We start from the raw sequence: 144,179 nt of genomic DNA, 5'->3' as shown, positions 1-144,179 counted from the left end.
CTGAGGGAGTCAAGAGACTGTCAAGAGTGGGAGCACCGCCGGGATGGGGGTCATGGGAGAAGTCAGACTTGTGTGGACTGTAGACAGGAGACTATAGAATAAAACCTCCAAGCTGGAGCCGACTGACTGAACAGTGCACCTGAGAGGAGGTCAGTGAAAGCACCGCCAGGCCAGTCGGGGGTCACTGATGTAAGGGGGGAGTGAATACGATAATGTAAGGGGCACTGATATAAAGGGTTTCCTCCTTATATTAGTAACCCACCCCCCTTACCTTAGAGTATTCTTTCTGCAGAAGGTGGTCCCCCCCCCCCCCCCCACATTCTGAGTTTCTGGGGTCCCCCTTGATGATTGATCACCACCATTAACTGGAATTTAAATATATATATATATATCCCTATGTGATTTCATATCTATATCTAATACTCTCTTCATCAAATGTGCTTTAAAATGCATGATTTTCCCTTTCATGAACAAGAATATAATGACATTATGCTGTTGGGCTGGTATAATAATGCTGTGAGGCTGGTATGAAATTTTTTCCAGGGCTGGTTTTTTTAAAGCATGGGCGTCCGCAAGGTTACTCAGGTGGCTGCGTACCATGCCTATATAGCCTAGAGAATGTACATCTTTTTACATTGCAATACATCTGTTGTTGCCATATTTTTATCTTGATGAAAACAGCCTATACAGTGACAGTATGAGATCAAAATATGGCCACAACAGATGTATTGCAATGTAAAAAGATGTACATTCTCTAGGCTATATGGACATGGAACACAGCTGCCAGAGTAAATTTCAATACAAAGTGAAGATGAATTATCTGTTATATAACACATATGTATTTCCAGTGGAAAGATTTTCATGAGATTGTCAAAAAGGGGCGGAGCATGAGTGGCCTTGAAATGATGCCCCCCCTTGGAAAAAGTTCTGCGGACGCCCATGGCTGTGGGTGTCCTTGTTGGCACCACCTAGCTCAAAAAATGTTGATTGTTCAAACAACCTTTGTCGAAGGAGCCAGATGGAAAATTGTCAGCCACACAGTGACTACATCCAAGCAGATGCAGCCACTGTTTGGGTATTCCAATAACTGGCAGGAGAGATTACTCCATCTGCGTTGTTTAGCGTGGATGGCGGAAACAGATTTCTTTTTTTTAGCCTGCATCTGAACATAGTTTATGCAAATGTAAAATTAAGCTATTAGGCTTCATGCACACAAGACGCAGATGCAAACGCTGCTGGACACATGTTGAAACCGGCGTTTAGAAACGCGCGTTTTGCCGCGATTTTTACCGCGATTTAGCGGCGTTTTACCGCGTTTTAGTCTAGAAGCGTTTAGTTAAGCTAACATCATAGACCCTCCCCAGCTCAAAAAAATAGTATTATTAACTATTTCAGCAATTTTGTGAGACCAGAGTGAGTAGCAGCAGCTGTGAGAGCTGCAGTGTACTTGTATTTAGTGTGTCACTTGCCACGGCACCTGCCACAAGTTGTGGATTGTCCACTTGCCACGTCACTTGCCACGTCACTTGCCACGTCATCTGCCACAAGTTGTGGATTGTCCAACTGCCACGTCACCTGCCACAAGTTGTGGATTGTCCACTTGCCACGTGACTTGCCACATCACCTGCCACGTCACTTGCCACAAGTTTTGGATTGTCCACTTGCCACGTCACTTGCCACAAGTTGTGGATTGTCCACTTGCCACATCACTTGCCACAAGTTGTGGATTGTCCACTTGCCACGTCACTTGCCACATCACCTGCCACGAGATGTGGATTGTCCACTTGCCACGTCACTTGCCACATCACCTGCCACGTCACTTGCCACAAGTTGTGGATTGTCCACTTGCCACATCACTTTCCACGTCACCTGCCACGTCACCTGCCACAAGTTGTGGATTGTCCACTTGCCACGTCCCTTGCCACATCCCCTGCCACGTCACCTGCCACAAGTGGATTGTCCACTTGCCACATCACTTGCCCCATCACCTGCCACAAGCTGTGGATTGTCCACTTGCCACGTCACCAGCCACATCACCTGCCACAAGTTGTGGATTGTCCACTTGCCACGTGACTTGCCACATCACCTGCCACGTCACTTGCCACATCACCTGCCACAAGTTGTGGATTGTCTACTTGCCACGTCACTTGCCACATCACCTGCCACATCACTTGCCACAAGATGTGGATTGTCCACTTTCCACGTCACCTGCCATGCCACCTGCCACAAGTTGTGGATTGTCCACTTGCCACGTCACCAGCCACATCACCTGCCACAAGTTGTGGATTGTCCACTTGCCACATCACTTTCCACGTCACCTGCCACGTCACCTGCCACAAGATGTGGATTGTCCACTTGCCACGTCACCAGCCACGTCACTTGCCACAAGTTGTGGATTGTCCACTTGCCACATCACTTGCCACCTGCCATGTCACTTGCCACAAGTTGTGGATTGTCCACTTGCCACGTCACTTGCCACCTGCCATGTCACTTGCCACAAGTTGTGGATTGTCCACTTGCAATTGCAATTGTTTAAAATATTTTTCTAATGGTTTTTCATCATTTGCAATCATTTTTGAGATTTTTAATGTAAAAAAAAAGGTCACCTTTAAAAACGCATACAAACGCAAACGCGGCTAAACGCGGTAGCGGCGTTTTGCCGCGTTTTACCGCGTTTTGCGTCTGAAACGTGGACATTTTTGCTTCTGAACGCATTTTTTTGCTTCTGGAAAAACGAGATTAAATGCAACTGCATAAAAACGGAAAAAAACGAGACTGTGTGCATGGACACATAGGATAACATTGAATGAGTTCAGGGGCAGTTGAAAAAACTGTCCAACTGCATCTGAACGCGCGTTTAACTGCGTCTCGTGTGCATGAGGCCTTAGTTTACCATAGTACCCTGTAATCTGTACAATGGAAGTGTGGCAAAGTTGTTTTAAAATGTAATTCAACCAGCAAAGAAAAACTCTATTAGCAACGTAGATCTCATGGTTCTTTTTTTGTAACTTTAACTTATGTTATTGGATAACATTAAAAACCTGCATGAGTGACTTTATATTTACATCTTCAAAATGCATACAAGGCAAATGTCCACCTGGTGTGCGTTGAGCACTGAAGAGGCACAAGAATTACATTCACTGTTTCTGGCACTCTTTATCTGGAGAAGCACTGAATGAGCCACGTGTCACTTTATGTTTACATAGAGACTCAATTCAATTTCTTTTTCATTTGCTTTATTTGCACTGTGTGATTCACACTTATGTCAATATTGATATATTTGTTCATTAAGGCTCGGTTCACACAGGGGCGACTGCGATCCGACTTCAGGTCGCCCCTAGTCACCTCAGGTCGGACAACATTTAAAAATCAATGTAAGCTAATGAGAGCCGTCTTAATGCACGCTACTGAAGTCGCCTCCGACTTCAAAAGAAGTTCCTGTACTACTTCAATCCGACTTGTAGGCGACTTGTAACCATTGATTTCAATGGAGGTCGCCTCCAAGTCGGATCTCTGTCTATACGGAGGAGACTTTGACAGAATTATTAGCTCTGAAGGGGGAACTCCACGCCAAATTTCTGAAAAAAATTTGGCGTGGGTTCCCCCTCCGAGAGCATACCAGGCCCTTAGGTCTGGTATGGATTCCAAGGGGAACCCCCTACGCCGAAAAAACGGCGTGGGGGTCCCCCCCAGATCCTTATCCGAGCACGCTACCCGGCCGGCCAGGAAAGGGGGTGGGGACGAGCGGGCGCCCCCCTCCTGAGCCGTACCAGGCCGCGTGCCCTCAACATGGGGGGGTGCCTTGGGGGAGGGGGGCGTACGGCCCCCCCACCCCAAAGCACCTTGTCCCCATGTTGATGAGGACAAGGGCCTCTTCCCGACAACCCTGGCCGTTGGTTGTCGGGGTCTGCGGGTGGGGGGCTTATCGGAATCCGGGAGCCCCCTTTAATAAGGGGGACCCCCGGATACCGACCCCCCCACCCTATGTGAATGAGTATGGGGTACAATGTACCCCTACCCATTCACCTGTAAATACAAGTACAAAAAAAAAACACAACACACAAGATAAAATAATTTATTGCACAGCTCCGGGGGTCTTCCGTCTTCGGGGGTCTTCTTGCGGGACTCCTCCGCTATCTTCTTGTAGCTCTTTTACTAGCGGAGGAGCCCGGCATTCTTCTTCGTCGCAGCGGCCTCATCTTCCGACTTCGGGGAACTTGTCCCCCTCTTCGGTTCTTCTGCCGGGCCACCGCACCTTCTTATAGCTCTTTTACAGGCGGTGGCCCGGTCTTCTGTCGCCACCGCTGCCGCCACCGCCGCCTTCCGTTCTTCTTCTTCTTCTTCTCCTGGAGATGTTGACTCGACGTTCTCTCCGGCCGCAATGCCAGGGACGCGCTGCGCTGCCACTTATATAGGGACAAGGGGCAGTGTCACATGGGTTGATGTCACATGGGTTGGTCACATGGGTTGATGTCACATGGCGACAGTCCCAGCATCCTCCGGGACTGTGACATCGTAAGGGGGCGGGGTCACCATGTGACATCAACCCATGTGACCAACCCATGTGACATCAACCCATGTGACACTGCCCCTTGTCCCTATATAAGTGGCAGCGCAGCACGTCCCTGGCATTGCAGCCGGAGAGAACGTCGAGTCAACATCTCCAGGAGAAGAAGAAGAAGAAGAACGGAAGGCGGTGGCGGCGACAGAAGACCGGGCCACCGCCTGTAAAAGAGCTATAAGAAGGCGCGGTGGCCCGGCAGAAGAACCGAAGAGGGGGACAAGACCCCCGAAGTCGGAAGAAGAGGCCGCGGCGACGAAGAAGAATGCCGGGCTCCTCCGCTAGTAAAAGAGCTACAAGAAGATAGCGGAGGAGTTCGGCGAGAAGACCCCCGAAGACGGAAGACCCCCGGAGCTGTGCAATAAATTATTTTATCTTGTGTGTTGTGTTTTTTTTTTGTACTTGTATTTACAGGTGAATGGGTAGGGGTACATTGTACCCCATACTCATTCACATAGGGTGGGGGGCCGGTATCCGGGGTCCCCCTTATTAAAGGGGGCTCCCGGATTCCGATAAGCCCCCCGCCCACAGACCCCGACAACCAACGGCCAGGGTTGTCGGGAAGAGGCCCTTGTCCTCATCAACATGGGGACAAGGTGCTTTGGGGTGGGGGGGCCGTAAGCCCCCCCTCCCCCAAGGCACCCCCCATGTTGAGGGCACGCGGCCTGGTACGGCTCAGGAGGGGGGAGCGCCTGCTCGTCCCCACCCCCTTTCCTGGCCGGCCGGGTAGCGTGCTCGGATAAGGGTCTGGTGTGGATCTGGGGGGGACCCCCATGCCGTTTTTTCGGCATAGGGGGTTCCCCTTGGAATCCATACCAGACCTAAGGGCCTGGTATGCTCTCGGAGGGGGAACCCATGCCAAATTTTTTTCAGAAATTTGGCGTGGAGTTCATCCTTCAGAGCTCATTCTCTGATTGGCCACGGCAAAAGTCGCCTGGCCTGGGGCGACTTGTAAGTCGCCCCAGATCGTGTCTCAAAGTCGTGTTCAAGTCGTCTCCAAGCTGCCTCACAAAGTCGTCCTGAAGTCGTGTTGCCCCTGTGTGAACCGAGCCTTATTGTGTTTGATTTTGTTTTACCTATGAGGAATTCGATTGCACTTTTTTATTGCACCAATTGGAGGTCTGGTTTTCACATATGCGATTTTGGATATATGAATATCTAAGCACTAGACACTTTACTATCCTTTTTTGATGTGGTTTAAGCACCTGACACTTTATTCACTCATCGCATTGTTTTCTGTTTTTGTATGATTTGTTTTTTGCATGTCTGGATTATACTTCTTTGCACTTTTATGTAACTGTTTACCTTAGGGAAAATTTGCTAGGGGTTACTATTTAATCTGAATTAATTTTATGCACTAGGCACTTTAGTTTAGCTTAATATTTTAAGGTAGCGCAACACCATTTATTTGATTTTTACAAATGTCGGGAGACATCGGCTGGTCCAATAAAAACGAGCCAACATTCGGCCCATGTGTATTTCAGCTGGTCCGACAGAAGCCAGCCGACCATTGGTGGAGAGCGGGTGAGAGGCCATCCCTCTGTCAGAAAACAACAGCTCCGCATGGGAGGTGGCTGTACTAACGTCGGACTGTTAGTACAGTGGCTTTGACCGAAGCTGTCAGGTTTTATCTTTGTTCAACCCGAAAAGGATTTAAGGATTAAGGATGAGACCAGTTCAGACATGAGTTTGAACCCACCTGAGCTACGGTATCCCACCAGGAAGCTGTCACTGGGGACAGCCAATCATAAGCGGAAGGCATTCCCTGCCCTGCAGCTGCATGTATACAAGGGGCATATATAGGTCTGTGTTGGCTCAAACTGAACATTGTGTCCCTCCAGTAGGGATGAGCTTCGTGTTCGAGTCGAACATACGTTCGACTCGAACATCGGCTGTTCGTCCGTTCGGCGAAGTCCGAACATTTTGGTCCGTTCGCGCCAAATTCGTGTGGCGCTCATGGCCCACAATGCACTGCGATGGCGCAGTGAATTGCTGGCTCATGATTGGCCAAGCATGCACTGTGACCCAGCATGCTTGGCCAATCGCAGCGCCAGCAGCGAGGAGAGCCATGATTGGCCACAGGCAGGATGCCTGTGGCCAATCATAGCTCAGGCTGTGTAGTGCACGCCCCACACTATATAAGGCCGCCAGCGCGGCGGCCTTGTGTAGTGTGTTGGCGTCTGAAGCAGTGGGTGTTCTGTGTACCTTCAACACAGTACACACCGATCGTTTTCGGCCGATTTTCGATCTTGCTGTTGTGTAGTGGTTGTTGTCTGCGTGCCCTGACTGCAGTATACACCGCTATATTCACCTCACCTATATAGCTAGTGATCTATCTTTTATAATAGAGCTTGCAGTCAGTAGTGTTAGGAGCTAGTGCGTGCTGTCTGCGTGCTCTGTACCCAGTACATACCGCTATATCCACCTACATAGCTCTTCTCTATTTGAGACCACTTGCCATCTGCAGGAGTTATTGGAAGTTGTGTGTGCCTCCAGCACAGCACAGTATACATCTGTATATACCCCTTTATCTCTGGTGTTCTATAATAAAGGCATCTGCAGGAGTTAGTGGGTGTTCTGTGTACCTTCAACACAGTACACACCAGTGGCGGAACTACCGCCATAGCGAGCCATGCGGGCGCTATGGGGCCCGCAGCCATCCTAGGGCCCGGTGAGTGGCGTTGCTAAGCGTGTGCGGGCCGCACCGGGTGACACCCGCCAGCGGGGTGACATCCTTGGGTAGCGGCAGCCGCACCACTAACACCTGTGCCTGTGCTCGAGCGCAGGCTGAGGGACACGGCGTCGCAGACCTAAGCCACCTCCCTCCACCTCAACAGTGCTGGTCGTGGACGCGGTGCATTGTCATCAGCACGTGGCCATGGGACACGCTTGTCCTTCTTTTCGGCAGCTGGACATGTTGAGCCGCAACATGCCAACGACTTGGTAGAGTGGATGACCAAGCCCTCTTCATCCTCCTCATCCTCTCTCACCCAGTCTCAGGGTACTAGCAAAGCAGCTGCCAACGCATCGTCTTCCCTCCTCTCAATGTCATCATCAGTGACTCCTTCCCTAGACCCGCCACGTCCTCCTGAGGAGTATCCTGAACTCTTTGAGCACAGTGTTGGGTACAGGCTCCAGGAGGATGCCCAGTGTTTTGTGGGCTCTGATGATGACACTCAGCTAGAGGAAGGCAGTAGCGTGAGCACAGAGAGAGGGGATGCTCAAGAAGGACAGCAATCTGGCAGTCATGTTCCACAAGCTGCAGCATACTGCCAGGTTTGCTACAGCGATGAAGAGGGAGGGGATGATGAGGGCACTGACTCCACGTGGGTGCCTGGAAGGAGAGAGGAGGAGGAGGAGGAGGAGGCACATGTCCAACGAGGCAGGATGCCCTCCGGGGGCCAGCTTAGGGGCAGCACACCGACTGAATCACACCGCAGAGCTCCGCCTGTGCAGGGCGCTGCCTCTGCGCGTTATTCTAAAAGTTCTTTGGTGTGGGCCTTTTTTGAGATGAGTGCATCAGATCGCACCGCTGCTATTTGCAACATATGTTTCAAGCGTATCTCGCGTGGCCAAAACATCAGCCGCTTGGGCACCACATGCTTGACCAGACATATGTTGACCTGCCATGCAGCTCGTTGGCAAGCGTACCTCAAAGACCCACACCAAAGAACAAAGCGGACCCCTCCTTGCTCCTCATCAGCTGGCATCTCCAACCCCACTAGACCTTCAGTCCTCTCTGAAACCTGCTCTGAGAGGAATGAAGGTGTAGAATTAGGTGTGTCACAGGCAAGTGCTTCCGGGAACTCTGCTAGCGGTACACCCACGTCCGATTATAGCAGGCAAATGTCCCTGCCCCAGCTGCTGGACCGGCGAAAGAAGTTCACTCCCAGCCATCCACATGCCCAGCGGTTGAATGCTAGCTTGGCTAAATTGCTAGCACTTCAACTGCTGCCTTTTCAGTTGGTAGACTCGGCCCCCTTCCGTGAGTTTGTACAATGTGCGGTTCCTCAGTGGCAGGTCCCCAAATGCCACTTTTTCTCACGGAAGGCGATTCCGGCTCTCTACCGGCATGTGGAAGGCAATGTCCTTGCCTCGCTGGACAGGGCGGTCAGCGGTAAGGTGCATATTACCGCTGACTCATGGTCCAGCAGGCATGGACAGGGACGTTACCTGTCTTTCACGGCCCATTGGGTCACTCTTCTGGCAGCTGGGAAGGATGCAGAACAAGGTGCAGTAGTGTTGGAGGTTGTTCCGCCACCACGCCTCCAAAATGCTACTATTGGTTGTGACACACCTCTCCCTCCCTCTTCCAGTGCTCTGTCCTCAGAACCAGCGGTGCTTCGTAGGCGTTCCAGGGGCTACGCAAGTACGCAGGCAAAACGATGCCATGCCGTGCTTGCGCTGGTTTGTTTGGAGGACAGGAGCCACACTGGGGCGGATGTTTTGTCAGCTCTGCAGGGGCAGGCCGAGAGGTGGTTGACGTCACGCCAGCTTAAGCCAGGAATGGTGGTTTGTGACAATGGCACTAACCTCCTCTCCGCCCTCCGACAGGGACAACTGACCCATGTGCCCTGTGTAGCTCACGTCCTTAACCTGGTGGTGCAGCGGTTCTTGGGCAGGTACCCCGGCTTACAGGATGTCCTGAAGCAGGCCAGGAAAGTCTGTGTGCATTTCCGCCGATCATTTAATGCCTGTGCTCGGCTGGCTGAGCTCCAAAAGGAGTTGAACCTGCCCAAGAACCGCCTTATATGTGACATGCCCACCAGATGGAACTCAACGTTGGCCATGCTGCAGCGGCTGCACACGCAGCAGAGGGCCATCAATGAGTACCTGTGCGACTACGGCACCAGGACAGGGTCAGGGGAGCTCGGTTTTTTCTCACCACGCCAGTGGGGCATGATCAGGGATGCATGCACTGTCCTGTCACCGTTTGAGGAGGCCACAAGGATGGTGAGCAGTCACAGTGCATGCATCAGTGACACTGTACCTCTTGTCCACCTCTTGGAGCATACGCTGCGTGGAATAATGGACAGGGCACTTGAGGCAGAACAGAGGCAGGAAGAGGAGGACTTCCTTGCCTCTCAAGGCCCCCTTTATCCAGACAGTGTTCCTGCTGTGCCACCCATCACACAGGAAGAGGATGAGGAGAAGGAAGAGGAGGAGGAGGATAATTGTGTCAGCATGGAGGTGGAGGCTGGCACTCAGCATCAGCAGCAGCAGTCTTGTAGGGATGATTTACAGTCCCAAGAAACACGTGGACTTGTACGTGGCTGGGAGGAGGTAGCTGCGGATCATGTTGTCCTTAGTGACCCAGAGGACTCCGGACCGAATGCCTCAGCTAACCTACGCTGCATGGCCTCCCTGATCCTGCAAAGCCTGCGGAAGGATCCTCGTATTCTTCGGATCAAGGAGAGGGACCATTACTGGCTGGCCACTCTCCTTGATCCACGGTACAAGGGTAAGGTTGCCGACCTTATCTTGCCATCGCAGAGGGAGCAGAGGATGAGACATCTCCGGGAGGCCTTGCAGAAAGGTCTGTGCAACGCGTTCCCAGAGACTGGGAGGTTACAAACTCCTGGTCCTGGACAACGTGTTGCTGAGGCATCGGTCAGAAGGAGCGGTGGAGAAGGTGGCCGTCTGACTGATGCTTTCAGACAATTTTTTAGTCCGCAGCCCCAAGGTATGATCGGTTCCAGCACCCATCGCCAGCGTCTGATTTACATGGTGCAGGAATACCTAGGGGCAAGGTCAGACTTGGACACCTTTCCCACCGAAAATCCTCTGGCTTACTGGGTCTTGAGGATGGATCACTGGCCAGAGCTTGCACAGTATGCAATTGAGCTACTGGCCTGTCCTGCATCCAGCGTTCTTTCGGAACGCACCTTCAGTGCTGCTGGTGGCTTTGTTACCGATCACAGGGTGCGCCTGTCCACCGAATCAGTTGATCGACTGACCTTCATCAAGATGAATCAGTCTTGGATCACCCACAGCTACCAAGCACCTGAAGCTGATGTAACAGAATAATTTTTTTTGAAATATCACATCCCTTCAAGACTGCCTATGCTGATGCTGAGTGACTGTCCTGTTATGTTGATTGTCTATCCTCTTCCTCCTCCGCTGATATGTTGGAAGAACATTTCTGGTTCTGGTTGATGCCATCAGCCCAATTTTTCTGCCCCTGTTTAACAGGGGCGTTTAAGTACAATTTTTGATGCAATGCTTTGCAGCAGGGCTAATTCCTGCAATCAAACAAGAGTATATGGGAGAGGTTGCAGTGTGGTGGCACCAGCACCAGTGCCTAAGGCCCAATTTTTATGCCCCTGTTTAACAGGGGCGTTTAATTACAATTTTTGATGCAATGCTTTGCAGCAGGGCTAATTCCTGCAATAAAACTAGAATATATGGAAGAGGTTGCAGTGTGGTGGCACCAGCACCAGTGCCTAAGGCCCAATTTTTATGCCCCTGTTTAACAGGGGCGTTTAATTACAATTTTTGATGCAATGCTTTGCAGCAGGGCTAATTCCTGCAATAAAACTAGAGTATATGGCAGAGGTTGCAGTGTGGTGGCACCAGCACCAGTGCCCAAGGCCCAATTTTTCTGCCCCTGTTTAACAGGGACGTTTAAGTACAATTTTTGATGCAATGTTTTGCAGCAGGGCTAATTCCTGCAATAAAACTACAGTATATGGAAGAGGTTGCAGTGTGGTGGCACCAGCACCAGAGCCTAAGGCCCAATTTTTATGCCCCTGTTTAACAGGGGCGTTTAATTACAATTTTTGATGCAATGCTTTGCAGCAGGGCTAATTCCTGCAATAAAACTAGAGTATATGGAAGAGGTTGCAGTGTGGTGGCACCAGCACCAGTGCCTAAGGCCCAATTTTTATGCCCCTGTTTAACAGGGGCGTTTAAGTACAATTTTTGATGCAATGCTTTGCAGCAGGGCTAATTCCTGCAATAAAACTAGAGTATATGGAAGAGGTTGCAGTGTGGTGGCACCAGCACCAGTGCCTAAGGCCCAATTTGTCTGCCCCTGTTTAACAGGGGCGTTTAAGTACAATTTTTGATGCAATGCTTTGCAGCAGGGCTAATTCCTGCAATAAAACTAGAGTATATGGCAGAGGTTGCAGTGTGGTGGCACCAGCAGCAGTGCCTAAGGCCAAATTTTTCTGCCCCTGTTTAACAGGGACATGTAATTACAATTCTTGATATAATATTTCACAGGAGGGCCCCTTCCTGTGCCCACCCAGAGTAACGGTGAGGACTTATAGTGTTGTGGCACCAGCACCACAACCACCAAAGGTCAATTTTTCTACCACTGTTCAACAATGGCATGTAATTACAATTCTTGATATAATCGTTCACAGCAGGGCGCTCCAGCGCCCACCGAGAGTCACTTTGAGGGCTTACAATGTTGTGGCAAAACCAACACCTTGTTCCGCCATTTCTGCAGAGCATATAGGGCAGGCCCCTACTTTCAAACATCCAATTTACAAACACCTCCTACTTGCAAACGGAAGGAGACAACAGCAAGTGAGATGAAAAAAGATGGACGACAAAACAAATTATACAGGGGTGATAACCCTTCCCTATGTTTTCCAAAAAGCTTAAAAATAGTTTTTTTGACTGGAGCTACACTTTAAAAATGTACCAGTTGAAAATTACAAACAGATTCAACTTAACACAACAAACCTACACAGTCCCTGTCTTGTTTGCACCGCCTGTATACTGCTGTTCTGAGTATATAGGGCCTGGGGGCCACACGCATTTCCTTTTTTTAATATGGGTACGGGGTTCCCCATAATATGCGTACAAGACCCAAATAGGCTGGTAATGGGCAAGGAGGGCTACCCATGCCATTTTTCTCAATGATTTTCAACCATATTGCAGGAACCAGATATAACATTAAAACCGCAAGCAGTTTTAAATGGTGTTATTTCCGTTTAATGTCATTTTGTGCAGGGACTGTTCTAAACACGGGAAACACGTGGCACTTCACAGGCATACTACAGACACCCCCCAGGCACCATATTTAAAGGAATATTTCACTTTTTTTTTTCACTTTAATAGTCATTAAAATCAGTGCTCCCGCCAAAACGGCCATTTTTAAAAACATTTTAGGCATTGACCCATGTCCCCTGGGGCAGGAGCCAGGTCCCCAAACCCTTTTTAGGACAGTATCTTGCATATTAGCCGTTAAAATTAGCACTTTTAATTTCGAACGTTCGAGTCCCATAGACTTCAATGGGGTTCTAAAGTTCATTCGAATTTGGGGTCCGTTCGAAAGTTCTGGTGCGAACCGAACCGGGGGGTGTTCGGCTCATCCCTACCCTCCAGTCACTGCCTTACATTACATTATTAAACACCCAGTAGGAGAGGAATATCAGCATTTGTTAGGACAACAGTAGTTGGGTGATCTGGGAATTCTGCTTTTCTCCAGCAGAGACCTGGGAGCACAATATTCAGTAGAGATTACTACCACTTCCACTGGCTGAATTGGATGGCAACCAGTGCGATGATTTGGCTGGATAATATATTAAAATAGCTTTGGACCCGAGAGCGTCTCTTTACAGATTGGAGTGTCCATCTGCCAGGCTTTTCCCGCATCTCGCTGAAACGATCGTTGTTCATCACTGAAGACACCGAGGGCTCGGATGTATCCGAAGATATTCCTGTCCCCGCAGAGGGCTCAATCTGCCTGTGCTTTTGACTCTGCTCTAAAGGGGGTCCACCTGTTCTGGTAAAGGGTTCCCACCAGGGCCAGATTAAGAACCTCATGGGCCTGGTGCTGAGGATTTTGGTGGGGCCTTTTATAAACAATAAATAAACAAAAATGCAAACTATTTTTTGTTATAACAAATTAAATTAAAGAGAGAGAGGGAGGATGAGAGAGAGAGAGAAAGAGAGAGAGAGAGAAAGAAAGGGGATAAAAGAGGTGTGAGGGCATGGACGTCCGCAGAACTTTTTTCAGGGAGGGGCATCATTTTAGGGTCATCCATGCACCGCCCCTTTTTGACAATGTCATGATCACATTCACATGGTCAGAGACTGCAGACAAAGTACATTCCCTAGGATAAGTAATGGGTAACGGCCAACAGGCCCTCTTACCAGACCCAGAGAAACGACAGCAGTGATCCCTCCGGGTGGTCGATCGCTCACTCTGGGTTCCCTGGGGATGGCTCTGGTCAGTAGTGTAGCATTTCTGTACCCTGGTAGTGGCTCAGCCTTTCTCTCTCTGGTGGTGCTGGGCAGTGTGGCTCTCTCTGGTGGCGCTGGGCAGCGTGGCTCTCTCTCTGGCTTCCACACAGCACACTCCTCGTTCTTTGTCCTGTAGAACTCTCTCCCTCTGTATTTTTTCCAGGCTGCAGTCTCTCAATCTCTCTCTTGATCGAGCTGTAGCCTCCTCCCTATGGAAAATGGGGGCCGCAAATATTTGGGACTACATGTCCTATGATGCTCTCCTCTCCTGCTCTCCTTTGATTGACCCTCAGTTATGTCAAGCTGGGCGAGGACCTGGTCAGAGCAGCCATCTCTTCTCCGTGACAGGAGAAGTGGGAGCGAGCAGGGGAATCCTTTGACAGCCCACAGCTCGCCTTTCTCCTGTCACAGCATCGCTGAATTCTCTGCTGGACTGAACAGGGAAAAGAGCCAAAGCCACACTATACTGAGGGGCAGGCTTGACAGCACCTTGATGTCACTCCACTGGTGGTTGGTACCCGGGTGCGGGCTGCCCGCACCCTGATAGCGATGCAACTGTGCTGAATTTAAGATCTGATCCCTGATTCCGGGGGGGCACTTGACCCCCCTTGCCCCTACCTGCGGACGCCCATGTGTGAGGGGTAAGGGAGGGAGGATGAGAGAGAAAGGGGGGGATGGGAGAGAGAGGATGCACATGAGCATGTGTGGAAATAACATCAACGCAGCCTGGCCAAGGCAAGTGACCGAAGGCACAGAACCCAGAAGGAAGACCGGGTGAAGATGGAGGTGCCCGGGCCCCGCCGGATTGATCACAGCACAGCACTGGAGGGCTCAGTCTGACAATTTAAGTGTACCCTAATGTGCTAATATGCTGTGCATACTTGTACATTATGGCATAACCTACCCCAGGGCCTCTAAAAAGTAGTAATGTTAGAAAAGTTTACTACCGCTTTAATATCACAGGAGCCTCTCATGGGGCCCCCTACTGACCCTGTGGCCCTTGGGCAGTGCCTAAGTGCATAGTTGTCAACATTTCAAAAATATTTTCAGGGACGCTTTTTTTACCAGTGCTATATTTAGAGTAGCTGACATCCCCCGTGTTCCTCTATACATCACAATAGTAATTACAAAATTAAATAAGTACTAATAATGGGGCAGAACAAATATGAGGACAGTGAGATTTCCTTTAGTTGAACTAACAAAAGTGCCCATTCTAGAGCTGGTAACATTGAGGATATTCAGTATAATTTTAAAGAACAGTTTTTGTGGGTAAGAGGCATAGGGGAGGAGTATGGATGGTATAAAAGTGGGAAGTATGTGCAGGTGAGGGAGAGGAATGCGGAGGGTCTAACAGTGGGCACTATGTACATGAGAGGAGTGCAGAGGGTATGGCAGAAGGCACTATGTACAGGAGAGGAGTGTGAAGGGTATGCTAGTGGGCAGTATGCACAGCAGAGGAGTTTAGAGGGTATGACATTGGGCACTATGTATGAGAGAAGAGTGTAGAGGGTATGACAGTGAGCAATATGTACAGGAGTGTGGAGGGTATGACAGTGGGCACTATGTACAGGAGAGAAGTGTGGAGAGTAGGACAGTAAGCAGTAATTACAGGAGAGGGATGTGGAGGGAGGGTATGACGGTGGGCACTATGTATAGGAGAGGAGTATGGAGGGTATGACAGTGAGTAGAATGTACAGGAGAGGAGTGTGGAGGGTATGACAGTGGGTACTATGTATAGGAGAGGAGTGTAGAGGGTATGACAGTGAGTAGTATGTACAGGAGAGGAGTGTGGAGGGTATGACGGTGGGCACTATGTATAGGAGAGGAGTGTGGAGGGTACGACAGTGGGCACTATGTACAGGAGAGAAGTGTATGACAGCGGGCACTATGTACAGGAGAGGAGTGTGTAGGATATGACAGTGGGCGTTATGTATAGGAGAGAAGTGTGGAGAGTATGACAGTGGGCACTATGTTTAGGAGAGGAGGATGAAGTAATCTGGGAAGGAAAAATGTAAAGGTTTGTGGAAGGATGTTTAGGGACTGTGTAGTGGCTAAGCGGGCCATACATGGATTGAAATTACACCAATTAAGCAGAGACCAGCCATAGTCGATCTATGTATGGGCTAGCTGGTTTTACACAAGTCAACCTATTAACCGACTTGAGTACAACCAGTCTGTCAGGTTTTCCTCAAAACAATCAGTGCTGCCAGCTATAGTTGGCAACGCTAATCATTGTATTCACTGGCAGAACCCAATAACACTGCAGGAGTGATTGCCCCATTCACAGGTCAGCAGGTGAGAGGGTGTGTGGGGACAGGCTGGGGAGAGATACTAGTCAGTCCCTGGTTACATATGCCACGATCGTTAGAGCGAGAGCAATAATTCTAGCACTAGATCTCCTCTGTAACTCTAAACATGTAACCTGTAAAAAAATGTAAAGCATCGCTTAGTACACAACAAATATGCGCAAATATTGTGTAACATAAAAAGTTGCAAAGGCCACCATTTTATTCCATAGGGTGTCTGCTAAAACAATATATAATGCTTGAGAGTTCTGAATAATTTTGTAGCATAAAAAAATGATGACTTTTACATGTAGGAGAGAAGTCTCAGAATGGGCCTGGCTGGCAAGGGGTTAATTATCATAAGTAATATACAAATAATTGTGAGTTCATCCTCTCAGTCTGCTGCAGAGTGTTCCAGCTTGTATTTAAACTGGTCGCTCTGTATGTAGCTTCTAACAGGCTGCGCAAGCCGCCCTGTATCTCCGGAACCATAGATGATAGCAGCCCCATATTTTAACCAGTGCTGGAGTGGGTCTTTAGCTACCTACCCCCCAAACGTGGGGTCTCTGTGACTCCTGATCACCAAGCTACAATCCTCAAAGTCGATCTTCTTTTCTTTTTTTTTTGGGCAAATGGGCCTATCTTGAGAAAGGGGCCTGGAGCTGCAGCTCCAATAGCCCCTATGTTAATCCGGCCCTGGTTCCCACCTATAGAGTGTCTTTCTTCAGATTGAGTCCCGTCTTCCTCTCTCCATTTTAACCTTATCCTCAGTGAACGGTGATGGACATTGGAATACACAACCTTAGACGACTTTGCTGTTCATCTATATTAATTTCTTCATTTATTAATTCATTTTGTTCACTTATCACCGTTTGATCCTTACGCATATGTATATTTGTTTGAACTATCATCAATGCAATAGTTGCTATTCTAATTTTGTGTCACTCTCGATAGTTTATTTTTAGCTGAACTTATTTTATAATACTTATTTGCACCATAGGGATATTTGATGTTTTTTGTTGCAGCTTTTTATTTATTTATTTGTTTCTATTTATGTTCCCGAAGCTGAACTTATCCTCTAACCCCTTCCAGACCAGCCGCAGCAGTTATACTACGGCAGATTGGCTCCCCTGGGCAAGCCATCCTAGCTTTACGTCGGCTCTTTAAGAGGTTTTAGCAGGCGTGTGCACCCCCAGCATGCCCCCAGAGCCAATGCACGTGCCCGGTGATCACAAAGAAACACACAAATCACGGTTCTCTCAGGGGAGTAGAGGCAGATCGTGTGCTCCTTCTAAGTAGCAACACCGATCGGTCTCCTCCCCTAGTCAGTCGCACCCCCCCCTACGGTTAGAACACTAAAGGCCTTATAGGCTGAAATGCGTCAACTGACTTAATCTGTGTTTGTTCACTGTGGCTATTCAATAAAATGAAGAAATTTTAAGAGCAACAACCAGAGTGTGGATCATTTCTTTTACATTACTCAGCCAGCGACTGTGGATTGAGCACCTGGGAGCTATCTATGTGGTGTATGGGTAGTAGCACTGTCTATTCTGTTTATACAGTTAGAACACACCTAGGGAACAAAGTTAACCCCTTGATCCCCCCCTAGTGTTAACCCCTTCCCTGCCAGTGACATTTATACCGTAATCAATGGCTATTTTTAGCTCTGATCGCTGTATAAATGTCACTGGTCCCAAAAAAGTGTCAAAAGTGTCTGATCTGATCAATGTCGCAGTCACGATAATATAGTATATATATATAATATATATAATAATAATATAATATATATAATATATATATAAAATAAAAAATCCATAAATCTATCCCCAATTTTGTAGACGCTATAACTTTTGCGCAAACGAATCAATATACGCTTATTGCGATTTTTTTTAACAGAAATATGTAGAAGAATACATATCAACCTAAACTGTGTTTATAGTGCAAAAAATAAAAACCACAGAAGTGATCAGATACTACCAAAAGAAAGCTCTATTTGTAGGGAAAAAGGACGTACATTTTGTTTGGATACAACAATGCACGACTGCACAATTGTCAGTTAAAGTGACGCAATGCCAAATCGCAAAAAATGGAGGTTAAAAGGAACAATTCTATTTAAGTATACCTAACTGAAAAGATTCTTCTATTGCTTTCAGCCTCCCTCAGATTCCATTCTTCTTTTTTTCTGCTGCGATCTGACTTCCTGTTATTGGGTGCCTATGCTTGTTCTGAATGGTCCTACGGTATGTGGGAACGTAGCTATCCTTTCTTGCCCCAAGATGGACTATGGGATTTGTGATGTGCACATGACCATAACAAATGTGCACTGCTTGTATCAAAGAATGGAAGTGAGGGTGAAATAGATAGGTTTGGGAGCTCATGGAGTGAAGGAGGCAGAAAAACATAGTAAGAAACCATTTCATGAAAAGTAGATTACACAGCCATTAAGTAGTGGACGTGTAAGAAAATAATTTATTGCCACTTTAATCCTGATGATGTCACCTGATGGCATGTCAGGAAGAGGGTGGAACATCTTGTGAGTTGCCAACTCACCCTTCAATTCCTGACACATTTATTATACGGATTTTGCACCCAATTAAATCTAGATAAGACATTGACTAAATCAAATAAGACAAATAACTTGTACAGTATACGTTTGCCAGTAATTAAAGGGATGAGTTGGCAAATCTTTCTGCAGGAATAAGGGAAGCAGACATATGCTTTAACTACTTGTGTACTAACAGTGTACTAGGTAAGCTCTGCAAGGCTGCAGTCAAACCTCAGAGAATACCTAAGGGTCATATCACATTGGCAAACCTGTTGCTGGGGACAACTGGCCAGCCACAGTATCAAGAGCACACATCTGCCAGCAGGTCGCCTCCTTCAATGAAGCTTAAAGAATATATAAACCTAACATTTCATTTTCCTGATATACCTGCTGTACCATGTACTTGTTGCTTCCTTTGTGTGAAATCCCTGGTGTTCCTGCCAGTCCTTCTGCTTCCCTATTAAAAACTGACCACAGTATGTATGAAAGCACAGCATGGTCAGTTTTCTGGTTGTGCTGGGAGTTAACCCAATAATCAGGCTTGTGCTGACATTCCCCCCCTTGCACAGCCATTCACTTGGAAGATCAGTGTGCTGTTGTTTCTCCACCCCAGCCCCATCTATAGCTGAGAACAGAGGGTATGTGACCACTTATAAAAAAGGTAAAAAAAGGCTATTTATAATTTTTTATATATCTATACACAAATATTTTGCCTTTGATTTATATTTTAAATTGAAAGAGTTGTTTAACAAGGTTAGGGTATACATACACTTTAACTGTAAGGACAGATGAAGGTTCATTCTGCTTTTAGCAATGTTGTTGTTGGCTAGTTTCCACCAGCAACATGATTTCTGGGGGGGATCTGGTCCTAAGACCTACAACACCCACCCTTCCCATTGTGTGAGCTTCTCTTAGGACCTGCTGTCAGTTGTACAACCAATTTCCCAGCCTACTGCAAAGGGGACTCTTTCGGGTCCTTCTTCATTGATTACTATAACAGCTTGCAGCATCAGTCACTATTGATTTACCTCTAGTGAGTGTTATTTGCCCTCTAATGAGTGTCATTTGACCTAGCTAGAAATTACTAACCCTAAGTAGTCCTAATCGATTCACTCCTCTTTCCCTCTTTAGCTATTTGTTGCTGATTTTGCTTTTTTTACATTTTTTTTTTGTTCTGGTGCAGATGTTAAAGAGGGAGTCCACCCAAAAAAAAAAATTATTAAAAGCCAGCAGCTATAAATGCTACAGCTGCTGGCTTTTAATAAATGGACACTCACCTGCTGTGGATTGAGTATCAGTACATAGAGTACATCGAAACACTTTTGCCATGAATAGGCAAGGTACAAATGTCTCTTTAACTGCTTCCCGACTGCCTCATGCAGATATACTGGGGCAGAAGGGCACGTACAGGCAGATTAACGTACCTGTCCGCTACCCTTTAGAGGCGGCTTGCAGCCACACGCGCTCACCCGCCGGGATCTCTGTGACTGCGATCGCGGGTCTCACAGTGAGGAAGAACGGAGAGATGCAAATGTAAACAAGCATCTCCCCGTTCTGCCTAGTGACACTGTCACTGATCAGCTCTCCCTGTAATCGGGAGCTCTGATCAGTGATGTGTCACACACAGCCCCTCCCCCCACAGTTAGAATCACTCCATAGGACACACTTAACCCCTGCAGCACCACCTAGTGGTTAACCCCTTCACTGCCAGTCACATTTTTACAGTAATCAATGCAATTTTTTAGCATTGATCACTGTATTAATTCCAATGGACCCAAAAATGTGTCAAAATTGTCCGATGTGTCCGCCATAATGTCGCAGTCACGATAAAAATCGCTGATCGCCGCCATTACTAGTAAAAAAAAAAAAATCAATAAAAATGGCATAAAACGATCCCCTATTTTGTAGACGCTATGCTCAAAACCAATCAATAAATGCTTATTGCGAATTTTTTTTTTTTACCAAAAATATGTAGAAGAATACGTATCGGCCTAAACTGAGGAAAAAAAAATGTTTTTTTAAATATATTTTGGGGATATTTATTATAGCAAAAATGAAAAAAGAATGTCTTTTTTTGGGGCGCTATTTTTTTTGTTTATAGCGCAAAAAATAAAAACCGCAGAGGTGATCAAATACCACCAAAAGAAAGCTCTATTTATGGGAAAAAAAGGGCGTCAATTTTATTTGGGAGCCACGTCACACGACCGCGCAGTTGTCAGTTAAAGCAAAGCAGTTCTGAATCGCAAAAAGTGCTCTGGTCAGGAAGGGGGTAAATTCTTCCAGGGCTGAAGTGGTTAAACATCTGCCAGAGTTTAATAGGCTAAGGATTCATTCATACGGGCGTTTATTGACGCTGCGAATCCCAGCAGCAAAAATCTACTGATTCCTGCAACTGAGAACTGAAAAGTGTGGCGTGCATTTGTATTCTGCCCCTTTTACTCTAATACCCCTAACTAAAATCTAGTGGAACCAATTGTCTTCAGAAATCACCTAATTAGTAAATACAGTCCACCTGTGCTTAATTTATTCTCAGTATAAATACAGCTGTTCTGTGAAGCCCTCACAGGTTTGTTATAGAACCTAAGTGAACAAACAGCATCATGAAGGCCAAGGAACACACCAGACAGGTCTGGGATAAGGTTGTGGAGAAGTTTAAAGCAAGGTTAGCTTATAAAAACATATCTCAAGGTTTAACCACTTCATTACCAGGCACTTTCCACCCTTCCTGCCCAGGCCAATTTTCAGCTTTCAGTACTGTCCCTTTTTAAATGACAATTGTGCAGTCATGCTACACTGTACCCAATTTTTTTTTCTTCATTTTGTTCCCACAAATAGAGATTTCTTTTGGTTGTATTTGATCACCTCTACATTTTTTTTTTGCTAAACAAATAAAAAAAAGACCTAACATTTTGAAAAAAAAAAGTTTTTCTTTGTTTCTGTCATAAAATGTTGTAAATAAGTACGTTTTCTCCTTCACTGATGGGCACAGATGAGAATGCACTGATGGGCACTGATAAAGGGACACTGATGGGCACTGATGAGGTGGCACTGATGATGGGCACTGATAGGCAGCACTGATGGGCATCACTGATATGCAGCACTGGTGGGCATTGATAGGAGACTCTGATGGGCACTCATAGGTGGCACTGATGGGCACTGATAGGTGGCATTGATGGGCACTGATAGGCGGCATTGATGGGCACTGATATGCAGCACTGGTGGGCATTGATAGGAGACACTGATGGGCACTCATAGGTGGCACTGATGGGCACTGATAGGCGGCATTGATGGGCACTGATAGGCAGTACTGGTGGACACTGATAGGTGGCACTAACGAACACTGATGGGTGGCACTGATGGACACTGATAGAGGGCACTGATAGACATCACTGATGACACTGGCAGGCATTGCTGATGGGCACTGATTGGCATCATGTCTTGGCACTGATTGGCATCATGTCAGATCGGCTTGCTGTGTGTCAGACTGACACGCCGCACCACCAGTTGCTGCACTGCGTGCCCCACGGGTGCATGCTGGCTGTTATCCTGAAAGATGTCATATGACGTCCAGTCAGGTAAACTGAACCACTGTGCAGCCGTCATTTTACTATAGGTCAGGTGGGAAGTGGTTAAATATCTCATGTAGCACTGTTCAATCCATCATCCGAAAATGAAAAGAGTATGGCACAACTGTAAACCTATCAAGACATGGCCGTTCACCTAAACTGACAGGCCGGGCAAGGAGAGCATTAATCAGAGAAGCAGCCAAGAGGCCCATGGTAACTCTGGGGGAGATGCAGAGATCCACAGCTTAGGTGGGAGAATCTGTCCATAGGACAACTATTAGTCGTGCACTCCACAAATCTGGCCTTTATGGAAGAGTGGCAAAAAGAAAGCCATAAGAAGTCCAATTTACAGTTAGTGAGAAGCCATGTAGGGGAAACAGACAACACGTGGAATAAGGTGTTCTGGTCAGATGAGACCAAAATAGATTTTTTTTGGCCTAAAAGCAAAACGCTATGTGTGTGTGGCAGAAAACTAACACTGTACATCACCCTAAACACACCATCCCCACCGTGAAGCATGGTGGTAACAGCATCATGTTGTGGAGTCAGAGTTGATGGGAAAATGGATGGAGCCAAATACAGGGCAATCTGAGAAGAAAACCTGTTAGGCCGCGTACACACGCGCGGACTGTTTGCCCAACCTTGTTCGTCAAACAGTTTCGGCAAACAGTCCGCTCAAAATTTGCATGAGCGGACTTGCCCACACACGAGCGGACTGTTTGACGAACAAGGTTGGGCAAACAGTTCGCTCAACTTTTGAAATGAACGGACTCGCCCACGTAAGGAGGAGGCAAATCCGCCCATTTCGAGCGCGTGTACAGGTAGGCGGGGCCCGCGAAGGAGACGTCGCGGGCTCCGCCGCCTGGAATGGGCTTAAAGGGGAACCCCAACGCCGAAAAAAATCGGCGTGGGGGTTCCCCCAAAGTCCACACCAGACCCTTGTTCGAGCACGCTACCCGGCCGGCCAGGAAAGGGGGGCGAGCGAGCGCGCCCCCCCTCCTGAGCCGTACCAGGCCGCGTGCCCTCAACATGGGGGGGTGCCTTGGGGAAGGGGGGCCGCGCGGCCCCCCCACCCCAAAGCACCTTGTCCCCATGTTGATGAGGACAAGGGCCTCTTCCCGACAACCCTGGCCGTTGGTTGTCGGGGTCTGCGGGGGGGGCTTATCGGAATCCGGGAGCCCCCTTTAAGAAGGGGGCCCCCGGATACCGGCCCCCCACCCTATGTGAATGAGTATGGGGTACAATGTACCCCTACCCATTCACCTGTGAAATAAAGTACAAAAAAAAACACAACACAGGGAAAAAATATTTTATTGCACAGCTCCGGGGGTCTTCCGTCTTCGGGGGTCTTCTCGCCGGACTCCTCCGCTATCTGTGTGTAGCTCTTTTACTAGCGGAGGAGTCCGGCTTTCTTCCTCCCCGCCGCCGGCCTCTTCTCCCGACTTCGGGGGTCTTGTCCCCCTCTTCGGTTCTTCTGCCGGGCCACCGCGCCTTCTTGTAGCTCTTTTACAGGCGGTCTTCTGTCGCCGCTGTCGTCGCCGCCGCCGCCGCCTTCCGTTCTTGTTCTTGTTCTTCTTCTTCTTCTTCTTGTTCTTCTTCTTCTTCTTCTTCTCCAGGAGATGTTGACTCGACGAGCTCTCCGGCCGGAATGCCAGGGACACGCTCCGCTGCCACTTATATAGTGACAATGGGGCGGTGTCACATGGTATATGTCACATGGGTTGGTCACATGGTGACCCCGCCCCCTTACGATGTCATAGTCCCCATGTGACATCAACCCATGTGACCAACCCATGTGACATATACCATGTGACACCGCCCCATTGTCACTATATAAGTGACCGCACAGCGCGGCTCTGGCATTCCGGCCGGAGAGATCGTCGAGTCAACATCTCCTGGGGAAGAAGAAGAAGAAGAAGAACAAGAACGGAAGGCGGCGGCGACGGCGACGACAGCGGCGACAGAAGACCGGGCCACCGCCTGTAAAAGAGCTACAAGAAGGCGCGGTGGCCCGGCAGAAGAACCGAAGAGGGGGACAAGACCCCCGAAGTCGGGAGAAGAGGCCGGCGGCGGGGAGGAAGAAAGCCGGACTCCTCCGCTAGTAAAAGAGCTACACACAGATAGCGGAGGAGTCCGGCGAGAAGACCCCCGAAGACGGAAGACCCCCGGAGCTGTGCAATAAAATATTTTTTCCCTGTGTTGTGTTTTTTTTTGTACTTTATTTCACAGGTGAATGGGTAGGGGTACATTGTACCCCATACTCATTCACATAGGGTGGGGGGCCGGTATCCGGGGGCCCCCTTCTTAAAGGGGGCTCCCGGATTCCGATAAGCCCCCCCCGCAGACCCCGACAACCAACAGCCAGGGTTGTCGGGAAGAGGCCCTTGTCCTCATCAACATGGGGACAAGGTGCTTTGGGGTGGGGGGGCCGCGCGGCCCCCCTTCCCCAAGGCACCCCCCCATGTTGAGGGCACGCGGCCTGGTACGGCTCAGGAGGGGGGGCGCGCTCGCTCGCCCCCCTTTCCTGGCCGGCCGGGTAGCGTGCTCGGACAAGGGTCTGGTGTGGACTTTGGGGGAACCCCCACGCCGATTTTTTTCGGCGTTGGGGTTCCCCTTTAAGCCCATTCCAGGCGGCGGAGCCCGCGACATCTCCTTCGCGGGCCCCGCCTACCTGTACACGCGCTCGAAATGGGCGGACTTTCCGAGCGGGAACAGTCCGCTCATTTCGAAAGTACAGCGGACAAGCCCACACACGGGCGGACTGTTCGCTCAAACACAGTTTCAGCGGACAGTTTTTCAGGATTTCCGAAAGACTTTGTCCGTCCAACTGTCCGCTGAAACTGTCCGCTGAAAGCCCACACACGAGCGGACTGTCCGCCCAAACACTGTTCAGCGGACAAGGTTGGGCGAACAGTCCGCCCGTGTGTACGCGGCCTTAGAGTCTGCAAATAACTTGAGACTGGGGCAGAGGTTCCAGCAGGCCAATGACCCTAAACATACAGCCAGAGCTACAATGGAATGGCTTAGATCAAAGCATATTCATGTGTTAGAATGGCCCAGTCAAAGTTCAGACCTAAATCCAATTGAGAATCTGTGGCAAGACCTGAAAATTGCTGTTCACAGACTCTTCATCCAATCTGACAGAGCTTGAGCTATTTTGCAAAGAAGAATGGTCACAAATTTCACTCTCTAGACCAATGTTTCTCAACTCCAGTCCTGAAGGCGCCCCAACAGGTCATGTTTTCAGGATTTCCCTCAAATTAAACTGCTGTTGTAATTTCTATGGCAGTGAAACCGATCAAATCACCTGTGCAAACTAATGGAACGCCTGAAAATATGACCTGTTGGGGCGCCTTGAGGACTGGAGTTGAGAAACTGCTGTAGATACCCATAAATATTTGCAGCTGTAATTACAATGAAAGGAGGTTCTACAAAGTATTGACTTAGGGGGGCTGAATACTAAATGCACACCGCACTTTTCACATATTTATTTGTAAAACATTTTGAAAAACATTTATCATTTTCCTTCCACTTCACAATTATGTGCCACTTTGAGTTTGTCTATCACATAAATTCCCAAAAAATACATTTGTGTCTTTGGTTGTAACATGACAAAATGTGGAAAATTTTAAGGGGTATGAATACTTGTTCAAGGCACCGTAAATGGAATGGAGATCACAATATGTACCAGTGGGAGGAGCAGGATGAAACAGTGAAGATTTTCAAGAAGAGGTTGTGGAGCGCAAAGCAGGTCACATGAGCGAGGATAAAGGTAAATACTGCTTTTAACCACTTTACGACCAGCGCACAGCGATGTACGTCCATTTTTTGAAGAGGGATATCTCGGTAACGGCAGCAGCTGCTGCCACAACCAAGATATCTATCTCTCGCCGCTTACCAGAGCCGTCAATAGTGGCGGAGGCGATTGGGACCTGTCATGTCCTGGGTATGGAGACGAGTGAGGCTAAGATGGCCCCCACCGTCTCTATATCATAGCAGGGCGGAAGCGACGTCAAAACGTCACTTCCGCCCATACCTCTTAAAGGCACATTTTTTCAATGTCATTTTTTTTTTAATTGCATTTAAGTCCAAATATGAGATCTGAGGACTTTCTGACCCCAGATCTCATACTTAAGAGGACCTGTCATGCTTTTTTCTATTACAAGGGATGTAAAAAAAACACCCCGTCCCAACGAGCTCGCACGCAGAAGCGAACGCATATGTGAGTAGCGCCCGCATATGAAAATGGTAGTCAAACCACACATGTGAGGTAGAGTTAGAGCAAGAGCAATAATTCTAGCCCTAGACTTCCTCTATAATGCAAAACATGCAACCTGTCAAATTTTTTAAACGTCGCTTAAAGCGGAGGTCCACCCTAAAGTGGACCTTCCGCTCATCGGAACCCTCCCCACCCTCCGGCACCACAATTGGCACCTTTCAGGGGGGAGGGGGGTGCAGGTACCTGTACAGTACAGGTATCTGCACCCACTTCCGGGATAGCTCTCTGCGGAAAGGGGCGTAGATTACGCCCCTTTCCGAAAGTCCCCCGCTGCCTGCTGGGAAACACACAGATCCCAGAGGCAGCGGGGACCGTCCTTATTGCGCAGCGCGACTCGCGCATGCGCAGTAGGGAACCGGGAAATGAAGCCGAAAGGCTCCACTTCCTGATTCCCATACCCAAGATGGCGACGGCAGCACCCGAGAGACGATCGGGAGATCGGCTTCGGGTGCCGACATCGCGGGTGCGCTGGACAGGTAAGTGTCACTATTTTAAAAGTCAGCAGCTGCAGTATTTGTAGCTGCTGGCTTTTAAAAAAAAAAAAAAAACGCGGAGTCCCAGCGGACTCCCGCTTTAAGACCAGAGCGGGCGCAATTTTGAAGAGTGACATTTTGAAGCATGACATGTTGGGTATCATTATCTTTCACAATATAAATTTAAAAAATGGGCTAATTTTACTGTTGTTTTATTTTTTTATTCAATAAAGTGAATTTATTGCAATACTGACAGTTTATTCTCTAAGGAGTTAGAAAAAAAAACAATATATAATGTTTGAGGGTTCTAAGTAATTTTCTAGCAAAAAAAAAAAATGTTTTAAACTTGTAAACACCAAATGTGAAAAAGAGGCCCGGTCCCTAAAGCGGGGTTCCACCCTAAAGTGGAACTTCCGCTGATCGGAACCCTCCCCCCCTCCGGTGTCACAATTGGCACCTTTCAGGGGGGACAGGGGTGGAGATACCTGTCAAAGACAGGTATTTACACCCACTTCCGGGCATAGACTTCCGTGGGAGTCTATGCCTCTTCCTGTCCTGCCGCGCTGTCTGCTGGGACACACACGGGTCCCAGAGACAGCGCGGACAATTCCTATTGCGCTACGCGACCCTCGCATGCGCAGTAGGGAACCGGGAAGTGAAGCCGATTCGCTTCACTTCCTGATTCCCTCACCTAGAATGGTGGCGGCAGCAGCCGAGAGCCGATCGATCAATCGGCCTCGGCTGCTGGCATCGCTGGACCCCGGGACAGGTGAATGCCCAAGTCAGCAGCTGTAGTATTTATAGCTGCTGGCTTTTAATATTTTTTTTGTAGGTGGAATCCCTCTTTAAGTGGTTAAGGAGCCCACTAGGGTTGCCACCTCATCCCTTTCAACCCGAAAACATATGAATTACACAGGTTCTGAGGCTAATTTAATGCAGATAAGGCACCAAGTGAGTTTAATTACCACCTTAATCAGCCACAGAACCTGTGTAATTATTATGTGTTTGGGTTGAAAGGGATGAGGTGGCAACCCTAGCGCTCACTAAGCCCTGGTTCCCACTGATGCGATCTCGGATGTGTTCCAGAATGCATGGAATCGCACGACAAATAAAATAAATAACATGATCTAAAAAGTTTAAAATGGGGCCTGTGTGTCTTTAGAGTGGTGTGTTGTGATTTTGAGCTCCAAAGAAATAAATGGAAAGCACATGCAAAACGTATAGCTGTTCAAAGACAATGCGATTCCACTACATTTTCCAGAAGTCCGTACTATTTCTGAGCTGCTTTCCAGAGGGAGCGAGAGACCCCAGGCCATAAATCTAAATCGCAGCTGCATCCAAATTGCATGCAAAACGCATTGGAATTGCGCATGAACTCGCACTGGCCGCGATCCTTGAAATCGCACCAGAAAACTCATTCAAATCGCACTGCATCAATGTGAACTTAAGGGTATGAGCTTGCAAGTTAAATATTCTGGGCACAACTCAAAATACCTGTATCTCATGAGTGTCTTTCTTATACCAGATGATATTCTCCAACTCATGTGGCATTAATATACTGTATGTATGTCACTGGGCAGTGCCACTAACATTTTAATTGGGGAGTGGAAGTTTCCACAGAGACTGAATAAAGAGGTGTGTTTTAATCCTCGTCTGCACATTATGTACTGTATAGTCACCTATCACAAGGATTCCATGGATGCCAGTGCACTAATGACACTTTTATGCTCCAATTAGAACACACCTTTACTGACAGCTCCAATCACGCTTCTGTTCTTGTTTACAATAGTTACACAACAGAGTCAGCTGTCTCTCCATATTCCTTGTGTAATTAACACTTTTATAACGTGACTTACTAGTTATACAAAGACCTGCATGTGTATTCCAAGAACGTTCATATACACATACTTTATCGTGTGGCTGCTGCCCTCTTTCTGGAAATACTAGCTGCTTGGCTGTTATGCTAACCCATTGGCTTCAGTACTGATGGAACCCCTAGGTAAAAAAGTATGCACAGTAATTAAATTAAAGTGATATTAAAGGCAATCAAAAAAACTGTTCTGCGCTACCAGTATATACCTAAATAATCATGACATAGTGATAATGATCACAAACATGCAAAAAAATAGTTCATAAACAAAGTAAGTAATAATATTGTGATGCAGTGATCAAAATGTATTCATACATAGAAAATGTCTCAAACATCAAAAAAATAATCCAGACATCCAAACGTGTTGCTCCACCAAGATGTGCCAGAAAATCACACAAATTGTGTGCACAGACCGCTCACCTTATATTCTGACCCCCTACTGAAGAAGTCACGCCTATTGACGTAATGCGTATAGGGGCGGAGCTTTGTCTGTTGACATCATCCCATGCCTATCTCGCTTTCATAGGAATTGTTCAATACCTGGATAGCCCGCTTAAGTGCCATGTTTGTGAGTAACTTGCCTTTGTGTTATTGGTTTAATACAATTTTAAACAGAGAGCACTAGATTTAGCAATTTTGTTCCTTTCTATACCCGATATCCCTGAGTGAGATCTGAGGCTCATGGAGCCGACAGGGAGGTGCAGGAGACATAGAGGAGCCATATGCCAGCAGCATGCCAGATAGTTCCCTTAGTTATCCCCAGTGGGGACCTGCTGATTTTGACACACTGGTGAAACAGGGGTCAGAATATAAAGTGTCTGGATTATTTTTTTGATCTTTTAGGACATTTTCTATATATGGATACATTTTTATAACTGTATCACAATATTATTATATTGTTTATGAAGAATTTTTTTTGCAGATTTGCGATCATTATCACTATGTCATTATGATTATTTAGGTATATACTGGTAGTGCAGCACTGTTTTTTTTATTTTTAACTTTAAAAAGTGGAGTGAAAAGTTTGTTCAGTGACAGCAGCAACTAGGGGATTTTCTTTTTATTGCACACATTATCAATTTTTGTTTGTTGGATTGCACTGATTGAAGGCTATTTTATATATTAAAGGCAATGTTTTTATAAAAAAGTATCAAACATGTCATACTTACCTGCTCTGTGCAGTGGTTTTGCACAGAGCAGCCCCAATCCTCCTCTTCTCAGGTCCCCTGCCGTTGCTCCTGGCCCCTCCCTCCTGCCTAGTGCCCCCACAGCAAACAGCTTGCAATTGTGTCCATTTACACACAGAACTGCAGCTCAGTCCCATCCCCTCTCTCTCTTCATTGGCTCACTGGCTTTGATTGACAGCAGCAGGAGCCAATGAGGAGGGAGAGTCCCTGGAGAGCTGAGGCTCTTGTATACATCGATGCATCGCAATGGGGCTCAGGTAAGTATTAAGGGGGCTATTAGGGGGGCTCAGGGAGGCTCCTGTACACAGAACCTGCCTTTAGAACCACTTTAATGTTAAAGTACCCCCCATAGGAGTCATTAAGTTGTTTGCCTGGATCCTTTTCCCATTCGTTTCCTCACAGCAAAACACGTAGTTCAATCACTCTTCAGGCTCATTCACCAGTCTAGTGGTGTGCTTTTTCTGATGTTTTAATATGAACTTGGATAGTGGGTAATGATAGGATACTCCAGTAACCCTTATTAACGATTTGAGGACACTGAACGTTCTCTTGTACAACTGTGAGCCAAGTCCTTTCACAAGTAAAGGGTGGAAGAAGCTTTGTAGCAGCAGCTTGAGTTAATTTATCTTCCTCTCTGGACAGTCCAAGTGAAGTCTTTTTGCTAAGAAATAAATAGACAAAGCTCTTTAGGACACACATGATGCAATGGGGGTTATTTACTAAAGGAAAATCCACTTTGCACTGCAGGTGCACTTGAAAGTGCACTGAAAGTGCACTTGGAAGTAGAGTTGCTGTAGATCCGAGGGGGACATGCAAGGAAAATAAAAAAACAGCATTTTAGCTTGCACATGATTGTATGATAAAATCAGCAGAGTTTCCACTCATTTCAGATCTACCCCTCAGATTTAGAGCGACTGCACTTCCAAGTGCACTTGCCGTGCAAAGTGGATTTGCCTTTCATAAATAACTCCCAATGTCTCCTTTAAACCCACTGACTCTAGCACAAGAAAAATGGACACAGCACAGAGTCTATAGGATCTCTATCACCAGTCTGTACTCACAGATGTCTTTGGAAAATCGGTTGCCCCCTTCCAATATGCTCCAGACACTTTCACCCAGTGGTACCTGATTAGATCTTCAGAGGACAGCCAATCTGTCAGCTTCAGCAACTCTCAGCAGAAGACCCCCAGGTAGCCACGCTGAAGCCTTGACAACCTGCAGGCACATGGCAGAATGGCCTAGGAGGCTAGCAGCCCCCTAGGCTGTGATCTCCTCTTCAAGGAAAAAGACCAGACAGCTCTCAGAGTATTTATACAGACTCCCAGTCACCATCTGGGCACATCTCCCCAGGGATTGGCCAGGGCTGTATGAATATTCAGCTACTGATTAGACTCTTCCTGCCTGCTAAATTCACAGGGGGAAGAAGTCTATTCCTGTAGCCACTGAACAGACCAGAACAATCAACAAAGCCACACTGATTACAGTGAGCTAAAACTACATTTTCCTAACAATGAAATGCAGCTCCACTGGATACCTGGAGCCAGCAGTAAATTTACTTAATCCTAACATCTGTTTACCTAATCCTAGCACCCATCTCAGAGGGGCGCTACATTAAATTAATTGTGATTTGGCAGACTTTTATTACAGAAGAGATGAACTGTTTCTCTTCTCCCGAATTGCAGCTCAGTGTACAACGTACAATTTCAGCATTTGCCAAGACGAATTAACTTTTGCGCACGTGTGGGAGTGATGTCGTCTTGGACTTGCCATTTAAAATGGCCGGAGATTGGAACCCAGAAGAAGACTGTCCGAAGAGGTCAGTGGCTGGCTGGGAGCTCCTGGACACTGCATTGTCAGAGTGGAGATGAGTATAGTTCCTCTTTAGGATAGTCAGATGTGCTTCTCGAATCTCGACATACTTGTTCTGTGGCAGTAACTCAAAATATTGATGCAAAACTGTCAGAATGGCAGCCATACATATAGTATTTTCAGAAGGAGAGGTCAGCAGTAGAAGTCCCTGTGAAAGGTCCTATTCCAACATTCTGTTCTGAGCACATATAAATTATGACATTGTTACATACAAGCTCTGTCACTTATATCATGGAAGTTTTATTAAATATGAATGCTAGCATGTTCTACTATATACATAATAGTGACAGGTACTTTTTATCTGTACGGGCCAATAAAGAATAGATGCTTGATGTTTCTGGAACTAGATTGAGCTAAATTAAACTGTTATTGAACTTGTTTATTGAACTAGATTAATCCCACCACAACTAGATAAATTATAGAGATCACATGTTCAAGATCAGAAAATCTGTCAAAAAATACAGCTTTCAACGCAATCGTACGATAATCGTATCGATATTACAGAGCTTTCGAGAGCCAATCACAACAGTTCATCCGATATTACCCGATTGGACAAACACGAAAATTATTCCCGTATGATACCAGATTGTATGATTGTTGTTTAATCAGTACAGTTGTCATATATACAAATACAATACATCACTTCCGATTTTTTATTCTGTTGAACGAGAACTTTCGTAACTTTAGTAAACTCTTCAGGTTCGATATGTGACTAGCATGCAAAAAAAATAAAAAATGGACGATCTGTCGTCCGATTTTTGGATTGTATTTGCTGGGCATTAGACTGTGGAGGCAGAATTTTCATTTATGTAAAACATTTATCACAAAACAGAAATAAAATAAAAACTGTTGTAACTTCTTATAAAATTTGAACTGGAGTTTAATTAACTCCACAATTTTAATTAATTCCATGCAAATCTGTTTTACCAGGGTGTCTCCATGGCTCCTCCAGTAGAGTGGAGACACCCTAAGGCCTTGTTCACATCTTTGCTTGTGTGCGAGCCCTGTTTGCTCGGGCACAGCAGCCCATTCATTTGAGTGGGTTGCAATGCCTCATTTCCCACAGAAAAATGTGCTTGCACTATTTTCAAAACATGGCCCGCAGGGAAATCGCATGGTTATTTTGACCAATGCGATTTCCCTGTGGTTCCTGCACCCACAAACGCGGTGTATTTTATATGCGTGGGGATACCATTCAGAATGAATGGCAAGCCTGCACGTTTTCTGACAGCAGCGAATTTTCACTGCGGGTGGTTGCAGGTGTGGGAATCGCTGCAATTGCTGCACCTGCAGCCACCCGCATAGATGTACACAACTTTCTACAGCTGATTCCTACCTGCTGAACAAAATTTTCCGAAGAGGCAAGCTCCCAAATTGTTCCCATAATGGAACAGAACCAACGATTTTCCCTTAATGTGTACCATTTTTGTATAACTTTTGTATGAAAAAAAAACAGAAATGAAAGACTGTGCATGATCAGAAACAATAAACAACAAAAATGCCTTTGTCGTACGAGAATTTTCATCAGTTTCGATTTGCTGTGAAACAACAAGGAGAATCGGACGAGAATCGGACGATCGTTCGCCCTATTTTCTTATAGTGTGTACCCCACATTAGACAGGAAGTGTGTTACTAGCCAGATCACTAGGTAAGAATAAAGGGGGAAAATGTGATTATGTTTTAATATGCAATATATACATTTTTAGGGTATAATACTGCTTTTTACAGCCTTCTTTTATTCTCTTGGTCCTTGGCCCATGAACTCTATTATGGCATAAACAGCCCTGTGTGTGGATGCGCCTTAGGGTAAATACCCAGTATGTAAGAAGCACGTGACTCTCTGTGCATGCAATACTTAGGTAACTTAGCATGATTCAAATTGGCACAGGTAGCAGATGCCCAGATCAGCTGCCAACATTTCTATTACAAAATACGTTTTAGTGGGTCATCAGCTGACTCACCCATGTGACGGCACTTGGCCAATCAATGATTACATTTCAGCAGTTTCATGTCAGCTCTCCAGCTACAATCACTCTGAATTCACCTTTATGGCACGCAGCAACTAAAAAAAAAAACTAAAAAAATAACTCCCACCTGGCAAAGCTTATAAGGTCACCAACAGTCTGTTTGTAGCCATAAAATGACAATTTCTCAACAGGCTGCAATTGCCAGATGATGAAAAATGTCAATTGTGGTTACTACAAAGAAATCCTCAACAGGCTGGTGGTATGTTTACGTTCAGCCGATGACCCACTAAAATTTATTTCATAATAGAAATGTTGGCAACTGATCTGGGCATCTGCTACCTGTGCCAATTTGAATCATGCTACGTTACCTAAGTATTGCATGCACAAAGAAGTCATTATGCAATTTCTAACCCACTCCAAAAAAAAAATCCAAAAAATGGTCTGTTTCAGATGAGCTGTCAGGTGGGGGGTAGCAGAAAAGAGGGGGGGCTGAGAAACCTACCCAAGCTGTACAAATATCAGCCGGACTAGGCTGTACACATGCCTCACCCATGGCATTTTTGCAGAGTTTTGATAGGTGATTAAGACAAAGTAGTGCAGAAAAGGTTTAATCAGGTGGTTAGGAGGCTATAGAATGCTTCCTACCGCCTGTCAAATGCCCTCTGAGAAATGATCTGCATGTGAATCGCTCTTCAGAGGGCACTACACTCCATCACAAATGTAAAAGAGCACTTACACTGACTTTTTATCAGCAACTTGAATTGTAAATGGCACCCACCTTTATAGTTAATCTTCTAGTCTATAGTCACTCTTGGTTTCAATAGCATCTTGCTGATTCAGTATGTGTCTGATTGAACTTGATCTACAGACCTCATGTACACTGGGCATTTAGTTCCTGTGCGTCAAAGCCTGGCATTTTCAGGCTCCTGAGTGGAGAAGGTGCAGTCAATATAAGGCTAATATGCATGGCAGCTGGATTCTATACTTGTGTTCAACCACTTGTCTACCAAAGTATGTTTATAAAGACAAGTGGTTAAATCAAGCTCACAGATGCTGCTGCTGTGTATTGATATAGGCTTTAGGAGGTGGCAAAAGGGTTTCTCGATAAAAATTATCGGATGGCTCTAGAACCTCTTTATGGGGTTGTCAAAGGAGTGCACCCCTCTTGTCCCCATCCCCAGCTGGTAGCTTTCCTAGTGAGTACAAGAGAAACTCCGGGATCTCTGTTCCCCAATCTCTCCTGCAACTAATGACCCCGGGAAGTGATGTGTATTACATCACTTCTGGGGTCACAGCTGCAATTCCTCGGCTCGTGTAGCGATCTGTGTTTGAAAAGTTGGACTGGAGGGTTAGGGTGCTGCCCCAACAGGGCATAGAATTTAAATATATTTATTGTTTTCCTAGCCATTTTTCTATGGACGTTTATATTTAGTTCACATGCTGCCATCTAGTGACCTTTTGTAGTAATGCACTTGTGTTCTCAAGCTTATTTTTTCCATTATGTTATGACATACTTCCTTTGTCTTAATGCTCCACTGTTCTTCCTGTGTTTTGTACTTCCTGTGTCATCAATTAAGTAACAAGCATCATGTAGCAGAGCACATGTATTCTACATTGCAAGCTACAGACAATATCATCTTTTGGCCGCACAATACCATAACCTGTTATCTGTTTGTATTCTGTCATCTGCTGTAATCTGATGATCATTATAAAGCATCTGTGGATGGAATTCGGTATTGGTGAGTTCAAGCTATCTGATGACGATTGTCCTCAGTGATTATATCTGCTTATACAGGCCAAGCATAGAGGTCTCACAAGGGATAGATCGCTTCACAACAATCAGAGTCAGAATAGACCCATAAAGAGTATCTGTCACTGCCCATGCTATCACAAAGTAAAAAAAAAAAGAATTGTATGAAATAAATAAAAATAATAATAAAAAAAAATGTAAAGCACCCCAATCATCTCTGCTCACACCTCATATAAACAGCACAGCATCGGGTGAGCACTTGTATGTAAACTTAAATTGCGCCACACATACAAAGTATCTTCATGAACATTGGAGTGACGGCAATAATTCTAGGTCCATAGTTCATGGTTAACTAAACTCATAAACTGTAAGGGTTTTACTCCCTTCATGACCAGGTCATTTTTTGCTATTTAGCACTGTGCTATTTTAACTGGTAAATGCACGGTCATGCAACACTGTATGCAAATTATATTTATAACATTTTTTGTGTTTATGTTATAGAGTCTACAAACTATGACATTTGAATTATTTTATTTTTTATACTAGTAATAGCAGTGATCAGCGACTTATAGTGGGACTGTGATAGTGTGGCGACCAATCTGACACTAACAGACACTGGGTGGGAACTGACTAACTAATGCTGACATCACCAGTGACACTAATAAAGTGATAATAATATACACTGTCACTGCACTAATGACACTGCCAAAGCCACAGCTTGGGGTAATCAAGGGGTTAAAGTCACAATAAAGGCTAATTTTAGTCAAAAAAACAGAGCAGCCCCGATTCTCCTATTTTCAGGACCCTTGCCTCGCTCATGCTCCTGGCACCCCCTCTTCAGCCAGTGCCCTCTATAGCGTAGTGCATGCTCTGGGGGCACTGGTGTGTGCTCACTGCTGAGCCACGCTCTATGCACCCATGAGACACATACAGCCGTGGTTCGGGCCTGCCTTATTGGCTCACGGGCTGTGATTGACAGTTGCAGGAGCCAATGGCTCCCTCTGTTGCCTCAGCCAATGAGGAATCAGGGAACGGGAGACAATGCAATGAGACATTGCTGGATTGAGAGAGAGTTCGGGTAAGAGAATGTGTGAAAGTGAACATCGCTGCACCTGTAGAAGCCACCCGTCCGCAGTACAATGCGGGCGGGTGGTCCTAAAGTGGTTAAAGTGTCATCTATAGAGAATTTTGGGTACCAACATTTTTTGCAATTCCATAGGTGTACACAATTTTAAGACTTGACATGTTTGGTAACTATTTACTTAATGCTACCCCATCTTTTTTATATTTTACCAAAAAATCAGGTATTATATTGTGTGGGTCTGTACTAAAATTATTATTATTTTTTTTTAAATATGCATTTGATAAATAACTTTGCAAATATTGTGTGTCATAAAAAAAATCTACCATCATTTTATTCTCGGGGGCCTCTGCTCTCAGAAATTATATACTTTTTTGGAGGGTTATGCTCGTTTCTATCAAAAAATGCTGATGGCAACATGTATGCAAAAAATTAGAAAAAAAATTACCCCAGTAGGCAAGAGGAGTTCTGTCCACTTTTTAAAGTTTGCTCTCCTGCGTTCGTGATCACATCTAAATGACTCATTGGATTTTTTATTTTTTTTCCTAAACTTGTTTACCTTATACAGCAAAGGAGTATAAGAGGCGCAAATGTAACACCCACTCAGCGCCAGTTCAGTTCTCAAACATATCAGCAGTAGGAGAAATGCAATATCTATAAAAAAATATGACACAATATTTAAAAAGAATCAAAACAGCAGCTGTTTAAAAAAATCATATAAAATACTAACTTTTGGATTGTTTACCTTATATGTCAAGCAGAACCTTCCTCTCCCAGTCTACCTCGCTGCAGTGAGGAACATAATTTCTGCTTGCCCATTGGCTCCTGGGATATGAGTGTCATCAATCCCAGAAGTCAATAGGCATCCTCCGCTTGTAGCATCATGGTATTTCCAAACCGTAAATGACGCAATGCCAGGCAACCTGCAACACAATGAGTGCGCCTCCCTTTGTACGATATGCGCAAGATCAGGAGGTGCATGCTGGGTAACCAGCAGCACCGTATCCCGGCAAGAGCAAAGAGTGTGCTTCAGTTGCCCACACTGAAGATAGGAGTGGTCTCGCTGAGGAGAGCACAGTGAGTTTTTAAAATAGAAAAGGAATTAAAAAACCTACATTTATTACTAATTTGATAATGTATTGAATTAGTTGTGACCATTGTGGGGGTGTTTTTTTTTGTAAAAAAACTAGCTGTAACTCACATCGGCACAATTTGACACGCGATTTACCATGTCAAACTGCATGCCAAATCGCAGCCTATTGCCGGCAATGGCACTGTCCCAATTGGTGCGATGCTAACTTTGCGACACCACACCTATCTGCAAAAGCAGTTCCTGCACTACTTTTGACAACTTCGGGGCAATTTCAATAGACGTCTGTGCATGGACCCCCCACAGATGTCTTTCAAATCGCCCCCCGAACTCGCACTGAAGTGCGGGTTTAAAATTGTGCGAGTTCAGCAGAACTTGCATGATTTCAAACCCACATTCAGTGTGAACGTACCCTTAAGGCTGTATGGGTCCAGACACATATACCTGGAATGGAGGTCTGGATGCTGCACATGTGCCTCCTGAGTGCATGAAAATGCCAGGATTTGGCGCACCTGGGCAAAACTCCCCGTGTGTATGTAGTCTAACCATGAATAAATTACATGTCTGAAATGTAGGTAAGGTGGCTGGTTGGTAGAACTGTAATAATGAAAACATGTTTACTCTATCATTAGGAAAGCAGTCATTTTTTATGTAATGAAATAATGCAGTGACTCTCTCCAGCGTGCTTTTCAGTATTACAACAACATGTTTGTTTTGTAAGCCATGACCACGTGACTGTAACTTGGCCACTTCATCTTTGATACTGGCAGCCTTGCAGAACAATTTGTCTTAAACTTCTGGTATCGCCAACTAGAGGACTCTATGCTTCAAAAAATTGCCTTTAGGCTAACAAGCCTATCCTTCTCTTTAGTCTATTGCTAAAATGTTTTACGGTAATATTACACAATGCGACAACACATTTTTTTCCCCTTAACAAACATGGCTGCCCGCTCCCACCCTCACATTCAGTTCACTGCCATTGGGCGGACTACTGCCGCGCTAGGGGGCGGGACCGCCCTGTAATATAAGGGGAAGGCAAAGAACCGCTGAGTCAGACTGCTCCTTCGCTATAAAGATAATTGGGTTGGCGCTTCAACAGTGATTGAACGGAACCCGCCATTGGACGCCATGAACTCCCAGGTTCGCCAGAATTTCCACCAGGACTGCGAGGCCGCCCTCAACAGACAGGTCAACCTGGAGCTGTACGCCTCCTACGTGTACCTCTCTATGGTTAGTATTGTGTGCCAGGGGCGCGTCATGGCTGACTTCTCCCAGGAGGGGGCGTTCTGAGACTTGTAGTTCCACAGCAGCTGTAGTGCAGCCCTTGGGGGAGGGGGGATGCTGTGTGCAGTGATCAGTGACAGCAGCCTCGTGGGGTATGTAGGAGGCCTCCTGTCACATGGCACGAGTCAATTATTTACACTGCATGGCGGGTGGGGCTATTAAAGTGGTTGTGTAGAGGACATGATGTTTAATGCATTCCCTGTAGTCCAGGCGGTTGAATGTCCCCCCTCCCTTTACCTGAATCCTAGTCCAGCACTGTGTGTATCTGCAGCAGAGCTCTCTCTGCATGGAGCTTGGCTCCAGCTGTTGCCAATCAAATCCTTTTGAGGGGACAGATCTGTCTATAGATGCATGCAGCCCAGCTTGGGAGAGCGCCCCCTTTATAGGAAGTGGATTTATATGGTGGCACATAGGATGGGGGGGGGGGGGAGCCCAGATAAGGAGGATCATGCCTGCTGTGTGCAATACTGTAGTATGTTAAAGTGACACTGGCTTTAAGGCTGAATTTTTGGGTGTAACCCCCCCTTGTTGTGGGGCTTGCCTGCAAGGATTAAAGTGGATGTTTGGGTTAACGTTACCCACCTTCCAAATGAACCCCCCCCCACCCTACACTATAGCATAATCAAAATGTTTTTTTGCCTAATTTTTGCTATGTTGTCATTTGACTGCAAAGCACTCTTGGTGGACAGACTACCATAAAGCACTGATGTCCTGTATTGATTCCTACTGGCCAAGGTCCTGGGGGGGTGGAGGGGGGGGGGTGATCTCTCCCATCAGCTGCACAGCACACAGATGGCGCTCTGCAGTCATGTGTCCACATAGAAAAATGAGGTAAGAATGGTGTTTCACATGTGTTTTTATGCTAAATTGTATGCAGTGGGGAGGCTGCATTTAATGTAGTGTCTTATAGCCTGACCTTCCACTTAACCCCTTCCTTCTGGCCATTTATGGGTTCTAGATGTGACTGGGCATTGGGATCATGTAACCACTGGCTGTCACATTATCAGATATCTCCCAATTGCTAGTATGCACCTGAAGCTTTCTGGTAACTGCTGGCTGGTGTGCTTGGGCGTGCAAGCATTGTGTAAGCATTGTGGTTTACACAGGGTTGCAGACGCAGTTGTGTGGCCAATGTGAAGAGGTTAAAGGCAAAGCTTGGGGGTAAAAAAAGACATGCTCCTCTCTATTCTGCAGCATTTGTGATGCAGCTGCCCCTAAGACTGAAAATTGTATTGACTGCTGATCGCTCAGTTGGTCTGTGAGAGTTGGCAACTGGCGGTCACTGCTTTCAGCTTTGTATCTTTTCAGTGCTCAGAGTGCCAAGCAGGAGAGTGGGGGTGAGTGCAGCTGGCTCGGGATCTTGGTGGTGCCGCCTGTCAATCAGGCTGCCAGGTGGATCCTTTCCGAGCCTGTGGTGGGTCTGCTCCTTCAGTTGATATTGGGCAATCAGCTGAATCTGTCACAGTAAAGGTACACCCCTGTGACCCACAAGAGAAATGTGGCCCAAAAAGGTTTGACTTTACTACTCTAAAGCTCAGGGGTAAAGCTGTAATTGCCATGCTCCTTGCTCTCCTGGCAATCTGATCAAGGTTGTGGGTGGGCCGTCAGCATTTTTGCATACAATTTGGGACTTGGTCCTGCATTGTACTTGAAAGGGCCTTTTGAAATCAGCCGCACAGGTTGTAGGTCACCTTCTGGAATAAAAGAAACCTTACAGCTCATGTTCTACCCCATACCTGAGCTCTAAGTGACAAAGACCCTTGCAATGGGGCTGCTCTTGCCTATGGAGAACCTAAAGTACCTATAGTTGCCTGAATCCATGCCCTGCAATCCTTCTCCCAGCTGTCCCCTGATGCTGTCAGTTGCTCTGATCTTGTATAATGGAGCATAGGAGGTCCTGCATTGTAAGTGAGGGCGCACCCACATCGTGGGAGCATCTGAGGGGTAGAGGGCACCAGCCTCCTTGGAATAATGAGCCTTGAGTGCTAGGGAAGCACCACTGCAAGACTTGTTTCCTAAAATTTGGTGCTTTTTTTTTTTTTTTTTTCATACTTCTATGTAGCGTTGTTGGTTACCAACTTGCCTGGCCCTTAGGATGACCACAGCTGTCATTTTATTGTGAAATCCTCTTTGGATTCCTCATCTAATTGTATGATCCTTGCATTCCTCAAGAATGTTGTAAGATGGCCTTCAACAATCCTTATTTTAGATTCAGTCAGGTAGGACAAGAGATTGTAATCTCTTTGCTAGCTTTACAATCCAGGTGGAATTTCTACAGCTAGTTCTATGCTAACCAGCTTCTAAAGCCTCCTGTGCGCTAGTAGTAGTTTCTTCAACCCAGCAGGGCTGAACGAAAAACAGACAGCTCAGAGGTGTTGGTACAGCAACTTCCCCCTACTATGCTATTGTGATCTGACAAAGGGATGCCCCCCACCAGAACTCTCTGCTCAGCCAATGGCTGAGAGCACTGATTGGGTAGTGATTGGTCAACCCTTTTTTTGGTTATGTCCCATCTACAGAAGCTGGCTTCTTAAGGGCCAAATGTCAGCTGGTTTCTTTTGCATCAGCCAATGCCACCTGACATTTGGCCCACGTGTACTAGGATTTTGTCAGAGGGTTAGTAGTACTGTATCTGAGTGGGCAAGCATGTCGGTGTGTTCTTTAGATCAGTATTTCTCAGCTCCAGTCCTCGAGGTGCCCCAACAGGTCTGGTTTTTGGGAGTTCCCTCAGATGAAATGGCTGTGGCAATTACTGGGGGGGGGGGGGTTGCCTTGAGGACTGGAGTTGAGAAGCACTGCTTTAGATACCTGGTTATTCAATAAAGTAAACTTCCCATGATTCACATCAGGCCAATTTGACATGTTGAATCAGAGCCCATTTTTGGCAACAGCACCGTTCAAAAAAAGTGTAATGCTGACTTTGCAGCATCTCGCAGATTCCCCAAAAAAAATTTTCACTACTTTTTGGTGACTGTCCCTGGGCATCTATGCATGAATCTGCAGAGATGTCTTTCAGTGGAACTTGCATGATTTCAAATCTGTCCTTGGTGTGAAAGGGGGGGGGGGGGGCCTTATTGTCACCAGTTTATTATCTTCCCCTTTGTGCTGAGGTTTGACAGGCTTTTTTATAGATCTGTTCATACCATATGCATTAACACAGGCTCAACATAATAAGAAATTGTTTCCAATGCCCCCACTGCATTAAGCTGGTGCATGCTTGGTGAGAATGCAACATGCTGCATTTGCTGTAGTGCAATGTGCTGCAGCATGTGATAAAGTAGTCTCCTGCTTGGAGGGGAAACGTCAATGCATACCACTAAACGCATGTCATTGCTCACAAGATGCAAACAGTAAGGTTATAGCTTGCCAAGCTGTTTTTTTGGTTTAGTAGACTTTAATTACAGCTTCTAGACAGATGTTGATTTCCAGTGTAACTGTATCCCTATAGAAAATCATGAAATGTCTTTCACATTGATTCTGCCTCTGAGGGGTCTGAATATTTTTGCTATTGAAGCAAATTGTTTACCACTGACATCTCTACACCAATAAGCACTCTCCTCTGGGGAGCATGGTGTGCACATACTGTACATGTGAGTTCATGATCACAGCCAAATGTTGCACCTTGTTCCCAAAGTAAACAAGTCTTATCTCCTAGTCGCATGATGTATTATGAGGCCTGTTTTGATATCTTGGTCAACCAGGCATTTAAGGAACCTGATTAGATGAGGGGTGTTTCATAATTGAATACATCCAGTAGGCTATAAAAAAAATTCTTTGCTTCAAGGAGGCAGTTTGATGAACTTGATATGACTTTCAGCTACTTGTAACTATAGCTTCCATGTTTGCAAACACCTAGAGAAAGTGATGTGTAATGGTGAAGTCAGCATTAGACCTCAGGGTGGCTTACATCAGTGATACAAGGCCCAAGGTGTACAGGGCCTCCGGGACTTGTATATGGCAGACAAATGGCATTGGCTATTGCCCACAAGTGAAGTGCCCTTGTAGGAAAATGTAGACACCCCAGTCTGCCTTCATTTCTAAATTTCTAAAAATGTGGACCTTTTGTTGCTTAAAGATTCTAAGCTGCCCTCCCAAATGGGGAATGAGAATAGGTATCAAGTGTGGCCAAGTCCATTGCTTATTGTCCATCATACACAGGATTAAATACAAAAGCAGCCTGCTTTTGACAAGATTTTGGCATTGAGCGGTTTATAATATCCATTACACTATGCTTACTGCCTCGTGGCAGATTCTGACAAAGACGCTCTGACCTCTAAGAAGGTTTATGTATGTGATGGGTGGGTCCAACTACCACGTGGGATACATGGATGGCAATATCTGCTCATTGCAGAGCCCTCTGGTGGGCATAATGAAGCACCGAATGCTTGCAAACACTGTGAGCAAGTGTATAACAGCATGGTCTTGCTTGAAAGGCTTATATTAGAAATATTTACACAAGTTTGAACTCTTAAATACATGTTGGAATCCTTACTGGCAGATTTAGATATCCCCTGCAATAACTGAGCAGTGTGGGGTGTGTTTTTTTTTTTTTTTTTTTTTTTTTTTTTTTTTTTTTTAATGCCTGGGCATTCAAAAGTCAGACTGGTTTCACGCTAAATATTAATCTCTATACTTGGGCAAATATTTGGTGTAAACATTTGAGTGGTAAAAAGGTTAAGGCTCGGTTCACACAGGGGCGACTTGTCCAGGCGACTTCGCCGCCTGACAAGTCGCCCCCGTTCTGTACTACGGAACCGTTCTAATAGGAGCGACTCGAGTCGCTCCGACTTAGAAAAAAGGTTCCTGTACTACTTTGGCGGCGACTTGCATTGACTTCTATACAGAAGTCGTTTTGCAAGTCGCCGCTGAGGTCGCGGCGCTGCAAGTCGTGCCGCGTCCTGTGTGAACCGAGCCTAACTGTTGGTTTTAGGATGTCAGGCTGAAAGGTCACTAGAATGGAAACGTGAGCAGCTGTCGAGTGCATATTTACATATACTTCAGTTCAGTTAATACTTTGTTTATGTAATGTGTGTGTGTGTGTGTGTGTGTGTACCTGTCAGTGCAGCTTAACTTTTTTTTTTTTTTTTTTATTTATTTTTTTTTTCTTCCTTACATCCAAGGGGATCTGTTTACCTGCACGGGCATTAACAGGTGTTTCTTGCATCACCATGCAGGCAGTCCTATTGTCAATTGGGATGCAGTGGCTGCACGGACAGATGCTGCTCTGCACTAAATGTGCTCTCTAGCTGATCATTTTTGGGAATATTGATATAAAATATTTTTTTGACACCATAATTTTCACTTGTATATAATTCCCTAAAACATGGCTGCTCAACCTGTGCCCCCTCCAACTGTTGCAGAACTACAAGTGCCGTCATGCCTGCCTTTGGGATTCATGCTTGTAACTGTCAGCTGCTTTCAATGTCTCCTGTGGCATGTAGTTCTGCAACTGGTTGAGCACCCATGCCCTAAAACATTACACAACTAAATGGTGCCATTTTCATACAAGATCTGTATGTACAGATATCTGGTGTTGCTAAAGTGACTGCATTGTGACAGCTGACTTCTTTCCTTTGGGGTATTTAAAGGGGTTGTGAAGGCAAGAGGCTTTTTAAAATCTTAATGCATTCTAGGAAATAAAGTACCTGTGTGCATCAGCCCCCTAACACTAACTGGCGGTCCCTCTGTCCAGTGTTTTATTCTTTATTTTTTTCACACGTCTCAGCCATCTGAAATTTGCCTTACTGATTGCCTGAGACACTGCAGTGGTGCTATTGGCTCCGGCTGCTGCTGTCAAAGTCAGTTGGCCAATCGGGAGAGTGGGCTGGATTGGGGGTTCCATGTCTGGACCCAGGGAGCTGTGACTTGGTTCCAGTGCCCCATAGTAAGCTGCTTGCTGTGTGGGCACTGAACAGGAGGGAGTTGAGGGGGATCTGGGCTGCTCTGTGCAAATCCATAGCAACAGAGCATGTCAAGATTTTGTAATTGCTTTAAGACACATTTTACCCAAAGCTGCTTGGGAGCAGAAGTCGTGCATAGTAAAGGCAAACTGTTTTTTTTTTTTTTCTCATGAAAGGTTTCCAGTTCATGTTAGAACATCCCTTGCATTGACTGGTAAGCCTAAATACTGGTCAAAGATCATTAGGGCTGAAACAACTAATCAATTATGAAATTAATCGATTACTATTTTCATAATCACTTAATCGGCCAGTAACATAAGAGGGTTAAAAAAAATGAGCCCTTTATAGTACAAAAATATAATCACTACTGTAAATATTACTTTGACTGTTCTACAGTGAAAAAAATTAACCCCTTCCAGTAGTGATATCTGCTTTTTTGTACTATAAAGGGCTAATTTTAGTCTTTTTAACCCCATTGTTACTACACATCTTGGGCCTGGTTCACATCTGTTGCTTTTTGCAGAAACTCACTACAGTTGATTTACATGGTTTCCTATGGGACATGTTCATAACATATCTGTGCTATTTTATTTTTTGGTTCAATATACTTCAATGGAGAAGCTGCAGAAAAGAATGCAATGTGTTTTTGCAGCAATTTGTTTTTTAATCTGCCCAAAAAAATGCTAATTGCAGTAAAATCATGTGCACAAAAATCAAAACGCACAGCAAAAAGCAGTACAGAAACAGATCAACGGCAAAAACTGCATAGGTGTGTACCAAGCCTTATGCTGGCCCCACGGATCAATTTTCAGATGAGAATATTCAAGTGAAAAATCTTTGTACATTTGGTGAATGAAAGAATTTTGTTTGAAATTTTCCCTTAATAAAACCACATGCACTATCTGAGCTGCTGCAGGACAGATGACAATTGCTCTTTAAAAATTGTGTTTTTTGTTTTATCAAATCCACCCTGACTGAGGCTTAATGTGTCTATGTGCATTGGGCCTTAATAATTCTGCGGGAGAGGGCTGTCTAATGGCCAAGATGGATTTCATCATTTGCTATATTGTGATTGAAGCAGTATAAAGTCTGGGCCCTTTCCTACATCATGGGTTTTTAAAGCGGGAGTCCGCTTTTTTTTTTTAAAATGCCAGCAGCTACAAATACTGCAGCTGCTGACTTTTAAAATGACACTTACCCGCCCAGCGCGCCCGCGATGTCGGCACCCGAAGCCGATCTCTTGATCGTCTCTCGGGTGCTGCTGCCATCTTGGGTATGGGAATGAGGAAGTGGAGCCTTGCGGCTTAATTTCCCGGTTCCCTACTGCGCATGCACGAGTCGCGCTGCGCAATAAGTATGGTCCCCACTGTCTCTGGGATCCGTGTTTCCCTGCAGAAAGGGGCGTACCTTCTGCAGAATCTACGCCGGAAGTGGGTGCAGATACCTGTACTGTACAGGTACCTGCACCCCCCTCCCCCCTGAAAGGTGCCAATTGTGGCGCGGGAGGGGGGGGTTACAATGAGCAGAAGCTCCACTTTAGGGTGGACCTCCGCTTTAAGTTTGGCTAAAGTTTGTCAGCTGATGCCAGTGCAGGCTCTGAAAAGATCCTGACCATATGATCAGGATCCACCTATAACCCTGGACTTGGCCTGCTCAGCCTTTCAGTGAGCTGCTGAGAGCCTTAGTCAGCTGCTCCCTCAGCACAGGGAGCACTGGAGGGGCAAAGCACACAGAGCTGGTAAATGACAGTCACCAGCTCTGTGCAGGCTGAAGACTTGGCTGAGCAATCAGTGTTTGATCACTCAGTTCTCAGTCTTGGAAGCAGCAGGGGACAGCTGCAGCTGGGATCAGTGCTGCTTCCATCAGTGATTATTTTGCAATTCCCACACCTTGAATGTACGTTAATATAGATCAAAGTAATGTTTAGAACTGCACAGCAGGCTGTGCTTGGGTAGCAAAGGTATGGTGGTATTGGGAGAGCCTCCTGTAATTACCAGGCTTTGAAAAAGGGGTGTGCATAACAAGCATGCTTGGTCATCCAAGATTATCAAATTGTACTGTGCGAAGACTTGAGGCTGCCATGTCTGACTTCTGACAATGTTCTACTATGGCCAAATATAAATCCTGAAAGTGCTTGGTTGAAAATGGCATACATACAGAATACTTGGTAACCTTTCTTAATGAGGTATGAGAGGTAGGCTGGTGCCTGACAGTGTGGTCACAGGAATGGATTGGGGTAGGTTTCAGGTCTCCTGGGGTGCCTGTGTGTGCAGGTGTATATTGCTGGTTGTGGCAGCATCTGTTTACACTTTTTTTTTTAGTTTCCCCCCCCTCCCCCCAGAGGGAACACAAATTCAATGGAGCGATCCAACCATCCCCCCCCCCCCCCCCATATTGTCACGTATTCTGACTGCCAATACTGGTCTGCAGCTGCTGACGACAATTTTCCAACTTGCCCATTTGGCAGCTGTAGATTCACTGATTTGCCTATCAAATGGGGACAGATGCACACTGATCCCTGCTGAATTTTGTTAATTATGTGGCCAGTTTTAGATGCATGATTGGTGTAATTATACACTACTACCTCTGGTTGTGTGCTAGACTGACATGCATGACTCATTTGTCCTCTATTTGTCTGTTTCCTCCAGTCTTATTACTTTGATCGTGACGATGTGGCATTGAGGAACTTTGCAAAATATTTTCTGCACCAATCCCATGAAGAACGTGAGCATGCAGAGAAACTTATGAAGATGCAGAACCAACGTGGAGGAAGGATATTTTTGCAGGATGTGAAGGTGAGAAGGCTTTTAAAGTTTGGCAAGTCTTTCAACTGCTCCACTATGCTGTGTTCAACCAGAAACCAATCCATATACCGTATATACTCGAGTATAAGCCGAGATTTTCAGCCTCTTTTTTGAGGCTGAAAGTGCCCCCCTCGGCTTATACTCGAGTCATCGCTGTCTGCCCGCTCGATCAGCGTGTCGAGCAGACAGACAGCGGCCATTCTGATTCAAAAGCCGCGCCTCCGGCTCCCCCTTCGCCTGTGATAGGCGGAACACTGAATTTCCCAGCAGCCTGTGTTCCGCCTATCACGGACTTCGTATCATCCTCGTACTACGGACGAGGATGATACGACGTCTGTGATAGGCGGAACACAGGCTGCTGGGAAATTCAGTGTTCCGCCTATCACAGGCGAAGGCGGCGGCGCAGCTTTTGAATTTTACAATGGCCGCCGACGAACGAAGAGGGCACGGGACGGAGGCAAGGCACAGGACGGCACGGCACGGGACGGGACGGGACGGGACCGGAGGCAAGGCATGGCGGCGAGGCACGGCGGCGAGGCAAGGAGGCTCGGCACGGGACGGAGGCTCGGGACAAAGGCTCAGGACACAGGTAGGCTGGACACACACACACACACACACACACACACACACACACACACACACACACACACACACACACAGGGATGGATGGATGGATGGAGACACACACACACAGGGATGGATGGACGGACACACAGGGATGGACGGACACACAGGGATGGACGGACACACACACAGGGATGGACAGGCATGTCTTACCCTCGGCTTATACACGAGTCAATAAGTTTGCCAGTTTTTTTGGGGGTAAATTGGGGGCCTCGGCTTATATTCGGGTCGGCCTATACTCGAGTATATACGGTATGTAAAGCAAGCAATTAAAGACCTGAACTGTTTGCTGAATTATAGGTAATATCAAAAAAAGTTAACTTCTCAAGTGGTACCCTGCAAATTGACCTTTAACCACTTCAGCCCCAGACTATTATTGTGATTCAGCACTCCGTTGCTTTAACTGACAATTGTGCGGCATGGCTCCCAAACAAAATATTTTATTTTCCCTCCCACAAATAGAGCTTTCTTTTGGTGGTATTGGGTCACCTCTGCAGTTATTTTGCACTATAAACAAAGCGACAATTTTGAAAAGCAATATTTTACTTTTTGCTATATCTGTGCCCCCCCCCCCCCCCCCCCCCCCAAAAAAAATCTGATTTTACCTGTTTAGGCCAATAGGTATTCCTCATATTTTTGGTTAATAAAAAATTATTTTTATTTTTACTAGTAATGGCAGCGATCTGCATGTTTTATCGTGTCTGCAACATGACAGATCAGACACTTGGCGCTATTTTGGGACCATTTTATATACAGCTATCAGTGCGATTAAAAATGCACGGATTACTGTGTAAATGTGACTGGCAGTGAAGGGGTTAACCAGTAGGGGATGCTGCAGGGGTTAAGTGTCCTAGGGAGAGATTCTAACTGGGGGAGGATGGGCTACATGTGACACTGATAGCCGCTTCCCATCACGGGAGCTGTGATCAATTTCCTCTAACTTTTGTCTAAAGTTCCACTTTCTTCAAAACATGGCTTCAGACACACTTCGTTAAAGCTTTCTGAACACCAGTCAGAGCCACTGTCAATAAATAAAATTGTTGGTTTGCAGCCCTGTTTAACCTGCTCTTTGCTTGGTGCTTCCATGGGGCTTTGGAGGGGCTTTAAGCAAGCTTTGCCATAGACTTTGAAGCACCACTAAAGCTACATTGTGTATTTATTTTATTTTACATACACGTGTAAGGTGTAAACAGGACTGCCAGCTAACCATTTTATTTAGTTGGGCTCGGTTCACACAGGGGCGACTTGTCCAGGCGACTTCGCCACCTGACAAGTCGCCCCCGTTCTGTACTACAGAACCGTTCTAATAGGAGCGACTCGAGTCGCTCTGACTTAGAATAAAAATTCCTGTACTACTTTGGTGGCGACTTCGGGCGACTTGCATTGACTTCTATACAGAAGTCGTTTTGCAAGTCGCCGCTGAGGTCGCGGCGCTGCAAGTCGTGCCGCATCCTGTGTGAACCGAGCCTAACCGTGTTCAGAGCTTTAACAGGCTGTTAAAAGCCTTGTTTTGAAGCAAGTGTAAATAAGCCCACACTTGACAATCTAACTTGACTCAAATGAGTTTGCTGTGTAATCAAATGTTGCAGTAAACATTATGCAACAAGTGAGCATATGGCTAAAAATGCTACCTTGTAAGCCTGAATTATGGACTTTAAGTACATGTAGGTGACTGACTAAATGTTGTCTGCAACACTGTAATTAAAGTGCTGTGCAATGTTGCTCAAAATGGGTGGTTTGTCTAGACATTGGCTGTTTGTCATACACCAGTGATAACTAGCAGGCTGGATTTACAGGAGCGTGCCAACTTGTGCTCTTCTGACAATTTTTTTTTTTTTGTTTTGGCTCCAGGAATCTGACATTGCAAATGAAGGGTCATATATGTGCTGCTTTAAGGAAAACTACAAACTGTAAGGCCTCTTGCACACAGCAGCTTGAAAGCTCAGTACAGTGTTTTGTTTTTCCTCCAAAAAAATGCAGCCTATTGTAATGTGCCTCTGCACACAAGTGTAAACAAGAGCTGTGCATTCTAAAGAAATCCGCTTTTTTTGAATAGTAATGTATGCCTCATGCATACAGTATTGCACAAATGGGGGAAGCTGTACACTTCAGGGCTTTTGGTGTCATGTGGTTTGGGAGACCAACAATTGCATTGCTGGAATGATGCTAGCTGCCTGTTCTACTGACTTCTTTTGTAGATTAAGTTGGTTAGGTTATGCTTTATTTTTTAATTTTTTTTTTTTTTTTTTTTATCTCCTTCCTCCTCTCCATCCCCCCCCCCCCCCCCCAAGAGCCTGGTACACATACGTGTGTGTTTTTTCCCATGAGTGCTGTGGGGGACCTGACAAGAGGATCTGGGCTGGTTTGTGCAAAAACTATTGCACAGCAGTTTTTATGTGTAATGCTTAAGGGTTTACAATCAAATTATCCTTTTTACATCAACCTCTATGCTGGAAACTTCAGATTATATGTAGCTATCCCATTGGCAACAAGATAATGTAATGTTTAGGTTCATTTGTCTATGGCATGCAGTGGGTTTTACCTGGAATGTGTATTGTGGGTGCAGTTACAGAGCAGCAGCCAGTATGTGCTGTGAATTCAGTAATTGTCATTTTGGGTGGGTTTGGCCTTTTGGATGTCAAATCTATGTACTGCAGGACTTTCAGGAACAAAGTGCTATGTTTCTGTTCCTATAAAAGATGATTTTTTTTTTCTTTTTTCTTTTTACACATGCTATTACAAGACGTGCTAACTGCTTTCTAGACTTATTACAGCAGATCAAGATGGAAGATGTGTTAGTTGTCACATACTTTAACTTCTACTCATTCAGGTTTTTATAATCTGCAATGAATAAACTGATTAGATGGATGTGGCACTTTACCTGAATCTTTAGGAATTCTTTAGTTTATTATAGATGTAGCTGTTAATTGCAGACACGAGTGGCTTAAACCAATATTTTCTAAAAGGTCTTTATTTCTGAATTGTAGAAGCCAGACCGTGATGAGTGGGGCAGTGGTTTGGAGGCTCTTGAGTGTGCTCTGCAGCTGGAGAAAAGTGTCAACCAGTCCCTTTTGGATGTGCACAAATTGGCTACAGAACGAAACGACCCTCATGTGAGTACTCAAATTCAGTTTGAATGTGTAAATTCCTGACTCGCTGTCATAATTGGCATGTAGCTAAATTTGCAACCATGTTAAAGATGTATAGCCAAAGCTATTTGGCCCTACTTTTTCTAGGGATCACAGGAGTGCAGTTTGTTCTGTGCTTCTGTGACCTGTTTTCAGCTGACTGCAGGCTATTGGCTGCCATCACACAGCCCATCCAGGCTCTGAAAAGATGCCTGGACCAGCCTCAGTGAGTCGCTGTGCCAGCTGTTTCTGATGGTTACCAGCTCTCTCCAGACAGAGCTGAGCAATCATTGGTATTTGCTCACTCAGTTCTGTCTTGGAGCTGGCAGGGGACAGATATTGCATTGATGCTGCGTCCACCTATGAGTATGAATGTTTGGTGTGGATTTTTCCCATGCTTTTAATAAAGGCAAGAAACAAATCTCAATCCACTCCGACAAATTGTAACATTCAGTATTTGCTTTACTTGCCCTTCTGCTTTACTCACTTGACATGGTGAGTTAGAAGGGCTGGGAAGGTTCTTGGTAGGCTTAGGCTTGTAGTAAAAGCTAATCTTCCAAACCGCACTGTCATAGCCAGAAAAGTAGATTGCGTGCCATTACCTTTACCACACAATATACAGATGTTTTAAAATGGCACAGGTACTCTCTGGCAGGTCTGGGCTAGTGTGGAGGCCAGAACTACTGGGGTTTAGTACTAGTCCCAGGAGCTGAAACTGTTTGCTTTCAGGCTTTTGAGTTTGCTACATTGCCCTTGACAGTGCTTGCTACAAACATTTTAAGTAGGAAGTAAGCTCATGGCACTTTAAGGAGAGCTTCAGGGAGTCCACTGTTAAACTTCTCCCTTTCAGTTCTTGTACCCCTTTCACACTGGGGCGCTTTGCAGGTGCTACAGCACTGAAAATGGCACCTGCAAAGCGCCATGAAAGCCACTTCTGTGGTGTGCTGGCAGGCTGCACTCCTCCACTGACATCAATGGGGCAGCATGGCTATACCGCCAGCAAAGCACTGCTGCAGCTTTGTGGGCAGTTTTAACCCTTTTTTGGCCGCTAGTGGGGGTTAAAAGTGCCCCCCACTATCAGCCAAATATGATGGTAAAGTGGCACTTTACCCCCACCCCAGTGTGAAAGTGCCCTTAAGTATCAATGTTTTTTAATAAAACGTGATTGTTTTCTGCCCTGCAGCTTTGTGACTTCTTGGAAACCCATTACTTGGATGAGCAAGTAAAATCCATCAAGGAGCTTGGTGATCATGTGACCAACCTGCGCAAGATGGGAGCCCCACAAAGTGGCATGGCTGAATACCTCTTCGACAAACACACACTAGGGGAGTCCCATGACTGAGCTTTGTCCTGCTTCCTGCCATCTTTATCTGTTCTGTTTGACATCTTTATTTGTTTCTCTGCTATATTTTTGACACTAATAAAACTGTACAAGGTGTCCTGTAGTGGTCATGATGTCTGTATGATTAACTTTAATCTAGAGATGCATACATAAGTGTACACTACATAATGAGTCTGTACATGTAAGGGTTGGGAGGTAAGCTGACTCATGGATTTGATAGACTTTTTGAAGCAAGGGGACATGTCCTTCCATTGACATAGGCCTAAAATGGTTCCAGCCTTAGTTTATATACTTGGATTCTGTATTCGTTTCTTAGGGTTTTTCTGTTTCTTGCAGAAAATGTTTAGGGTATAATGGGGACTAAACTTTCTGTGCTGTAGGATACAACTCAGTTGTGCTTGGCTAAACACAAATTCTGTCAGTCCTGCTTTATTAAATGTATATAAATATCTGCCCTCAGAAAATGGTCAGCCCTGACTGAAGGCGGCTTTTTTTTTTTTCTTTTTTTCTTTTTTTATCTGAAATTGTGTACAATATCAACACTTAGACAGATTCCCCTAGATAGTGTATACAGAAGCTACAACAGAGCCCTTTTTTTTAAAGGACATGACAAGTTATAACAAGATGTAAATCTTGTGTGGATGATTGAACACAGGTTTTTATGGCATTTTGACAAACCTGAATTAACTTCAGCAGATACATTTTTGGGCCATGCTAATTTTTCTTATGGAAGTACGTATGTGGAAGGAATTGTGTACAACTTTGCACATTGTCTAATTTAGACATGCAAGGCTAGTTTTGATTTAATTGGGGACATTACAACTCTACTGGCAGAACAGCTGCGTGGACCATACTTTAACACTTTCAAAGATTAATTGGTGGCTAACTTATTGGTATCTGAGTTTGGTCAAGAAGTCCTTGGATGAATAGTCTGTTTTGCATGCTGCTATGCTAAGACCATTTTTTTTATTAAAGCTAATAAACAAGATATTTGCAAAGACTTCAGTTTCAAGTTTCTTGCCGTGCATCTCCAATCTGACGCATTTTCTTGTGTAAAATGGGAGTAGCTTTTATGTGCTAGGTTACTCAACTATTGGATTATAGCCAGAATGTTATCTAAAACCACCCAATATTTGAGACTGGAATCGTGCAGGAATAATTTTAACCATTTCTACACAGCACAGGCGATCAAGTCATGTGCAAAATAATGGGCATGTCCTAACGTGTCTTTCATAAAGATGCATACAGTCTGTTTTTGGAAGTGGGAAGCTGTTTTGGGCCCCTATAGTCTCTCACTATCTGAAATAAGCATGCAGTAGTGCTGTAAGTATGAAGTCATTGTCTTGGACCATCTTCAGTGGAGGCCAGCATGGCTTTCCTTTTTTGCTGGCATATTTTACTTTTGCTTGCCATGTGTTAATTTAAAACCTCTTAAAGTTGTATTAAACACCAAATGTATTAGCTTTATTATACATAGATGTAGTGGTGCACCAAAATGAATTCTGGACAAACCAAAAAGCCAGGATGTGGTTTGCCAAAACTTTTTTTGGTGGCATGCAGCATGCCATTATTGGCAAAACTTCAATAACACTTTTTAATGAAACCCTGTATGCAGTTCATTTGCCTGCACCAGATTGCATGGTACCATATGATCCGGCTGCTGTTCATGCACTATTTTGGCTGCAGTCCAGTGATATTCAGCGCATTCAAAATGCTGAGTCTTAAATCGCACCAACTGAATCAACATTCCTGGTGTTAACTGGCCCTTGGCCTACTGATAGCCTTTGGTTTATCATGGCTGCTGGTCCATGACACTGGTCAAGTTATCTACCTTCACCAGCCTGCTCTCACTGCCTGTCAGCAAGTCTCAGGGTTGATCTGCTTCTCCCATCCTGGTAAAAATATATTCCTAAAATCCCCTATTAGGCTTAAGCCTATGTGCTATATATATATATATATATATATATATAAAAAATGCAGCTTTAGATCATTTCAGAGTGCCTTTTGGTGACTAACTGCCGCTCTCCTCATCCTCCCAGCTTGCATCAGTGGGGTATTTGCAGCCCTTCCTGCTGTAGTTCTCAGATTGGGGGTCAGTCACATGAGGGGTGCTGAAATAAGATAAAGCTGCATATTTTATAAATCATACACTGGGGCACAACTCAAGCTAGCACAGGGCATTCTAAGAATAAGATGGTGACGTTACATCCACTTTAAGCGATACTGCTCGGGTGGGTTTGAATGAGACTGCTATTGAATAAATGTACATAGCAATATTTGAGATTCCATAAATCACTGCAGGCTAGGTTTCAAAATGAAGGTCAGTTTCCAAATACTGTGGTAACAAGGTTTCATATGGCAAGCCTATTGCCTTGTGAAATATCTGTGCTCAATGGTAGGTTTATTTTAACTGAAACAGAACAAATATCCAGCAACACATTTAAAAGTTATACATTGATTTGAATAGGGAATTACTTATTTATCAGTGAGCAAGATTTCTGGCTCACAGGTGTTTAAGGCAACAAGCTGAGATTAGGAGCACTCCCTTTAAGAGAATGCTCCTAATGTGTTTTTTTTATATATATATATATATATATACATACACCCGTAATAACAGACCTGTCCACAGATTCCAATTGCCATCATGGCTAAGATGCAAAAGCTATCCAAGGATGTCAGGGACAATATTGTAGACCTACACAAGGCTGGAATGGGCTACAAGACTATGGCCAAGCAGCTTTGATAGGGTAGCAACAGTTGGTGGGATTATTTGCAAATGGAACAAAATAACTGTCAGTCTCTAGTGCTCCATGCAAGATCTCACTCACCTCATGGAGTTGCAATGATCATGAGAATGGTATGGAATCAGCTCAGAACTATACAGAAGAATCTGGTCAATGCTCTGAAGGCAGCTGGGACACTAGTTGCCTGGAAAACAATTAACACACTACGCCATGAAGGACTGAAATCCTGCAGTCCTCCTGCTCAAGGAAAGCACATGTACAGGCCTGTCTGGAGTTTGCTAATGAACTTCTGAATGATTCAGATGAGATGAAAATTGAGCTCTTTGGCATCAGCTCAACTTGCTGGGCTTGGAGAACACCATCAAACATGGAGGTGGAAACCTTATGCTTTGGGGGTACCCCCGCTAAGGGGTCAGGACAACTTCAAAGAGTTAGACAGGCCATGCACTGTCAAATTGTGGGTGAGAACCTTCCTTGCCTCAGCCAGGGCATTAAAAATGGGTTGTGGATAGTTATTTCAGCATGACAATGACCCAAAACACATGGCCAAGGCAACAAAGAAGTGGCTCAAGAAGAAGCACATTAAGGTCCTGGAGTGACCTAGCCAGTCTCCAAACCTTGATCCCATAGAAAATATGTGGAGGGAGCTGAAGGTTCGAGTTACCAAACATCAGCCTCAAAACCTTAAGGGTCCTTTCACACGGGCGGATCAGTTCTGATCCGCCCCGTGGATATCCGTTTGCTCAGCGGGGATCACTCAGCCGATCCCCGCTGAGCAGGGAGATGACAGCTCCGTCTCTGCACACTGCGCAGGGACGGACCTGTCACAGCGCCGCTCTCCCCTATGGGAGATCGGATGACGACGGACCGCAGTGCCCATCGTCATCCGATCTGCAGACGGATGGAAAAATAGCTTTTTCCTCCGTTACACTTTTTCGGATCGGAGCGGGTCGGATGTCAATGGACATGTCACCGCTGACATCCGACGCTCCATAGAGCTCTATGGAGCACCCGTTCAGGTCCGCCTGAAAAACTGACAGGCGGGCCTGAACGGGACGTCAGTGTGAAAGAGGCCTTATGACTTGGAGAGGCTTTGCAAAGAGGAGTGGGACAAAATCCCTCCTGACATGTGTGCAAACCTGGTGGCCAACTACGAAACAAGACTTCTGTGATTGCCAACAAGGGGCTTTGCCACCAAATACTAAGTCATGTTTTGCAAAGGGGTCAAATACTAATTTCACTCATTCAAATCAATTTATAACTTTTTTGAAATGTGAATTTCAGTTTTTTTGTTCTGTCTCACTGTTAAAATAAACCTACCATTAAAATTATAGACCGATCATTTCTTTGTCAGTGTGCAAATGTACAAAATCAGCAGGGGAGAAAATACTCTTTATTTTTTTTTTTTTTTTTTTTTCCCGCCTCACTGTATATAACAAGTGCGGCGCCCCCAAAATTTTAATTAAACAGTAATGAAAATGCTTAACCCTGCTTATCAAATGATATCAGGCACATTCAGGGTGGTGCGGCCTAAAGGCTTACCCTGACAGCTATTGTTACCAGCAATATGTGTAATCAAAATGATTTACATAAACTGAGATATAGTGGTAATATACAAAAACATAAATGAACAAAGTGCTTAAATCCAGGAATTCATACAGAGGCATTTACAATAGAGAATACACTAGGACAGAATAAAAAGAGTTCCACAAGCCGTGATGAGAAAATCGGATGAGCTCATCAAGCTGTCACCATCAAACACATGTGAGGTCTCCCAGGTGTCATTGGTCACACACCAGGCTTACCAAATAATGCGACCCTCCATATAAGAGTGGTCATATGTAAGGCCGAAGGCCACACCACCCTCAGTGTGCCGGATCTTGGAAGCTAAGCAGGGTTGGGCCTGGTTAGTACTTGGATGGGAGACATTGGATGGTAAGATCGTTGTGATTCATATGATTATTATTCATTACTATTTAATTTGATCATTTTAGGTTTTCTGAGCACTGCACTTGTTATATATTTAGACATATTGCCTTAGTTATTACAGGTACTTTATTGTGCTGCCAATTTGCACAGTACTTTACATTCACTGACCACTTTATTAGGTACGCCTGTTAAATTGCTTGGTAACAGAAATTACTAAGCCAATCACATGGCAGCAACTCCATGCATTTAGGCATCTAGACAAGGTGAAGATGACTTGCTGACGTTTAAACCGAGCATCAGAATGGGAAAGAAAAGGGATTTAAGTGACTTTGAACATGGCATGGTTGTTGGTGCTGATGGGCTGGTCTGAGTATTTCAAAAACGCCTGATCTACTGGGATTTTCACACACAACTGTCTCTAGGGTTTTAAAGAGAATGGTCCGAAAAAGAGAAAATATCCAGTGAGCGTAAGTTGTGTGGATAAAAATTCCTTGTTGATGTCAGAGGATAATGGGAAGACAGGTTCATGATGATAGAAAGGCGACAACAGTAAGTCAAATAACCACTCGTTACAACCAAGGTATGCAGAATGCCCTCTCTGAATGCACAACACATCAAACCTTGAAGCAGATGGGCTATAGCAGCATAAGACCACACCGGGTACCACTCCTGTAAGCTAAGAACAGGAAACTAAGGCTACAATTTGCAAATTGGACAATAGAAGATTTCAACTGCAACCTTAAGATGTAGGGGTCAGAATTTAGTGTAAACAGCATGGATCCATCCTGCCTTGTATTAACGGTTCAGGCTGGTGGTGTAATGGTGTGGGGGATATTTTCTTGGCACACTTTGGACCCCTTAGTCCCAACTGAGCATCACTTAAAGCCCTTGTACAAGCGGTCAGACATTCCGAGAACAAAATCCGTCAGATTTTTTTTCCAAAACTGGTGTTGCATACACACGGTCGGACGAAGTTGTCGGAAAATCCGATCGTTTGGAACGTGATGACGTTCGTACGTTTCGACGGGGACTATGTTCAGGCTAGAAGCCAATAGCTTTGGTCTCGTTATTTGATCCGAGCATGTGTGGCACTTTGTCCGATTGGAATTCTCTACAAACGATCGGACAAAGTCTGATCGGATCATGTTGTCGGAAAATTTTATATCCAGCTCTCAAACTTTGTTGGTCGGACATTCCGACGGAAAAAGTCAGATGGAGCCCACACATGGTCCGATCGGACATTTTCCGTCAGAATTTCCGACCGTGTGTACAAGGGCAAACACCACAGACTACCGGAGTATTGTTGCTGACCATCTCCATCCCTTTTTGACTACAGTGTACCCATCTTCTTATGGCTAGGATAATGCACCATGCCACAAAGCTCAAATCGTCTCAAACTGGTTTCTTGAACATGACAATGAGGTCACTGTACTCCAATGGCATCCACAGTCATCAGATCAGATCGCGAGGGGCGGCACAGTGGTGTAGTGGTTAGCACTCTCACCTAGCAGCAAGAAGGGTCGTTGGTTCGAATCCCAACCATGACACTACCTGCCTGGAGTTTGCATGTTCTCCTTGTGCCTGCGTGTGTTTCCTCCGGGTACTCCGGTTTCCTCCCACAATCCAAAGACATGCAGGTAGGTTATTGGCCTCTGTCCAAAATTGGCCCTACTATATGAATGGGGACCTTAGATCGTGGGCCTCTTGAGAGTAGGGACCGACATGAGTGTGCAATGTACAGGGATAGGGACAATTGTAGACACTCACTCAGGTTGAACTGGATGGACTAGTGTCTTTATTCAACCCAACTATGAAACCATCTCAATCCAATAGAGCACCTTTGGGATGTTATGGAACGGGAGAGTTGAATCATGGATGTGCATGCAGCCGACAAATCTGCAGCAACTGCATGTTGCTATCATGTCAATATGGACCAAAATCTCTGAGGAATGTTTCCAACACCTTGTTGAATCTATGCCACAAAGATCGAACGCAGTTCTGAAGTCAAAAGGGGGTCCAACCTGGTACTAGCAAGGGCGTACCTAATAAAGTGGTTGGTGAGCATGTGTATATATATATATATAATTATATAATTCTCATTAGTCTCTGCCCTCAAGGCACTTACAATCTAAGATCCCTAACTCACATTCTTACATAGACTAGAGCCAATTCATTTAACATCATGTCTTTGAAGTATGGGAGAAAACACAGGCACAGGGAGAACATGGAAATTCTGTGCACGTAATGCTATTGTTGAAAGTCAAACTGATGACTCTAGTGTTGGTAGCCAGAAGTTCTAGCCACTGCCGTATGCTGGAAGTCCATTGCATTAGGCCCTTGGCTACTTTGTGTAATATTGATTATCCCCTTTACGCTGTCCGTACGCAAATTTGCGTTCATGGCTTGAAGGGGTTCAACCAGCATGATGCCTACAGCATCCGCTGCCTAGGCTGAGGCCCAAACAAAGCCTGATTCTACGTCACAATCACTTCTGGTTTACTCGGCTGCCAATGGCGATGATTTAAAAAAAATTACAGTATTCAGAATCGCTGATTTTGGCGATCTGAATACTTTGAGGCTTGATTCACATCTATGCATGTTGCTTTTGAGCGTTTTTGCGGTGCTTGCCGTGTTTTTGGACACGCGTTTTTGCCATAATTTGGCCACGGTTTGCTTTTTGTGGGCTTTTTTTACACTGTATATAGCTGGTTGCTAAGGAGGGGGCCGGTGTCCTGTTGAGAAATGTCCCCCTTCAGATAGTGGCTGCCCTATGCTGCGCTTGTGCAATACAGAGGACAAAGGAGACGCCAAAAGTCTCCGAAGCTGATCGTTAGAGTCCAGGTTCAAGCCCCACCATCCAAGTGGACATAGAGTTAGAATATAAATATGCCTGGCACAGCGAGGTCATGCCCGAAGCAAGGTGAGCGTATCGAGCCCGCGAGGGGCCCTCTTACAAAGTACTGACAACATCGGCAGCGTCTGACAAAATGTACTATTAAGTGCGCAGGCGCCGTGTAGAGCTGATAATCAGCTGTTCATCTTCGGAGACTTTTGGCGTCTCCTTTGTCCTCCGTATTGCACAAGTGCTGTGCCTGCGCAGTATAGGGCGGACACTATCCAATGGGGGGACCTTTCTCAGAACACCGGGAAGCCGGCCGCCGCGTCCTTAACAACCGATGAGTCATCAGTTGTCAGCGGGCTTCCCGCTGAATGTAAAAAGAAAAAAGTGCCAGCTAAAAAAAAAATCAAGAGAAAAAAACCCTTAGGTCTAGTGTGGATTCGGAGGGGACCCCCACACCAATTTTGTTTTTTTAAATGGCGTGGAGGTCCCTCCAAAACCCAGCCCCAAGATCTCGGGCCCTCCCTATGTGAATGAGTATGGGATACATTGTACCCCTACCCATTCACCTGGAAAAAAAGTAGTGTAGTGCTAAAAATTACAGTAGACAGTTTTTGACAAGTCTTATTATGCAGCTCCAGAGGTCTCTTCCGACTTCTCCACTCTCTTCTCCACACTCTCCGGTTCTTCTCCCGCTGTCCGGTGCCTTCTGCCAGGTTCTTCTGCTCTTGTGCCCGCTCTTTTGTTAGCTCTTGTCTGATCTTCTCTGTCGTCTTGTTCCCTCTTCTCTTCTTCTGATGTTGATACGACGCTCTCTCCCGCTGCAATGCCGTGTGCACAACGACTTATATAAGCATGAGGTGATGTCATCCGGTGACCCTACCCCTCATGACGTCACAACCAGAGGCATTATGGTTCTGTGATGTCACAAGGGGCGTGGCCTCCGAATGACGTTATCCAATTGCCACTCCCCCATAGTTATTTAAAAAAATACAAGACATCAGCGCCGACAGATCAGTGGACGCGGCATCGGAGGAGGGTCATCGGCGGGAATGGCGGAAGAAGAAGATGCGGGAGAAGATGGAGGGAGACCGGAGGAAGAAGCGAAGAAGAAGATTTTTATTAAAAGACTTGTCAAAAACTGTCTACTGTAATTTTTAACACTACACTACTTTTTATCCAGGTGAATGGGTAGGGGTACAATGTATATGGGGGCCTCCTTGTTAAAGGGGGCTTCCAGATTCCGATAAGCCCCCTGCCCGCAGACCCCGACAACCACCGGGCAAGGGTGGTCGGGAAGAGGCCCTTGTCCCCATCAACATGGGGGCAAGGTGCTTTGGGGTGGGGGATGCAGAGCCCCCCCTGCCCCAAAGCACCCATCCCCCCATGTTAAGGGCATGCGGCCTGGTATGGTTCAGGAGGGGGGACGCTCGCTCGTTCCCTCCCTTTCCTGACCTCCTGGGCTGCATACTCGGATAAGAGTTTGGTATGGACTTTGGGGGGACCCGCACGCCATTTTTAAAAAAAATGTTGGCATGGGTGTCCCCTCCAAATCCATACTAGACCCAAGGGCCTGGTATGGACCTGGTTGGGGACCCCACGCAGTTTAAAAAAAAAAAAATATTTTGTCGCCATTTTTTTTTACATTCAGCGGGAAGCCAGCTGACAGCTGATGACTCATCGGTTGTTAAGGACGTGGTGGCCGGCAAATCGCGGTAAAAACACGGTACTTGAATTCTGGATGCGGGTCCATTGAATTCTATTAGGCTGGATTCACACCTATGCAGTTTTAGTGCTTTTTTCATTTTGCAGATTTGCACTACAGTCCATTTAACATTGTTTCCTATGGAACACATTCTGCAGTGCAAATCTGCAAAATGCAAAAAAGCATTAAAAATGCATAGGTGTGAATCCAGCCTTACATGCAAAATGCTGCATGTTGCATGAAAAAAAGTCCCCGACCCTTTCCAAAAACGCAGAGGCACAAAAAATGCATTGATGTGAACATGTTCCATAGGAACCCATGTTAAAAAATCCCTGCATTTCTGAAAAATGCATCAAAAAACACATTAGGCTGGATTCACACCTATGCATTTTTAATGCTTTTTGCATTTTGCAGATTTCCACTAAAGAACGTGTTCCATAGGAAACAATGTTAAATGGACTGTAGTGCAAATCTGGAAAATGCAAAAAGCACTAAAACTGCATAGGTGTGAATCCAGCCTAAGACGTTTAGTAACATAATGGGGTTAAAGAAAAAACTAAAAGCAGCCCTTTAGGCTCGATTCACATCTATGCATGTTGCTTTTGAGCGTTTTTGCGGTGCTTGTCGCGTTTTTGGACATGCGTTTTTACCACGATTTTGCCATGTTTTGCGGTTTGTTTGTTTTTTTACACTGTGGTTACTTAGCAACCAGCTATATACAGTGAAAAAAAAAACGCAAATCGTGGTAAAAACGCGGTACTTGCGTTTTTGATGCAGGTCCATTGACTTCTATTACATGCAAAACGCTGCATTTTGCATGAAAAAAGTCCCCGACCCTTTCCAAAAACGCAGAGGCACAAAAATGCATTGATGTGAACATGTTCCATAGGAACCCAAGTTAAAAAAATTTCCCTGCATTTCTGCAAAATGCATCAAAAAACGTGTTATGCCGCGTACACACGAGCGGACTGTATGGCCTACTTAGTCCGCCGAAACACATTTCAGCGGACAGTCCGCTCGTGTGTGGGCTTCAGCGGACTTTTTCAGAGTGCAGTCCGGCGTACTAAGGATTCCGGTTTTTTCGAAATTCTGTCCGTCGTACTCGCATTTCAGCGGACAATGCGGCCATGTGTATGCCAGTCCGCCGTACTTTTGAAATGAGCGGACTTTTCCCGCCCGGAGAAAAGTCCGCTCATTTCGAGCGGGTATCCAGGTAGGCGGGGCCCGCGAAGGAGACGTCGCTGGCCCCGCCGCCTGGTATGGACTTAAAGGGGAACCCCAACGCCGAAAAAAATCGGCGTGGGGGTCCCCGCCAAGTCCACAACAGACCCTTGTGCGAGCACGCTACCCGGCCGGCCAGGAAAGGGGGGCGAGCGAGCGCCCCCCCCTCCTGAGCCGTACCAGGCCGCGTGCCCTCAACATGGGGGGGTGCCTTGGGGAAGGGGGGGCTGCGCGGCCCCCCCACCCCAAAGCACCTTGTCCCCATGTTGATGAGGACAAGGGCCTCTTCCCGACCACCCTGGCCATTGGTTGTCGGGGTCTGCAGGCGGGGGGCTTATCGGAATCCGGGAGCCCCCTTTAATAAGAGGGCCCCCGGATACCGGCCCCCCACCCTATGTGAATGAGTATGGGGTACAATGTACCCCTACCCATTCACCTGTAAAATAAAAGTACAAAAAAAAACCACAACACACGAGATAAAATACTTTATTGCACAGCTCCGGGGGTCTTCCGTCTTCGGGGGTCTTCTCGCTGGACTCCTCCGCTATCTTCTTGTAGCTCTTTTGCTAGCGGAGGAGTCCGGCTTTCTTCCTCGCCGCCGGCCTCTTCTCCCGACTTCGGGGGTCTTGTCCCCCTCTTCGGTTCTTCTGCCGGGCCACCGCGCCTTCTTATAGCTCTTTTACAGGAGGTGGCCCGGTCTTCTGTCGCCGCCGCCGCCTTCCGTTCTTCTTCTTCTTCTTCTTCTTCTTCTTCTTCTTCTTCTCCAGGAGATGTTGACTCGACGCTCTCTCCGGCCACAATGCCAGGGCCGCGCTGCGCGGCCACTTATATAGGGACAAGGGGCGGTGTCACATGGCTTTATGTCACATGGGTTGGTCACATGGGTTGATGTCACATGGGGACTATGACATCGTAAGGGGGCGGGGTCACCATGTGACACCAACCCATGTGACATAAAGCCATGTGACACCGCCCCTTGTCCCTATATAAGTGGCCGCGCAGCGCGGCCCTGGCATTGTGGCAGGAGAGAGCGTCGAGTCAACATCTCCTGGAGAAGAAGGAGAAGAAGAAGAACGGAAGGCGGTGGCGGCGGCGACAGAAGACCGGGCCACCGCCTGTAAAAGAGCTATAAGAAGGCGCGGTGGCCCGGCAGAAGAACCGAAGAGGGGGACAAGACCCCCGAAGTCGGGAGAAGAGGCCGGCGGCGAGGAAGAAAGCCGGACTCCTCCGCTAGTAAAAGAGCTACAAGAAGATAGCGGAGGAGTCTGGCGAGAAGACCCCCGAAGACGGAAGACCCCCGGAGCTGTGCAATAAAGTATTTTATCTCGTGTGTTGTGTTTTTTTTTTGTACTTTTATTTTACAGGTGAATGGGTAGGGGTACATTGTACCCCATACTCATTCACATAGGGTGGGGGGCCCCCTTATTAAAGAGGGCTCCCGGATTCCGATAAGCCCCCGCCCGCAGACCCCGACAACCAACGGCCAGGGTTGTCGGGAAGAGGCCCTTGTCCTCATCAACATGGGGACAAGATGCCTTGGGCACCCCCCCATGTTGAGGGCACGGGGCCTGGTACGGCTCAGGAGGGGGGGCGCTCGCTCGCCCCCCTTTCCTGGCCGGCTGGGTAGCGTGCTCAGACAAGGGTCTGTTGTGGACTTGGGGGGGACCCCCACGCCGATTTTTTTCGGCGTTGGGGTTCTCCTTTAAGTCCATACCAGGCGGCGGGGCCAGCGACGTCTCCTTCGCGGGCCCCGCCTACCTGGAGATGCGCTCGAAATGAGCGGACTTTCCTCCGTGTGTGTGGGCGAGTCCGTTCATTTCAAAAGTAGGGCGGATAGTACGGCGGACTTAGTACGCCGTATTAGTCCGCTCAAAAAGTGCCGTGTGTGGGCAAGTAGCCCGTTCGGAAATTCCGACGGACAGTCTGGCATACTTTTCCGCCAGACTAAGTACGTCATACAGTTTGACCGTGTGTACGCGCCATTAGTGTGAATCAAGCCTTATAGTACAACAAAAAGCAGATAATCACTACTGTAAGGGGTTCATTTTTTTTTTACTGTAGAACTGTGAAAGTGGTATTTACAGTAGCGATTATTTGCTATTTTTGTACTATAAAGGGCTCATTTTAGTTTTTTTTTTTTTTACCCCATTAAGTTACTGGCCGATTAATCGATTATGAAAATAGTAATCGATTAATTTCATAGTTGCTTTAATCAATTCGTTGTTTCAGCCCTAAAGAGCACTGACCCTTTTGTGCTTCCACTTTGACAACCACATTAAGTCAGTCTACCTGCAAGTCTTGGCATTCAAAGTCTGCCAAACCCTTAGGCCAGCAATACACGGTTTGACCGGCCAAGATTCTAACTGTTTATGGGCAGGCTGAATATACCAAGTTGATTGATCAACTTGGGTACAACCAGCCTGCTGGATTCTCTTGTGAATATCGCTGGCGGCTGCTGGGAAAAGACAATTGCTCAGCAGGAGAGATTCCCCTGTCAGCGCTGTCTGTATTGATGGGGAAATCATGCAAATTTCTTTTTGCAGGAAAGAAATTTGCACCATGTATGGCCTGCCTTAGGCAAGCATCCTGCATAAAAGTGCGCCCCTAGTTTTCTGAGTGGGTGTGGGGTGTTTAACTTTTGCAGACACTTGGATAGCTTGCATTTCAAATGATTGGGAACAAGATTATTATTATTATTATACAGGTTTTATATAGCGCCAACAGTTTGCTCAGCGCTTTAATGTGGTTTCCCAGGACTACAAAAGGGAGTGTCACTCCTTGGCCCTCCTCGGTGGTCCTCAATACTAATACTGAATCATCCCTGAATAATCATCAGTGGAACAAATGCCACAGCTTGGGAAACACTGTTAGAGTGTGGTGGGTATGGTATATTAGATACACAATAACAGTATGCATTGGGTTATACAGTAGCTGTTAAATCAACGTTTCAGATAAAATAAAACTATATATTTTGGTCGGGACACACCATCTTTTTCAATAGAACATGGATGGCAAGCATCTCTTTAAAGATTTCCAGACGCATCTTTAATAAACATCTATGAGATGTAAGTTCATTGTACTTCTGTGTATGCTTGTATTGATTATCTACATGGACAGATCTACTGTCCACTTTTTCCTTATTCTTCCAAGGGTTCACCATCCTCCATTATAACCTCCATAAGCTGTGTAAAGTCTCCCTCAGCTAGACTGATGCCTGAGTCCTTGGGAGAGGAGCACTGTGTTCCTTGCTGCTCTGTGCTGTTTCCATCAGAGATTGGATCCGTCAGCAAATGAGAGATTCTGGAAGACCTTTGCAAACTTGGAGAGTTTACTGGAGAAAATGAAAAAATGGGACGAGATGTCTTGTGAACTGGAGTGTGTCGAATATCCGGTGAAGCTAATGCTTGGTTTCCCAGAAGTAATGCAGAGACACCTGGGGCTCTTACTAATCTTCTTGGAATCTGTAAGGGACTCTGCACAGGTTGCTCAGTTCTCATAACAGGAACACTTTCACTGCTGCTGACAGCTTCCTCCTGGTCTTCTGTACCCCCCTGAGGCCACACAAAGCACTCTTTGGACCCTGAAGAAAGACTGGATGTCTCTTCTTCATTTTCACTACATGTCCCCATCTTCCTGTTACGTTGTGATGAGCAAACATTGGTTGTCCCTTGCACAGAAAAGCGAGCAGGACAGAATGCAGGACCTCCATTTAGAGGTGTTTGAGGGGCACTGTAAAATCCAGGCCTCTCATAGAAAGGTGTGGTCATAAAAACATTAAGGTCACGTAGGGCTTCCCCACCTCTTGGGTTTTCAATATCGCTATGATTAAAATGGTGCAGTGCTTGGGGAATACCACTCCTGCGTCTCATCAACAAGCTCAGTCGTGAGTTCGTGCGAGGTGGACTTGGAGAATGAACACCCAAAAGACGTCCCAGAGGTCCAAGCAATGGTGTTGAATGATTGGCTTCTTCATTTTCATTAATTTGCTCAAGAGGGGGAAATTCCAAATCCTCCTTTTGCAAACTGAAATGAAGATAAAAATGAAAATAATAGGTAACCAGGTCTGGATTGGCAGGACTGTCTGGGAGCACTAGCATTTTCCTTTAGTACTGATGTCTCTGAGAGCATCTGTGGGCTGGCTTGTGTTGCTTAAAGAATATGTAAACTCAACATTTCATATTAGATTATACATATTTCTTGATACCTGCCTGCTCTAACATGTACTTGAATGGAAAAGTCTCCTGTTCTCTTTGTATCGCTTCCTTTGTGTGAAATCCCTGGTGTTATTGCCAGTCTCTGCTTTTCTATTAAATACTGACCACACTAAGCAGATGAACACACCGTGTTCAGTTCTTTAGCTGTGCAAGGAACTCGGTGTGCCCTCCTCCAATGATCAGACTTGTCCTGACACCCCACTCTGCACAGACATTCACTTTGAAGTTTAGTGCACTGCTGTTTCTCTTGCCCCAGCTCTTATGCTGCTGAGAACAGAGGGAATGTGATCACATAAACAAAGGGAAAAAAGGGTTTATAATTTTTTTTTATCTATACACAAATGTTTGCCTTTTCATTTCTATTTTAAACTGAATGGATTATTTTACAAGGCGAGGGTTTACATATACTTTAAATGAACAAATGTGTATTTCTTTGTATTAAAATGCCATGCCTTGTCTAGCACTTACTGTACCATAACCTTGTGATATTACCGCAGCAGTTTCACACCAAAAGTTATGCAAGTCTGATAATTAGCTGTTTAAACAGAGTTCATGCTTAAAAACATCCACACTTTGAATGTTGTATTCCAGCTAACACCTGTCTCATGTGTATAGTATTATGTAAGCTGGATTATGGTGAGGGGCCATAAACATGGCAAAGTCCGGTAAAATTTGACAACTTTAACCATCCTTCAATTTAAAAAAAACAAGGAAACATTAATTTAAAGCGGAGCTCCACCCTAAAGTGGAACTTCTGCTCATTGGAACCCCCCCTCCGGTGCCACAATTGGCACCTTTTAGGGGGGAGGGGGGTGCAGATACCTGTACAGTACAGGTATCTGCATACACTTCCGGCATAGATATCCACAGAATCTGCGGATATTTACGCCACTGCCCGCAGGTCCCCCACTGTCTGCTGGGAATCACACGGATCCCAGAGACAGCGGGGACCATACTTATTGAGCAGCGCGACATGCGCATGCACAGTAGGGAACCGGGAAATGAAGCCGCAAGGCTTCACTTCCTGATTCCCATACCCAAGATGACGTCGGCACCTGAGAGACGATCGAGAGATCAGCTTCGGGTACCGACATCGCGGGCGCGCTGGGCGGGTAAGTGTCCTTATTTTAAAAGTCAGCAGCTGCAGTATTTGTAGCTGCTGGCTTATGAAAAACAAAAAACGGCGGAACTCCCGCTTTAACCAACTGTTTCTAGCAAAGCCATAAAATAAAACTTGTTGAAACAAAGCAATAAAGGATGGCTATACAGCCATGACCAAAAGTTTTGAGAATGACACAAATATTGATTTTCACAAAGTTTCAGTGTTTTTAGATCTTTTTGTCAGATGTTTCTATGGTATACTGAAGTATAATTACTAGCATTTCATAAGTGTCAAAGGCTCTTATTGACAATTACATGAAGTTTATGCAAAGAGTCAATATTTGCCATGTTGACCCTTCTTTTCCAAAACCTCTGCAGTGTGCCCTGGCATGCTGTCAATCAGCTTCTGGACCACATCCTGATTGATGGCAGCTCATTCTTGTATAATCAATGCTTGGAGTTTGTCAGAATTTGTTTGTTTTTGTTCGCTCGCCTCTTGAGGATCGACCACAAGTCATCAATGGGATTAAAGTCTGGGGAGTTTCCTGGCCATGGACCTAACATTTTTATGTTTTGTTCCCCAAGCCACTTAGTTATCACCTTTTTCTTATGGAAAGGTGGTCCATCATGTTGGAAAAGGCATTGTTTGTCACCAAACTATTTTTGGATGGTTGGAAGAAGTTGCTCTTGGAGGATGTTTTCTACCATTCTTTATTCATAGCTGTGTTCTTAGGCAAAATTGTGAGTGAGTCCACTCCCTTGGCTAAGAAGCAACCTCACACATGAATGGTCTCAGGATTCTTTACTGTTGCCATGACACAGGACTGATGGTAGCGCTCACCTTTTCTTCTCCAGACAAGATTTTTCCTGGATGCCCCAACAATCGGAAAGGGGATTCATCATAGAAAATTACTTTATTCCAGTCCTCAGCAGTCCAATCTCTGTATCTTTTGCATAATATCAGTCTGTCCCTGTTTTTTCCTGAAAAGAAGTGGCTTCTTTGCTGCCCTTCTTGACACCAGGCCATCCTCCAAAAGTCTTCGCCTCACTGTGCATGCAGATGCACTCACACCTGTCTGCTGTCATTCCTGAGCAAGCTCTGCACTGGTGGTGCCCAGATCCCGCAGCTGAATCAACTGTAGGAGACGGTCCTGGTGCTTGCTGGACTTTCTTGGGTGCCCTGAAGCCTTCTTCACAAATGCAGTGGAAATGTTTCTCTTTCGTTCATCAAGCGTCCATTTCCCAGGTGTGTAAAACGGCGACCTGGTCATCCGTTCGCACTTTCACAACATTTTACAAGGTTGATGTGAGTGCATCTTCGGATGCTTGGTTTGGCCGCAAGGTTTTGCAGGTGGCTGTTTAAGGTTGCAATTCCTCCGTTGAGGAGTTCTGTTTGTTATGGTTGGAGTTTATTTACTTGCTGTTCCCACGCCTCTTTTTTTGACACTGCTTGGGGACGTCCCTAAGGTCAAGATTTAAGGTGCTGTGTCCGTCAATGAACGAAAGAGAAAATAGTATTTTTGTACTAACCGTAAAATCCTTTTCTCTGAAGTTTATTGATGGACACAGCACCTTCCCCTCCTATCTATGTTTGTACTGCTTTTTGACGAACTGAGCTGCTGAAAGTATAGTAAGGAGTTATAGCCAGTCGGACCACCCCCTGGGCGGTACTGTGCAGTTTTGCTGTTTTTACATGGCATGCCTAGTCCTCTCCTGAAGGTGGCGATATAACTCTCAGGTCAAGATTTAAGGTGCTGTGTCCATCAATGAACTTCAGAGAAAAGGATTTTATGGTGAGTACAAAAATCCATTTTTTTTATGGCATTACGTCAATTTTCATGGCAAAGAGGGACTTTGCAATTTATTGCAATTCATCTGATCACTCTTCATAACATTCTGGAGTATATGCAAATTGGCATCATAAAACCTGAGGCAGCAGACTTTGTAAAAATTTATATTTGTGTCGGTCTCAAAACTTTTGGCTATGGCTGTACTTTTGAACAACCTAAGCGTAATGACCCCTTACTCTCCCATACTAATTATATTCCTTGCTATATACCGTAGATTAGTGTTAGACTCAGTACAGGAGCTGTGTCCGGGGCAGAGCTGAATAGCACTCCTGTTTTGTTTCAAGCTGGCAGGCCCTGTGATACTACACATAGATAGTCTATTCAGTGCAAGCCATAATGAAAAACTTTTTCCCTACAGACTTGTAAGTAGGCAGCTTTTCCACGGGGGCCTATGAAGTACTACGTGGTCCTGCCTAGCTCATACTCTGAATTTCATAAGAATAAATGGCAATGTACAGCGCATGCAAAACTTGGCCAACAAGCAGTTATGTGATTTAGGCTCCATGCACACTGGATCTCATAAACTGCAAGTTTTTCAACCAGTGTTTTCTGCCAGCAATCTGGCGTCCAGAAAAAGCTTTTTTGAGCTTCAGTGTGCATGGAGCCTTAAAGTGTAACTGCACCTTTGCAGTTACACATATTTGATAGACATCCACCTGCAGCCCTCCCTTCTCAATTATATACTCACCTGTCCCTGATAGAGTGAGAAATCACTAAGGCCCCTTTCACACTGACGTCCCGTTCAGGCCCGCCTGTCAGTTTTTCAGGCGGACCTGAACGGGTGCTCCATAGAGCTCTATGGAGCGTCGGATGTCAGCGGTGACATGTCCGCTGACATCCGACCCGCTCCGATCCGAAAAAGTGTAACGGAGGAAAAAGCTATTTTTCCATCCGTCTGCGGATCGGATCGGGTGACGACGGGCACTGCAGTCCGTCGTCATCCGATCTCCCATAGGGGAGAGCGGCGCTGTGACACGTCCGTCCCTGCGCAGTGTGCAGAGACGGATCTGTCATCTCCCTGCTCAGTGGGGATCGACGGAGTGATCCCCGCTGAGCAAGCGGATATCCACGGGGCGGATCAGAACTGATCCGCCCCGTGTGAAAGGACCCTAAGGCTCCATGCACGCTGAAGCTCAAAAAAGCTTTTTCTGGACGCCAGATTGCTGGCAGAAAACACTGGTTGAAAAACTTGCTTTTAACAGCATTTTGTACTAGCGTTTATGAGCGTTTATTAGCGTTAGCGTTTATGGGTGTTTTCAATAAAAATACACAGAGGACACTCCAAAAATACCACAGTGCATTCCAAACTCCCACAATGCATTGAAAAAATAGAATGCCAAACACTAATTAACGCGTGTTTATGAGCGTTTATAATCGTTTATGAGCGTTTATCGGCGTTTGTCATTTTTTTGGCGGTGAAAAACGGCAGTTTGAACGTGAATTTCTGGCGTTTAGAAAAAAGCCCATAAACTCCACTGCTCATTAAAGCTAAAAAACTTTCATGTGTGCATGGACACATAGGCTAACATAGAGTAGAGTTTATGGGCTTTTAAAAAAAAATGCCCAAACTCCAATAAACTGCAGTTTATGAGCTCCAGTATGCATGGAGCCTAAAGTAAACCTTTGACAGGAGAAATGTGATTGCTGCCATTGTTGCCCACTGTCTTAAAAACCCTGGCTGGTATATGCTGACCCTCTGTCTTTGGTACTTCCCAAGTCACTAGTAAGAGTAACGTCAGAAGTTCTTAACATAACAAAACAAGGACTTACAGTATTGAATTCAAAGGGTCGGTATGACAGCCATGCAACATTTTGTGTTAGGGAATTACAGCATTGAATCCAGAGGATCAGTATGACAGCCATGCAAATAAGCAATGGCAGTCTCCATGTTTCTCTCAAGAAAGGTTGCTTTTACTAACTACATTTTACTTAGTTTTGCACATACATATGCTAAAGATTTTGTCTCTTTCTGTCATAGACATGGCAGCCCCAACTCTATTTGTCCCTAGTCTCTTGGTTCCCTCTAGTCTTTTTCTTCTTTACCTGATATCAAAAGCAGAGCCAAGGAATGATGGTCTGCGAGTCTCTACTGTGGAAGCAGTATATGGAGGCTGCGGGTCAGTATCATTCCAGTATATATCTTTTTCCAGTGGGGGCAGATTCTGGTGCATTTCATCCACTGCTATCAGAGAGACCTGGGGGAGAGGGACACAGCAATGGTCATCAATTAAATTGATGTGGACAGGGCAAATGTTACTGACCGTAAATTCAAGAAAAATCCCGCAACACAGGCGGGATGTGACTGAAGGAAACATGCAACAGATGCATACAGGATAAGGACATTAAATATATACAAGTCGGAATATATCATTATAAGACATCCAAATATAGGCAAATGAAAAGCTAAGAAGCGGGTGTTCTAGATAGATGAGTAAGAATTAGGTAGGCCACAGCCAGGTGTCTGCTTTAAGCTGTGCTGAGATATAACAAAACATGACCCTCATAGTAAAATATTACCCATCGTCAAAAACAAGAGGTCATAATACCATCACGGGAAGAGCAGAAAGAAAAGGAAAAGAAGAGAAAGAAAAAAAAAAGACAGAATAGTCCACCCGAATGCCAAACCCAACCACTACAGCAAACGTTACTAAAAAGGGGATTGTAAATAACTTATCCATGGATTCCAGACCCTCTCAAATTTTCATCATTATCCACAATAGTTTCCGTTTTATCGTTGCCAAATCCACTACTGGATGCTTCTATATAGCCACAATGGCAATTTTTTCACAAAAATACATTATATCAAGGTCTGATTGGATCTGGGGACTCCTTCCAGAGGTTCATTGAAGAGTGCATTCTTAAGGTTTTTAATGACATTCATTATGGTCATCGAGTAGATCAGGGCCTGAACTCTTTTCCAGTAGCGTCTAACTTTAGGGCACATCCACCAAATGTGGAACATCGTTCCCACCTGCCCACACCCACATAAACAGAGTGAGGAGGAACCAGGGTACATTTCAACAAAGGATCAGGTACTAGTACTAATGAGAAAATACCCTTTAACCCGCCTCCAACATTCATGACACCTTTGTGGATTCTAGTAGACCAGTCCCTCCAGTCCCCATCTATTTCTGATCATATGTCTAATTCCCAAGCTATCATGTTCAGGAGTTTACTAGGGGTGGTGAATAACAGTTCATACAGTTCCGAGATGCCTCCCTTCTGGGTTTTACCACAAAAGCTACTACTTTCAAAAGTTGTCCGTGTGGTGATATCATTCGTATTCCGTTGTACTGAGTGGATAAAATGCAGATATTTTTCTAAATGGCATAGCTCAGCGTTAGGCATCTCGAGCTGTTAAAATTGTGAGGTGGGTCATATATCCCTATGGTCAAGGAAGTGACCTATACGATAAAGGCCCTTATTCAGCCACCAGGTCAAGTGGGTAATCCGGATTATTAAAAAGTGCCAACACTAGTGAGTGTGGGTATTGGAGCAAGGCTAATTTGGGAGAAGAGTCCAATAAATGTAAAGAACAGGAAAAAGTAGAACAAAGAATTTCTTTCTGATACTTGGGGTACCCACATCATGAGATTTGGGCCTCCAGAGCTATCTAGTCTGGTATATAAATTTTAGATTATAGTTGGGTCAGCTGAGTAAACTAAATGACCCTATAATATTTCCTGAGGTTCAGAACCCCTAGTCCTTGATCAAGGTTTTCTAACATCAGTACCTGAACTCACAAATGCTCTTTTTGGATAAATAAACACAACTCCAAAATCTTGTGAGAAGCCTCACATAATAATGGAGGTTGTTACAGCCTCAGGAGGGGCCAACTTTATGATTAATGCCCATGGTTCTGTTATAAGATATCCAACATTCTCATATGGTTGTAGGGGTTTGACCATACGGTGTACATCAAAACTAGTTTTAAAGGAAATCAGTGACAGTAAATATGTGGAAGATTTCATTGCTGACCTTGTTTGTAAAGGTGCAGGCTCTAGGGCATACTACATGCATTAATGCATTCATTTTGAATGGCACCACAATGCACCACAGCAAACCATGTGCATTGCAGTGCATTAAATTAGACAAAAAGGGGTCATTTCTGATTTTAGGCACATTAGGGTGTATTTCATTTCAATGGGCTGCTTTAATGCAACACATGTTAACGTGCAACATAGGATATGTTAATGCACCACAAAGGGGTAAGTGGGTCCCCTCCCCAGCAGCACATAATCACGTTTTCTTTAACTCTCTGTTTACCAGTTGAGTTGGTGATTGAAAAAAAAAAATACCCATTACCTCTGGTAGAGAAGCATGTGATATACTTCCCCTCCTCTAATACAAAAGTGTGGTGCTTAATGATTGGCTCTATGCTGTCACGTGGGGCTGGGAGACAGTCCTCAGTCCTTTGCGTGCCCTAACTAGAAACAACTAGAGCTTTAAGCTTCTTTTCCTCATTTCTGACAGCTGAAAAGCAGACGGGGAGTGAAAGAAAGGTAAGTACTGTAAATGCTTGTAAAATAGGATTACTCCCTGTTAGTTGATCCCACCTTACTGGGTGTTTATTTTCCTCTCCAGAGAAAAAATAAGGGAGAGTAAATTATGGAGCAATATTTTTGATACACTGTGAGCACCGCAGCACTCCTAAGACACCTGACCATTGGGAACAGTTGTCAAAAATTGCCACCTACAGTATGTTTTTGTAACTTTGCCATATTTTTGACCATTGTCTTTTTATGGTTTTGGGCTATAACACTTGAACCCTAAGTTACCTTGCAAACTGTGTAATTGTACAGTAAGAGAAACATAAAGTCAAGAAATATCTTAATGAAAAATTTGCAAGTTTGGGTTGGGAGTGAGTGGTGGTGGCGGCCAGGAAGTTTCCCCAGGCGCATAGGCCTGCCATCTGGGCACCCATTCATATGGGCCTCAGGTGTTGGACAGGGTCCCCTATGGACTAGAACTATAACCACTGGAGGGTTGAGGCCTCCTGAGTAAAATGTAATTAGTAATTCCTGACCAGGCTTAGAGATGAGGAAGTATTACGAACCTGAGTGTGTACAGAGCTATCATAGAGGAATCGGAGCCCTGTTACAAAAACTAGCTTAACAGGCTGGACGCCAGGGTCCTCCCTACATGATTTGGAAAGGGGCAATTAAAGTGAACCTGTTGCTTTGCACTGCATCAGAAAATATTGGTTCACTATGTAGCAGCCATAACCCTTTGTAGGGTGGCCTTGACTTAATGGGCTTACCGATTACCTCCGCTTGGCTTGTTCTTCCACCTCTAGGGATTCCCAGGGTTGATACCCAACAACTTGGACGCTGACACCAATAAAGTCCTTTTGGAAGGTTTTATTTTGCAGTGATAACATCCAATAACACAGTCTCATATGGGAACAGAGGGCATGGGTGAAGAACTCAGGTACCTTCAACTGCAGATATAACAAAGTCTCTAATTCCACTCAGAGAGTAGCCACTCGCAGCTGGGCACTTCAAGGCTGAACAGATCTCTAGCCAGAGATCGTGGCAATCAGCACATTGATTCAAATTTTGAAACAATCCTATGAACGTGTACAAGTTGTAACTAAGAGTAAACAGGAACCTTTTTCCTCATTACCTGGAACGTTCTCTGTCTCCTTAATAGTACTGGAAAACGTGTGGATTCATCAATGTCCTTCCCAACTTAGTAACCAGGCAGTTCTCAGGATGCCACTTGTCGGCCCTCCTCTGAAGGGTCCTCCCCTGGTCCCTTCCACGAGCTGTGGTGCCTTTCCAAGCCGAGAGCACACCCAGACACCTTGAATCCTCCCACAGTTACTGCGCCTCGGACCAGCTGGTTCCGAGACTCGGGAACAGACGGATCTCTACCCCAGACCAGACGGGTCTATTGGGGGTAACCAGCAGAATGTTGCAGGATGTCAGACACCCCGTGACCGGGACCCCTCGCAGGGCTACCCTGGTCCTGGAACCAGAACAGACCACACGGGCCTCACAAACTCCTCTCTCTAACACGTGACCCCCAACATCTTAAGTACCCCCTCCCAGACTCCTCAGCGAGTCCCAGGCACACTCGCTGATTGGTTCCGAGAAGGCTGATACCTAAATTGTCCAACCAGACCTGGTTCTGGCTTGTCATGTGCACCTCACTACACACATGACCAAGCAGAACTTCCAACATAGCCCAGCCAGACTGATGTCAAAGTCAACCTACGCAATTAACCCTCAGAACCCCTACTGTTCTGAGGCAAAAACTAAATTTACACCGGTATGACACTTTGTCCAAAATACAACTATATAAAAACAATAAGCAGCCATGGTCCAAATATTGTAGATAACCTTTGCTGCAATGCTCTTGGAGGAGACAGCTGCATCCAAAAACTACAGTTAGGAGCCACAGTGTGATGGTGGTTGAGCTCTTGGTTCACCAGTAAACTATAAAATATATAAGACGCAGTATGCAGTCAGCACTAAAATTAGTGTTATGTGATCGAGTATACTAGCTGCTCTTAATTTTTATAGTATGAATGATGCTGGGGACATTGTATGCATGCATAGAATGTACAGTATACAAACAGATTACTGGTCTGAAGCTTATATAAAGGAGCACAGCACTTTTTTTCTAGTGTTTTATCCTTGCATACCTATCAAATACGTTGCTCACTTGAAAGCATTTACAAATGTTATTAGGTTAAAAAGATATTAGCTTGACATGTTCATATATTTATCAAGGAAGACATGTTATTTCTATTCAGAAAAATGTGGTACCTTATTAAAAAATATTTTTTTTATTATGATTTGGTGCTCATGTTCAATAAATCCTTAAATAGGGATGAGCCGAACACCCCCCGGATCGGTTCGCACCAGAACTTTCGAACGGACCCCAAATTCGTACGAACGTTAGAACCCCATTGAAGTCTATGGGACTCGAACGTTCAAAATTAAAAGTGCTAATTTTAACTGCTAATATGCAAGATACTGTCCTAAAAAGGGTTTGGGGACCTGGCTCCTACCCCAGGGGACATGGGTCAATGCATGCCTCCAGCACAATATACACTACCCAATTGCTGGTTTTCCCAACTCCCTTCAGGCCATTACCATGTCTGGAAGGCCAGCAAGGAGAGGCAGACAGGCGCGAGCCGATAAAAGAGGGCAAGCAGTGCTAGTCGTGGACGCGGTGCATCGTCATCATCAGCACGTGGCCATGGGACACGCTTGTCCTTCTTTTCGGCAGCTGGACATGTTGAGCCGCAACATGCCAACGACTTGGTAGAGTGGATGACCAAGCCCTCTTCATCCTCCTCATCCTCTCTCACCCAGGCTCAGGGTACTAGCAAAGCAGCTGCCAACGCATCGTCTTCCCTCCTCTCAATGTCATCATCAGTGACTCCTTCCCTAGACCCACCACGTCCTCCTGAGGAGTCTCCTGAACTCTTTGAGCACAGTGTTGGGTACATGCTCCAGGAGGATGCCCAGTGTTTTGTAGGCTCTGATGATGATACTCAGCTAGAGGAAGGCAGTAGCGTGAATGCAGAGAGAGGGGATGCTCAAGAAGGACAGCAATCTGGCAGTCATGTTCCACAAGCTGCAGTATACTGCCAGGTTTGCTCCAGCGATGAAGAGGGAGGGGATGATGAGGGCACTGACTCCACGTGGGTGCCTGGTAGGAGAGAGGAGGAGGAGGAGGCACATGTCCAACGAGGCAGGATGCCCTCCGGGGGCCAACTTAGGGGCAGCACACCAACTGAATCACACCGCAGAGCTCCACCTGTGCAGGGCGCTGACTCCTCAGCGAGTCCCAGGCACACTCGCTGATTGGTTCCGAGAAGGCTGATACCTAAAAACGTCCAACCAGACCTGGTTCTGGCTTGTCATGTGCACCACACTACACACATGACCAAGCAGAACTTCCAACATAGCCCAGCCAGACTGATGTCAAAGTCAACCTACGCAATTAACCCTCAGAACCCCTACTGTTCTGAGGCAAAAACTAAATTTACACCGGTATGACACTTTGTCCAAAAATACAACTATATAAAAACAATAAGCAGCCATGGTCCAAATATTATAGATAACCTTTGCTGCAATGCTCTTGGAGGAGACAGCTGCATCCAAAAACTACAGTTAGGAGCCACAGTGTGATGGTGGTTGAGCTCTTGGTTCACCAGTAAACTATAAAATATATAAGACGCAGTATGCAGTCAGCACTAAAATTAGTGTTATGTGATCGAGTATGCTAGCTGCTCTTGATTTTTATAGTATGAATGATGCTGGGGACATTGTATGCATGCATAGAATGTACAGTATACAAACAGATTACTGGTCTGAAGCTTATATAAAGGAGCACAGCACTTTTTTTCTAGTGTTTTATCCTTGCATACCTATCAAATACGTTGCTCACTTGAAAGCATTTACAAATGTTATTAGGTTAAAAAGATATGGCTCTCCAATCATGGCTCTCCTCGCTGCCGGCGCTGTGATTGGCCAAGCATGCGGGGTCACAGTGCATGCTTGGCCAATCATGAGCCAACAATGCACTGCGATGGCGCAGTGCATTGTGGGCCGTGAGCGGCACACGAATTTGGCCCATAACGTTTGGAATTCGCCGAACGGGCGAACAGCCAATGTTCGAGTCGAACGTAAGTTCGACTCGAACACGAAGCTCATCCCTACCCTTAAAGTATAACTAAAGCAAAAACGTAAAAGGTTTTTTAAGATAGAGTAAAGGAAGGGTTTTAACCACGGTCGTGTTTTTTTGCCACCTGTGTTCAATTGGGGAGATTCCCCTTCAGGTCCTGCCCCATTGCCAAATCCCTTCAAAATAAGGGAAATCCCTTATTTTGAAGGGATTTGGCTATGGCCACCAGAGGTAGTGACTCCATTGGGAGATTTTCCGCCAATTTCTGTTTTGGTGGTCTCTCAAAATTCTGGATTTTCTTTCACTTTTGGCAACCAGAACCAAAGAGAAGGGGGGGGCGGGGTCAAGTCCTGGGGAAAAAAGTGTGGAAACTCCCACCCAAGATTCACTCGCCCACCAAAAACAAATGATACGCTCATTTGCACAAACACTTCAAAAGTGTTATTTTTCATCCAATTTTCGTATTGTGTGTATGAAGCTTAACTGTTAGTACATTAAAAAAAACAATCCTCAATAAACATAAATACGGTAAGTCTCTGAATAATCAGCATTCATTCAATTGTGCTTCCATGCAAATGTGAACATCATGTTCTGATCTTTTACTTTCAAAGGTTTTTATTGGTAACAGGTACAAAGGATACAAAGATATCAGCCGCATAGCACCAGTAGAGAATAAAGAGCGAGTCTGGTGCGTAACAAATAAGGCCAGACAAAGTACATCATAAGTGCATGTTAACACATAGTGCGGATTGGTAATAGTGATCATAAAATGAGTCCCAGAACCGTCACGGGCTCCAAAGGAGGCCTGCTACGTGACAGGACGGGGACATGTTCTGATCTTTAATGGGGAAAGTTATTTTGTATATAGAGTGTTTATGTGGTGAGTTTACACTTTTCATTGAACAGAGTATAGATAACACAGGGTTAAATGGAAAGATCATAAATCAACTGCACATTATTTGGACAGAATGCTTGGGGAGATAGAGATGTGTCCCTGCTTAGGAGATGTATTTTAGCTTGGGGGGCTGCAAACTCTGCAGGGCACCAACACACACTTGCTGCTATTCCAACCCTTCACATATTTCCACATAAACTTCCCTCCTGGCATTAAACTTTGCCAGGTATTGTGCTCAGCTTACCACCCCAAACTGATGTTCCTCCCTCAGCTCACCTCTCTCCCTGCATGTCCTGTGAGCAGAATAGCTGTGCTCCTCCTCTGGGTTCTCTCATCATATGGCACTGAAGATAGAGGAGGGGGGGATTCAGCGGGACACACAGAGCAAGTATGCAGGAGACTGGGGGGGAGATGAGGAGACAGAAAATCAGGAGGGGCCGGCAGGGAGGAGCACATCACGAGAGGTCTGACTAAATACAATCTCTTAGCAGCAGGGACCACCTGATCTACCCGTCAGCTGTGATTGACAGGTAGATCAAAGAGTAAGCTGTCATGGGGCCCCCTACTGGCAATGCCTGAATGGTCAGGTGTGCGGCACTTACTATTGTGAGCTGTGTTGGCGGCTGCTGGTGTAGTACCTGCCACACAGCTCACATACTTCAAAGTCTTGCAGGACATGGCTGCTAATGGGAACTGAGTTCCTGTTGTGGAAAAGGTACAGGAACTCCGTTCCCATGCGTTCCCGCAGGCTTTGAGCCCTGGGGGGGGTTCATCCAAATGGGGACACGGAGAGCAATAAAACCTGGCCAGGTGCTCTACAGTAATCCTTCTCCATTAATTAAGTCAAATAAAACAAAATATACTATATATTATATATATTATATTATTCTGAAAGCAGAGGTCCTGGAGAGTAAATTGTTTACCAAACTCAAATTTTCAGTAAAAAGAAGATACGCTTAAATAAATTTTAGTGCTCACAAACATAATATATTGCCTAATTTATCGGTAAATTATAAAGGATGAGGTTGCATTGGGTAAATAGATACCAAACATGTCAAGCCTGGGGGTGCCACCTTGCAGCATGTTAAGAGTTAAAGGTTTAGTAAACCCAAAAAGTGATACTTTAGTAATAGGTGGGGCCTGGTGGATAGAGTAAGCATTAGGCTTTTTATATGTCTTGGAGACTCAAAAGTTGAGGCCTCCCTGCCATAATTCTTGCCTTTGTTGCTGTCCACTGGGAATTGTGAATATTGTGTTCCTGCACCTCCTGTTGCACTATCATAAAACAGGATACCCAAAAAAAATCCAACAAGTGAAAGACCCTCATAATGGCCACAGTAGGTGCACAGCCCTCGGAACTCAAGTGTAGAGATCTCACCAATAAAGGTCAATCATTACCTGAAAGTTTCTATCAATTAACCAGTTTGTCTCAAAGTCATCATCATCTTGCCCGAATGGGTTGATCAGCTGTTCAGCCACCTGTGCAAAGAAAGAGAAACTTCTAATTTCCTTATTTATTACAAATTGTACAGTTCCTATCTACTTGCATGAAAACAAAACTGAGTATGTGGTGTAAAAAAGTTGACCTTACCTTCAACCAACCAGCATAGAAAAAGAATTGCAGCAGGGTAAATACAGGGACATACAGGTCTAGTTCATGGCCAGGGTAGCCCCTTGTAGGGTCTAAGAACTGACGGCCAATTAGGCAAGCCAGGAAAAAGCTGTATACAGCCACTGTGACCACCTTGGGAGATCAAATACAAATGTATGGAGAATTAGCAATAAAATAATTAGCACATTGTAGTATAAAACACAAAATTTAAGGGAGGGTAAAAGAACGCACCTGAGTATACACCAATGGAATGCTGATCCAGTCATAGGCAAACAACCTTCCACACTGTGAGCGCAGAGAATTCAGTTCCTGAGCCAGTTAAGAAAAAACAAAATGTAATCAGTTACTGTAAGTAGTCATGTCACTTCACTATATGTAAATTAAAAGGAGCGTGATCTTGCAAATTAAGGACATTTGTACAAGATGTTCTTTAGTGATGCTTTAGAATAGATAAACATAAAATAAAGGACAAAAAGACAAAAAAAAAAAGAAGAAAATGAATGCAGTCATCAGTCATCTAGGAACTGATACCAGCAATTGGGCTTATTTTACTCCCACAGTCTCTTCATTATACCCTCAGGCCTTATTTTGACTAAATAATAGCACAGAAAATGGAAAAAGGTGATAAATACCAAGTCATATGCCGTGAAGTGATGTCCAATTTATTGATCAGCCAACTTTTTTGGCCACATCCCCTTGCATTTTCTTGTTGTACCCTTACAGCTTTTGTTCACCTTTACAGAGATAATGTAAAGGTGAACTAACAGGGGACACCCGCTACACCCCTCATACCTGATCTACTTACCTCCGGGATTGCCGATTGCTCATTGTTCTTGTGTAAACGTGCCAATTTCAGTTTCAGGACCCATTCATATATAACTTAGTGGGAGCTCAGGTTTTCCCCCAAAAAAACACGGAACCCAAAAAATGCTGAAAGGTCCTATGAGCACCATATAGTGCAGCCAATTTAAATCAACGGGCTGCCCTATGCATGACAAAGGAAAAAAATGAGACACAAAATGTGCACTGCCACTATACTATATGTGAATGGGGCCTGAAAGTGAAATTGATCAATAACACATGAAAAATGAGGCTCCATTCACATCTGTGCGTTTCCTTGCATTTCAGAAATGCGCTGCACCAAAAACCGCAGTACAAAACGCACCAGGCTCCGCTCTAAAAAAAGTTCTGAAGCTTCTTTGGAGCAATTGTTGTGTGTAGGGCAACTCATTCAGGTGGATGGGCTTCCCTATGTGTTCCCTATGCGGCGGCGCGCTCCCGCGCTGGTCGGGACCCCCGTGAGTCCGGTCGCGGGACCCGCGGACTCGATCGCCACGGGCATCCCCGCGATCGTCTCACGGAGCGGCTGAATGGAGAAGTGCCGTTGTAAACAACATTTCTCCATTCGTGACGCTGATCTCTGCTCCATGTGATTGGAGCAGAGATCAGTGTTCACTAAATGAAAGCCCAACCCCCCCACAGTTAGTAACACATCCCTAGGAACACTTAACACCTACACTGCCACCCACTGGTTAACCCCTTCACTGCCAGTGTCATTTACACAGGAATCACTGCATTTATATAGCAGTGATTACTGTATAAATGACAATGGTCCCAAAAATGTGTCAAAAATGTCCGATGGGTCCCCCACAATGTCGCAGTCACAATAAAAATCGCTGATCGCCGCCATTACTAGTAAAAAAAAAAAATTATTAATAAAAATGCTATAAAACTATCCCTATTTTGTAAACGCTATAACTTTTTCGCAAACCAATCAATAATCGCTTATTGCGATTTTTTTTTACCAAAAATATGTAGAAGAATACGTATTGGCCTAAACTGAGGGAAAAAAATGTTTTTTTATATATTTTTGGGGGATATTTATTATAACAAAAAGTAAAAAATAATGCGTTTTTTTTCAAAATTGTCGCTCTATTTTTGTTTATAGCGCAAAAAATAAAAACCGCAGGGGTGATCAAATACCACCAAAAGAAAGCTCTATTTGTGGGAAAAAAAGGACGTCAATTTTGTTTGGGAGCCACGTCGCACGACCGCGCAATTGTCAGTTAAAGCGACGCAGTGCCGAATCGCAAAAAGTGGTCTGGTCTTTGACCAGCAAAATGGTCCGGTCTGAAAGTGGTTAAACACCCCACCCACCTTTCATTGGTAGGGACCTTTAACAATTAAATGTGAAGTTAGGCTGTCAGTGAAAGTCTACACATCAAAGACAGGTCTACCCTTGCTTTGACAGTTGTGTCTGTTTTGTGCACAGAGCACAGGTCAGCGAGGGAGTGGCTAGAGATGGAGATTTCTCCCTATTGGTCACAGAGGATGTCCATCACATTGAAAGGCCAACAAAAACGTTAAGAGGTAGGAGAGGGTGAGGCCAAAATTAGCTTTTTATGGTAAAGTCAGGATCTGCATATGATTTTAGCTGACAAAATATCTGTATCTATTGATCATTTTGGCATTTAGATCTCAGTAAAGGTTCTGCAATGTCTGATTTGCTCAGGTTTGTGAAAAGTTTACTTCAAATAGCTCTACAAATAAAAATAAATAAAAATTAAAAAACACAACAAAAGACAGCATACATATAGAATAGAGCAATCTCTGACTATAGCTTGGAAAGCTGCCCCAGCCTCATATGTCTCAATTAAAGGACCAGTCCAAATATTTTGTATCTATTTGCAGTATAATGAAAGCCCTTCATATCTGACCTCTCATTGCACACATAGGTAACATATTCTGTAACGGCACACATGATTCACCATCTCACATTCAGGATAAGGTGCAACACAAAACCATCCCGGATTCGTCCTTCTGTCCTCGCTGTCACTGCCAGATTGGCAAACCAAACACATGGAATCCAGAACTTATTATGGGGAGAAGAAATGGCTTCAAATTTCACACGTTCACATGGTGTCATGAAACCTATGGTCAGCAAACATGAGAAACATGCTTCAAACTGCTGTCAATAAAAAAAGAGACCTTTGCAAATATTAAAGTCTACCTGTCAGCCACTAACAGAAGATATTACTATTCAGTTGATTTATAAGCTGCTTAAAAAAATATAAATTTAAAGCAGAACTTTAGCCAAAGAGTACAGAAGGGTTAAAACCGCTGTCAGGTTTCTATCATTGTGTCCCCCACTTTGATGAGATTATTTCTCACTTCCTCCTAAAAGGAACGAATGTATTATTCTGCACTGCCTGAAATAACACGTGTGTGAAATGGTCAGAAATCTGTGGTGGGTGGCTACATACATTCTAATTGCGCTCCCACAATGTGAAAATAAGTGAACAAATAAATGGATGTTGTTGCACCTATCCCTTTAAATTTGTGTATATCTCATTAACAAACTACAGTATATATATTATACTTATAAATTTGACAAGAATCTTCTAAAAATTACAAAAAACACATAATATGTGTTTTTTTTGGTGATTTTTAGAAGATTCTTTTCAAATTTATAAGTATAATACAGTGGCGGCTGGTGCTCCATTTTTTTTGGGGGGGGGACGGCAAACACATCGACCAGCCACCGCCACCCCCCCTTCCCCCGTGCCATCACTCAATCGTTTAGCACTACTTACCCGATCCAGGTCGTGGGCAGCTTCCTCCCTGCTTCTACTCCACGGCCGCATGGGCGGGTTCACGGCCAGCTTCCCCCCTGCTTCTACTCCACAGCAGCTTCACGGGCGGCATGGGCGGCTTCCCCACTGCTTCTCCTACCAGCCAATAAGGTCGCTTCTCCTCTCGGCCAATCGGGACCCGCTTCCTGATTGGCTGGAAGGAGAAGTAGAAAGACAATAGCGAATATTAAGTCGCTATTGTCACACAAGTGGGTGGGCTGGGGGTGCAGTGCTCTGGCTCCAGCTCTAATCACATGCTTAAAAGAAAACCCTATTGAAATCCATGCGTCTGGCGCCCTGCATGGAGATTAGGGGGGCGGCACCCCTGCGCTCCCTATGGAGCGGTCACCACTGGTATAATATATAGTTTATTAATGATATATACACAAGTTAAAAGGGATAGACGCAACAATATCCATTTATTTGATTCCTTGTTTGTCTGTGGGATAAGAAGTGAAGAAAAATCTCTCCAAAATTGTAATGGAAAGCAATAAAAAATCTCACAGATGTCACATCCTTTTTTAAAGGCTAATTTCACCTTTGTTAAAAAAACAATAAATGCACATATTTTGCAGGTTAAAAAAATGTGCATTTTTTTTTTTCACAGGAGTCTGCGGAGAATTGAACCCACGACCATTAAATCCACAGAGAAGAGAAGTGAAGGCTGTATGGGGCCCATAACACTAGTCCAACATGCCTGCTTTAGGCAGCTTTATGTAAGCACCTGTATTTCTGATCACCTTCTTATGTCTATGGGAAACTGTACATGAGAAACATAAGTAATGATTAAATAAAACAAGTATCAATCTGCTACCATAGACTCTGGCATACTAGGCCATTCCACATTTCCATTGTATGTAAGCCTACTTTGACATTCTAGTTTTGCTTATAAGCTGGTAAATAGTCCATTGATACTTACCAGCATTGACAACATGCTGAAGGGTAGGGAATCTCTTGTAAGCAGCAGTACTAATGGAACGCAGTATCAGAACACTCGAGAGGCTGGCGTAACGCATAAGTGTCCGTCGCAGCATCCTCCCTCGCTCATCTGTCCCATGTACATTACTGGACACCAAACACATGATACGGTCTAACCATGGCACACTCTCATACTGGGCCCACCATCGGGAAACCACCAGGGTGACATAAAAACCTAATAGGAAGAAAGCAAATGGAAATTGCTGTTTTCCTAATCCAAAGGATACAGATAATGAACTGTAAAAACAATACAGGCGAAATGTGTTTGGAGGATGTTCAGTAGAGAGGCATGATCCCTGAGTCCACCACTAACTGCAGCATTCACAGTGAGAAATTTTGTCAGGAAAAATGAACATTAATGCCAATGTTATTTATAGGACAAAGCTCATATGGGCTAATATTTAACCACTTCATGACTGAGGCATTTTTTGCTATTTAGCACTGTGCTACTTTAACTGGCAATTGTGCAGTCATGCAACACTGTACGCAAAAGAAATGTAATCTTTTTTTTTTTTACACAACCAATACTAGTGATCACACACACAGTGGTCACAAGTTTTTGGCGCTGCTTGCCCAGGGGGTGCACTAGTGCGCATGTGCTTAGTGACGTAGCAATATGTCACTGAGCCACAGCTGCCACACATTTTCAGTTAACTACAGTGCGTAGGTCAGCAAGAGGTTTAAAAAAACTGAGAACGGTATTGATGTTATAAGGTTTAAAAATCACTTAACCTGTTCCCGTCCCCTCCTTTAACTAGGTCTTTACCCTAGAGGTCAGGACTGACTTCCTAATCATGTGATCACTGTGATTGGCTGCCCCTCATCCAACTGGCTCGCGATTAAAATCATAGACCTGAACATGTTTTTGACAGCTCAGTCGATGCACTGGGAGCATGCAGTGAGTGTGCTTTCAGCAGAGAAACCTCAGCAGCTGCCATGGACACATATTTGAGACATATGAGCCCCGCTGTTGCACATACACTATGCAGTACATGGTTAAAAAGAGAGTAAGCTGGCCATACACTGAGCAAATTTCAGCTAGTTTACGATGAACCAGACAAAATTTGCTTTGTGGGTAGCTTTGTTGGTAGTCTCCTGCCCAATATTCATCGACTGAAAAATCGAAGCAACGGACTGCGCCATGTTGATGTCTCTTACACCCTATCATCTCTAAACTGGTAGGTTTGTGCTCACTATCAGCCAACTCAAAATATTTCAGTTCTTCAAGCAACATTTGGCTGAGCTTTATAGCTCCAGGGATGTCAGAGACAGCGGCAGACACCTTTTTCTCTAAAATCTCTTTACCTCGCTTATCATCTTCTAATCATCTATAATTCTTGGAGCCAAAAACGTGATGCTCCTATCTTGGTGCTGGAAGTCCTTGCAGCTGTTTAAACTCTGAAGCTATGCAAAAGACCTGGACCAGGTGGCTTTACAGCCTCCTACTACAAATGCTTCCTAAACATTATTGCCCCTTTGCAATGCAACACTTTTAACAATCTCCCAAAACGAGGATCTTCTTGTCCGGAATCTCTCCAGAACTCTATTTTAATGATTCCCAAACACAATACTGATGACACCCAATAAACTTATTGAATGTTGACATCAAGCTCTTTCACAGTCACTAGACTTAACCAAGGCATTGGAGTCCTCATCCACTGCAGTCAAGTCAGGTTTATGCCCACCAGGCAGGCCAGTGATAACATTCAAAAACATGCTATCCTGGTTGAGGCATCCATTCACCAACAGACCCCCTTATACTCCTATCTCTTGACATTAAAAAAGTATTTTATACGGTCTCTTAGCCCTTTTTATTCTTCGACCCACATTTTCTCAAATGGGTACTTTGTCCATACGATTAAATCCCCTACCTTTTCCATCTCACAAGGCACAGGGCAGGGATACCTGCTGTTCCCCCTCCTATTTGCCTTAGTTTTAGAACCCCTTGCATAAGCCATCCAGGAATCCACGGATATTTCAGGTCTACACATTGCAGCCCGCCATTATGAACCTGTTTGCAGACAATGCCATTCTGACTGTAACAAACCCAAATATCTCCTTACCTAATTTACTTGTCCTCTTAACACAATTCTGCAAGATCTCTGGCTCAATCCAGTGTAATTCAAAGCCCTGAATATATCTCTGCCTCTTCCCTTGCTCCAGAATCTTCAACAAACTTTCCAATACCAATGGGAACCATACAAACTACCATACCTGGGGGTCTTCCTGACCCGAGATTACTTTTCTCTACTTGAGGCTAACTACCCACCCATCATCCAAAAGCCACACGCTTACGCACAGGTTATGTATTAGAACAGATCACAAAGAGGTCTAGGAATTCCTTGCTTTCCAAGATACTACCTTGAAGCCCAGTTAGCTAATTTAACCAAATAATATAACAGCCAGGGACCATTTTGTGAGCAGATATAGAGGCCTATGATTTTGCCCCTTTATCTATCCATAAGCTTTTATGGCTTCTCCCTCAAGAGAGGAAGAATATATCTAAGCCAATCACACAACACTCACTATGACTTTGTTGGAACAGTCAGAAATATTCTGGCAGATTTCTATTCTCTCGCCTTCCGCCTCTATCAGTTATCCATAATCCCTCTTTCACCCCTAGCTTTGAGTCCCCCAGAACCTTTTGTGATTGGATTGCCTCAAATGTAACCCATTTCCACACTCTATTGACTCACAGCGGTTTTAAACCCTTTGCAGACCTACAATCCTCACAGCATGTCCCTCAATCTGAACTATTCAGGTATCTATAAGTTGAACACTACATCCTCTCCACTGTACATTTTGTCAGTAGACTTCTGACTTTAATGCCATTTGAATCAAAATGTAAAAATGACCCACACTCTGTGGGCTTGATCTCCCTTCTTTAGAATCTTCTAACCACCAAAGAACACTCTGTCCATTAAGTTATGTCTCTAAAGGGGAACAGGATCTGCAACAACCCCTGAATCAATCTCATTGGGACCAAATATGGGCAACCATGAAATCATGTTCCAGAAATGCAGCGGCAGTGGAAACTAATTTCATAGTACTGCTTAGATGTTACATACATAGTTCCCAGTAGATTGGCACATACCTCTGCCAGTTCCTTTGTATACTGTTTCCATAGCTGCCCTAAACATGGAACTATCCGATAGCCTCATGCCGTGTACACACGACCGGACTTTCCGGCAGAAAAGGTCAGACAGAATAATTTCATCATATATTACGATCGTGTGTGGGCTTCATTAGACTTTTTTCTTCAAATATTCTGACAGACCTAGAAATAGAACATGTTTAAGTCTTTCCGACTGAATTAATTCCTATCGGGAAAACCATTTATCTGTATGCTATTTCGATGGACCAAATTTGACGCAAGGGCAGCTATTGGCTACTGCCTATTGAACTTCCTTTTCTAGTCCCGTTATACGTCATTACATTCGAAACAAACGGACTTTGGTGTGATCGTGTGTAGGCAAGTCCGTTTGGTCGGAACTCCATCGGAAAGACCATCAGAGTTTATTCTGACAGAACGTCTGGTCATGTGTACGCGGCATAAAGCTTTTGACAGCAATGTACCAAATTCCTTCTGCTCTTTTCCATCCAATCCCCATCCTGGACCCACCTGAGGCCCTTCTGAATCGCAAACCCAGGGGACTTTCTAAGTCCCGATTTCTTCTCATGACCCACATCCTCACGGCTGCTAAACAAGTCCTAGCAAAAGCTTGGTTGTCACCCTTATTCCTATTTCGTAGGTTAAGACCAGAGTACAATGGATATTGGTCAATGAAAAACTGATGGCCAGATTGCAGAATACAATGCTTAAATTCTGGTGAGTCTGGGACCCTTAGATCACAACATTTCTCCCAAGAGACCTTGACTGCAGACTAAGAATTATATAAATACATCTTGTACTGCTACCAAATGACAACCTGTGGACCCCCCAGTCCACTCTTCCCTGAACCCCAAGCCCCACGCCCCCATACCCATCTGAGCCTTACCTCTCTCTCTCTCTCTCTCTCTCTCTCTCTCTCTCTTGTCCCTTCTGTTCCTGCTATACGCTCAAGCTATCTCCTTTTTTTTTTACTTTTATCTTTTAAACCAGAAACATTACAGGCATTTAAGTAACATGAGTTTGAAATGCACAGAGCCATTTTCTTTCCTGCAACCATGGGTTGCAAGAAAGAAAATCTCTTGATACCCCCATCAATACAGTCAGTATTTTATACTGCTTTCGTCTCTACCATTACTCTGTACATTTTTTGAAAACTCAATAAAAACTATTGAACAAGAATAACCTAAGGAGCCAAAAAGTAAACTGCTGGGCCAGCAGTGGCTGAATCCAAGCAGTTGTAGCCTTTCATTGGGAATTCAGACAGCTGCTGGCGCTGCTGTCAGAGCAGAATAGCCCGTACTGTAGATTCGTTCATTCGAGCTGTATAGCTTGGATGGAGGAAGCTGTTTGATTCTTTTCATTCAGTTTGTAGTTTAATTCTAGCTTAAGAGGGCAAGGCAACTAATTTGCATTAATGCCCACTTCCCCACCCTCTCCCCCAGGAGCATATACTCACATTTTCTTTTCTTTCCATCACTCCATACAGCTGCTACCAGCTAACAGAATTACCGGGAATGGAGGAGCATGTGACTCATCCTTCTTCCTCTCATTTGGCAACACTTTGTTATCGACTCAGCACTGTAACATGGGGTTGGTAAGACAGTTCTGAGCCCAGGACTTCTTCCCTTGGTCCCAATGGCTGAACGGAGTGGGGGGAGAAGGTAAGTATGTGCTGCTGGGGCAAGGAGCATTCATCTAAACTGGTTGCTTTTCTCTTCATGAGCAAAACACAGGTCAAGTTTAGATATAGGTTGCCTTTATTGAAAATTATTTTTCAAAATGATCAGTAGATCCAGATGTAAATTCACCTCATATGTTGTGAGAATGCTTGCCCTCATGTATCTACAAGCACCTAGTGAGCACCTGTACTTAGTCACAAAGATAGTACACTACTAACAGTAGAATGTGTCTCCAGTAGGAGACACATTCATAAATACTGATCGCTGTGGGCAGACTTGGGAAGGACGGGAACCATGACTGACTTTTAGATTTATGTACAACTTTAGCGCTCTTTATCTCTACATCTATGTCATTTTGATACGTGAATTTCTCTAGAAGTAAAGTCTGCATATGCACTATATTGTCAAAAGTATTGGGATACCTGCCTTTACACACACATGAACTTTAATGGCATCCCAGTCTTAGACCGTAGGGTTTAATATTGAGTTGGCCCACCCTTTGCAGCTTCAACTCTTCTGGGAAGGTTGTCCACAAGGTTTAGAAGTGTGTCTATGGGAATGTTTCAGAAGCACATTTGTGAGGTCAAGTACTGATGTTGAACGAGAAGGCCTGGCTCGCAGTCTCCACTCTAATTCATCCCAAAGATGTTCTATCTGGTTGAGCTCCCGACTCTGTGAAGGTCAGTCAAACTGCTCCACCCCAAACTCGCTCATCCATGTCTTTATGGACCTTGCTTTGTGCACTGGTCCAAATCATTTGGTGGAGAGGGGATTATTGCTTTGTGCACTGGTGTGCAGTCATGTTGGAACAGGAAGGGGCCATCCCTAAACTGTTCCAAACAAAGTTGGGAGCATGAATTTGTCCAAAATGTCTTGGTATACTGACACCTTAAGAATTCCCTTCTCTGGAACTAAGGGGTCAAGCCAAACCCCTGAAAAACAACCCCACACCATAATCCCCCCTCCACCAACTGATTTGGACCAGTGCACAAAGCAAGGTTCATAGAGACACAGGTGAGCGAGTTTGGGGTAGAGAAACTTATCTGTCCTGCACAGAGTCCTGACCTCAACCTGATAGAACACCTTTGGGATGAATTAGAACGGAGACTGCGAGCCAGGCCTTCTTGTCCAACATCAGTACATGACCTCACAAATGTGCTTCTGAAAGAATATTCAAACATTCCCCTAGACACACTCCTAAACCTTGTGGACAACCTTTTCTGAAGAGTTGAAGCTGTTATAGCTGCAAAGAGTGGGCCGACTCAATATTGAACCCTACGGACTAAGACTGGGATGCCATTAAAGTTCATGTGTGTGTAAAGGCAGGCATCCCAATACTTTTGACAATATAGTGTATGTTATTACATGCTTAAAGCCCAGAGTAGGCAACTAAAAAAATATCCCTTGCAGTGGAGCTGTGTCCATTTGCTCATTTAGGTCTTAGGGAACACCACTTGCTGCTAGATTGGTCCCCGCAGTGTCTTCTTCCCCCCTGATCCAGTAGTCTAGGATCCTGACATCATCAAGACCAATACAGGGACCAATACTCAGGTTTGTGCGATATTTATTTTAAAGAATACCCAAACAAAATTTTTTTTGTTGTCTTGGAGAGTGGAAAATGGTTAAAATCCAGTGTTTTACTGTTTATGTTCCACTGGGGAGATTTCTCCTCATGTCTTGTCTTGAAGTCATAATGAGAATTAGGAGGAAATCTCTCCAATGTGAAGGGCAATCTTTTCTTAGACAGCTGTCAATGGAATAGGAGTCTCCAAAAATTTCCCCTTTATTCTTGTTCCAGTCACAGCTGTAAATTTTGGCTTTCTTATTGCTTTCTGCCTCAGTGACAATGGTCACCAGGACTAATAGACACCAGACAGCCAAAAAAAAACACAAACAAAAACTGCCTAAGGCTGGCCATACACTATACAGTTTTCTTATTCAACTTCCTTTAGATTTACCTTCAATGTATTGCAAGGGTCTGCCTGATTGCATACACAATTACAGTGTTTGAGCTCATATTATATGGTTGTGGTAAATTTAAAGAAAAATTGTACAAGAAAATTGTATAATGTATAGCCAGCCTAAGGCCTCATATACACGTTTCGATTGTTAGATGACCGAGCGTCTGATTTTTGTCAAAAGCGCGTGTGCAGGATTTTGTCTAACATACTATCCGCAAATTGTCGCTTGACAAACCACGAACGTAGTGAAGTACTATGAGAGTATAAAGAAGAAGTTAGTAGAATTTTGGTGATCGTTGATTTGCGATTTTCAGATTGTACAAAACAAATGCCTTTTAAAACATGTTTGGCATAATCACATCAGTATCACCAGCAAAGCAGCTTCATTAATTATTATCCCATTAAAGAAGATGAGAATGTGCGCTGCATTTTGACATTTCATCAATTGGCGCGTCACGAATGTTAATTCTAGATTATGAACGGTAGTTTACAAGCCCAAACTCTTCAGGCTCATTCATTGATTCCGAGCCTGCATCGTTGTACTTTTTTGTGACGGATTTCTGTACTGACCATCCGAAAATCGGAGATTGAGTTCACATCCAATGAAAATTTCATAACCTGCACATCCCGCCTTTGTCTGATGTAATAGACAAATCGTCTGTCGAATGCACCGTACTAACGATCTGAAAATCTGCAGACAGCTAGTCTTCAGACTTTTGCCTTCCGAGGCCTAATGCCACGTACATGGGAAATGTTCGATGCAAGCTTGTTGTTGGAAAGTCCGACCGTGTGTATGCTCCATCGAACATTTGCTGTCAGAATTTCCGCACACAAATGTTTGAGAGCGGGTTCTCAAATTTTCCACCAACAAAACTTGTTGTCGGAAAGTCCAATCGTGTGTACACAAGTCCGTTGCACAAAAGTTCACACATGCTCTGAATCAAGCAGAAGAAGAGCCGCACTGGCTATTGAACTTCCATTTTCTCAGCTCATCATACATCTTGTACGTCATCGCATTCCCACGTTTGGGAATTTTTGGACAACATTTGTGTGACCGTGTGTATGCAAGACAAGTTTGAGCCAACATCCTTTGGAAAAAAATCCACGGTTTTGTTGTCGGAAAGTCCGATCGTGTGTACCAAGTCCGTTGGATTTTGTCCAACGGATTTTGTCCGAAACTGTTGCATACACACGGTCAGAAAAAGTTGTCGGAAAATCCGATTGTACATAACGTGATGGCGTTATTTCGTTACGACGGGACTACGTTCAGGCTACTAGCCAAAAGCTTTGGTCTAGGAATTTGATCTGAGCATGCATGGCACTTTGTCCGTCGGAGTAGGCTACACATGATCGGAGTATGTCCGATAAGAGCTTTTTGGCGGAAAATTTTACCGGCAATTTGGAAAAGTTGGTCCGTTGGATACTCCGACGGAAACAGTCCGATGGAGACCACACACAGTCGGAATATCCGACAAAACGGTCCAATAGGACACATTCCGTCTGAATCTCCGACCGTGTGTACAAGGGCTTTCACACCTTACCTAGAACTAAAAAAATGGCTTTGGATACCCTTTGCAATAAATAGGAAACTGGCGGGATTCATAAAAGTGATAACAACAACGTGCTAGAAAAAACTATTATTATAGGATAGTCTCTTTATCGTAGGTGAGGTAGTGATCCTTTATATGCAAGCTTATAGTTAGCACACTTATCTCTGCAATGATGGACAAAGCTTTCATCACTCCTTGCTATTGATGATATGTTGTAAAGCTTATGTGACCTATAATCCTTATGCAAGCAGACACATTCACTGTGAGTACATAGCACAAATATCCAGAAGCCGTAAATATTCTTTCATGCAGAACGGCATCATTAAACATTGTTAAAACCATAATCTGATTTTAAACCTGTTTAAATCTCTCATTCATGTGTAGGCAGCAGTGTTTACCAAGTATCATAGTTTGCTTACGCAACCCGATAATGACAATTACACATGTGATAAGTATAATGTATGCTACAATGGTGTTATTTAGAGATCAGAAATAGCCTGAAAACAAAAGAACAGGAAAGATCTGATTATAGCATGAACCGATGTAGCACTAGCTGTAATCTTAAATGAATGTAATATGCAAATATGACTATACAGATTTTTATAAGACAAGCTGAAAGAGCAATATTAGGCTATATTCACACTGAGGCACTTTGCGGGCGCTTTTAACCCTTTTTTGGCTGCTAGCAGGGGTTGAAACTGCCCCGCTAGCGGCTGCATAACGCCGCTAAAACCTAAAACGTAAATATAGCGCCGCTTTACCGCCAGCGCCCGCAACTCCCCAGTGTGAAAGTAGCCTAATGCCGTGTACACACTTCCCGCCGGACTGTCCGCCGGACTTTCCGAACGGGCTACTTGCCCACACACGGCACTTTTTCAGCAGACTAATACGGCGTACTAAGTCCGCCAGACTATCCGCCGTACTTTTGAAATGAACATACTCGCCCACACACGCGGAGGAAAGTCCGCTCATTTTGAGCGCGTCTCCAGGTAGGCGGGGCCCGCGAAGGATGCATCGCTGGCCCCGTCACCTGGTATGGACTTAAAGGGGAACCCCAACGCCGTAAAAAAATGGCGTGGGGTCCCCCCAGGTCCACATCACACCTTGTCTGAGCACGGCCAGGAAAGGGGGGGACGAGAGAGCGCCCCCCCCCCCTCCTGAGCCATACCAGGCCGCGTGCCCTCAACATGGGGGGCAACTTGGGGAAGGAGGGGCCGCGCCCACCCCAAAGCACCTTGTCCCCATGTTGATGAGGACAAGGGCCTCTTCCTGACAACCCTGGCCGTTGGTTGTCGGGGTCTGCGGGCGGGGGGCTTATCGGAATCCGGGAGCCCCCTTTAATAAGGGGGCCCCCGGATACACCCTATGTGAATGAGTATGGGGTACAATGTACCCCTACCCATTCACCTGTAAAATAAAGTACAAAAAGCGGAGGAGCCCGGGTTTCTTCCTCGTCGCCGCCCTCTTCTTCCGACTTCGGGGGTCTTGTCTCCCTCTTCGGTTCTTCTGCCGTGCCACCGCACCTTCTTCTAGCTCTTTTACAAGCGGTAGCCCGGTCTTCTGTCGCCGCTGTCACCGCCGTCTTCTCCGTCTTCTGTTCTTCTCTTCTTCTCTTCAGATGTTGCCTCGTCGCATCCTCCGCTCACAATGGCACCGACGCGATGCGCGGCGACTTATATAGGGACATCACCGGATGATGTTCCCGCCCATTATGGTGTCACAGTCCCAGAGGATTGGCCAGCCGGGTAGCGTGCTCGGACAAGGGTCTGATGTGGACCTGGGGGGGACCCCCACGCCGATTTCTTTCGGCGTTGGGGTTCCCCTTTAAGTCCATACCAGGTGACGGGGCCAGCGACACATCCTTTGCGGGCCCCGCCTACCTGGAGACGTGCTCAAAATGAGCGGACTTTTCTCCGGACGGGAAAAGTCCGCTCATTTCAAAAGTACGGCGGACTGGCATACGCACGGCCGGATTGTCCGCCGAAATGCAAGTCCGGCTGGAAGATTGGAGTGCAAAACTACTTTCTAAGTCCGCCGTACTTTCTGGTAAAAAAAGTCCGCCGGAGGCTACACACGGGGGGGGATTGTCCGGCGGACTTTAGTTTGCCGGACTTTTCCACCCGATTGTTTGATCGTGTGTACGCGGCATAAGACTGCCATACAAGTTCATAAGACCAGCCATAGACATGAAGTGATCTTCCCACAGTCTGAATGATTACAGCAAGATTGAAAGCAATCATATATAGTTCTAGATTGTAAGCTCTAACGAGCAGGGCCCTCTAGTCCCTCCTGGATTGATTTGTATTGTAAGTGTACTGTCTGCCCTCATGTTCTAAAGCGCTGCGCAAACTGTTGGCGCTATATAAATCCTGTATAATAATAATAATATACAACTAGGCATTCCATAGCTGATGAATTCAATGCTATTTTAAGGATCCTAAAAAAGATTTGTGACAGACTTAGGGCTAGGTGTCTAGGAGAGACCGCACCATGTAGTAACACAGTAAGGGCATCCCACATTCTGCCATTGTCCTATATTGGGCCCTGTTACCTGTTGTTTATAGTAATTGAAAAGGTGAGTCCCCAATACTCCATGCACACTGGAGCTCATAAACTGCAGTTTATTGGAGTTTGGAAGTTTTTTTTTAAAAGCCCATAAACTCCACTCTATGTTAGCCTATGTGTCCATGCACACATGGACGTTTTTCAGCTTTAATGAGCAGTGGAGTTTATGGGCTTTTTTCTGAACGCCAGAAATTCGTGTTCAAAGTGCTGTTTTTCACCGCCAAAAAACGACAAACGCTGATAAACGCTCATAAACGCGTGTTAATTAGTGTTCGGCATTCTATTTTTTCAATGCATTGTGGGAGTTTGGAATGTACTGTGGGATTTTTGGAGTGTCCTCTGTGTATTTTTATTGAAAACGCCCATAAATGCTAACGCTAATAAACACTCATAAACGCTAGTACAAAACGCTGTTAAAAGCAAGTTTTTCAACCAGCGTTTTCTGCCAGCAATCTGGCGTCCAGAAAAAGCTTTTTTGAGCTTCAGTGTGCATGGAGCCTTAAACAGGATCTCATAGAGGTCCATTGTATGTCATGGATGTGCAGTGATATTGTATCTGCCAGCAGGTGCACATGTAATCTTCAGTTATAGCTCCCATCTCTGTAAAGCTCACCACACATCTGATTGTACAAACTCCTTTAGATCTAATAACCAGTGGTGGCTGGTGCTCCAGTCGGGGGAAAGGACTGCATGAGTACTATACCCCCCCCCCCCCCGCGGGTGGTACTCGTGAGGTCGGGCTTTCAATCGGCGCCAATGCAGAGCACTGAGAGATCACTCTGGGCGGCCATCTGCCGAGTCCCAGATGTTCCTGTACATCCTCCCCCCCTGCCCGGCCAATACGATTGCTTCTCCGCTTGGTCAATCACGCTTCACTCGCTTCCTGATTGGCCAAGAGAAGAAGCAGGAAGACAATAGCGAATATTATTTTGCTATTGTCTCACAACTGGGTGGGCTCGAGCCCACCCTTTTTTGAAGCGAATTAAAGCCTCAGGCTCTAATCATGTGCTTAAAAAAAACATTGGAATCCATGCATCCAGTGCCCAGCATCTAGATTAGGGGGCCACATACATGGATGGGGGGGGGCACCCCTGCCCATTGCTACTAACAACTATATTGAGCAAGGATATGCTGGATTGGATGCAAATTGATTAAATAGATTAGGCAGGTCCTCATATTATTTAGTTTTGGCAAATCTAAAGTTGATTGTACCAACATTGTAGAGTCAGATTGTATTGTACATGGTAACCTTAACTCCCCTTTAGGTAGACTCTTTATAATGTGCTTGTGTAACATATGAGAATGTATCATAGTCAATATAATACAAATAGGGGATGCGAAGAATAATTTATTTGTTACCTAGGACAAACGACACTGGAATCAGCTCTGCATAGTTGTTACAGTAAAGTGCCAGCTGCTCAAAGTAAATCCTCTGTTGCGCATTGAGAAGAAGCCTACAAAACAAATGAAATAGGTCATTGCCATGCCTTGGTGACCAGTGCAGGTGACTCATTAATGACAACAGTAACATAAATTGCAGTAGCAATGACAGTGTCACTGGTTCTTGCAAAATCATTTTTTATCACTCATCCCCATTTATAAAACAAAATTGTATCCTAACAATGTCACTGACTGTAAACTTTTGAAATGTATTTACTTATTCTATAATTGTTAATTATGAACTAGCAGCTAATTATTATGACTGTATAAGAGAAGGGAGCCTTTGTGTCTTAAAAGTTGGAAAAGCCCATTATCCTTAAGCCAGCCATATATGGTTTGAATTATGTATGGGCAGGCTAATTGTATCCAAGATGATTGATCAATCAACTTGGGTACAACCAGCATGTCAAAATTTTCATGCGATGGGCACAGTGAGGCTGACTTTTGATGGGCACATTGAGTCTGCACATGATGGGCACATTGAGTCTGCAATTGATGGGCACAGTGCGGCTGCAATTGATGGGCACAGTATGACTGCAATTGATGGGCACAGTGTGGCTGCAATTGATGGGTACCGTTTTATCTAGTAGTAATGATACATAATCACCTGATAAATGGCTATTTACAGTCATGCATTACTTACAATTGAATTTTTTGGTTTGTTTGCGCACCCCCCCCCCCCCCCCCCCCAAAAAATAGTGTCATCTTATCCCTGGTAAACCAGTCTTAGGAGGGACTTGGAGGACTGGGTGAATCATTGGATTTACCTGTTTTTATCTAAAACTATTTTTCTAACTATTTTTCTAACTATTTTTTAACTCTACCCAAAAAGTTAGGTTTGATTGGAAACTATAGTGATTTCAGTCAATTTGTTATATCAATTGATATTTCAAATATTTTTTCCATTGATTAGCACATTAGGCTTCCTGATCAGAAAAAACGCTTCCATCGGTGAGTCTGAGACAGGATCCGCCAGGCCCTGAATGGGAACTATAGAGATCTCCAGCGGACCAGATGGTCTTCGAAGTCTCTATGATCATTCGGAGGCCAGGCGCAATGTTATGACATCACGCCCGGCCTCTGCATTCAAACGAATGGCGCAGCCATGGCTGGGAAGCCAAGATCGTTTTTTTTATTTTTATTTCAGGCTTCCCAGCCTAGAGGTGAGATGTGGGGTCTTATTGACCCCATATCTTACTGTAAAGAGGACCGATCATGCCATATTCCTATTACAAGGGATGTTTACATTCCTTGTAATAGGAATAAAAGTGATTAAAATTATTCTTTTTTTTTTTTTTAAAGTATCAAACTAAAAAAAGAAAAGTAAAATTAACAATAAAAAACCAACAATTTTTTTAAAGCATCCCTGTCCCCGTGTGCTTGCACGCAGAAGCAAACGCATACATAAGTCCCGCCCACATATGAAAACGGTATTCAAACCACACATGTGAGGTATTGCCGCGAACGTTAGAGCAAGAGCAATAATTCTAGCCCTAGACCTCTTCTGTATCTTAAAACTTGTAACCAGTAAAAATTTTTAAAGCGTCGCCTATGGGGATTTTTAAGTACCGAAGTTTGGCGCCATTCCACAAGTGTGTGCAATTTTGAAGCGTGACATGTTAGGTATCTATTTACTTGGCATAACTTCATCTTTCACATTATGAAAAAAACTTGGGCTAACTTTAATGTTTTTTTTTTTTTTAAAGCATGAAACTGTTTTAAAAAAAAAAAAAAAACATGTTTGAAAAATTGCTGTGCAAATACCCTGCGAGATAAAAATTTGCAATGACCGCCATTGTATTCTATGGGGTATTTGCTAAAAAAACATATATATAATGTCTATGTAATTTTCTAGCAAAAAAATTATGAATTTTACATGTATGAGAGAAATGTCAGAATTGGCCTGGATGGGAAGTGGTTAATATTTCACCATTTCCTCACAAACAAATGACAATTTAAATGTTCAGTTGTGAACATAATAACAAAATCCAGAAATATATTCTAAAAAAAATAAATCTGTATTACATTTAGATTTAGATATTACATTTATATATGCTACAATGCATAATGAGTCAGATACCTGTAGGTGACACTAATAATGAAGTAGAAGCCGATGAAGATGAAGAACTCTCTGTATAATAATTTGTAGATGCTGCCTCTCCAGCGAAGGAGCAACCGAGAGAAAGTGCCAAGCTTAGCGTCTGCCACACGATTGCTGTATGTGACCGTCATGTTTACAGATCATCCTGGTAATTGGGTGGTGTGATTATGATAGTATGTAAAACAAAGAGATAACATGAACTTTTTTCTCAATATTTCTACCAAAAAACCTTTCTGAAACAAATCACAAAAGTTACAAAACGTACTTGCCTACTGAATGTACGACGATAGAAGGAGATGTGGGCCTATAGTTACAGTGTTTGTGTAAGCTTCCATTGCCTCCTTTTGAAGATATCTAAACCCAAGGCCAAAAATGTAATTCATTTCAGCTGACCAGTCCTTAGAATTCAGTGATTCTCAACCAGGGTTCAGTGGAACCCTAGGATTCCTCCAGAGGTTGCTAGGGGTTCCTTCAGCATTGGCCAATTTCTGCCTCTCAGATAAGTTCCCACTGTTGCCAAGATCCCATTGACCTTTTTAGCTATCTGTAAGGAGGTAATTCTTCCTAATGATCACAAGTGTAAGGACCATTCTTCCCACTGACCATCACACGAATGTATCATGAATTGTAGATTTCTAATTTTTAGCAGGGGTTCCCCCGAGACCGGAGAACTATTTCAAAGGTTCCTCCGTGTTGAAAATGTTGAGAAAGGCTGCCTTAGATGTAGTGGTTACATTCGGTTTCATTCAGGCTAAGAACATTTTCAGCTAGTACAGAAAATACTTGTTGATCTTGCCAAGTATGCAGTGTCCTTATGACTTACTTTGAAATGAACTGAGATTATAAACAATGTTATCTTCTTTCCAAGCCATCTTTTGTAAACTACCATTTCCCCAGGCCCCCATGTAATGGAAATTAAGAGAGGAGGATGTTTGTTGTCCTATTCAGAAATGCAGCATAGCAGGCCAATGTTGCTTCCTCTATAGATATAGTTGATTGGGTGAGTGTAGCCACCATAGGATAGGATGTGTGTTGTTGGAGAACATAAAGAAAACAAAAAAGGAACACTAATGCAGCCACTACATCAAAGGACTTCTAAGCTGCACCTTTTTTTTGTTAATTTTTTGGTTAGATATGGACAGTTTGGGGTTTGAACTTTTTTGACAATGATAGAGCATGATTATGTGTAAGGGCCGGTTCACACAGCGAGGCGATGCGAGGCGACACGGCTCGCCTCGCCTCGCTCCCGCAAGTCGCCCCCCTTCTGTACAATGGAACCGTTCTGAGAGGAGCGACTCGAGTCGCTCCGACTCAGAAAAAAGGTTCCTGTACTACTTCGGGGCGACTTCGGGGGCGACTTGCATTGACTTCTATACAGAAGTCCTCTGCAAGTCGCCGCTGAGGTCCCCGCAGGTCGCGGCGAGGCAAGTCGGAGACGCCTCGCCGCGCCTCGCTGTGTGAACCGGCCCTAAGGCAGTACAATTATGCGTGTTCATGTTACTTGTTGTTACAATGTCCTGCCTTGTTGGCAGGATGTGAAAACAGTTGGATGTTCACTCCCAGCATTACAGGAATACCCCATGGTTTTCACATCCTAGCAACAAGTCAGGACCTAAGGGTTGCTGTGAGTTTTCAGGCCAGGCTTCTGAGGGGACCCAAATGGCCTACAAATATGACAATAATATTATTGATCATTTTACAAACTGCATAGTTTATTTTTCTTATCTAGTTCCAGATAAGTTAAACTCAGTCTTTAAGAAGGTTATCTCCATCTCTGGGCTACCTACCCTTCTTACAGTGACAGTAGATTCAACAGGTACATTTGCTGGTATCTAATTAAGGGATGATATTAAGCCTGGTAAACACTATGAGGTTTTTTTTTTCGTTCAACCCAGCGTGTCAACCTCAGTCAGAGCCACTGTACTAACTATGAGAAGTTGTGCAGCGATCTCCCCCCCTGAGCTGTTGTGTTCTGACAGGGGGAGGGCCCCCCCACCAGAACACTCTGAGCTGTGCTTTCTGCCATTGGCTGAGAGCGTTGATCAGAAATCAATTGGCTGCTGGTTTTCCAGCATTCTCGTCTGAACGGATCCACCCAAACGGCTGGCTTCTGTTGGACAGACTGATAAACACAAGGGTCGCATGTCGGCCATTTTTTTTGAACTGGCCAATGTCACCTGACATTTGGCCCATGTGTACCCGGCTTTAGATGTTTTAATATCTTATTGGAATGGTTCCTTCTGGAATTTGTACCTGATATGCAAATTTGACAAAGTCCTTGTGTTGGAGCTATACATGTCATAAGGGAAGGTTATGCACCTATTTGAATTAATGTACTCTAAGCCCTTGTACACACGGTCGGACATTCCGACGGAAAATGTCCGATCGGACCGTGTTGTCGGATAATCTGACCGCGTGTGGGCTCCATCAGACTGTTTCCGTCGGAATATCCGACGGACCAAGTTTTCCAGCTTGGCTATAAAATTTTCCGACAACATGATCCGATCGGACTTTGTCCGATTGTGTGTAGAGAATTCCGATCGGACAAAGTGCCACGCATGCTCAGATCAAATTCCTAGACCAAAGCTATTGGCTACTAGCCTGAACGTAGTCCCGTCGTAACGACAACTTTGTCCGACCGTGTGTATGCAACAGTTTCGGACAAAATCCGTCGAACAAAATCCGACGGATTTGGTTGTCGGAATGTCCGACCATGTGTACAAGGGCTAACGGTAAGAGATGAAGTTCCAAAATTTCATTCTGTTAATAAACTATTGCCTCATGCGAAATATATATATATATATATACATATATATATATTTTATTTGATATGCATGAATCAGTACCACCACAAATATTTCTGGACTCTCTTTTTTCTTTTTTGCTGTCTGCATCCCGTTAAGGGAATATCCTTTTACTTTCAGGAAGTGAGTTAAAATCTCTATTGCCACGTACACATGACCGGACTTTCCAGCACACTAGGTCCAACAGACTTCCCGACGGACTTCCAGCGGAGTTCTGATGGACTTTCAGAACGAGCGGACTTGCCCTCACATGACCGGACTTTCCAGCAGACTAGGTCTTCCCGACGGACTTTCGGCGGAGTTACGACGGACTTTCAAATGAACAGATTTGCCAACACACGGACTAAAGTTTTTATCAGCGAGATTGACAACTTTGCGAGCCCCGTCGCCTGGTATGGATTTTAAGAGGAGCTCCCTATGCCGAAAAAAATACCAGACCCTTATCCAAGCACGCAGCGTGGCCGGTCAGGAAAGGGGGTGGGGATGAGCGAGTGCCCTTCCCTCCTGAACTGTACCAGGCTGCCTGCCCTCAACATGGGGGTGGGTGCTTTGGGGAAGGGAGACGCCCTTGCAGGCCCCCCCACCCCGAAGCACCTTGTCCCCATGTTAATGAGGCATCAGCCCTGGGGCATGCTGGGACTGTGACGCCATAAGGGGCAGGGTTACCAGGTGACATCACCCGGTGACCCCACCACATGCCTATATAAGTCGTAGCGCACTGTGCACACAGCATTGCAGCAGGAGAGAGTGTCATGTCAACATTGGAAAAAGACCGGAGGGAAGAAGACAACAGAAAACACTGGGCCACTGCTAGCAAAAGAGCGGAAAAGAGCAGAAGATAGCGGAGGAGCCCGGGAGAAGAATCGGAGATCGGGAGAATAATCGGAGAGCTGAAGAAGAACCGGAGACCAGGAGAGAAGGCCAGAGAGTGGGAGAAGAGGCCAGAGAGAGCGGAGGAGTCGGAAGAGACCTCCGAAGACTGAAGAGACCCCCGGAGCTGCCTAATAAACTACTTTAAAAACCTGTCTAGTGTGTTTTTATTGACACTTTTTTTCCCCCAGGTGAATGGGTAGGGGTACAATGTAACCCATACTTATTCACATAGGGTGGGGGGGCCGGGATCTGGGGGGCCCCTTTATTAAAGGGAGCTCCCAGATTCCGATAAGCACCCTGCCCGCAGACCCCGACAACTAATGGCCAGGGTTGTTGGGAAGAGGCCCTTGTCTTCATCAACATGGGAACAAGGTGCTTTGGGGTGGGGGGCCCACAGGGCGCCCCCCTTCCCCAAAGCACCCACCCCCCATATTGAGGGCATGCGGCCTTGTACAGTTCAGGAGGGAGGGTGCTCGCTCGTCCCCACCCCCTTTCCTGACCGGCCGGGCTGGGTGCTCGGATAAGGGTCTGGTATGGACCTTGGGGGGACCCCCACGCCGGCGTAGGGGGTTCCCCTTAAAATCCATACCAGACCTAAGGGACATTGTCACCTATCTCTCGTGCTCGTTGCAATAGGAAAATGTGTTTTTCCTATTACAGCGAGTGTGAGGTGTACAGTACCCTGCAGCCGAGAGCCGAGAGCCAGCGCAATCAGTTGCTGTAGCTGCCGTTGCGTCGTATTTGGTCCGTCGGACCAGCATACAGATGAATGGGTTTCCCGCTAGGAACCGGGTCCGGTGGGAAGATTTAAAACATGTTCTATTTCTAAAGGTCAGTTGAAGCCCACACACGATCAAATTGTCCGACGGATTTGTTCTGTCGGACCTTTGCTGTCGAAAAGTTTAGTCGTGTGAAGTCCATGGAAATCCCCTCATGGGGCAGTTGCCACCTCCTGTTCTGGTATAACCCATAAAATCGAGGATTTATAAAAAAAAATCTGTCTGGGTGACAGTAATTACCAGGACAAATAGATGGTGACTCTCCCCAGTAGAGACCGACAAACCAATAAAATACTTACAGAGGTACTAACTCTTCCCCATATCCAAATTTTGTTCTGGTCTTATAGGGATAACAATTCATTTTCAGGAGGACCTGAAAGGTGACCTCACTGAAAGGTAACAAATACCTGTAATTTTTATACTCAGCATGTTATTTAGCACTCATTTGACATGAAAAAATAGATCTGACGCTAAATAAGCTTCAAGTAGAACTAAAGGCAAAACTTCACCCAGGTCCCCATTGAAAGATTTCCCTTCTACTACTTTTCTGGGGACAACCCAAAATTTGTGATTTTCTTTTACTTTCACTTTCAATGATAACGGTAAACAGGGCAAATAGAGAAGGTGAATCTCCTTAAAGCGGTTGTTAACTGCAGCTGGTTAAAATAAAAAACAAAAAAACACATGTAAGGCAATTGCATAATGTGCTAGTATGCATCGCTTACTAGCACATTATGAAATACCTTAGAACGAAGACCCTTTAGTCACCGCTGACATCTACCCCCCGTCTTTCAGTCCGGCTGTGTGATTGGCTGGAGTATGCGCACGGGAGCCTACACGGTTCAGGCCAGGGTTCCCAACCGCATCATTTTTTACTGACAAAACATGGAAAATTTACTGGCGGAGCACATTTTTTAATGCCAACCAGAACAATTACAGAACTCCTATTGAAAACTAACACTATACTATTTGAACAGTATAAACATGATATGGACACTGACAATACCTATAACAAAGTAATTTACTTGATTTACACTTAAAAAGCCAACACAGCATGAAATTATCAGTCCCTGATATTTACTGGTAGTTGTAAAAAAATCATTGATTTTTACAAACTGCCAGTAAATTTACTGGTGGTTGGCAACCCTGGTTCAGGCACAAAGCTCTGAAGTTCCGGCAAGGTATGCCGGACCTTCAGAGTGCTTGTGCCGGTGATGTATCCAGGGTGAATATCTCCTAAACGCTGCACATTTAGGGGATATTCATTTTACCTACAGGTAAGCCTTATTATAGGCTTACCTGTTGGCAGTGGTGTATTTAGGTTATGTGCTACCCTAGGCATGACTAAACTCATGTACCCCCTAATTTAAATATGCTTGGGACAGATAGAGAGGGATGCAGTGCGATGAGGACAAAGAGGGACACAGAGAGAAGCACTGAGATGAGGACAGAGAGGGAAGCACTGCAATGAGGACAGAGAGGAATGCCAGGGACATGGATGAACACTGAGGACAGACAGAGAGGGACGCAGTGAGATGAGGACAGAGAGGGATGCAGTGGGGACAGAGAGGGTAACCAGGGACAGACAGAGAGGAATGCAGTGCGATGAGGACAGAAAGGGATGCTTGGGAAAGACAGAGGGATGTAGTGTGATGAGGATACAGTGGGATGCAGTGCGGACCGGGTATACCCCAAGGGTGGGGACACCGTGTGGGGGGTGGGGACAACGTAGGGGGGGGGGAGGGAACCAGGAGAGTATCATAGGGCCTCCTGCGGTCCTGTTGGTGCCCAGGCTCCCTATATCTGTACTGGCTGCCCCTCCCCAGATGGTGGCAGCCCTGGTGTCTCTAGACTCCTGTAAAAAATAAAAAGTACACAGCCTCACCTGATGCCTGTAATAATAAGACCTCTCACAGCATGCTGCTCCCTGCTGGCCCCTCCTTTCTTCTCGTCCATCCCAGGTGATGTCATGTACAAGCACCTGGGGTGGATGGGAGGGAAGGAGGGGCCCTCCCATCCACTCCTAACACACAAATCCTCATTTCCCTTTATACTGACAATGTGTGCCGGTTATAACCCTCTCTCTCTCCTCCTATCATCACAGACTTCACAGATCCCACGCCGGGCAAGGGAGTAAATGCAGAGTTGATGCTGCGCAGAGGAGGGTAGATGGAGCATTAGGCTCCGCCTACGCCAGTTAACTTATGTGTACCAGGTCTGGCCAGTCATCAGCCATCTTATGAGAGCTGCAGTCGCTCACCTCCTCCAGCCAAGTACACTAAAGGACTGCCTATAGCATTAGCAAGTGCTGCGCTACAACAGGTGGCCACTGGGGGCTATATTTGAGGACAGGTCAGGGAGTGTTTTTTCTGTGCGGATCGGGAGCTTTTTTGCCTCCCCCTGCAAAGTGCTGCCCTAGGCCTGGGCCTTGTTGGCCTAGGCCAAGAAACAGCACTGCCTGTAAGTAAAAATCACAAAGCGGGCTTTACTACCACCTTAACAGCGCCACAGGAAGCAATAAAAACCTAATAGGTGTTCTGATCCTTCTCTAGTCTTTACACAAAACTTTACACAAAACTGAAAAAAAGTTTTGCCTTTAGTTATACTTTAAGTATTTTTTCCTAGAAGATTTTATGCAAAAAATAAGAAAAGTGACATGTACCATAAGGTTAGCTTATAACGTTTAACCAATAAAAAAACTAGGTAAATTTACTGCGAACCAGTATAGTTTCCCTTTAATGAAACAGTGCCAATTACAATATTGCCAGAATATATACAATACAATACTATATATAAGGTCAGTCAGTGGGTGCTTATACTACCTTGGTCTTTACAAAGTATTATCCCTTTTAAAAATGTAGACAGAAAATTTAATCACATCTAACTTCAGAATAGTAGGGGGGGCTTTTTGTAGAAGAACATTCATCATACTACACATTTTACATTATATTGATCATATTTTGTTTTGCATTGCTTATTCGTGATACTATAACATTTTTGAGCTCTGCCACATACTACAAAGTTGCACTATGAATATAGTATACACCGTTTGCAGATAAATTACAGTACATTCTCATGGTGGTCATTTGGGGTACTGTAAGTTAAATATTGATATATTAGTTTGGAAAAGATGAATAAAAAGCCTCACATATAGTTTGCCATAACTATATTAAAATTCTATTTTTAATGTAAAATTGAGTCATTTGGTAATGTTTGGGTTAGTGGCTCTTTAAGAGCTGTTTGCCAGGCATAGGTCCGTCTAGTTGTAAATGGGCTGAGCTTAATACCTAATCTTAGGAGGAACGTTGTGTACCCATTTGAAGTATTAGATGGGTTTTGGCATCTAATATTCTATTTAGGATTTTGTAATCAATAAGAACAAAGTTCACCAAGACAGTCCAATCATCATAGCGTCTTGTCATTAAAAGGTTACTCACCATTCAGCTCTGAGTTGTTGCGCCCCGCTTATTTCTGTCTTCACCCATTGAGATCTAAAGCAGAAATGACCAAATCTTTCCTTGTGATCCATTAATCCCCCCCTTACAGTGTGCACTTTGTTATCCCTGTAACCACCACCCCCACTACCATCCGCACACTGTTGTTGGCTTAGTGTGCGCAGCTCCTGGCACTGCTCTCCCTGCTCAGACATAAACTGTTTGCACTTTACATCTTTTCCTGTTTGGATTTTCTTGGAGATTAATAGGGACAGAATTAACAACTCCTTAATATGTGGGTTAGGCCCAAACCATCATAATGCGATACGAAAGTAGCAAGATTAGAGTAGAAAACAACACTCCCCTGGAGGAAGTGTATATGTACAGTGTATCTAAGGGATCCCCATAATCCAAACATCCAAAATATAAAAATGGTACAAAAGAAGCCACACTATAGATGTTTGCGTGAGTAGATCAACATGGTATCACATATGGTTTATTATGACTTTGTTGACTAAAGCAGCGTATATCATAAACATGTTTTAAATAAAATAAAGTTTTCTTGCTTTTTTGCCCCACTTTTATCTAAGTTCTGCTAATCTTCTCTAACATCTTACAGTCATTTCCTGTCTACATGCAATCAATTGTTGCTTTAAAAATATTGCTCTCGCGCAGCTTTCTGAGAGTAACCAAAGTACGCAAGTGTAATGTGACAATATACAACTGAAAGACAGCTGTCAGCTTCTAACAGGAAATGCCTGAAATTACAGGATTACTAGAAATAATTTAAAGATATGCTGCATATTTTAGTCCTTGTACACACGGTCGGACATTCCGACAACCAAATCCGTCAGATTTTGTCCTTCGGATTTTATTCGACGGATTTTGTCCGACGGATTTTGTCCGACGGATTTTGTCCGAAACTGTTGCATACACACGGTCGGACAAAGTTGTCGGAAAATCCGATCGTTCAGAACGTGATGACGTTATTTCGTTACGACAGGACTAAGTTCAGGCTAGTAGCCAATAGCTTTGATGTAGGTATTTGATCTGAGTATGAGTGGCACTTTGTCCGATCGGAATTCTCTACACATGATCCGAGTATGTCCGATTGGAGCATTTTGACGGAAAATTTTACCAACAAGTTGGAAAACTTGGTCCGTCGGATACTCAGACGGAAACAGTCCGATGGAGACCACACACAGTCGGAATATCCGACAAAAGGGTCCGATCGGACACATTCCGTCGGAATCTCCGAACGTGTGTACAAGGGCTTAAAGGATTGAAAATAATATACACACTATATAATAGTAATAATATACACACTATATTACCAAAAATGTTGGGACTCCTGACCGTAACACGCAAATGAACTTAATGGCATCCCAGTCTTAGTCTGTGGGGTTCAATATTGAGGTCAGGCCTCTGTGCACGCCAGTCAAGTTCCTCCACCCCAAACTCGCTCACCCATGTCTTTATGGACCTTGTTTGTGCACTGGTCCAAATCATTTGGTGGAGGGTGGAGTATGATGTGGGCTTGTTTTTTAGGGATTGGGCTTTACCCCCTAGTTCCAGTGGAGGGAACTCTTAAAGCGTCAGCATACCAAGACATTTTGGACCATTTCATGCTCCCAACTTTGTGGGAACAGTTTGGGATGGCCCCTTCCTGTTCCAACATGACTGCACACCAGTGCACAAAGCAAGGTCCATAAAGACATGGAGGAATGAGTTTGGGGTGGAGAAACTTAACTGGCCTGCGCAGAGTCCTGACCTCAACCCGATAGAACACCTTTGGGATGTACTAGAGCAGAGACTGCGAGCCAGGCCTTCTTGTCCACATCGTTGCCTGACCTCACAAATGCGCTTCTGGAAGAATGGTCAAACATTTCCATAGACACACTCCTAAACCTTGTGGACAGCCTTCCCAGAAGAGTTGACGTTGTTAAAGCTGCAAAGGGTGGGCCAACTTAATATTGAACCCTACGGACTAAGACTGAGATGACATTAAAGTTCATGTGTGTGTGTAAAGGCAGGTGTCCCAATACTTTTGGTAATATAGTGTGTATATATAGTTGAGCTCAAAAGTTTACATACCCTGGCAGGATTTCTTGGCCATTTTTCAGAGAATATGAATGATAACACAAAAACATTTATTTCACTCGTGGTTAATGTTTGGCTGAAGCTATTTATTATAAATCAACTGTGTTTTCTCTTTTTAAATCATAATTGCAACAGAAACTACCCAAATTACCCTGTTTAAAAGTTTACATACCCTGGTGTATTTGGCCTGATAACATGCACACAAGTTGACACAAAGGGGTTTGAATGGCTATTAAAGGTAACCATCCTCGCCTGTGATCTGTTTGCTTGTAATTAGTGTGTGTATAAAAGATCAATGAGTGAGTAAACCCCTTACATTTTTAGGAGGGAAGTTTAAGGAAAAAAACTTACATTTAAATGCCCATCAGTGCAGCCTTGTCAGTGTTATTTGCAGCCTTGCATTGCAGCCTTGTCAGTCATATGCCGTTTAAAAATGGTGCCGGTAGTTCGACTGTTTTCGGCAGCTTTCGTGTATTTTCGGCCACACTCGGCCGTTCTCGGCTATTTTCGGACACACTCGGCTGTTCTGGGCTATTTTCGGCCACACTCGCCCGTTCTTGGTGGCTTTCGGCTTTCCAAAAGCCGCCGAGAACGGCCAAGTGTGGCCGAAGCTAGCAGAGAACAGCCGAAGCTAGCCGTGAATGGCCGTGTGCGGCCGAAAATACACGGAAACCGCAGATAGCAGCAGAAAGCCCTAGCAACAGTGGGGGATCGGCGTATAACACGCACCCCCGATTTCCCCCTGATTTTAGGGGGAAAAAAGTGCATGTTATACGCCGATAAATACAGTATATCTTTTCATGTAACAACACTGAAGAAATTACACTTTGCTACAGTGTAAAGTAGTGAGTGTACAGCTTGCATAACAGTGTAAATTTGATGTCCCCTCAAAACAACTCAACACACAGCCATTCATGTCTAAACCTCTGACAAGAAAAGTGAGCACACCCTTAAGTGAAAATGTCCAAATTGGGCCCAGTTAGCTATTTTCCCTCCCAGTGTCACATGACTCGTTAGTGTTACAAGGTCTAAGGTGTGTTAAATTTGGTGTTATCGCTCTCACTCTCTCATACTGGTCACTCGATAATCAACATGGTACCTCATGACAAAGAACTCTCTGAGGACCAGAAAAAAATAATTGTTGCTCTACATAAAGATGGCCTAGGCTATAAGAAGATTACCAAGACCATGAAACTGAGATGCAGCATGGTGGCCAAGACCATACAGCAGTTTAACAGGACAGGTTCCATTCAGAACAGGCCTCGCCATGGTCGACCAAAGTAATTGAGTGCAGGTGCTCAGCGTTATATCCTGAGGTTGTCTTTGGGAACTAGACGTGTGAGTGCTGCCAGCATTTCTGCAGAAGTTGCAGGGGTGGGGGGGCCAGCCTGTCAGTGCTCAGACTATACGCTGCACACTGAATCAAATTGGTCTGCATGGCTGTCATCTCAGAAGGAAGCCTCTTCTAAAGATGATGCACAAGAAAGCCTGCAACAGTTTGCTGAAGACAAGCAGACTAAGGACATGGATTACGGGAACCATGTCCTGTGGTCTGATGAGACCAATTGTCAGAAACCATGAATCAGACCGAGACAGAAGTACAGTTAAATCACACTTGTTATATAATAAAAGTAGATAGAACAAACGTAGTCAAAACATAGCCAAAGTTCGGTAACCATAACAGATAGTCAGACAAGCCAGAAATTCAGGAAGCCAGGGTACAACCTAGTGGAACAGCAAGCAAGATCTGAAGCCAGAAGCAATGTCAGCCAAGCAAGTCTTTAACAGGGATGCAGGAGATAGTCTCTGTGATGTTGATCAAGGCGAAGACAGAGATAATCTGGGCTGGACGGCTAGTAGGAAGTAGGAAAGACTGACAAGCAGGATATCATCAACAGGTGAGTCACTGTGGAGAGATAGGAGCTGGCAATTAGCTGACAGCTGAGCATGCAGCTCAGAGAAGGAAGGGCTGAGCCCAGCCCTCAACAGTAACCCTTCTTCAAGGACCACCAGGCTTGAGGGGAAAATGTCTATGGAAATCACGGAGGAGGACAGGGCATGTACATCCAAGGATGAGACCCAAGAGTAGGGATGAGCTTCGAGTTCGAGTCGAACTCATGTTCTACTCGAACATTGCCTGTTCGCCTGTTCAGCGAACAGTGAACAATTTGGGCTGTTCGCAGCAAATTCGAAAAGCCGGAACACCCTATACAAGTCTATGGGAGAAATCTAAAGTGCTCATTTTAAAGGGTAATATGCAGGTTACTGTCCTAAAAAGTGTTTGGGGACCTGGGTCCTGCCCCAGGGGACATGGATCAATGCAAAAAAAAGTTTTAAAAACGGCCGTTTTTTCAGGAGCAGTGATTTTAATAATGATTAAAGTGAAACAATAAAAGTGTAATATTCCTTTAAATTTCGTAGCTGGGGGGTATCTATAGTATGCCTGTGAAGGGGCGCATGTTTCTGGTGCTTAGAACTGTCGCTGCACAAAGTGTCATTTGTGCAGGAAAAAAAGTCTTTTAAAATCACTTGCGGCTAAATTGTCGGGTCTCCGTAATACAGAGAACACTCAATGAGTGTTCTCTGTATTAGCCGACAATTCATTCATTCATTGATTAAAAAAAAAAAAAAAAAAAAAAGCGTGGGGGTTCCCCTAAATTCAATCAAAAGGCCCTTCAGGTCTGACATGGATATTAAGGGGAACCCCGTGTCAAATGTAAAAAAAAAATTGACGTGGGGGTCCCCCCAAATATCCATACCAGACCCTTCAGGTCTGATATGGATATTAAGGGGAACCCCGCATCAAATTTTAAAAAAAAATTGACGTGGGGGTCCCCCTAAATATCCATACCAGACCCTTTATCCGAGCACGCAACCTGGCAGGCCGCAGGAAAAGAGGGGGGGACGAGAGAGCGGCCCCCCCTCCCTCCTGAACCGTACCAGGCCACATACCCTCAACATTGGGAGGATGCTTTGGGGGTCTGTGACCCCTCAAAGCACCTTGTCCCCATGTTGATAAGGACAAGGGCCTCATCCTCACAACCCTGGCCGTTGGTTGTGAGGGTCTGCGGGCGGGGGGCTTATCAGAATCTGGAAGCCCCCTTTAACAAGGGGACCCCCAGATCCCGGCCCCCCCCCTGTTTGAAATGGTAAGGGGGTACAAAAGTACCCCTACCATTTCACAAAGAAAGTGTCAAAATGGTTAAATAAGACAAACACACTTTTGAAAAATTCCTTTATTAAAAATAAAAAAAATAAAAAAAAAATTCCAGCGGTGCTAATCCACTCTTGCTATCCAGCGACGGGTCTCCGGGGTCCAGCGATGGATGATCATATCCAGCGACGGGGGATCTCTCAGTCCAGCGCTGTCCATACCTCCTTCTTCTGTCTCCACTGCGGAGACACTGCAGAGAGCCGAGCGCTGACATTTCTTATATTGGGAGGGCGGGGCCACCCGTCACCTGACCCCGCCCCTCTGACGCAGGAGAGGGAAGCCAGGGGTTCCCCAGTGACGTGTGGGTGACCCCGCCCCCTCTGATGTAACGGAAACCTGCGTTACATCAGAGGGGGCGGGGTCACCCACACGTCACTGGGGAACCCCTGGCTTCCCTCTCCTGCGTCAGAGGGGCGGGGTCAGGTGACGGGTGGCCCCGCCCTCCCAATATAAGAAATGTCAGCGCTCGGCTCTCTGCAGTGTCTCCGCAGTGCAGACAGAAGAAGGAGGTATGGACAGCGCTGGACTGAGAGATCCCCCGTCGCTGGATATGATCATCCATCGCTGGACCCCGGAGACCCGTCGCTGGATAGCAAGAGTGGATTAGCACCGCTGGAATTTTTTTTTTATTTTTTTTATTTTTAATAAAGGAATTTTTCAAAAGTGTGTTTGTCTTATTTAACCATTTTGACACTTTCTTTGTGAAATGGTAGGGGTACTTTTGTACCCCCTTACCATTTCAAACAGGGGGGGGGCCGGGATCTGGGGGTCCCCTTGTTAAAGGGGGCTTCCAGATTCTGATAAGCCCCCCGCCCGCAGACCCTCACAACCAACGGCCAGGGTTGTGAGGATGAGGCCCTTGTCCTTATCAACATGGGGACAAGGTGCTTTGAGGGGTCACAGACCCCCAAAGCATCCTCCCAATGTTGAGGGTATGTGGCCTGGTACGGTTCAGGAGGGAGGGGGGGCCGCTCTCTCGTCCCCCCCTCTTTTCCTGCGGCCTGCCAGGTTGCGTGCTCGGATAAAGGGTCTGGTATGGATATTTAGGGGGACCCCCACGTCAATTTTTTTTTTAAATTTGATGCGGGGTTCCCCTTAATATCCATATCAGACCTGAAGGGTCTGGTATGGATATTTGGGGGGACCCCCACGTCAATTTTTTTTTTACATTTGACACGGGGTTCCCCTTAATATCCATGTCAGACCTGAAGGGCCTTTTGATTGAATTTAGGGGAACCCCCACGCTTTTTTTTTTTTTTTTTTTTTTAATCAATGAATGAATGAATTGTCGGCTAATACAGAGAACACTCATTGAGTGTTCTCTGTATTACGGAGACCCGACAATTTAGCCGCAAGTGATTTTAAAAGACTTTTTTTCCTGCACAAATGACACTTTGTGCAGCGACAGTTCTAAGCACCAGAAACATGCGCCCCTTCACAGGCATACTATAGATACCCCCCAGCTACGAAATTTAAAGGAATATTACACTTTTAATGTTTCACTTTAATCATTATTAAAATCACTGCTCCTGAAAAAACGGCCGTTTTTAAAACTTTTTTTTGCATTGATCCATGTCCCCTGGGGCAGGACCCAGGTCCCCAAACACTTTTTAGGACAGTAACTTTCATATTACCCTTTAAAATGAGCACTTTAGATTGTGAACGTTCGAGTCCCATAGACTTTAATAGGGTTCTAAAGTTCACACGAAGTTTAGGTCTGTTCGCAGGTTCTGGTGCGAACCGAACAGGGGGGTGTTCGGCTCATCCCTACCCAAGAGTGTTCCTTTGGCATGTACCCTTTCCAATGCACCAGGTACTGTATGTGCCAACGGAACCTACTGGAGTCAACAATGGACTGTACTTCATACTCCTCATGGTTCTCAACCTGTACAGGGTGAAGATGAGTCACTGAGGTGGTAAAGTGGTTGCAGACCAACATTTTTTTTTTAACAGAAGATTTCATTAGACAAATCAGCATTACACTGCAAGGCACAGTGAGTCCGGTAGTACACAGTTGTAATCAGGAGGAACCACCTTCATCTGGCAGTCATCCTAAAATTAATGATCCAGCAGTACAGATGTCATAAGTAACAGTTGCACACTATCAAAAATACATGTCATCATCAGTGAAACTTCACAGTCATCATGCAGGTATCCAGAATTCACTCAAGCCCATGGGGGGGGGGGGGGGCAGGTAGGTCAGGATGGGGGAGAGGGGATACGATGGTCAACAGGAGGGGGGATTCTCAACTGGCCTGATCCGAATCATAGCTAAGGGGAGGGGGGATCAAGGTCAGCAGAGGCATCTATCCAGGAGGACCAGATTTTATCAAACTTCCCTGGGCATTGTCTACTTTCATTGGTCAGCTTATACAGGGGGAGCACCATGCTCACCGATCGCTTCCACGAGGCAAGGGAAGGGGGGTCCTCAAGTTTCAATCTCAACAAAATCTTGCGTCTGGTATAGTACAATGCGAAGGTAAGGCACCGTTTACAATACCTGTCCCCCTCAACGTCTGCCAAATGGCTTAATAGTAGGGTTTGAGGGTCAACCTGAAGATTCGACCTGGTCACATTATTTAGCATAGTGTGATTTGATTGTACTTCTGTCTCAGTCTCTTTCATGGTTCCTGACACATAGAAACCACTTCCGTCCAGTAGGGCTGGAGTTTGGGACACGACCAGACCATGTGCCAGAAAGTACCCACCTCCTGTTTACATCTTTGACAGTTGGGGTCCCTTTCAGGGTAAATACACGCCAGCCTCTGTGGGGTGAAATAGGCCCTATGCAGGAACTTAAATTGACAATGAACCTGTCTTTTGCAGCAATCATTGATGGAATGTATGAGGTTAGGCACTCCTTCCATTCTTCCTCGTCTAAGGGTGGAATGTCTGCCCTCCATTTTCCCCAGTATTTGGTCAGTGTGGTGTCGTATTCTACCGTGAGGTAAAGGTATAAGGTCGACAGGGGTCTCCCCATTGCTCTGGAAGTCAGTAGACGTTCAATAGAGTCCGATTCCAAAGTCAGGGGGTCAGGAAATTGGGCCTCAAAGGCGTGCCTCAGCTGCCAGTATCTGAACTGAAAAGAGTTCGGAAGTGCATATGTACGTCTCATTTCCTGGAAAGTCATTAGTCTACCCTGATGTACTATGTGTTTTAAGGTGATGATTCCCTTTTTCGCCCACAGAGAAGGGTCCGGGATACTATTTAAGTGAGGGAGCATGGGGTTACCCCATAGGGGCAAGTGTGGAGAGTTGTGGTTGGGCTTCCCGTAACTCTTCCTTGCCTCCCGTCAGACCCGCACCGTGGTTTGCATTAGAGTCATCATGGATGAGTTAGCCCTACGTCCCCTAAATGGTAGGTTGCTCAGAGCTGCAAACGAACCAAGGATGGCCGCCTCCAGAGTGACCGCCGGGTTTTGTCTGGGCTGGGAGAACCACCATCAAATTGTGACCAGGATGGCCGCCCAGTAGTAAATCTGAAAGTTTGGGAGCAACAGACCCCCCCCCCCCGATAATGGGAGGTATAGTATCTGCTTGGCCACCCTGGGGGGCTTCCCAGCCCAGACAAAGGATATCAGCAGACTCTCCAACCTCCGGAAGAAAGCCCTAGGGATTTGTATGGGGATGTTACGAAAGAAGTACAGATACTTGGGGAGATAGATCATTTTTAGCAGATTGACTCTGCCCACTGGGGACAGGGGAAGAGATCGCCATGCCACGCATCTGGCCCCTAATTGTGAGACCATATTAGAAGGAAGGTCTAATGCTTAAGGCACTGGGTTAATCCTGCGAAGAATACGGAAAGGCCCAATAAACCGAGGTTCAAACTTCAGAGAGGGAACACGAAGTCAGAGTTTGCAAGATGACAGCCAAACCCTGTCCCTAACCTGGTAGGAAGGCGCAGGCAGGTGTCTGCGGTCGGCATGGAGTCTGTACCTATCATTAGCATGTCGCAAAGCCTCCTGGACTTGTGCCCAAGTGGAATGAAAGCCACGGAGATGCTCCTCTAACGCAGGAATACTCTGTGGAACAAATGATTCAGGCAACATGGAAGGTTGGAAACGAGGACAATCAGGAAAAAAGCACTATCGTGAGCAAACTCCACCCACGGTAAGAGGTCTGACCAGTTGTTATGATGGTCAGAAATATAGCAAAAAGAAAATATGAGGATATCGTTGAGATAAACCACCACACATAACTGCAACAAATCTCAGAGGATATCATTAATAAATTCCTGGAAAACTGCCGGGGGGTTACAAAGGCCAAAAAGGCATTACAAGGTACTCATAATGGCCAGTTCTGGTATTAAACACAGTTTTCCACTCGTCGCTCTCCTCCTTAATCCTCATGAAATTGTATGTCCCTCTCAAATCAAGCTTTGTGAAAACCATTGCTCCCTTGAGGTGGTCAAATAACTCCGTAATCAACGGATTTGGATAGGCATTCTTAATCGTGAAACTATTGAGACCCCTATAATCAATACAGGGTCTCAATTCACCACTCTTCTTCTTCACAAAAAAGAAACCAGCACCAGCAGGAGACAAGGATTTGTGGATGAAACCTCAAGATAGTGGCCTTATCCTCCAAGACTGACAAAGGGTAAACCCGGCCACGAGGGGGTATGGCACCAGGTTGAAGGTCAATTGCGTAATAATATGACCGGTGTGGAGGCAAACTACCGGCTTGACCTTTCTCAAAGACATTGCTAAAATCGCGGCACTCCTCTGGCAGGGAGAAGAGTGAAGAGGTGCACAGGACTTTGGCTACCTTCTGGAAGCATGTCTTACTGCATTGTGGTGACCAGGAGAGAACCTCAGCATGGAGCCAGTCAAAGGAGGGTGGCGGGACCTGGACTTGAACCTGGGACCTCAACTGTGTCTGGCAATGAATCTTCTCTCTGAGCTATCTGAGATGCTGGACAGCACCTTGTCAGATCCTTTAGACAACCCTGCCTTGTACCTTGATTTCAGCTGAACCTTGAACTCTTTGCTCTTCCCATGAACTTCCTGATATAAGCCATGTCTCTGCACTTCCTCCTTGCCAGATTATTGTGCTATCTCCAGCCTGTATCTCGCTCCTGTCTTCCCTGCTGCCGTTTATATTTGCTACTGCTCGTTATTGACCCTTGGCTTGTTCCACGACTACACTTCTACCTGATCCCAACCTGCAACAACTCGTTACCGACCTTTTGGCTTGCTTACTGACCACGCTTCTGTTTGATCCTTACCTGCTTATCCGCTACTGAACCCCGGCTTGCTCACCTCCTGGTGGGGTGATCCTGAGGGCCGCGACCTGGTACTAACACGCAGCTAAATCCATCTCCACCATCTGGAGCTCTGGTGAAAACTGGTTAGTACTTAGACTCCGCACCTCAGGTGAGCCTGTGTCATCTGCCAGGGTGACTGCCTGTGTTCCTATCCTGCTGGTTAGTGGTAGTCCTGCAACTGCTCTAGCAATTGGTCTTTGAGCCCGACCCCTGATCGTGACAGAATATTCTGGCCCAAAACATGGAGGCCGCTATAGAAAATGCTGTGGCTCCATTCAGGCAGCAAATTGCAGAGCTGCAGGAGTTCGGTGTCACTTACCAAGAAAAATTCTCCCTACTGGAAGTTGTGGTGAAGGAGTAGCACGAAGAGATCCGTGCTCTGACAAAAAAATTGCTGGATCTACATTCCCGAGATGATACTAACGCACATATGCCTCATCCACCCAAGTTTAATGGCGACCGCCACCATTACAGAGGTTTTCTTAACCACTTTCAGACCGGACCAATTTGCTGGTCAAAGACCAGACCACTTTTTGCGATTCGGCACTGCGTCGCTTTAACTGACAATTGCGCGGTCATGCGACGTGGCTCCCAAACAAAATTGACGTCCTTTTTTTCCCACAAATAGAGCTTTCTTTTGGTGGTATTTGATCACCCCTGCGGTTTTTATTTTTTGCGCTATAAACAAAAATAGAGCGACAATTTTGAAAAAAACGCATTATTTTTAACTTTTTGTTATAATAAATATCCCCCAAAAATATATAAAAAAACATTTTTTTCCCTCAATTTAGGCCGATACGTATTCTTCTACATATTTTTGGTAAAAAAAATCGCAATAAGCGATTATTGATTGGTTTGCGCAAAAGTTATAGCGTTTACAAAATAGGGATAGTTTTATAGCATTTTTATTAATAATTTTTTATTATTTTTTTTTTTTACTAGTAATGGCGGCGATCTGCGATTTTTATTGTGACTGCGACATTGTCGGGGACCCATCGGACATTTTTGACACATTTTTGGGACCATTGTCATTTATACAGTAATCACTGCTATATAAATGCAGTGATTCCTGTGTAAATGACACTGGCAGTGAAAGGGTTAACCAGTGGGTGGCAGTGTAGGGGTTAAGTGTTCCTAGGGGTGTGTTACTAACTGTGGGAGGGTTGGGCTTTCATTTAGTGTACACTGATCTCTGCTCCAATCACATGGAGCAGAGATCAGCGTCACTAGTTGCTAGGCAGAATGGAAAAATGTTGTTTATACAGCATTTCCTCCATTCGGCCGCTCCGTGAGACGATCGCGGGGATGCCCGCGGCGATCGAGTCCGCGGGTCCTGCGACCGGACTCACGGGGGTCCCGACCAGCGCGGGAGCGTGCCGCCGGTGGCGCGCTCCCGATGGCAGGGCGGCATCGAATATTGGATGTACATGTACGCCAATATGCCTGCCCGTGCCATTCTGTCGACGTACATCGTCGTGCGCTGGTCGGGAAGTGGTTAACCAGTGTCGCATCTATTTCCAAATGCGACACACTGCATTAATTTCTGAAAGACAGAAGGTAATGTTTGTTATCAACCTCCTGAAAGGGGAAGCTCTAGCCTGGGCCTCCCCCTATATCGATCAAGACAGTGCCATGCTGAATAATTTCCGGACTTTTGAGGATGTAATGAATCAAGTTTTTGATGATCCCAACCGCTGCGCTATGGCTGAAGCAAAGCTGCATAGTTTACGGCAGGGTAAACGCTGTGTTGCTGAATACACAGCTGAATTCAGAAGCTGGATGGAACCCAGCAGCGCAAAAAATTCAGTTCTGCCAAGGGCTTTCTGAACAGGTAAAAGATGAGCTTGCTTGAGTAGAGACTCCTAATGATCTTGAAGCCTTCATCCAACTATGTATCCGAGTTGATCAGAGGCTTACAGAAAGGAGGAAGGAGAGGCTGGGAATGTTTGGAAGTAATGGTGGCATGCGTTTCCCTGCTAGTCAATTTGTTCAGAAGAATCCAAGAGTTTCTCCAGATTCTGACACAGCTGAACCTATGCAGGTTGATGCAATTAAGAGATCCATTTCTTTTCAGGAGAAAGAAAGAAGACGTTCGGAGAAACTCTGTCTATATTGTGAAGACTCTGGGCATTACGCAGTTAACTGTCCTAACAAGGTTAGAAGAACAATTGCGGCGACTGATGTGATCCTGCCTGAACAAATCAACTCTATTACCCAATCTCCCCATTGATTCTCGAAGAAAGTAAAGTAAATTCTCCACTGTCTCATTTTGTCATCCCTATTAAGCTTATTTTGGAGGACCGTGAAATCCCCTGCTCTGCTATACTGGACTCTGGGGCTGGAGGAAACTTTATGGACATAGTTTGCCCACCGCAATAACATTCAAGCCAGAAATAAATCTGCTCCTATTGAGCTGGAGACGGTTGATGGTTCACCCGTATCCTCAGGACCTGTTACCCATAAAACGGTTCCTCTGGTAACCCAGTTTGAGGCTGACCATCGTAAGACCATCAGCTTTCAGTTGATCACATCACCCAAATTTCCCTTCATTTTGGGCATTCCTTGGTTTTCCACTCACAATCCCTCTATCAACTGGGGAACACGGACCATAGATTTCACATCTTCCCACTGCAAGGAACACTGTAGGGAATCTTACAAAACAAGTTCTCCGCTGGTCAAGGAATTGCAAGTTGGTGTGGTAACTACCCAGTCATATCACAATACCATGCTTTCCGGGATGTCTGTGATAAGAAAAATGCAGATAAATTACCTCCTCACCGCCCATACGATTGCCCCCATTGAGCTGCTCCCAGGGGCTGAAATACCTTTTCGGCCGCCTTTTTAATCTGTCAGAACTTGAATTAAAAGTGCTCGGGGAGTGGCTTGATGAAAATTTAGAGAAGGGTTTTATTAGACACTCAACATCTCCTGCAGGAGCAGCCCTATTCTTTGTTGAAAAGAAAGACTCCACATTGCGTCCATGCATTGATTACAGGCAAATAAATAAGGTCTATGTAAAACAAGGACACACTTACTCTTTCCCCCATCTATTGTGTATCACCACTGCGCTAAACAAAAAACTATAAACTAAGCCGCCACTTTAAAAAAACAAAATGTGTACAATATTCCTTATCTAAACAATAGAATAAGCAGTGCTGAATATAAATCCACACCAGTGAATTCAAAAATATTAAAGGTGATAGACCCAGTCCAGTGAACATGAATTACTAAATGTTACTACACTGTGCAAGCCCTGCCCCGAGCATACAGAAAATAGAGAAAATTAATTAATAGTTTGTATCTAAATTAATTAACACAAATTATTATATAGTGCATATCACCAGATGAATAGTGATAACAAATATATACGATCTGTTGAAAAAAATATCCTGTGACTAAATATTATTCAACACTAAAAATAAATAAACAAATAACGAGAATCAAATGAATTGTTTCAAGTTCTATCAAACAATGTCCACTTCCTAAAAACATTGTTACCAACACCACTGTGAAAGCTCCTGAGAATATAATGTATCCCAGTAAAATCATAGTCCATACGTTGAATCTTCAGATCATAATCCAAATAATGGAATAGTGAAAAAAAACGTTTAACCAGTGTCTCTTGAAAAAACAGCAGATTACATCTACACTCCTCCACCACACCGCTCTAGATGTGACTCCTCTCCCCTTATGTGATTACACTCACCCGCTGTATATGCCTCACACTTTCGTGTTTGGCTGGATGTGCTTTTTCCCTTTACAGGGTTTAAATGGGGTATCCAGGTTTCCACTCCAGAATGCAGGGCTAGTACCATGGCTGTTCTCATAGACGCCACGGATGTTTCCATAGGTGTCACGGCTGTTCCCATAGATACTCTCATGCAACAAAGAAAAGATTTGCTTCCGTAGCGTGATACAGTATAAAACTTTTTAATCACACATAAAAATCTCTCACATTGCACTCACATCAAAGGATGAATAAACACGCCAAATATAAAAATTCACAGCACTCTTGAGTAACCCGGGTGAGTGTAATCACATAAGGGGAGAGGAGTCACATCTAGAGCGGTGTGGTGGAGGAGTGTAGATGTAATCTGCTGTTTTTTCAAGAGACACTGGTTAAACGTTTTTTTTTCACTATTCCATTATTTGGATTATGATCTGAAGATTCAACGTATGGACTATGATTTTACTGGGATACATTATATTCTCAGGAGCTTTCATAGTGGTGTTGGTAACAATGTTTTTAGGAAGTGGACATTGTTTGATAGAACTTGAAACAATTCATTTGATTCTCGTTATTTGTTTATTTATTTTTAGTGTTGAATAATATTTAGTCACAGGATATTTTTTTCAACAGATCGTATATATTTGTTATCACTATTCATCTGGTGATATGCACTATATAATAATTTGTGTTAATTAATTTAGATACAAACTATTAATTAATTTTCTCTATTTTCTGTATGCTCGGGGCAGGGCTTGCACAGTGTAGTAACATTTAGTAATTCATGTTCACTGGACTGGGTCTATCATCTTTAATATTTTTGAATTCACTGGTGTGGATTTATATTCAGCGCTGCTTATTCTATTGTTTAGATAAGGAATATTGTACAAATAAATAAAGTCACTATTAAAAACCATTATCCACTCCCCTTGATGTCGGAAATGTTGGAAAGACTTTGTTCTGCCAAAGTGTTTACAAAATTTTGACCTACGGGGGGCATATAACCTGGTCCGTATTCATCCAGGAGACGAATGGAAAACCGCCTTTAGAACCAGATATGGACATTTTGAGTCCTTGGTCATGCCTTTTGGTCTCTGCAATGCCCCTGCGACTTTTCAACACTTCATAAATGATGTTTTTGGACCAATTTGTCATTGCTTATCTGGATGACATCCTTATCTTTTCCGATAACCTGGAAGAGCACCACAGGCATGTTTGCACTGTCTTTGAAAGATTAAGGCAGAATCAACTTTACATCAAACTGGAGAAGTGTGATTTTGAACAAGCCCAGATCCAGTTCTTAGGGTATATTATTTCTCCAGATGGAGTGAGCATGGACCCCGAGATTAAAGCAGTGGTAGATTGGCCTGCCCCTGGAAACATTAAGGAAATCCAAGGATTTGTCGGGTTTGCCAACTTTTACAGAAATTCATAAGGAACTTCTCTAAGGTGATAGCTCCAATTACCCAACTAACAAAAAAAGGATGCCCTTTGTGTGGTCATCTGAAGCACAGGCTGCTTTTGGAAAGTTAAAAACGCTTTACTTCTTCACCAGTATTGGTACATCCCAATCCTGAATTACCTTTTATAGTGGAAGTGGATGCTTCGGACTCTGCCGTGGAAGCTATCCTCTCTCAACAACGTGGAGAAAAGATGCAGCTTCATCCTTGCGCTTACGTCTCTCGTTTAATGTCTTCAGCCGAAAGAAATTATGATATTGGGAATAAGGAGTTACTGGCAATTAAGGAAGCATTTTCTGAATGGAGGCATGGGCTGGAAGGCGCTAAGCAACCTGTGACCGTTCTCACAGATCATAAGAATCTGGAATTCATTCGTTCTGCCAAAAGATTGTCTTCTAGACAAGCACGTTGGTCATTGTTCTTTTCCAGGTTCAATTTTATTATCTCATATCGACCTGGGTCAAGGAATGGTAAGGCTGATGCCTTATTACGAATGTTGTCTGGACCTCTCCAGGAAAACAACTCTGAATACAGAGTCCTGCCTCAAAAGAACTTTCTAGGTGCCACAAGTTCTAAAGCACTCTTGAGTCTCCTCAAGGAAGGGTATGAGAATGACCCACTTCTCAAAAATCCTCCTATGGACATCATCCTTGAGTACAAAAATGGCTTCTGGAATCAAGCACATCGCCTCTATGTACCTGAAGTTGCTCGGGTTGAAGTCCTCAAGTTGGTTCATGACTCCAAACTTGCTGGACATTTTGGAGTTTCTAAGACAGAGGAACTTTTATCCCGTTCCTTTTGGTGGCCTGGGTACAAAAGAGCTGTCAAAGGTTATGTAGCCTTGTGCCTGGTCTGTGCTCGCAATAAGACACCCCGAGCTTCTCCTTTGGGGTTGCTCCAGCCACTCCCTATCCCATCAAGACCACAGGGATCAATTTCTATCAACTTTGTAGTCAATTTACCCCCCTCTAGAGAAATGACCACCATCTTAGTTGTTATTGACCGCTTCACAAAGATGGCTCATTTTATACCAGTCAAGGGGGTACCCTCTGCAGAACAAACTGCGGAGTTGATGGTTCGAGAAATCTTTAGACTACATGGAATTCCAGAAGATGTAGTTTCTGACAGAAGAGTACAATTCACTTCAAAATTTTGGAAAATCTTTTGTTCAGCTCTAGGAGTAACAATTAATCTATCTTCTGCTTTTCATCCTCAGTCTAATGGTCAGACCGAGCGGACCAATCAAACGTTAGAGCAGTACCTTCGATGTTTTGTTAATTAGCTTCAGGATGACTGGGTAGACTATCTTCCTACAGCGGAGTTTGCTTATAATAATTCTAAACATAGCTCCACCTCTCAGACCCCTTTTTTTCCTAAATACCGGGCATCATCCAGCTTTCATCCCTGATCTCCCTATCTCAACTCCGATTCCTGCTGTTACCAACAGATTAACTGCTTTACAGGAGATCCAGGATAAATTGATTGAGACTTTGAGGGAAGCTCAGGAAAGTTACAAAAAGGTTGCAGATAGACATCGCAGAGCACTTCCTACCTTTCATGTGGGTGATCAAGTTTGGTTATCTACTAAAAATCTGAAGGTTCATGTTCCATCTGAAAAGTTGGGACAAAAGTTTGTGGGACCTTTCCAGATCTCGGCCCAGATCAACCCAGTCGCCTTTCGCCTAAAACTTCCAGCCAGTATGAAGATTCACCCTGTGTTTCACATATCACTACTCAAACCTTTTCACGAAAATACTTTTTCGGGAAGAATTCTTCCACCCCCTCCACCTGTTAAGGTACAGGGTGAAGAAGAATATGTGGTGGAGAAAATTCTTGATTCCAGGATCTATAGGGACAAATTGCAATATCTGGTTCAATGGGAAAGATATGGGGCAGAAGAAAATTCTTGGGAGCCTGAGCAGAATGTTCACGCTCCTAGATTAACAAGAGAATTCCACCAGAGGCTCCCTCATAAACCGGGCCCTAAGACGTCCAGTGGACATCCTGGGAGGAGAGGAGTACTGTCAGGACCTGGACTTGAACCTGGGATCTCAACTGTGTCTGGCAATGAATCTTCTCTCTGAGCTATCTGAGATGCTGGACAGTGCCTTGTCAGATCCTTTAGACAACCCTGCCTTGTACCTTGATTTCAGCTGAACCTTGAACTCTTTGCTCCTCCCATGAACTTCCTGATATAAGCCATGTCTCTGCACTTCCTCCTTGCCAGAATATTGTGCTATCTCCAGCCTGTATCTCGCTCCTGTCTTCCCTGCTGCCATTTATATTTGCTACTGCTCGTTATCGACCCTTGGCTTGTTCCACGACTACGCTTCTGCCTGATCCCAACCTGCAACAACTCGTTACCGACCTTTTGGCTTGCTTACTGACCACGCTTCTGTTTGATCCTTACCTGCTTATCCGCTACTGAACCCCGGCTTGCTCACCTCCTGGTGGGGCGATCCTGAGAACCGCGACCTGGTACTAACACGCAGATAAATCCATCTCCACCATCTGGAGCTCTGGTGAAAACTGGTTAGTACTTAGACTCCGCACCTCAGGTGAGCCTGTGTCATCTGCCAGGGGGACTGCCTGTGTTCCTATCCTGCTGGTTAGTGGTAGTCCTGCAACTGCTCTAGCAATTGGTCTTCGAGCCCAACCCCTGATCGTGACAGAATATTCTGGCTCAAAACATGGAGGCCGCTATAGAAAATGCTGTGGCTCCATTCAGGCAGCAAATTGCAGAGCTGCAGGAGTTCGGTGTCACTTACCAAGAAAAATTCTCCCTACTGGAAGGTGTGGTGAAGAAGCAGCACGAAGAGATCCGTGCTCTGACAAAAAAATTGCTGGATCTACATTCCCAAGATGATACTAACGCACATATGCCTCATCCACCCAAGTTTAATGGCGACCGCCACCATTACAGAGGTTTTCTTAACCTATCCTGATGGTTAGTGGTAGTCCTGCAACTGCTATAGCAATTGGTCTTCAAACCTGACCCCTGATCGTGACAGAGGAGTTGTGCCTCTGTAACCAAGGATAACCAAAAACCAGCGGAAACTTAGGTGAGAAAATAAATTGGAATTGCATTATCTCATGGTGAAGAGCCCCTATGGCTATGGACAATGGAACAGTCTCATGAGTCACATGGGCAGGCTGTAGAGGTCTCCCATCAAGAGTCTCAATGGCAAGTGGAGTGTCACGCAGCGGAATTGAGTGCTTCGATACAAAGGCAGCATCAATAAACAGGCCTGCAACCCCAGAGTCGATTAGATCCTTTATCTGAACGGACGACTCAGCCCAAGAAAGGGTAACTGAAACCAGGGGCTTATCCTTCTGAATAACTAGGGACGAAACAACGGCACCTAAGGTCTGTCCGTGACATGACCTTAAGGTTCGGGCATTCCTTGGACGGGTAGGACAAGACTTCAAGAAGTGATCTGCCTGGCCACAATAAAGGCACACTCTCTTCTTCCTCCTAAGGGTTCTCTCATCTGCTGAGAAACGTGTGAAGCCCAAGTGGTGGGTCTGCAGATGGACACTTGTGAGGCTGCAGATGGGCACTGACCCTTTTGCTTCACAGTTCTTTATTTAAAATATTTTTTTTCCCCTGAAACTTCTCTCTTAAAGTGAAGGCGTGTGTTATATGCCAATAAATACGGTGTATCCAAATAATACGCCCAAGCTCATCTCTTTACTCACACACAGCCACAATGGCAAGAGAATTCTTGTTGGGCAGTGTATTAGTGCTCAAACACACTTAGACCGAATTTTAATGATTCAAAGAATGTCAGGCAAAATTTGTCAGCATGTTTACTTCATCAAATCTGGCCCTCTTTGAAAATAGTTTGGACACCCCTGCTATAAGCTAAACAGGGAGGCCAAGGGCAGCCTTAGGCCTATTGTAATGGGCCTATGCACACAGGCGTGTAAACAAGCGATGTGTATTCTTCAGTAAAAAAAAATCTATATATAAAAATCTGCATTTTCGGTCAGTAATTTACGCCTCGTGAGCGAAAATGCATTGCCTATTAACATATTGTGACCACGAGAATACGTTTGCAAAATGTGCGAAATTGCATGAACGCATATGCGAGCAAATACATACAAAAAAAAACGCCTGAAAAAACAGATGCTCAAACAGGAGTATCATGTGCAAGAGGCCTTATTGTTATTATTTCTGCCAAAATTAACAAATGTATTTTACTAGACCACACCCTCACTCCTACGCGCTTACCAGGGCTTAAATTACATTTCCCCCGGGGCCCATCGAGGAGCCCAGGAGGTGGGAGCAGAGGGGGGACTTTTTTTCATTTTTGGGGGGTGTAGGCAGATAAAGTAGGTGCTGCTTTTCCGCTGCATCCAGGTGGGATGGGGTGTAGGTGTGGTTGGGGGCCCATCAGGTGGGCTGTATTAGGCACCATGATTTCTAACAGCCCTGCCTATGGGTGTCTCACCCACCTCCTTAAGAGCCTGTATACCCCTTAAATAGAAAAGAATAGTCTTACCCACTGGCAGCTCATGCATTATGGGCGCCGCCCCCCCATCCATCCACTCGGCCTCTTTCAGGATGACGGATGCATGGATTCCAATTATGTGGTGGTAATTTTTGAAGCACCTGATTAGAGCCAGAAGCTCTAATAGGCTTCAAAATATGGTGAGTTCGGGGTGCAGAGAGTGTGCCCTGATCCCACCCAATTGTGTGAGGATAGCAAATTAATTTTCGCTATTTTCACACTAACTTTCCTCCCCGCCAATCAGTAGGCAGGGCATCAGATTGTTTTCTGATTGGATGCCCGGTGCTTAGGAAAAGGAGTGGAAACGGACAAATGTTAGAGTGGAGGTCGCCGCTGTTCTGGTGCACTTGGAGGAGCTGCTGCCTGGCGTTAAGTGCCAGCCAGGGGGTCTGTGGGAGGCGCGCGCGCGCGGGGGGGGGGGGGTTGGGGGTGCTGCCAGAGCCACGAGCTCCATAGGGGGGGTCAATGGGAACAAGTGGTTGCATTTGACGGGCACAAGTGGTTGCATTTGACGGGCACAAGTGGCTGCATATGATGGGCAGAAGAGGCTGCATATGATGGGCACAGTGGCTGCATATGATGAGTGCGGTGGCTGCATATGATGGGTGTGGTGGCTGCGTTTGATGGGCACAGTGGCTGCAATTGATGGGCACAGTGAGGCTGCAATTGATGGGGGTGGGTCAGTATTTTTCAGCTTGTTTGCACCCACCCAAATATTTTCAGCACCAGACGCCACTGGTCTTACCCATTGAATGATGTAGTCCTGCTTTTTAGGGGTTATCAGCTTGAAGGGGGATCAAAGAGTTAGTCCTTGGTAGCAATATGTAAGCCATACTCTTGGACTCTGTAGGTTTAATGTACCATTGTATCTGAACAGGCAAAGCTCAGATGTCATGGACACAGACCACTTGCTCCACAATCTGTGCAGACTTGGGCACCTCTGCTTGCATCCACTTGTATGAAAGGCAGAACAAATCATACATCTAAGACCTTGTGGGCTTATCCCAGGGTCATATTGTAATGTGAATGCACTGTGCTCGGACAGCCATGGTACTCCCAAGCCTAACTAGGATTTTCTTTTGAGTTTAGGATATTCCTTGGCATCTTGAGGTTGTAAGCCAAATTAGGCCTTTTGGGGCTCCCCCGTTAAAAAAATGCTAGCATATCAGCCCACTGATTCTCGGGGAGCCTCTCACTTTAAGAATCTCTCTGAAAGATGGAGGAATAGGCATCAACACCATCCTCCAGGGACAATTTCCATAAAGCACTGTACACTAGCTATCAAAGTGTAGATGATGACCCTGTCCCTCCTCACTGGACAGATTGATAGCAGTGGGAGCTATTAGCTTCGGGGTCCTGTCAATCAAATCCTATGACGAGGAAGTGGGGCTCAGAAGTGAGCCCCCATGTGTGCAACCATCGGAAGCAGCTTCCTATGGTGGCATACTGAGAAGAGGAGAAGTCGAGAACGCTGGCAGGAGACCCCCAAAAGAGGAGGATCGGTCCTGCTCTGTGCAAAACCATTGCACAGATCAGGTAAGTATAACATGTTTGTTAATTTAATTAAAAAAAAACTGGAAGCTTTAATATCACTTTAAGTATTTTTTTAACATGCTTTTGTTTAGATATTCGTAATAGAGCAGATGTTGGTTTAGTCATCGCTTTGACCTTTTGCATTGTTTTTAATTCTAAACTGTTATTTTTGAGGATCAGGAGTATCATCTTTGCAATCTTTGTTTGAGCTCCTTATTGTGTGTTTTGTTTGTGACCCTGTATACATTTGTGGAGATGCGGCATTATTCAGTAAGGTAAAACGCATGTGTCCTGTAGCAAACACAGTTGCTGACTATTGTAAAGTTAAATCTGGTCCAATACAGAAAAGGTTTCAGAATCAGACTGTAACTCAAAAGTGAGCAATGATAACATATTACTTGAAAAATATTTTGTCTGGGTGGAAGTAACAAACTTTGTAAGACAGCTCACATGACTGGATTGTTTATATCCAGACTTGCACTCTGTTTCAGAGGAACACGATTAAGGTATAGCTAAACCCTCACTAAACCAATACAGTTTAAAATAGATGTGAAAGGCAAAACATTTATGTATAAATGTAAAAAAACATTATAAATACTTTTTCTCCCCTTTTTTATTTGTTCTCAGCTGCAAAAACAAGCTGGGGGAGGAGAAACAGGAGCACACTGAACTTTACTAAATGGCTGTGTGTGTGTGTGTGTGTGTGTGTGTGTGTGTGTGTGTGTGTGGGGGGGGGGTTTGCTTAACAGAAATCTGATCATTGGAGGTGAGCAAGATAAGTTCTCAGTACAGCTAGAAAACCGACAGCGCTGTGCTTTCATGCTTAGTGCAGTCAGTTTTTAATAGGAACGCATAGTTCTGTTAATGCTAAATATAAGATGCTGGAGCATGAGGGTAATCAGGGCGGGTTCTGAAGGAATTTGCTGTCTATGAATTTTTGTTGTCTGATAAATTTTTTGTTGTGGATAGTGAAAATTGTATTATCAACAGCCTTCAAGAGGCTTATAAACATTATGTTTTAACAAAATGCAGCGCTCAATAGCAAATAAATACATACAATTAAAGTGCAAATGCTGTGCAAATAAAGTGCATAAATCAATACAATCAATAAAGATGGTCAAACTGGAAAGTGCTGTGAAATCAAAGTGATAATGGTCAAACTAAAGTCCATAAGTAAAGTCCCATAAGAAAATCCAGGAATCCGTGTCTAGGGATATAGGATCCATGCTGAAGGTATATATTAGAAGACCACCAACGTGACACCAACCACACGATAAACCTAGAGGCTTACCAGAGAGCCAGCAGCCACCCTTACTCAGAGGGGTCAGAAAACGTTCAATCAAATCCCTTATATCCACTCTATATGGGTCCCAGTGTTCTCCCAGATAACCATGGATGGTGAATGACAGTAGACTCACACACATATCAGGAGGCAGCATCCGGAAACCCTTAATGGTAATCAGTGGAATATATGCAAAATATAAAACTACAAATAGCGCAATACTGTATATATCTTCACATTTATTAAAAGGTAGTGTACTTACATTAAAACATCAGTAAGGAGCATGTACACAAGTCTTATCCTAGACTGGTCACTATTCCACACATATAAAATGACCGAACATCGATCGTGCATGCACAGTAGCGTGTGTACGTAGCTTCTCCCAACGAGCTTCATCATTCGTGACGTCATCAGGGGACCCCCGATAAATCTTAGAAAGTTATCCCCTAGACTGTGTTATTGGAGCCAGTGTGAATGGACTGGTGCTAGTGTTGGTGGGTAGCCTCTGTAAGGACCAAATAATTCTAGCGGCCCTTGTGGGGGTAGAGATACACTGGCGGTTCAGAAAAACTGTGAAATTATGCCAAACATATTGAAAAATATACTTAAAATCAGTAATAATAACAGTATTACATTTCTTGATCATAAAATGCCATTTTATATAAAATATTTATTTCAAATATTTTTGTCACTTGGTGATCTATAGCAGTAAACTGACAAAGCCGAAGGAAGAACAAAATACTGCAATATAAAAAAATAATCACCGTTCCGTGAACAGCAGTTGTTTTCCGCATTCATCTTGTCTGAACTTGTTAATAAACTTGCCATTTAGTTTATTCTTCTAGTCAGTAACCTTTGTTCAGTGAACACTCATGCATCTATGCATTTTCTGCTTCAGTTGGCCCTATGGGTGTGGTTGGCTTTTACTGACTTTCTTCTGGTCATGTGACTGAAGTAGCTAAAGGGCAAGTTGGGGAAATACTGTATATCTTCATCATTGCAAGAAAATTAGTACAGCAGCATGAAGGCGTAAATGGCCCAGGGGCAGACTGACAACTCATGGGGCCCCCGGGTAATAGGAGATTATGGGGCCCCCAGGCAATCAGACATTATGGGGCCACACAGTATACGCAAACACACACGCACAGTATATAATCACACAGTATACACAGACATGTTTCTATTGGCTGAGAAGGTACTGGAGAGGTGGGGCAGCTATAATCTTGGGATTTTTAGACACTGGTTTTACTGAGGCTGGCAACCCTGATGGGGCCCCCTAGTGGCATGGTGCCCTCGGGCAGTGCCCGAGTGGACCAATGGTCAGTCCGCCCCTGAAATGGCCATTGTTTGTTGGTAAGGCTTGGAATGTCAGAGAGGGCTTGAAAGACGGAATAAGTCCCAACTAGATTGCAGGCCAGGCCACACTTTGATTGGCTTCTCTGCAGGGATGAGAGAACACATCACATGACCCCATAGTAAAATAGTGGAGCCCACTGTACAGTGATATCAGTGGCACCTAGCATTTCTCACCACTTACAAGAAGCTCCTTTACCATTAGTGGCCAATATTGTAAACTTATGTATCTACCTGCTTCTGCTCTGTGGTGGCTTCCCATTCAATTTTTACCACTTCCACATTGATGATCAATGGGCAGCCCACAAAAAAAAGTCCAATGTACACTGGAGGCCAGTGGAAAGGACAGGACTGACTAATAAATTCCTTGATACATTTTTTTTTTTAAATGTATATTGCAGGTCAGCACAGCAGTGTTGGCTTACATTAGTTGTTATTATTACACTGGAAGTCAACAGAGAAGGGCCCCCTTACACTTACCTTACACTGGTGCTCAGTGGGAGGAAGAATGTCCCTTTACAATGGTGGTGAGTGGGTGTAATGCCGTGTACACACGATCGGAATTCCGGCAAGAAAAAGACCGATGAGAGCTTTTCATTGGAAAATGCAACCGTGTGTATGCTCAATTGGAATTTAGCTGTCCGAATTTCCGCCAGCCATAAATTGATAGCATGTTCTTAATTTTCCTGACGGAAAAACTTTCTATCGGTAATTACAATCGTGTGTATGCAATTCCGACACGCCAAAAATCACGCATGCTCAGATTCAACTACGAGACCGAAGCTATTGGCTACTGGCTATTGAACTTCCTTTTTCTAGTCACGTCATACGTGTTGTACGTCACCGCGTTATAAATGATCGGAATTTGATGTGACCGTGTGTAGGCAAGACAGCTTGAGCCGAATTCCGTCAGAATTCTGTCGGGAAAACCATCAGAGCTTTTTCCGACGAGAATTCCGATCGTGTGTACACGGCATAAGAATGCTAAATTACATTTGTGGTCTGTGTGGGAAGCAAAGGCAGTGTTCCTAATTACTGATCTAACAGAAGTGACACTATGCTGATCCCACCATTTGCTGTGGGTATTAAAAATGTTGATGTCAAAACTAGTGGGTTGGAGAGTGGGAGATCAATCCTCCCAGACACAGCCTACAGCATGGAAGTCACTAGAATCACAAAATAATGTAATTCAGCACCAACTGGGAAGGTAAGGGGAGCCATGTAGGGTATGGCTTCCCACCAAGTGCCTCTAGGCCCAAAAGCAAGGACCTATGGTGATTTTGCACTCAGTAGTCTGCACACTTTTATTAAATAGATCTTGTGAGAAATTAGTGTCTAATGGCAAATGAAAGAGGTGAGGGTTGGCAACACGGTCCAAACACATGTTTTTGGCACACTTTTGGGGACAGAAACTACTTTTTTTCTCCGCATTTTGTTTTGTTTAAACCTGATAATCTAAGGTCTCCTATCTTAGGCTACATCAAATGTGACACAACACTTACCAGCAGTTCCAAATGTTTTGGGCGTACAACTACTTTGTTTTACATGAATTCTTCCTATGCTAGCTTTAGCATCGCACACACTGGGCATGGCATCTTAAAAAGTCATGTCACTGATTCATAGGACTGTACCTTGCCAGTCAGTACCTTGCCACACCTAATTCTGCCTACTGTTACTGGATTGACAGCGCTGCCTCTGTTGCTAAGCTGCAGTGTCTGAAATTGGAAGCATTTGAGGTATAAATGGAGGAGGATTTAGTACAGCCAGGGAAGGAAAAATATGTTTTTTGTTCACTTTTAGGGATGAGCCGAACACCCCCCGGTTCGGTTCGCACCAGAACTTGCGAACGACCCCCGCGTTCGGTACGAATGTTAGAACCCCATTGAAGTCTATGGGACTCGAACGTTCGAATTGGAAAGTGCTAATTTTAACGGCTAATATGCAAGATAGTGTGCTAAAAAGGGTTTGGCGATCTGCCTCCTGCCTCAGGGGACATGGGTCACTGCAAAAAAAAGTTTTAAAAACTACCGTTTTGGCGGGAGCACTGATTTTAATGACGATTAAAGTGAAAATAAAAAGTGAAATATTCCTTTAAATATGGTGCCTGGGGGGTGTCTATAGTATGCCTGTGAAGTGCCACGTGTTTCCCGTGTTTAGAACAGTCCCTGCACAAAATGACATTAAACGGAAATAACACCATTTAAAACTGCTTGCGGTTTTAATGTTATATCTGGTTCCTGCAATATGGTTGAAAATCATTCAGAAAAATGGCATGGGTAGCCCTCCCTGCCCATTACCAGCCTATTTGGGTCTTGTACGCATATTAAGGGGAACCCCGTACCCATATTAAAAAAAAAGGAAATGCGTGTGGCCCCCAGGCCCTATATACTCAGAACAGCAGTATACAGGCGGTGCAAACAAGACAGGGACTGTGTAGGTTTGTTGTGTTAAGTTAAATCTGTTTCTCATTTTCAACCGGTACATTTTTAAAGTGTAGCTCCAGTCAAAAAAAATATCTTTAAGCTTTTTGGAAAACATAGGGAAGGGTTATCACCCCTGTATAATTTGTTTTGTCGTCCATCTTTTTTCATCTCACTTGCTGTTGTCTCCTTCCGTTTGCAAGTAGGAGATGTTTGTAAATTGGATGTTTGAAAGTAGGGGCCTGCCCTATATGCTCTGCAGAAATGGCGGAACAAGGTGTTGGTTTTGCAACAACATTGTAAGCCCTCAAAGTGACCCTTGGTGGCCGCTGGAGCGCCCTGCTGTGAACGATTATATCACGAATTGTAATTACATGCCATTGTTGAACAGTGGTAGAAAAATTGGCCTTTGGTGGTTGTGGTGCTGGTGCCACAACACTATAAGTCCTCACAGTTACTCTGGGTGGGCACAGGAAGGGGCCCTCCTGTGAAATATTATATCAAGAATTGTAATTACATGTCCCTGTTAAACAGGGGCAGAAAAATTGGGCCTTAGGCACTGGTGCCATCACACTGCAACCTCTGCCATACACTCTAGTTTTTTTGCAGGAATTAGCCCTGCTGCAAAGCATTGCATCAAAAATTTTACTTAAACGCCCCTGTTAAACAGGGGCAGAAAAATTGGGCCTTAGGCACTGGTGCCATCACACTGCAACCTCTGCCATACACTCTAGTTTTATTGCAGGAATTAGCCCTGCTGCAAAGCATTGCATCAAAAATTGTACTTAAACGCCCCTGTTAAACAGGGGCAGAAAAATTGGGCCTTAGGCACTGGTGCCATCACACTGCAACCTCTGCCATATACTCTAGTTTTATTGCAGGAATTAGCCCTGCTGCAAAGCATTGCATCAAAAATTGTACTTAAACGCCCCTGTTAAACAGGGGCAGAAAAATTGGGCTGCTGGCATCACCCAGAACCAAAAAATGTTCTTCCAACATATCAGCGGAGGAGGAAGAGGATAGACAATCAACATAACAGGACAGTCACTCAGCATCAGCATAGGCAGTCTTGAAGGGATGTGGTATTTCAAAAAAAATTATTCGGTTACATCAGATTCAGGTGCTTGGTAGCTGTGGGTGATCCAAGACTGATTCATCTTGATGAAGGTCAGTCGATCAACTGATTCGGTGGACAGGCGCACCCTGTGATCGGTAACGAAGCCACCAGCAGCACTGAAGGTGCGTTCCGAAAGAACGCTGGATGCAGGACAGGCCAGTAGCTCAATTGCATACTGTGCAAGCTCTGGCCAGTGATCCATCCTCAAGACCCAGTAAGCCAGAGGATTTTCAGTGGGAAAGGTGTCCAAGTCTGACCTTGCCCCTAGGTATTCCTGCACCATGTAAATTAGACGCTGGCGATGGGTGCTGGAACCAATCATACCTTGGGGCTGCGGACTAAAAAATTGTCTGAAAGCATCAGTCAGACGGCCACCTTCTCCACCGCTCCTTCTGACTGATGCCTCAGCAACACGTTGTCCAGGACCAGGAGTTTGTGACCTCCCAGTCTCTGGGAACGCGTTGCACAGAGCTTTCTGCAAGGCCTCCCGGAGATGTCTCATCCTCTGCTCCCTCTGCGATGGCAAGATAAGGTCGGCAACCTTACCCTTGTACCGTGGATCAAGGAGAGTGGCCAGCCAGTAATGGTCCCTCTCCTTGATCCGAAGAATACGAGGATCCTTCCGCAGGCTTTGCAGGATCAGGGAGGCCATGCAGCGTAGGTTAGCTGAGGCATTCGGTCCGGAGTCCTCTGGGTCACTAAGGACAACATGATCCGCAGCTACCTCCTCCCAGCCACGTACAAGTCCACGTGTTTCTTGGGACTGTAAATCATCCCTATAAGACTGCTGCTGCTGATGCTGAGTGCCAGCCTCCACCTCCATGCTGACACAATCATCCTCCTCCTCCTCTTCCTCCTCCTCACCCTCTTCCTGTGTGATGGGTGGCACAGCAGGAACACTGTCTGGATAAAGGGGGCCTTGAGAGGCAAGGAAGTCCTCCTCTTCCTGCCTCTGTTCTGCCTCAAGTGCCCTGTCCATTATTCCACGCAGCGTATGCTCCAAGAGGTGGACAAGAGGTATAGTGTCACTGATGCATGCACTGTCACTGCTCACCATCCTTGTGGCCTCCTCAAACGGTGACAGGACAGTGCATGCATCCCTGATCATGCCCCACTGGCGTGGTGAGAAAAAACCAAGCTCTCCTGACCCTGTCCTGGTGCCGTAGTCGCACAGGTACTCATTGATGGCCCTCTGCTGCGTGTGCAGCCGCTGCAGCATGGCCAATGTTGAGTTCCATCTGGTGGGCATGTCACATATAAGGCGGTTCTTGGGCAGGTTCAACTCCTTTTGGAGCTCAGCCAGCCGAGCACAGGCATTAAATGATCGGCGGAAATGCACACAGACTCTCCTGGCCTGTTTCAGGACATCCTGTAAGCCGGGGTACCTGCCCAAGAACCGCTGCACCACCAGGTTAAGGACGTGAGCTACACAGGGCACATGGGTCAGTTGTCCCTGTCGGAGGGCGGAGAGGAGGTTGGTGCCATTGTCGCAAACCACCATTCCTGGCTTAAGCTGGAGTGGCGTCAACCACCTCTCGGTCTGCCCCTGCAGAGCTGACAAAACATCCGCCCCAGTGTGGCTCCTGTCCCCCAAACAAACCAGCGCAAGCACGGCATGGCATCGTTTTGCCTGCGTACTTGCATAGCCCCTGCAACGCCTACGGAGCACCGCTGGTTCTGAGGACAGAGCACTGGAAGAGGCCATGGAGGAAGAAGAAGAGGAGGGGGTGGAGGAGAGAGGTGTGTCACAACCAATAGTAGCATTTTGGAGGCGTGGTGGCGGAACAACCTCCAATACTACTGCACCTTGTCCTGCATCCTTCCCAGCAGCCAGAAGAGTGACCCAATGGGCCGTGAAAGACAGGTAACGTCCCTGTCCATGCCTGCTGGACCATGAGTCAGCGGTAATATGCACCTTACCGCTGACCGCCCTGTCCAGCGAGGCAAGGACATTGCCTTCCACATGCCGGTAGAGAGCCGGAATTGCCTTCCGTGAGAAAAAGTGGCGTTTGGGGACCTGCCACTGAGGAACCGCACATTGTACAAACTCACGGAAGGGGGCCGAGTCTACCAACTGAAAAGGCAGCAGTTGAAGTGCTAGCAATTTAGCCAAGCTAGCATTCAACCGCTGGGCATGTGGATGGCTGGGAGTAAATTTCTTCCGCCGGTCCAGCAGCTGGGGCAGGGACATTTGTCTGCTATAATCGGACGTGGATGTACCACTAGCAGAGTTCCCGGAAGCACTTGGCTGTGACACACCTAATTCTACACCTTCATTCCTCTCAGAGCAGGTTTCAGAGAGGACTGAAGGTCTAGTGGGGTTGGAGATGCCAGCTGATGAGGAGCAAGGAGAGGTCCGCTTTGTTCTTTGGTGTGGGTCTTTGAGGTATGCTTGCCAACGAGCTGCATGGCAGGTCAACATATGTCTGGTCAAGCATGTGGTGCCCAAGCGGCTGATGTTTTGGCCACGTGAGATACGCTTGAGACATATGTTGCAAATAGCAGCGGTGCGATCTGATGCACTCGTCTCAAAAAAGGCCCACACCAAAGAACTTTTAGAATAACGCGCAGAGGAAGCGCTCTGCGCAGAGGAAGCGCTCTGCGCAGGCGGAGCTCTGCGGTGTGATTCAGTCGGTGTGCTGCCCCTAAGCTGGCCCCCGGAGGGCATCCTGCCTCGTTGGACATGTGCCTCCTCCTCCTCCTCCCTCCTTCCAGGCACCCACGTGGAGTCAGTGCCCTCATCATCCCCTCCCTCTTCATCGCTGTAGCAAATCTGGCAGTATGCTGCAGCTTGTGGAACATGACTGCCAGATTGCTGTCCTTCTTGAGCATCCCCTCTCTCTGTGCTCACGCTACTGCCTTCCTCTAGCTGAGTGTCATCATCAGAGCCCACCAAACACTGGGCATCCTCCTGGAGCATGTACCCAACACTGTGCTCAAAGAGTTCAGGAGACTCCTCAGGAGGACGTGGTGGGTCTAGGGAAGGAGTCACTGATGATGACATTGAGAGGAGGGACGACGATGTGTTGGCAGCTGCTTTTCTACTACCCTGAGACTGGGTGAGAGAGGATGAGGAGGATGAAGAGGGCTTGGTCATCCACTCTACCAAGTCGTTGGCATGTTGCGGTTCAACATGTCCAGCTGCAGAAAAGAAGGACAAGCATGTCCCATGGCCACGTGCTGATGACAATGCACCGCGTCCACGACCAGCACTGTTGTCTCTAGACACAGAGCCTGCTTGCCCTCTTTTATCGGCTCGCGCCTGTCTGCCTCTCCTTGCTGGCCTTCCAGACATGGTAATGGCCTGAAGGGAGTTGGGTAAAACAGTAGTTGGGTAGTTTATATTGTGCTGGAGGCACACAACACCCACTAACTCCTGCAGATGCCTTTTTTATAGAACAGCAGAGTTAAAGGGGTATATACAGATGTATACTGTGCTGTGCTGGAAGCACACACAACTTCCAATAACTCCAGCAGATGTCAATCGGGCCCAAATAGAGAACAGCTATGTAGGTGGATAATAGCGGTATGTACTGGGTACAGAGCAGGCACACAGCACGCACTATCTCCTGAGTGACACTACTGACTGCAAGCTCTATTGTTAAAGATGGACCACTAGCTATATAGGTGAGGTGAATATCACGGTGTATACTGCGGTCAGGGCACGCAGACAATAACCAGAAAACAGCAGAGTTAAATGGGGTATATACAGATGTATACTGTGCTGTGCTGGAAGCACACACAATTTCCAATAACTCCAGCAGATGTCAATCGGGCCCAAATAGAGAACAGCTATGTAGGTGGATAATAGCGGTATGTACTGGGTACAGAGCAGGCACACAGCACGCACTATCTCCTGAGTGACACTACTGACTGCAAGCTCTATTGTTAAAGATGGACCACTAGCTATATAGGTGAGGTGAATATCACGGTGTATACTGCGGTCAGGGCACGCAGACAATAACAAGAAAACAGCAGAGTTAAAGGGGTATATACAGATGTATACTGTGCTGTGCTGGAAGCACACACAACTTCCAATAACTCCAGCAGATGTCAATCGGGCCCAAATAGAGAACAGCTATGTAGGTGGATAATAGCGGTATGTACTGGGTACAGAGCAGGCACACAGCACGCACTATCTCCTGAGTGACACTACTGACTGCAAGCTCTATTGTTAAAGATGGACCACTAGCTATATAGGTGAGGTGAATATCACGGTGTATACTGCGGTCAGGGCACGCAGACAATAACAAGAAAACAGCAGAGTTAAAGGGGTATATACAGATGTATACTGTGCTGTGCTGGAAGCACACACAACTTCCAATAACTCCAGCAGATGTCAATCGGGCCCAAATAGAGAACAGCTATGTAGGTGGATAATAGCGGTATGTACTGGGTACAGAGCAGGCACACAGCACGCACTATCTCCTGAGTGACACTACTGACTGCAAGCTCTATTGTTAAAGATGGACCACTAGCTATATAGGTGAGGTGAATATCACGGTGTATACTGCGGTCAGGGCACGCAGACAATAACAAGAAAACAGCAGAGTTAAAGGGGTATATACAGATGTATACTGTGCTGTGCTGGAAGCACACACAACTTCCAATAACTCCAGCAGATGTCAATCGGGCCCAAATAGAGAACAGCTATGTAGGTGGATAATAGCGGTATGTACTGGGTACAGAGCAGGCACACAGCACGCACTATCTCCTGAGTGACACTACTGACTGCAAGCTCTATTGTTAAAGATGGACCACTAGCTATATAGGTGAGGTGAATATCACGGTGTATACTGCGGTCAGGGCACGCAGACAATAACAAGAAAACAGCAGAGTTAAAGGGGTATATACAGATGTATACTGTGCTGTGCTGGAAGCACACACAATTTCCAATAACTCCAGCAGATGTCAATCGGGCCCAAATAGAGAACAGCTATGTAGGTGGATAATAGCGGTATGTACTGGGTACAGAGCAGGCACACAGCACGCACTATCTCCTGAGTGACACTACTGACTGCAAGCTCTATTGTTAAAGATGGACCACTAGCTATATAGGTGAGGTGAATATCACGGTGTATACTGCGGTCAGGGCACGCAGACAATAACAAGAAAACAGCAGAGTTAAAGGGGTATATACAGATGTATACTGTGCTGTGCTGGAAGCACACACAACTTCCAATAACTCCAGCAGATGTCAATCGGGCCCAAATAGAGAACAGCTATGTAGGTGGATAATAGCGGTATGTACTGGGTACAGAGCAGGCACACAGCACGCACTATCTCCTGAGTGACACTACTGACTGCAAGCTCTATTGTTAAAGATGGACCACTAGCTATATAGGTGAGGTGAATATCACGGTGTATACTACGGTCAGGGCACGCAGACAATAACCAGAAAACAGCAGAGTTAAAGGGGTATATACAGATGTATACTGTGCTGTGCTGGAGGCACACACAACTTCCAATAACTCCAGCAAATGACAATCGGGCTCAAATAGAGAACAGCTATGTAGGTGTATATAGTGGTATGTACTGGGTACAGAGCACGCAGACAGCACGCACTAACACTACTGACTGCAAGCTCTATTATTAAAGCTAGATCACTAGCTATATAGGTGAGGTGAATATAGTGGTGTATACTGCGGTCAGGGCACAGACAGTAACCACTACACAAGAGCAAAATAGTAAATCAGCCAAAAACGATTGGTGTGTAACTGTGTTGAAGGTACACAGAACACCCACTGCTTTCAGATGCTAACAAACACTACACGAGGCCGCCTGAAAGGCAGCTTTATATAGTGTGGGGCGTGCACTACACAGTCTGAGCTATGATTGGCCACAGGCAGGATGCCTGTGGCCAACCATTGCTCTTCCCGCCACTGGCGCTGCGATTGGCCAAGCATGCGGGGTCATCGCAGTGCATTGTGGGCCATACGAATTTTGCCGCGAACGGCCCAAACGTTCGGAATTCGGCGAACGCACGAACGACCGATGTTCGAGTCGAACATGCATTCGACTCGAACACGAAGCTCATCCCTATTCACTTTATAAGGCATGTGCATTACAACCAGTAACTGGATTTGGTACTTGTTTAGGTGTCATACAAGAGTTTGGGATTACAATGTATATTCTAAGGGCTAGAATGTTAAAAAAAAAAAAAAAAAGTAGATTGGACTACTGGGTGTTTATTCTGCCATCAATCTTCTTAAGGCACCTTAATTCCACCTTTTAGGGCGCATTCTGAAGGATACTGAGACCTGAGCTGCACTTTGCTGTGTCTGCATCCAACATGGAGCTGCGTGCAGGCTGCCCATAGAGGTGAATGCAGAGGCTGCACGGACCCAGTCACATTTGAAAATATAATATGCAGGCAGAAGTGAGTGCACAGATCTGAATGCAGACACTGTGGTTTAAATAAAAAACAGCCAATGTTAATAACCTTTTGGTTTTGTTAGTTTTGCTCAGGCCAGTTGCAGAATAGATATACAGTATTTCTTAACAGTGCAATGGCACCAGTGCCAGGTGTTTCAAGGTTTATTTTTTTATCTCTCCTGTAGGGTTGGGTATAAATGATTCCAGGGAAATCCATTTTTCAAAGAAGTTAGCAATTTAGAATTTCCCAAAACTTTGTCCAAATAGCTTACTAGTTTTGCAATGTCACCATATTGGAATAGTTTTACTCACCTCTAAATACCTGTTGCTAGGGGGTCCCTTGTAGTCTGCCTTCTTCCTTGCCCGGGCTGATGACATCACTTCCCCCTCGCACCGTACAGTCATCTGGGACCTGTCACGTGTCCCAGATGACTGTGCGGCGTATCCCAGTGCCCTGCGCCGCTCGCGCATGCGCAGTGGGTGCCCGGCTGTGAAGCCACAGCCTGAGCCCACAGTATGAATGACGGCGCCGCGAGCAGAGCGGGGAACGAGGGGGGGGGCTTTGTTCCCCCGCATCGCTGGACCCTGGGACGGGTAAGCGTCCGATTATTAAAAGTCAGCAGCTGCAGTATTTGTAGCTGCTGACTTTTAATTTATTTTTATTTTTTTAGGGGCACCCCACTTTAAGTCAGCAGCTACAAGTTCTGTAGTTGCTAACTTTTAATAAACACAGTGCTGTCCTCATCTGGGCTTGCTCTTTGCTGGTCTTCAGGTTCCCAGTATCGTCATCATCAGGGCCAGTGCTACCACTAGGCAAACTAGGCAGCCGCCTAGGGCGCACTTCTGCCTGGGGGCGCTGGGCCATTGGTGTTCCTACTCTCTTCTCTCTGCAGCAAGCAACTAAGTCTCAGCATCAGCAGGCAGCCACCTTCGCACATAGTGTCAGAGGTGCAGCCTGACTCCCGAATGAATGGAAGCAAGTAAACATTCATTGATGGGCACTGGTAGGCTGCATTGATGGACGTTGGTAGGCTGCATTGATGGGCATTGGTAGGCTGCATTGATGGACGTTGGTGAGGCTGCATTGATGGGCGTTGGTAGGCTGCATTGATGGGCGCTGGTGAGGCTGCATTGATGGGCGCTTCATTAAAAAAGGTGGGGTATGCATGAGCAGGGGAAAGGGGGTGGAGTCAGGGGGGGAGCCGGGGGGGGGGGGGGCGGCAAAATGAGGTTTCGCCTAGGGTGTCAAAAATCCTTGCACCAGCCCTGGTCATCATGCTTGTGGGCAGCCGGCTGTGACTTCCTGAAGCTGCACAGCTGGCTCCCCACTGCACGTGTGTCAATTGCACAGC

The 144,179-nt window shown here is 45.2% G+C and overlaps 2 protein-coding genes and 1 long non-coding RNA gene across 3 annotated transcripts; 2 read left to right on the top strand and 1 right to left on the bottom strand.

Annotated features, from left to right (window-relative positions):
* Positions 1–38,742: 38,742 nt before the first annotated feature.
* Positions 38,743–53,803, top strand: FTH1 (ferritin heavy chain 1). The gene is made up of 4 exons (XM_077460775.1): positions 38,743–38,951; positions 47,554–47,700; positions 51,321–51,446; positions 52,645–53,803. The coding sequence occupies exons 1-4, from the start codon at positions 38,850–38,852 to the stop codon at positions 52,801–52,803; spliced, it is 534 nt and encodes a 177-aa protein (XP_077316901.1). The 5' UTR covers positions 38,743–38,849; the 3' UTR covers positions 52,804–53,803.
* A 12,305-nt stretch (positions 53,804–66,108) lies between these two features.
* BEST1 (bestrophin 1) lies at positions 66,109–108,582 on the bottom strand. Its single transcript, XM_077460774.1, has 10 exons — positions 108,468–108,582; positions 100,554–100,719; positions 98,393–98,487; positions 86,108–86,341; positions 84,333–84,487; positions 81,788–81,865; positions 81,536–81,688; positions 81,343–81,423; positions 72,450–72,601; positions 66,109–67,264 (listed from the first exon to the last, which is right to left on the bottom strand). The coding sequence occupies exons 2-10, from the start codon at positions 100,703–100,705 to the stop codon at positions 66,379–66,381; spliced, it is 1,986 nt and encodes a 661-aa protein (XP_077316900.1). The 5' UTR covers positions 100,706–100,719; positions 108,468–108,582; the 3' UTR covers positions 66,109–66,378.
* Positions 74,720–86,001, top strand: LOC143937034 (uncharacterized). The gene is made up of 2 exons (XR_013263653.1): positions 74,720–74,908; positions 85,796–86,001. It is a non-coding gene; the product is annotated as an uncharacterized LOC143937034 (long non-coding RNA).
* Positions 108,583–144,179: the final 35,597 nt, after the last annotated feature.

This window comes from Lithobates pipiens, unplaced genomic scaffold (assembly GCF_037356315.1).
Source record: "Lithobates pipiens isolate NorthernLeopardFrog02 unplaced genomic scaffold, aLitPip1_a1.2 Scaffold_10, whole genome shotgun sequence".
In the NCBI taxonomy this organism is placed as follows: domain Eukaryota; kingdom Metazoa; phylum Chordata; class Amphibia; order Anura; family Ranidae; genus Lithobates; species Lithobates pipiens.
The sequence above is the reverse complement of the archived record's forward strand: the minus strand, read 5'-3'. Positions and strand labels throughout refer to the sequence as shown.

Coding starts and splice junctions, on each gene's coding strand:
- BEST1 (XM_077460774.1), bottom strand. CDS start 100,705: ATGACGGTCACATACAGCAATCGTGTGGCAGACGCTAAGCTTGGCACT. Junction 86,342..98,392: donor TCCAGTGTCGTTTGTCCTAG/GTAACAAATAAA, acceptor TCTTCCTATTAG/GTTTTTATGTCACCCTGGTG. Junction 72,602..81,342: donor TAATTGATAGAAACTTTCAG/GTAATGATTGAC, acceptor CCTCTCCCCCAG/GTCTCTCTGATAGCAGTGGA.
- FTH1 (XM_077460775.1), top strand. CDS start 38,850: ATGAACTCCCAGGTTCGCCAGAATTTCCACCAGGACTGCGAGGCCGCC. Junction 38,952..47,553: donor CCTACGTGTACCTCTCTATG/GTTAGTATTGTG, acceptor TGTTTCCTCCAG/TCTTATTACTTTGATCGTGA. Junction 51,447..52,644: donor CAGAACGAAACGACCCTCAT/GTGAGTACTCAA, acceptor TCTGCCCTGCAG/CTTTGTGACTTCTTGGAAAC.